The following is a 112,291-nucleotide window of genomic DNA, read 5'->3' on the forward strand; positions in this document are numbered from 1 at the left end:
GTGACTGCCAGGCCAAGGCTGGCTCTGCAGCACCTTCCTCATCCAGACACATAGCCAGGAACAAACAAGCCAGGGAGGCAGAGGAGAGGAGAATTTGGGGGAAGCGGTTGAGAGGTTGGTGACCTAAAGCTGTTGTTTGCAACCTAGAAGCGTCCAGATGCATAAGCCAAACAGCAAATATAAAACCCAACTTCCAAATGGCCCTGAGACATTTCTGGCAAGGTTGCACAGCCTCGTGCTTGGACTCAAAGTTGGAAGGAAGCAGCCCATCGTCTGCTGAACAATTTAACTGCAGGACACTGGCGTGCCTTCATCTCCCGCACATCTGCCCCGCACACCCCGTGCAGCAACGCTGACGCTCCCTGAGCAGTAAACAGGAAGGGGGAGGCTGCCAGAGGCCCCCCTGAGCCAGAGCTGCCCCCTCCCGAGGCAGGCCTTTGCCCCCCTCCAAGCTGGTGCTGTGTCCTGGCTGTCCTCGCTGCAGGGACAGGAAATGAGTGGTGCAAGGGTGGACGGCATGATGGGATGCTGCTCCGGGACGCCCTGGCTCCCCACGCCCCGCACAGAGCGCCCCTTGCCCCTCCCTGTGGCGTGTGGCACGGCTGTTGCTCGCCACATGTTTGTCCTGGCCTGCTGAGGGTTCCTGCCTGTCCCTCCCACGCTCACGCTTGATGACTCACCCCAGCAGGCTGGAAACATACTTTCCTAGTGATTCCCACTCAAAAGGGGAGGGAAGAGTGTTTTCCCTTCCATCCATGCCCACTCATGCTGGCCTGCTGCTGATTGTACCTGCGCCCTCCTACCCGAGCCACTGGTAGCTCACGCAGCCCCTGAGCACACAGAGGAGGACCCCTTGACTCCTTCCTCTTCATTAACTAGTTTTCCAGTTGTGAGAGAGGAATTGACAGCTGTTCACTTGCTCTTGGCTTGCTGGGCATGCTCTCCTCTGGATTTTGGCTGTTTTGTGATCACCTGCCAGCAAAAGGGGCAACAGCAGATCCCTCCCAAACTGGCATGCCAAGGCACGGAGCTTGCCTGCTGGCCCAGATGCTGGTGGAGTTAGCTACGGGACACCTATTCCCAGCCCCTGGCTTCCAAGCATCACCCCTCTTGCAAGCAAATGTAGAAGGCTGCCCTGCGGGTGCAGTTACCGGCTGTCCTCTGGGCCCACGGTCACCCGGCGAGCCTGGGGCTCCTCTCTCCCCATTGCTGCCCTGCAAAGAGAGGGTGGCATCACAAAACCAGGGCCTGTTCCCAGCAGGCCAAAGCCCTCCTTCACTGCCCACCTCTGAGCAGGCTCAGCCCCAGGCCCCCTCCTCCTCTTCCAGAGGGTACCAGCCCCTGCCCGGGGGGGTGAGGGGTGCTCTCACTTACCCGCTCTCCAGGAGGACCATCCTCACCTAGAGCACCCTGTGGAGAAACAAGAGGGGTGGTCAGGGGGTGGGGATGGCCAGCAAGCACACACAGGGGAATCACAGGTAGAGAACTCACCTCGTCACCAGTCTCTCCAGCTGGTCCAGGCTCACCTCGGTTCCCAGGGGCTCCCTGCAAGGCACGGGGATGCACACAAGAGGTCAGACAGTTCTGGATCAAAGCCCTGCACGCTTGAAGAGCTTTGGGCAAACTATGCTTCAAAGCCCAGGCTGTAGCAGGGGTCCTCTCACAGAGAGCAAGAGGATGTTCACACAAGGGTGCTTCTTCACCCACCTTCTCTCCAGGGTTGCCAGGAATCCCCTGCCGGCCAGGCTTTCCATCATTCCCAGGCTCCCCCTTCACAAGAACACAAGGCACCATCAAGACTGCATCCAGCAGTGCATTTCAGTTCCCACAGCACAGAGGCTGTCAGGAGCCACAGTGCACCCCAAGCCTCTTTCAGGGTTTTGCTGTCTCCCCATCCCAACAGATCCCTCTCTACTCCACTCCCAGTGAAAGCCACCTTTTCACAGCACTCCCCTGAAATCTCAGGGATGATTTGTGCCAGGCTTGTGGGCACCCTTGAACCGTGGGTACACTGTAGGTGATGGGAGCCTCCTCTAGTGAAGAGGCCAGGTTGGACAGGGCTTGGAGCAACCTAGTCTAGTGGAAGGTTCCACCTGCCATGGCAGGGGTGGAATGAGGTGGACTTTAAGGTCCCTTCCCATCCAAACCATTCTGATTCTGCGATAGTCTTGCCCCAGTCAGTGCAAGCAATTTCCACCTCTTCCTCCTGCATCCCTCCTCTGCGTGATGCTGGGCAGAGCAACTCACCTTTGCTCCCTTGGGTCCAAAAGCACCAGGATCTCCCTTTGGTCCAGGCGGGCCTTGAGGTCCCTGTTGAAATTAAAGGCAGTGTCACTGAAACCTGAACTGGTGACACCATCTGCAGGAAACTGGGCATGGACTGAGCATCCCAGCAGCCTGGCAGGCGGCTCCTGGTTGGGATGGACGGGAGGGATATGGCCAGAAGGGACTCCTGCACTATGGAGCTGTGCCAGCAATGCTGCACCCACATTGCTGAAACACTTCTGAAGCTCAGAGGAAAATGATGGAAAAGGTGGTTTTGGGCTGCTGTAGCTGGACTACAGTGACATTGGTGCCACCACAAATGTGTCATCCCGGAAGCATGGAAAAGGCAGGGAAACTGGGAAAATGCAATGTCAGGTGGCCCCAGGGCAACTGAGGACAGCTTCCAGGCAAGGATGAGGCAGAGTGCCCCAGGGTCAGCCCCGAGGTGCCATGCCTGGGATATAAGCATCACACATTTCCAAGCAATTCCCTATTTCCACACACCATCATGGCAGAGCTGTTCACTTGCATGCAAGGGGCACCCACAGGGTACCTACGTCGAATCCGGGAGAGCCTTTGCAGCCAGGTAATCCAGGGTATCCCGCTTCACCCTGTCAGGCAGCCAAAACAGGGGTGCCCAATGAGTGACACTCGCGGAAAGACCCCTGGGAGGGACATTCCCCTGGAAAGCCATCATCCCAGACCCCTGGAAGGGACATTCCAGCCCCATCCCTGGCTGGCAGATGGATGGCCCTGCAGGGAGGGAACTCCACTGCCCCACAGGCTTCATCCCCAGACCCCACAATGGCTTTGGAGGGGCAAAAGCCAGGGTGTTCAGGCCAAGCAAAGTCCCCTGGAGCAGAGATTTACCTTCTTGCCATCAATGCCATCGATTCCACGCCTGCCTTTCTCACCCTGAAACAGAGTACCAGGACCATGAAGTGATTCCAAAATTCCCAGTGCCTCCCAAACGTCAAACAGAGGAAAACGGTGCAAAAGCAGAGTCTGACCTTGGCTCCTTTGGCTCCTCTTGAGCCCTGCAGAGGGAAGGACAGAGGTGTCAGACGTCCATGCAGAGCAGATCCATCCCCCCACCGCAGTGCAGTCCCCACACCAGCTCAGTCTGAGGACTCAGGCATTTACCACTCCTCTGCAGGCCACTGGATCCCACTGGATCCTGCTGGATCCCTGCTCTTGGCTCAGGCAGTGCCAGCAGGAGGGGTGCATGTGGGGGCACATAGCAGACCCCAACACCACGCAGCTGCAGGGCCAGCCCAGGATAACCACTCATGGGGACATAGGGATCTCTCCCAAACATCCCTGCTGTCCTCACCTTTTCTCCTCGGCTTCCTTTGTCACCCTAGAGAGGAAGGCAGAAAGGGAAATGGGAGATTGAGAACACTGGCAGCACAAAGCCCGTGGCCCATCTCTGAACCACCTCTGTGAGCCTGCAGCCCCACATACCTTCATTCCTTGGTAGCCAACAGGTCCCATGTCTCCTGGTCTGCCCTAGGGGACAGAAACACGGTGTTATAGACGCAGATACAATCACCACCATTGGACAGCAGCCCCCCAGACTCTTGATATGGGACTCAGCTGCCATTCTTTCACACAGGAGCCTCTCCCATAACTCTGCTCCTTGTTTTCCTAGTCTGAGAGCATGGGATCATTGTGGAGGGCCAAGAGGACTTGCCTTCACCTCCACCATCTCCAGCTCTTCATGGAGGTGAGGGAAACTGGGCGCTTGGGGACATGGCATTTGGGAGGAAAGGGAAGGGCAGAAAACCCTTGGGAAGAAAAAATGCATGGCATGGGGTTTCCAGTTTGGGAGCACACAGGACGGGTAACTGCATGCTTAGGTGTGTGTGATAAATGTGCCTCCCAAAAATAAGTGTGCCTAGTAAAATAAAAGAGGGAGGAGGAGGGAAATAGTTTCCTCATGCTCTCAGGTTATTTACCAAAGATTTCCCTGTAACACTGCTGTGCTTGTTGTGTCAGAAGACGCAGGAGGGAGCCCAGAGTCCACCCCTGGGCTGGCACACATGAGTCAGAGACATGTCCTGCAGGAGGAACGGCTATTTTGGGTGAGGAACAAGGAAGCCTTGTAGCAAGAGGAGGAGCCTTCCCACTGCACAGCAATGCATGACTGCACACCCCATAGAAACAGGATGATGCTGGTGAGGATGCACCCGAGAGGTCTGGCCACAAGCAGCCAAAAAACAGCCCCTGTGCAGAGTCACCAGGGCTGGTCCTTCACTTACTGGGTCTCCAGCCTCTCCTTTCTGGCCGGGAAGACCTGGCTTGCCTCGTTCTCCCTGCAATACAGGAGAGAAACACAGTTAGTTTATCATCCCCAGGAACAGAACAATGGCCTGTTGAAAGAAGAGCAGGGAGGATGGGAGCAGAAATGCTCCATAGATAGAGGGAGCAGATGGTGCTGGCCATATGGGAGCATGGTGTGGGTCCATGCCCCACAGGTGATGCTGGGAGCCTTTTCCAACCTTCTTGGTTCTATGAGAATGATTCCAGGTCTCTGAGCATCCCCAGTGATCCCAAAACCCACTGTCCCACTGTCCCACAGTGCAACCACAACCAGTCCCTCACCTCATGGCCAGGGTCACCAGGAGGTCCAGGGGGCCCTCGGGGAGGCTGCAGGAGAGATGTGTGGGTTAGACCAGCCTGAGGCACAGCCTGGGACCACAGGGATAAGAGGGAAGGGGACAGGGCTCTCAAAAGCCTGACTCACCTGGCACTCGAAGGAGCAGCACTGCACAGAGGGAAGGAGGAAACAGCATTAGAGGAGGTGGCAGCAGCAGGGTCAGCCTGCACCCTGCCTGGGAGGAGGCTTTCCAGGCTTACAGGGGTTGCCTACAGAGCAGGGCTGTGCCACCAAGTCCCCCTAGCCATGGGTCACCCACAGGGGACAGGCTCAGCCACAGGGCGACACTCACCGATTGCTCCGTGTTAAGTTTCTGCAAGACAAGAAAGCAAAGAGAAGGGATTTAAGAGGGACAGGGGGGCCTGGGGAGGGGGTGGGCTGGGGAGGGGGTGGGCAGGGCTCACAATCATGTCGATGATGGTGTTGATGGTCTCCTCCACATCGAGCTCCCGGGTGGGCTTCAGGCTGGTGGCAGTGAAATTGCGGCGGTAGGCGTGGTCCGTGGCAATGATGTTCAGCCGCTGGTCCTGAGGTGGGGAGGGCAACGTGAGACCTGTGGGCACCTGTGCAGGCTCTGAGTGCCCCTCCTTTGTACCCTGGGGGTCCCATGGTCCCACTGGGGACCCCCTGCCAGGAGCATCCCTGCTGTGTGGTCCCTACCAAGTGGTTGGGGGAGATGGCAACAGAGAAAACTTTGATCCCCAGCAGTTTGGCTTCATTGGCAGCATCATCCAGGCCTCCACAGGGCTCCTTGTAACCTTCCAAGGGATGTCCATCAGTCACCACAATCAGGTATTTATTCTCCTTGTGATGGGAACCACTGGAAGGGTTTAAACACAGGATTTAACGCTGAAAGAATTTAGCTGGAGAGGAGTGGCTGGACACGTGGGGACACTCACCCCAGACAGTGCCCCAGCCTGTGGTCAGGGCGTGGCTCATCCCAGCAAAGCTGGAGCAACTTGCCACCCCTTTCCCCACGCTGTGATCTCTTTTCCCAGCCTGGGGACAGCTCAGCACAATGCACAGGGATGTCCCAACCCAGAAGCTCCCACCCTCCACCGACCAGAGCCACACCAGCCCCACCCCGCCGCGGCCCGTCGCCGCCTGACCTGATGAGCAGCTCCTCGATGCGCGCGCTTGATGGCGCAGTCGGTGTAGGTGCCCTTCCCGATGTAGTTGACAGACGACACGCGGTTCTTCAGCTCGCTCTGCCCGCTGGGCATCGGCGTGAGGCTCTTGATGAGCACCACCTCGTCGCTGTAGTGCAGCGCTCCCGCGTTCCACACCAGGTTGCGGTCGCAGCGGTAGTACCTGCACAGACACGCCAGGACACAGGGTTTGCTTTGCTCGCACCAGCATAGGAAATGCAAATCCTCTGCAGAACAGGGATTTGCCAGGGTTCCCTGCTCTCCTGCAAAGTTGGGACATGCTTCCCATGCAAAGCACACCATGGGACCCCAGGGTAACTTGTCCGGTGGGTGGGAGGGCAAAGCGATGCAGTGGGTGGGCATCTGCAGGGATCAAACAGCTTGGCAAGAGAAGCTTCTGGAAGAGGTGCCAGGAGCTGGAGCCGGGCAGGAGGGGCTGAGCCAGATAGCCAGGTGTGTGTGTGTGTGTGCAAGGCAGGTAACCACTGAAACACCCCGCAAAGAGGTTTTCCACTGCCAGATGTGTTAAAATCAGAGAGGGATGCCTCGCTCGGAAGGATGCTCTGACTTGGGGAAGGATGTGTGTGTGTGTGTTGCAGCCCTGTTCTGTGCACTGACATATCCAGTACCTCTGACTCCCTGGGAAAGAAGCACCACCTGTGCTTTGGCCACTGCCCCAAAAAAGATCTTTTCAGGATATGGGGACCAATCCCAAAGGGATATGATTTCTTTTTCAGTTAGTGGGGGCCGGTCCCAAAGGAGTGGTGTTGCACATCTTCTCTCTGCCCATCAGGAGCTGTCCCAAAGCCACGTGAGCCTTGTCCACTGCTGTTCCCTCTATCCCACTGCAGAACTGAGCCTGCAGGCCTGAGCACAGGGGAGAGTGATGCTGCACTCACAGAGGCCTGGCAGGTTGCTCCCAAGCACAAGGCTCCTGATCACTCAAAGCCTTGTGAGACAACTCTTCTGCCTGGGCAATGGACAGGTGAGCTGCCCCCCTCCTAACCCTCCTGAGATGGGGCATTGCCCTTCCAGCTGGTGCAGCACTGGGTCATCCCCACAGTGCCCCTCTGGGCACCAGCACACATCTGCTGCTGCCCTGAGGAGCTCAGCAAGACCCTCGTGCCTCCAGCACTTGTGGTGCCCCTGTGCATCCATGGATCTCCTGCCCTCAGTCAAGCCCAGCACCACTCCCCCTGGGATCCAGGAGCTTTGGTGCTCCTGGGCATCCCTGGGCATTCCCTTGGGAAAGCCAGGGTCCAACCTTGGCTGGTGGCTGCAGAGGTGGGTGAGGAGAAGACAGATAAAGAGCTGGGGAATGGGGTGGGTAAGGGGCACCCAAAGCGGGGATGCACCAGTGGCAAGGGAGGCTTTGCTCTGCAGCTCGCCCTGTGAGTGCTGAGTTTAACCCCAGAGGTGTCCTACTGCCACCCCTGCACCCAGGTGGTTCTGGGCCTGAGCACAGGGACCAGCATCGCTTTGGCGCTGCACAATAACCACACAGCCACCCAGAGGTGGTGGGGTTGGGCTGCCGTGTCTGCCACTCCAGCAATTCCTGCCTTTCCTGAGGGTGGGCACTAGCAGCTCTGTTCAAGCCACGCTGCTGCTGTCAGCACAGACAGAGACAAAACCGAGCAGCTGAGCACTGGGAGAGGGGGGAGAGGCTCCCATCCCCCTCCCCAGCATCCCAGCTTTCCTTCTTTTCTTCTGTGGACAGACACACAGGGGGATCTCAGCACCCCACCCAGCAGCAGGGTCCATCCCCAAAGCAGTCTGGATAAACCCCTGGGGGATGTACCTCTGGGTGAGTTTATCAATGAACCGGTTGGTGAAATCTTTCACTTGGGTAACCAGGTCCCCAAAGGGCTTCACCCTCAGGGCAACACTCTCTGAGGTGTCCAGGACGAAGAACAGGTCCACAGGGCAGTCTGGGAAGAAGTGGAGAGGCAGGAATTGGTCGGCAGCCCTGCTGCATCGCCTCCCCCTCCCGGGCTTCCCACAGTGCCCACCCCATTTCCCTCTTAGCAGGCTCCTGGGATCTGGGCTAAGGGGAATGCTTTCACATCCTTACCCCTTTGGCATCAAGAGTAAGCAAGATCACTTTTTCAGAAAACATAATTTTGTGTAATTTAACACTTTCCTATACTTTCTTCCCTGTTTCCATTCAAAGGATATCTTTGCAAGACCTATACTACTTATTATACCAAATAACATGCAGCTGCAGGAACCACTCAAAGAAATGAAACCAGTTTAGCAATCAATGCAATAAGAAAGTTAAAATTTTCTGACACATCCTGCCAAAAATACAATTTTAAAAAAGAGCAATAACATCAACTTCCCTTAAGAGCCAGCACCCAGCCCAGAATAGTTCAGAAAGCTGGATTGGTATCCACTGTTATCCCCCTCTCCTGCATCCCACTGATACGGGTAACTCCAGACCAGACAGAAACAAGGAAAAAGAGCCAAAATACATGAATGGGGGTACTTCTTGCAGATCCTCTCTAATCCTACACTGCTCTCCTCAGCAAGCCCAAACGTCCCGACAAATCTGTGGTGTGTCTGCAGCAGAGGCATCCGTCCGGAGGGAAACAGCAGTCAGGCTTCTCTGCTGATCCCGGGAAGGAAAACCACCCTGGAAAGCATTCCAGGCTTACCTTCTGTGCTGGAGACTTGGGAGATGATTTCTGGGCGCTGAGCACATGAGCCCCCCCACAGGAGGCCGGCCGGGAGCAGCAGAGTGAGCAGAAAGTCTCGCAGCCTCATGTTTCTCGGTTCAGATTACCATCGAGCTGGATCCAAGGAAGTAAGCAGGGCAGGAAAACCTAGCAGCTGAGCGAGGCCACAGTCTGGAGGCAGGAGTCGCTGAAGATATTTTTTTTTTTTACCGCTTTCCTCTTGGTTTCTGTGGGAGGAAGAGAAGGCAGGAGGGTAAGGGTGAGGAGGAGACTTCTCCACCCTGAGGACGGAGGGAGGGATCAGGAGGTGTCAGCTGTGAGTCAAACTTAGGAAGCATTTCTCCTTACCCTTTTTATGGATGTCACTATACCTGCGATGGCAGCCCAGCCACTGGTGCCTGGGACCCCACAAGCCTTGCAGGGAGCCCACCAGCGCTGGGGCTCAGCCTGCTTGCTGGAGCAGGGGGGCTTGGGACACCTGCCAGCACTTTCCTCTCAGCTCCTGAGACAAGAAAGCTGCGCCAGGGGGACAGGCATTCCCATCACATCCCAACCTGCAGGACATCTGCTCTGGGCTCTGCCAGGGGAGTCCCCACCACGCGGCACAGCCGAAGCTGCGGGCATGGGGGCACCATGGAGGCACAACATTTTTTGAGAAGCTCTTTCTTCAAAGACTTTTGGAGAGACTCTCTTCTCAGTTTTGGAGAAGCACCTTCTTCACTTTCTTGGCTTTCAGGGCTTTCTGCTCAAGCCAGTCAGGAACAAGAGAGGCTTGTTACAGAGGAGAAACCCACAGGGTCACCCAAGATTGCAAAAAACCCTTCTCCCCAGGGCCATGCTCAGGGCAGGGAGTTGGCTACAGGGTCAGAGCTGTCAAGGCCAGGAGGCAGAAACAGGAGCACAAGTCCTTAGGGATATCTGGAGATGAGCATCTTGTCACTTGGAAAGATGGCAGGAGAGACTGAGGACCTCTACAGCAAGGCACCCCAAGGTGGGATTGACCATCTGCTCTTTATGGCCAGAGATGGAGATAGTCCTGGAGGAGTCCCAGGTCCTGCCAAACCCCACGTGGGTGGGAGCATTAATTGCTATGGAGGGGTAGGGGGAGAGGTGAAATACCTGAGGGCTGACCCTGGTACAGCTGCAGCTGTAACTTGCTCCCAAAAGCACAGGAGGGCACCAAAAGCTTTAAATAAAACATTTTAAAGCATTAAATAAAATGTTGATGGCTCCAAAGAGCAGAGTCAAACCCAGCAGAGCAGCACAAACCCAGCTGGCACAAAGTTTGCACCCAGGCTGGGCGCATGGAGGCAGCAGGAGACCTGCCACACTGGGGGACCATGCGGGGCTGCTGCCACCTCTGTCACCCTGCCTGTCCTCTGACAGCATCTCTGAGGGGATGGTCAGGCAGAAACGCTGCAGGTTTGGCTGTTGGAGGTGTCCCAAGCTGAGACAACTCAGAAGAACCCAGAAGCTCCACTGATTACAAGTTAAAGCAGTGGAGGACCCTGTCCACTCTACACAGGCAGATACATCAAATAATGATGCTTTGGATAAACAGCATTCAAAACCAGTGGAAAATAATCTGCAGAATGTGCTGAACTGAAACTTCACGAACCCAAAAAACTTCAGGCACCCTTTTTTCACTCCAACATGAATTTACAGAATCACAGAATAAGCTGAGCTGGAAGGGACCGTCAAGGACCATCGAGTCCAGCCAACCACCCAGGCACTGAGGTGTGTGGGCTCTGCTGGGCTGCACATGTGGCGCCAGGAGATGAGGGCACTGCAAGGCAAATGTGCACAACATCTCTAACCTACTGAAGATGCTCTCCCAGAGAGCAAGCACACCCAGGGACAAGTCCTGCTGCCTGACACTTCATGGGGGTCTGACCTGATCTGGCTTTCCAACACACCTCCTCAGGCTCCCACAAGGGAACTCTCCTGGGATTTTGAAAACCAGCCAGCAACTCCCAGAAGAGGGTTGCTGGGAAGGGATCTGTCTTCATGCATCAGCTCAGCAGAGTCATTTCCTCTCAGCATTCTCCCTTCCTCTCTCCCCTTCCCTCACAGGGGATTATCCCAAGAAGCAGAGCTGACCTCCCCCTCCCTGCAGGCAGGGAAAAGCAAACCCCCGTTGGGAGCAGCTCTGCAGAGCTGGAGAAAGCTGGAGGCCAGCTGGCCGTGTCAGCAAAGACTTAATGATCGTGGTATGGCCTGTGCAAGGCGCCTGCTGACCGTACAAGGCCCCGAGCAGCTGCAGCCTGTCAGACCCCGTATGCCCTGGGGAGCTCTTCCCACCCCACTGGGGACCCCCGTCCCTGCCTGGAGCCCAGGCCTGGCCCCCCCAGGGCTGTCATCAGGCATGACGTCCCAGGAGCACCTCACCACATCGCTGGGCTGGAGCAGCGTCCAGCTTCCAAAGCATTTTAAATCATTGCCTTTTCCAGCTCTGTGGTGCTGGAAACAACAGCCAGCAGTGTCCTCAGGACATGGAATAGCTATTTCTTTGGAAGAGCGTGAGCTGGTTTTGCAGGAAACAAATCCACTCCCAAGACAGCGGAACTAGCAGCACGCCACCGTGTCTCAAAGTCCAACGACACAAGCCTGTGAAGGATGTCCCCATCCCCTTCCTCTTCAGATGAGGACAGAGAAATTGAGCCCTATGGCTCTGTCCCCCCCGACAAGAGCAGGGAACCTCCTCCATCTATCATCCTTGCTCTGGAGTGCCATGAAGATGGGCAAGGGAAGCCCCTCCAGGGTGCCTAAGTGCCCCAGGGAATGGGTATCCTCCTTTCCCCGTCTCAGACCACAGCACTGCACTAAACTTTCAGTCCAATTCCAGATCAAACTGGGTGCTGGGAAAAAAAAGTACACTTGAGACAGAATTTTTGCTTTTTCTTCTCCCAGAGATTGAGAAAAGAGTGAGTTTGCTCTGTTTTTCAGACATTAACTCTTCCATATAACCTTTTCTTCCCTTTAATCAAATCCACTTGGAAATGGAAAATAGTGCTTCCACAGGAAACATGGAAAGGAGCTGGAATTCATTCCCATGGGAGAAGCCAGGATTGAACCCATCTGTACACACAGAACCAAAGGGTGCTTTGGAAAGCAGAGAAGGACCGGGTGCTAGGTTGCAGCTGGGGCTACTTTGTCCCCTCAGATGGTTCTGGGAGATGCCCCAGATAGGGAACAGCAAACTTCCCCAGGTTGTAACCACACAAAGCACACCAGTGCCCTGCCAACTGCCTGAGTCATCTTTTTCACCTTCCCCCCACTCCTGGGGACGTGGGCACCCAGTGATGGAAATGTTTGGGATGATGGATATTTCCATGGTTACCAGGGGCTGCACCTCCCCAGACTGGCTGTGGGACCCCAAGCTGTCTGTCCCAGCCTCCATCCCAGTGTCCTCCCCATCTCTGTGCCCAGTCCTGCACCACAGCAGCAACCGTGCTGTGAGCCCAGTGCTGCACCAACCACAAACCCCACCGGAAAGAACGTGGCTTGTGGTGCTTCTGCTCATGATAATTCAGCTTTCCACAGTGGATCTCTGCAGGAGGAGGCAGCAGAGAAACCCCTCTGAGCAGGAAAACATCATCTCTCCCAGAGGTGCCTTGGGAGAACCTCACCATGGCAGAGCAGGCCTAGGCAGCACCAGAGGGGGGTCTGGCATCCACCCACCTGCAAAAACACCCCAAGGAAGAGACAACCCATCTTCCAAAACCCTTGACAGCCCTAGGAAGCGGCCCTTGGCACCCTCTCCTTGCTGAGGGCTCGAAGCCCCCCCAGAAGACGCAGCCCAGCTGGGACATTGGTGCCTCTCCGCAGCGCTGACCCAGCACGAACTTGCCTGCTGTGCTGCTCGCCAGCTGCGTCCGAGCTGGCCGGGGGGAGCCTTCCCTCCCTTCCAGTGCTGCTTGGGGATACACTCTTCCCTTCCCAAGCCACCTCAGGGAGTCACCACCACTCCAGCGGGGATTTCCAGCTCCCATCCATCCAGCACACAGAGGGTGTGAGTGTTCCCCTCCAGCCCACTCCACAGACCCCTTCCATGCTGGCACAGACAGGACACAGCACGGCTCCAGCAGCAAATCCACGTCCCCACACCCAGGATGGTGCGTGCTGGGTTAATGTTTTCCCCATTACTTCACTCTGGCCTCCGCTCTTATGGAAAAAACCAAACCATCTGGTAATAATATTTCCCTAATAGCTGTCTGGGTCTGTGGGAAAGCTTGGCTCAGCTTCTTAGGGAAGATGAGAGGGTCGAATGAGAGGGAGGTTGTGGATACAGCGTGGGAGCTGGAGGAGAGGAGATAATGCTTTCAGGATCCTTTTCCTGGGCCACCCCAGTGCTTGCAGGGATTCTCAACTCACAGGGGAGCCACAGGACGCCAGGATGACACACATTTGGGGTACCCCACAGTTTAAGTCACACTCTCTTCCTCTGTCCCACAGTGGAGGCATGAAGGTGGGCAGCAAGACTCACTTCCAGGACTTTCCCCTCACCTCCATTTTACACTCAGAAAATAGAAACAGCCCAAAGCAGGGGATTTGGGGAGTTGGGAGCATCATTGTTGGGGAACAAAACTGGCTCCAACCAGAAGGATCAGCAGCAAAGACCTGCACTGTCTTCCTGTTCTTGGAGAAAAGGCAGCACCCTGGGACATGCCACCTTCAGCCCTGGGGACATCACTGGAGGGGCAGGGGACAGAGGAACCCTCTCTTGTGGAGTACATCCAGGAAAAACGGATGGAAAACCATGCACTAACCCCATCAGCAGCTGAGCAGGGAATATTTTCCACTCTTCTGCGATGAGAGGCGCGGCTTGGGTGATTCCCAGGAAGCAGAGCATGCCTGCCAGGCTGGACACGTGTTCCCTGGGGAAGGCAGCCCCCAGGCGCTCAAGGAAAAGCGGAGCAGCCACCAGACACAGCCCTGCCTGCAGCTGGGGGGACTGCAAGCGCTGGTTCCAGCCAGCCCCACGCTCCCAGAGCCCGGCCTGCATCTCTGGACTGCGAAGGGATGAGCTACGCAGGTTGAAAACCTGCTTTTCCTCTGCCGTGGATTGCAGCCCGCCTCTGCATCCGTGTGGATGCAGGCGTCAAACCAAAGCATCAATCCCAAAGCCTTGGGAAGGACAGAAAAAGCATCTTCCTTGTTGGCTGCCTTCTGCATATCTCAGCTGGCTTCCTGGCACAGCGCAGCACAGAGCCAGCCGGATCCTTTCCATAGTTTTCCACAGGGATTGTCCACCCCAGCCCAGGAGCTTGCACGTATCTAGCAAGCCCCCAGAAGTTCCCAGTAGCCCCTTCCCAGGCTGTTTCTGCTCCCATTTTTATTAAGCATGCGTGTTCACACTCATTATTTTTACCAGCCCAGCAGCTGTCCGGGCTCTGGGTGTGTCTGTGCCCTTCCAGAGCAGTGCTCTGATGCAGCAAGGCGTGCAGCCCAGCTCCCTCCACACCAGAGCCAGATCCAGCTGCAGCCCTTTCCTAGAAGGATGAAACAAGTCAACCATCCTTCCCGGCAAGAATGCCTTCCCGGCCCACTCCAAGCAGTGCCGAGCATCTTCCTTGGATCTTTCACAGACAACAAGGAGCAAATGCAAACCATCCACCCATGGAGAAAGGGGAATGACTTTACACTGAAAGTAGGTTTTTGTCGGATATATGGAAAGAAATCCTTCCCTTTGAGGGTGGGCAATCCCTGACACACGGTGCCCAGAGAAGTTGTGGCTGTCCCTGGATCCCTGACAGTGTCCAAGGCCAGGCAGGACGGGGCTTGGAGCAACCTGGGGTGGTGGAAGGTGTCCCTGCCCATGGCAGCGGGCAGAACGAGATGGTCTTTAAGGTCCCTTCCAACCCAAACCACCCCATGGTTCTAGGATTGCTCCCCTCAAGCCTATTTCCTCTGCTCCACGCAGCAGATTCCAGCACAAGCTGCTGCCAGCGGAATCCCAGCAGGGTGTAAAGATAAGCATCTCCCCCCCCATAAGTTTATTATTTTTTAGAGGCACAGCCAAAGGTAAACAGGCTGTTTTAATCTCCAAACACTCACCCTCTCAGCAGGAAGCCATGGAGCCACAGCCAGCACAAAGGGCTGGATGCGATGAACAGAGCTGTGGGGCCTCTGCACCCTTTAATGCCTTCAGTGGGGCACAGCAGCTTTCTCTTGCAGCTGCTGAGTCCTGCAGAGGTTAAGCCAGTGCATTCAGGTGGTTCACATCCCTCTGCATCCCACCTCTCCAGCCTGGGCAGGGATTCAAGCCATGTGCTGGGGTGGGCGGACACAACAACCTTTGGGGTTGTTTGCACACACAGCCCCACTGGCTCCTTCCCCAGGGCTGCTCCCACCTGGGGCTGGCTCTGACTCTGGGAAAGTCTCCCAGCTCAGCAAAGGCCACAGAAGGCGCTTCATGGATGGCCCAGGGCTCGCAGGGACGGGGGAAAGGAGCCCTGAGCCACATTTCCCAGAGCATTGCTCTGTCGGTGACACCCCACTTTGGGGTGGTCTCCGTGGCGCTGCTGCTCTGGGAAGGGGATGGGAACAGCAACAGGGGCTTTTCTCCAAGTGAAAGCATACAATCCACTCCTGGGCAGGAGAAACCCAGGAAACCTGGTTTTTAGTCAAAAGTGGGTGCCAGGCCTGGAGCTGTATGTTGTGGTTGGCTTGTCAGGGAGCAGGGCTGGGCACCCCAGCCAAGGGCATGTCAGGAGTGGCACAAACAAGGGGAGGATGACTTCCAGATTCCACAGAGATTTGGAGCTACTGCTCCCTGGGTTTGAGCAAGGGTGTAGAGAAGGGTGAACTGCCCTGCCTGCCTGCCACAACCCCTTTGCAGGGCCAAATGGGAGAAGGGGTGATGTGCACTTGGAAAATATAATTCCAGATGGAGAAGAAAGGTTAATACAGCTTTTTTGCCTTTGTTTCCACATAAGACAGAGGTCTGGGCAGGCAGTGCTGGCCTCTCCTGGATGAGTGTCATGCCCAGGGCTGGATGGGCTGGAGATGAGACCCTCACTGCACCGGGGCAGCGCTCTGGCTTCTCTTCTCGAGTAGAAAGGAAGCATCCCAGAGGAAAACCATGCCCCAGTGTGTCCAAAAACAGCACCAGGGCCGCTCCAAGGTCCAGCAGGGCTGGCACATGGCGGGCTGGTGGGGTGTGTTTGAGAGCTGCCATTGTGTGGGGCTGCATGGGGAGCCTGTACACCATCTGGATCGCTAGCAGCCCCTGGATTGCTGGGCTGCTCCCAGGGCCCGGCAGTGACTCGCGCTTGCTATAAACACGTCTCCCGATGGATAATGAATCCCAGTCGTCACCGCCTTTCAGGAACACTCTGGATTCTCTTTGCAGTGCTCCCCCTGTCCCGTTCTCCCTCCCTCCTGGCAGCCCTGCTCCCATGTGGGATCATTTCCTGATGCTGAGCGGAGCCAGGGCTCTGAGGCCCATTTCCCAAACCACGTTTTTTTTCATGGGCTGAGTTTCCCCATTAACCATTCTGGGGGCCTCGAGGCTTTTGAGCTACGGGGGCACCCCAGCACCGCGCCCCTCTCCTTGTGGGTGCCCCGCTGCCCAAACCCCGGCTTGCTCCCCAGCCTCATTCCACTCACCACGGAGGGCACTTCAAGCAACAAAAGCTTTATTGCAATGACACGGATAAGCCACGAAATACATCGCAAAGCATCGGGGGGCGATGAGGAAGCGCAGATAAGGGCGGTGGGAAGCAGTGGCTCGCACTGGGAGCTGCTGCACGCTGGCTGCAAGCTGCTGTCCTCCTGAGACCTGCTGCCCCAGCCCCCCGAGCCCGCTGCCGCCCCATGGCCCGGCTGAGGGAGCGGGGTCTGGACAGCCGTGGGTGGGGGGTTCGGGCAGTGGCCCCAAGGGCGCCACGAAGGAGCGGGAGAAGCTCACAGGAAGCCGGCAGCATCTTCGGAGGGGGCTCAAGCATCAGCCATTGGCAGCAGGTCAGGCGGTGAAGGTGTTCCTCCCGTGGGGGTCAGGGTCTGCAGAGCTGGGGGGCAAGCAAGGGAGATGGTCAGGGCTCCGCCAAGGCTCCCGTCCCGGCGCCTCTTGGCCTCTCGGGCTACACCAACGTGAGGCTGCTTCAACACCCCGAGCAACTCTCCAGTGTGATGCTGAAATCACCCACACCCCAAAACGCCAAGCTGGAGGAGCCATGCCCACACAGAGCTCTGCTACACCACAACAAATCTCCCTTTTTTGCCATGGGAGCTCACATCCAGCATGAGCTGGGCTGCCAGGTGAGCCCGGGTGGTTGCCCGGCATGCTGCATTTGCCTCATGGGTTCTCACTGAGGGCTGAGAGTGGCCTTTTGGGAGCTTCAGAGAAGCCAGCTGAACACACTGAGGCTGTTGCTGGGCTGAGGATCTGCCCTTTCTCTGCCCTACAAACCCATGGCTGCAGGGATGGTGACTGTGGAGAGCTGGTTCTGCTGGACCCCATCAACACGACTTGGGGGTGATGAGCAAGGGCACAGCTGTGCTGGGGGTGATGGGCAGCTGAGAGAGGAGCACTGGGGAAGGGCACACATTCCCTACAACCTCTGCCTGGTGCTGCACTGCACCGCCCTGCCTCTGGAAATCACACTTCAGCCCAAAACATGTTGAGGGGAGATCTACTTGCAACAAGAACAAATTTCAGTCTGCAACTGAAAAATTGTTTTAAGCATAGAGATGGCAGTTTCTCTGGGTTTGCATTTTTAACTGGCTTTTTACTCACAGTTCCTTTGCAGTGCTCCTGTAAGAGATTTGGGAGCACGGCTGCGTCCTTGGCAGCACAGAGCAGCATCCCTTGGGAAAACCACATCACCAGCTGCAGCAGCAGTGTCAGGTTACAACACTGCAATGTCCTCCCACCAAAAAACCCTCCACACCGCTAACTGGGTGAGCACATTATGGCCTGCTCCTCTTTGCACTGGGCAATCCCGTTGGATATCTGTTGTGGTTTGATCCCAAGCTGTGCACGCAATCCTCAGTTCCGGAGCGATGCTGCCCCATCCCTCGGAGCTCTGTGGGCCTGGCCACGCTGCCAGCTGGCTGCTGGCCCATCACCACTGTGCCCATGCTTGCACAGAGCATCTCACACCCTCAACATGCCCATGCTCCCATGGGGCATCCTGTGCCACCCAGTCCCACTGGACACAAGAAAACCCAGAGAAGCTCCAGAGACAAGTGTCACCCATCCCATTTGATCCAGACACAAATTCTCTCAGACACAGGCTTTCTCCAGGGACAAATAGTGACACTGCCTGCAGGCAACCAGGACACGGCGCTCCAAATGTGCTTCAAATATCCCAGTCCTCATACACATCCCAGCCTATCCTTTTGGGATCAAAGCGATTCCTTCTGGAAACAGCACGCGTGTCCTAAATCGGCCACAGTTCTTCTGTTCAGCATGGGGCTCACACACAAAGCCTCCTCCCCTGCTCCATCCTCATCCCCACATCTCCTGGCTGATTTTCTTCCCGTTGTGCAGAGCGGACTTGATCATCATTTCTGGGAAGGGACATCACTGTGGTTAAACTGCCTAAACACAAGTGTGGGAATCCAGAGCCAGTCTGGCTTTGAACTTGGCTGTATTTGTTCTCTGGGATGCTTTTGGAGCAATCTGGAGTGTCATCTTCCTCTTTGCAGGACAAGGGCGCTGGGGCAGTTGGAGGAGGGCTACACATCTGGGTGGAGGGAGTTGCACATCTGGTACATTCAGTACTTCCTAAAAGTCACTGCCACGTTACCCTTTGGACGGGGGCCTGGGGCTCGCTGCATAGCACAGCAGATCAGGATCTGCAGCTGCATTCCTTCTGAAGGGAAAGCAAAAATATCCCTCTCAGCAGAGTCCCAGCTCCCTGTAACATCCAGCATGGGAGCAGGGGGACTGCATGGAGACCACGACCTTTCTGCAAGTCATTCCGGCAGCTGCAGAGGCTCCTGCTGCCAGCCAAGGCGCAGAGCAACCAGCTTGGCAATGCCTCCCTGGGGCCCACAGGCACGGAGACCCGTTGGTCCTCCCCAGCAAAACCTTCTGCCAGCCAGAGGGGCTCGGGCCACCATAAGGGGGTGGCTTGTGCCACCCACGGCCAAGGAGGTGCTCGACACACGTCCTTGCCCGTGTGGGCTGGCTCCATGCAGGTCCCAGCACTGCCGGGGCCGTTCCCGCAGCGGGGCGCGGGATGTCCCTGCCCGTCACCAGTGCCACACACCAAAGGCCACTCCCTTCCCAGCAGCGCGGGATGTCTGTCCTCTGCGCGCATCGGAGCAGCGGCTGGAAGCACGGACGGCGCAGCGCCGCCCGCATCCCGGCGCGGCTGCGGATGCATCCATGAAAAGCCGGGCAATGGGGACATCTAGTGACCAGCCGGAGGCGCCAAGGCCGGGGACAGCCCGACCCCCGGGCGGGGGGCTGCAGCCGGGCAGGGCTGCGGGAGATGCCTTCCATCCCTGCGGCCAAGGAGAAAACGGGATTAAGCATTCATCCCTGCCACACCACACAGAGATCCCCCAGAAACTCTACCTACCCTTGGTAATGAAGCATAAACTGGGAATTAATATAATTAAAAGTGACTAGCATGGATACAATAACAAATGCTGGAATAGCAGCTCAAAGAGAGTATGAAATTTAAAGAGTCTCCCCGGTGAAAGTCACTTTCCCTTAGGAGAAACAATCTATTTTTTTTCAGCCTTATTCTGTCCTAGAGGGAAAAAATGCACAGAACACTGCATTGTTTTGGGAGAGAAAAGCAATGTACTAAAGCTATTCTGTTGATTAACTGGGACATTCACCTTGTACTGAATATTCACTGCAATATTTGAGTTTTTTTCCCAGTGGCATTGCTGTGGACGCATCATCACAGTATTTTAAATCTAAAACGGAAACCCAAGACCTATCACAAATCAAAGAAAAACACTGAGGTTCCTTGCAAAGAAAATAGCAAATCTCCTTTTGAGTTATCCCAAGGAAATCAAAGCTGAGTTTGATACATTCCTTGTAATTTTGTTGTTATCCTTGTTGATATCAACACGCTCCCAGGAGATGCTGCAATGGTTTCAACACCTCTTTCTCCAAAGCTAGCACAAGCCCAGATGATGAAGATAAGCTGATTCCCACATAACACTGCAGTTTCATCTTTTTTTTTTCCTTTTTAAATTTGCAAAATAAGCTTGGCAATGTGACTCCCAAAGAAAAGTTGTGAAGCCAAAGAGAATGCCAGGAGGAGGGATGCTTCAGGTTGTCCTGTGCAGTATCAGGAGCTGGACTCGATGATCCTTGCGGATCCCTTCCAGCTGAGGATATTCGAGGATTCTATGACTGTGCAGTGCTCCTGTGAGGTGACCCAGTGACTGCTACTGCTTGGACTGTCCCTTGTCCCCCTGTGGCCGCATCCAGCATTCCCTGGAGCGCTCCCATGAGCACAGATCCTCGTGGCAGCACAAGCCTTGACACAACGTCTGGGACACCTGCCTGACGCCAGAGCAACACTCACATCCAGCCTCTTCTGCCTCACCCCTGATTCCTGGGGTGACTTTCCTGCAGCCTGGCTGGGTGATGGATGCCTGGCAGTGGGCTGGGATGCGGATGGTACCCAGAAGGGGTGTTGTCCGTGGGTTCGCTGGTGTGGGGATGGGTGCAGAGGAATTGCCGCAGTCTGCTCCCCCTCTCCAGCAGCCTCTGAGCTCAGCTGCACCTGGCAGACCCAACCTGGCATTTGCTATTTTTGGCAGCACTCTCTCTGTGGAGGTGGGGACGGCACAGGGAGCACACACACACACAGAGATGAGGGATTCAGGGCAGCCGTGATCTGCAGGCACTGTGCAAAGCCATTTCTGTGTCCAGGATGCTGTCACACTCCCTGGCCTTCCCCAGGTGTCTGAATCCCACAGCCTTGTTGGCCTGGGATGGATTTCTCAGTCTTGGTCAACGTGATTCTGCTGCTGCTGTGCCCCCATCTTCTCCGCATGAAGAAGCTCTCCCCATGCTCCAGCTTGTCCTACAGCCCCACAGAGGAGCTAAGAATGGCAGGATGGGCTGGCTTCCTCCATACACCGTCCCCATCTGAGGAGACAGCACCCCATGGGCAGGCTGCCATGGAGTGTGGTGGAAGTGGGATGGGAAGCTTTTGCCCTGGCTCACCCCCCAGGCCACCGGGGTGGTTATTTTCACTGGGTCTCACACACAGATATTTCATTCCTCCAACAGATAAAACACTTGTTCTAAAGCAGAATGAGGAACAGGAGAAAATGAGGAGTGCCCCCTGACTCCCCACAGCATCTGTGCTCCTCTGGATGGGGAACCAGGGGATGCTCTTGAGCTTGCGTGGCTGCTGGGCCACCCAAAACGCACAGCTGAACCCAAAGTGCCGGGAGAGCAGGGCAAGCAGTTGGAGACAGGCAGCAAAGCACCTTATGGACGACCTGGGAGCACCTGGGAGCACCTGTCAGCCACAGAAGCTTGGAAGGCTTCAGACAGCTGAGCATGAACATGTTTCAGGATACCTGGGCAGAGCAAACCCTGATGCTCAGGGGCACCACCCTCACCTTTCTGGGCTCCTGGGCTGTGCTCTCATGCTCACCAGCTCCCTGCTGGAGCCCACAACCCCCTGCCCATCCTTGGCCCCACTGATGCAGTGGCATCACCTGGGATCCCTGACAGAGCCTGAGTGGGTGCTGAGCAGGCAGTGCCGGAGACAGGAGGAGAAGTGGCCCAGCATCCTGGCAGGAGAAGGGTGGGAAACGGCCAGGGGTGCCTGCTGGTACTGAGGGTTGAAGAGAGGGAAAGGCCCAGGAAGTCTTGGGGCTCACCTCGACAAACAATGCATTTTCCATGTGGTACAGTGCAAAAATATACCGTGTGGCTGCCTCAGCTGTCTGGGGACACAGTGTATCATGGTCCCCTCATGTGCAATCTGGGAAAAGGGACAGTCAGGAATTAACAAATGAAAAATGTACATTTCCCTGCTGGAGAGGCAGGAGAGAGAAGAAAAGCCTGGAAGCAGAAGGCAGGGCTGGGCAGAGAGGGTCTTGGGGAAGGGTGTGGGAGACACACATGGCAGATCCGTCCAGACAAGGGGGCAGTGTAAGATGATGGTTGTCACACCATTAACTTATAAATTAATCTCAGGGAAAACCAAAGGATTATGCAAGCCGAATACTCTCCCTTTGGGGAAAAAAACAAAAAACAAAAAAAACCAAAAGCATGGAATCACTCAGGAAGTGCATCAGTCATTTCTCTAAAAAAAATGAAAACAAAATATTATGATGCTGATGAGAAATAATAATAGTAATAATAGTAATAATAATGATAATAATTTAAAAAATGGAGAACTCTTGCATACAACCCCCACCTTCCCTCCAAGTAGCTAAAAAGGTGTGGAAGGATGCAGAGGGAAGGATGGGGCTGGCATTGCTGGGGCAACCCAGGAGAAGAACAATCGGAGCCCATCAGTACCAGAGCTGCACAGACATTTATTGAACACAAACAACGACAAACACAGCTGGCTCACAGAGCTTCCTGAGGTTTTGCTTGTGGGGGATTGCCAAAAGAGGGCTTTCAAAGGCCCCTGGGGGTGTGAGTCCCATACAGCTGAGTTCTTCCCACTTCCAGGTGCTTGTTAGTTAAAAAAGAAAAGAGCATTTGTGTGTATCTGTGTGTGTGTGATTCCCTTAGTTCAGTAGGAAAATGGGCTTGTCTGGACCATGCCATGTTCCAAGAGAGAAGCCTGCGGGCTGAACCCGTACTTGGCTTCTGCTTCCCAAATAACACAGGGTGAAAAGTACGCCCTTACCCTAAGGGCAGGGGCGTGAGGCGGCGAAGGTGAGCCAGGACAAGCAAGGGGGAGCACCAAAGGAAGGAGGGTGAGAAAAATTAATTCGTCTGAAACATGCACAGCTCTGGGTGGCATCATTATGTCCATACACTACAGAAAGTACTGCCAACGTCAACTCAATGTATGGGTAGCTATGCTAGACTGACACTAGAGACCCCACCAGCTCCTGAAGTCTTGCCAGTGAGAGAAAAAAAACAACGCCCCCCACCCCTTGTCCCCAAAAAGCAGATGAAGCAGATGAAGAATTAACACCGTAACGCTGAAAATAAGGACCATAACCAAAGAGTTTGGGAGCAGCTTCGGGAGCACAGATTAAAGAGCTTGTAAAGAAACGTTCCAGTGTGTGCATACACGCCCGTGTGTTTATATATATATATATATATACGTTAGTAAAGAAAAGAGTATCTGTGGAGGCAAAGGGAAGACAGTAAATGTACAGGCAGTACAGGCTGGGTGGAGTGCCGGTGGCTGGAGAGGGTCGGGTGGTGCGGAGTGGAGGATGGTGGGTGGAAATTAGAGTGCGCCCATTCCAGTGACCTCAGACGTCAGCCTAGAATAGACAGGGGCAGAGAGAGGGGTGGGGGGGAGACAAAAAACAAATGCTTAATCACCAGAGCAGAAAAGAAAACGAAGACCCTGCGGGGCAGCGCTCCTCCTCTTGCCCAGATCCCACGTAGATGGAGTGGGCAGAACATCACTGGGTGGCCTGGCGGTCCCCCGAGGAGGGCATGGGGGGCTGGAGCACAGAGCCAGCACAATGGCTGGCTGGCTTTCCCTCTCCTCACTGCAGCCAGGCCGTGGCAGGGGTGTCACCCACCAGAGGTGCTGGCAGGAGTCATCCCAGAGCACAGCTTCTTTTCTAGCAGCATCCTTTCACAGGGAACAGGCAGCTGTGCCAGCTCCCCAGGCTGCCTTGTTTTGCTGTGGTTGAGAGAGGCTGAGCCCTGTTGTGCCGCCCCACCAGGTCACCTCTGCACAGGGGCAGCTCAGCCAGCCCTTCCCAGCAGCTAAGAGCCACTTCTTTTTCTTTTCTTTCTCTCTCCTGTCTCAGGGAGGTGGGGGGAAGATTGGCAAGGATCTGCAGGGAAGCCACTCAGCCATGCCCACGGGTGGGGGGCTGGCCCCGTCCCTCACCCGAGCAGGGGGAGAGGTGCCACGGGCATGGGCAGCAGGATAGCGGGGCAGGATGGGATGGTGGGAGTCTACTACGGGTCAGGGCTCGAGTGGGTTGGGTGCAAGGAGGAGAAAGCACATACAGACCTCACTGGTGCTCCCAGCCCACACCCCAACAAGTGTCCGTCACCGCCAGCAGCCCCCCGTCCTCGGGGCCCTGCCAGCAGCCTCCGTCCTGCGCGCATCCGGGGCTGGCAGCGGGCTGGCACGGCATCAGTCCTGCCCAGGCGGATGGGCCCATTTGAGTGGCTCTGCCAGGTGGGTGCAAAGATACCAGAAAGGTCCTGTATCCCCTTAAACTCACTTCCCACAAGTCCATAGACACAGGCAAACAGGTCTGAGTGAGCACCCTGGACACAGCTCCCTGCCTGCATGGAACAGGTCCCCAGCTCATCTCTGCAGCTACGCCTCACCATGGCACGGGCTGCGTCTCTCCCCAGACGGCAGCAGCGCTGGGAACCCTTGGCCCCTGTGAAGTCCTGCAGTGCCAAGCTTTTCATGATGAAAAGGAAGCAGTCAGGCCATTCCCATGTCTTGCGTTTATTGGACTGATTGTTTTCACTGAATGGACGAAAGCCTTTTGGAGGCCTGGAAGCACGTGGAAGAGGCAGTAAGCGATGCTGGGATCCCAGCAAGCAGGTCCCAAGTGACGCCTCCCTGCCAGTGGCTCAGCTCCACTCCTGTCCCCATCCCCTGCCTCATTCACAGGAAAGATGGTGGCAACTTTGCCTACCCATGAGCAAAATCCTTGAGCGAGGGTGGAAGGAAGGCAGGCGCCCGGCGTGACCTGTGGCCACTCTGCCAGCAGCATGGCGGCTCCTGGTCCCCAGCCAAAGTGCCAGCTGAGGCCAGATGTCCTGCTGGCAACGTCTGGTCCCTGCTCAGAGGTCTTAGCAAGACACCATCCATCCCAGCCGGCCTCAGGAAGCCCCTGCTGGCCCATGGCACCGGGAGCGTGGGTTGCTCCCAGTGACCCGGTGGGACGGGATCGGCCGTGGTGGGACGGGATCGGCCGCGGTGGGAGGCGGTGGAGGTCGGCGGGGGGTCTCACCTGGCGTTGATGAGGTACTGCGCAAGGCTGATGTTTGCAGGGGTTCCTGTGATGGTAATTTGGCGCTCCGATGACCCTTCCGTGGCGTTCGCGATTTTGATCTGCGCTCCCGACATCTGCCGAATTTCATTGATTTTGGTCCCTTGGCGTCCGATTATGCAGCCTATTAGCTAGGAAAGAAAGCATGGAGGGAATGTCTGAGAAGCAGCAGCTCTGGCAGTCACCAGCAGGACGTGAGCACACCTGGGACAAGAGTGACCTTAATGCTCATGAAAACAGGAGAGGGACAGCCCAGGGTGATTCCTACCAGCGCGTGAGCACAGTCCTCCAAGGACACATCCAGAGTCCTGCCCTGCTCTGCTCCTTGTGGGGAAGAATCTCCATTATCTGCGCATGATGCCCAGCACCTCAGAGGGCTTCAAGAAGGGCTCATTTCAGTAATAATAATTTTCATGGTTTAATGAATGGTCAATGTTTTGCAACCACTTATCCCCTTCCCAGTCAAAGCAAACCCAAAGGTAGTTTGGACACATTACTAGAAGGAAACAAGCCTGCTGCCTTCACTGGGGACAGGCCAAGCCCAGGAGTCCCCTCATCAGCTGGTGCAGTGACCCCATCCCACATTTCTTCTATCCCACTGAGACACCCTCAGGGCCTCTGCTACCCCCTCTAGCTCTTTGGGTGCAATCCAGTGGCTTGCCAGTGGGCACAAGTGGCACCCACAGAAAAGGTGGACCCTATGTAAAAACACGTCTTTCATACTCTTTTGAAAAAACCAGAGCCAGATGGAGACTTGAATTTCCTCAACTGTTCATCCCTTGAATTTCCTCAATGATCCTCAGTGTCTTGAATTTCTTCAGTGGTCTTTGCTCATTTGTGCATCTCCCTCAAATCATCTCCAAAGCTTGGTAACACATACAGGGATATCCAGCTTGACCAATACAGGCATGAAGTGCTCTGCATGCCCTTTTAGACTGTTTAAGCTCTTTTCCAAGGGCATTTTATACATGGGATGTTCATCTTGGCAGCTGCTGGATTTCTGTACAGTATAAGTAAAGATGATTACTCCTCCAAATACTCCCTGATCCTTTGATCAGACCACGGGGCTGCCATGGTGGTTTATCCCATATGGACCTGAATATACACTGGAAAGGTATCCACTGTCCCAGGATCTGTGGGGAGATGTTCAACCCATCTGGTCTTCACATCACAGAAATAACTCCGAGATGGTTCAGGAAATGAAAATCTGCTGGAGAGACCTGAGGAGCCAAACTATTTAGGCAGATGCTCAGCTACACCCAAGCTGAACAGTGTTCACGTTTCTGACAGTCAGAGGAGCAGTAAGATGGGTATCATCCGATTTCGTTCCGCTGTAGCACAACTCCAAGCTACACCACTAAAACACACCTGGTGACTCTTAAAGGAACACAAATCTGGCCTCTGCTTCCTGAGAGGGTGGCACTGGGTGTTTAAAAGCCTTTGAAACAACAATGGGGAGAGATAAGGAGGAGTTTTTCAAGATGCAGGTGATAACATCTAGTATCTCCCAGGTCTGGTGAGAGCTCGGTCTCTGGTGAGTGAACGCTCCAAGTGCTCCTGAGTTCTCAGAGGTCTCCTGGCATTGTTTCCTCCCATGTGAGTTCTTTTGCAAGGGGTCTCTTTATATTTCTGAAGATACCTTCACTGCTACAGCCCTCCATGCTCAGCAGACATGGCTGCTGGAACCTCAGGAGCGCTTGCAGAGCTCTCTGCAGCTCCCTGGACAGGGGTCCTTGCTGGGTGGAGCAGATCTGGCATCAGCCCCCACTGCCTCCTCTGCAGATCCCTCCCCTGGTGACTTGACCCAGGATGAAGGATCTCCAAGGGTTTCAGTCAGCAGGCGCTCACAGGCTCTTGCCCTGCATGTCTCTTGGGTGGACAGAAGTTTTGGCAGAGGTGCCCGGCAGCTGCAGCTGGGATTGCTGACCTTCCAGAGCACTGCCAGCTGCTGGTGAACAGCAGGAAGAAGGAGCAACAGCTGCCAGGCCCTATCCAGAGACTCCTGATGAGGATGGGCTGAAGGTGCTTGTTAGTGATGGAGATGGGAACAGAGACTGGATGTCATCCCGCCACTTGCCCTCATCCTGATTTGAGCACAGACTGGGTCTTAATCCATAGAAACCAGTCCAGAGGCAAGTGAGGCTCATGGATCCAGGTGGTGGCCGTGTCATGCTCTCCATCCCACCTCCTCCCTGCCCAACATGGCTCCAGTCTCCTCCCAGCAAATATCCCAGTCCAGCACACATGTTACCACAAAGCTTCCACCTATCAGACCCCACAGCTGCCTGCCAGCAGTACTGAAACACACTGTCCTTCAGACACTCACGTGGGACTTTGTGGCATCAGAAATGTCACTTACTTACCTCCTCTTCCCCACCGCCCCACCCCATCACTATCCTTGAGCTGGAACATCATCTCAGACCCGCCACGGCCCGATTAAGCAATTAAGAGTTTAATCAGGGCTGGCTTTGGAGCTCTCTCCCTTTCCCAATGCTGTCAACTGGGCATGTTTCATGAGCACTGAGTTCACTTGGAAAGGAAAATGGAACATTAAGGATTGTACCTAGGCAAGCTACCGACGGAGTGAAGTCCAACGGGCGCTTTGTGCTGCAGAATGATCCCCAACCGACTGCACAAGGATGAGGGAACATGGGGAAGGGACATCTCTAAATATATTTAACAAAGCCGAATGGCTGCACATTATACATAGATATATGTATGTATAGATAAACATGTATGTGTATACACACACACACACACACATAACAACGAAGCACTTGGATTTACTTACATCATTGGGAATGGTGAGTTCATGAGTACTGGCCGGGGGACTGGCATCCAAACCTGGGCAGATGCAAGGGAACATGGTTAGAGCTGGCACAGGCAACGCGATGAAGCTCCGCTGCTTTCCCGCAACACCGCCAAGGCTGCGTCCTGCTCCGGGCTGGGAGGGGAAGGGGATCACACACTCCGGGACAAGGAGGAGGAAGACAGTTGCTACCTGACTCTGCTGGAGCTGGGTGTCACCTTCCCTGCATCCCACGAGTGCCTCAATTCCCACCCTTCATCCTTTCCACTGGGAATGGCTTCAGAGGAGGGTGCAAGGTTCCAGCATCAGCGAAGAGAGGTGGGTTAAACACCTCCCCACAGAGCAGCAGAGAGCACGCCAGCTGGGACACCCACCTGCTCCACAGGAATGCTGTCCATGCACCCTCCAGCCCCCTCTGGATGCAGCAGCATTGAGCTGCTGGCATGTGACAGCAGCTTGGTGCCCCAAAACCAGTGTCCCCGTGGGATCCGGCAGCACAAGTCCTCTGCAAGTTAAGCCCCACAGACTCTCATGCTGAATTTGAGCCAGACTGCTAAGACATGCAACCTAGCTGGACCAGGACCACCGGTCCCTCTTATTCCTAAGAGAAAGCAAGATGAACAGTATGGAGATTTAGATCCTGCTTCCCTCCAGAATCACACAGCAAGGAACGAAGGCAGGGGCATGCTTCCTCCCACCCTCCCCTGGGTCAGGGAGAGCTCTCTCATCCATGGTGGGAATGGCTGGAGCCAGCAGGATACCCTGTGAATGCAGCTCCAGAAGTAAGAGGACACCATGCCATAGTGCTCCTAGGTTTCCCATATTAAATCACCTCAGTGCCGCAGCAGGGATGTCCTGTGTGAAATCTGCAAGAAAGAAGCTGTATGGTGCCTGACAGGAATTTGCAGTAACTGGAAAAAAAACACCCTTATCCTTATGATATAAACCACTGATGAAAGCTTGTAAGAGCAGAAGAGACTGCCAGATCTGTATCCATGGAAAGAGGGTGGTTAAGGAGGTGCAGAATGAAGAAGCACGAAGAGACTGGAACTGCAGGGCTCCTGCAAAACAAGACAGCAGCAGCACCCAATTCCTCACATATTTCCATGGAGGGCCTCAGCACAGAGGAGGAGGAGCTCTGGTTATCTCTGATGTGCTCATGCATGATCTTAGGATGTTAGGAAGTGAGGGTGAGGAGGCCCTGGCACCAGTTGTCCAGAGAAGCTGTGGCTGTCCCATCCCTGGAAGTGTTCACAGCCAGGGTAGATGGGATTTAGAACAACCTGGTCTAACGGAAGGTGTCCCTGCCCATGGCAGGGGGGTGGAACAAGATGGGCTGTAAGGGCCCTTCCAACCCAAACCATTCCATGATTATGTGACAATGTGCTTCCTGTGCTTTCCTGAATGCATCTTCCCATACACACATTGCTGACATTTGCCTGCAGGAGGCTTCCTCACCAGACTTTCCACTTGGGACCACAGAGAGGAGAGGAATTGCAGGGAATGAGGATGCAGATCCTCCAGCTGGCAGCCCTCTGCTGTCATTCACCCCTGCCAGGGGTACTAATGCCAAAACCTGCACAAAACATCTCCTGCCCAGGTATTATACCACAGTCAATGCTCAATGCTGACTTTACAGCACACACTTCACCTGGACTGGCCGGGACACTGAGCCTCCTCACAGTCTGGGGCAAGGTGGACTGCACCTATCACAGACATATCCCTCTGGTGAGGGTGTCCCTCTCCTTTGGCCATGTGTTACAAGGCTCAGTTCAGCAGCAGCCTGGGTGTGGCAGAAAATGTCTTCTAAAGGGAGCAGAGCACCAGCGAGGGCTCTGAGCAGCACTGAGGCATCCAGGGGTCTTAGGGAATAGAATCTAAGCTCCTCAGACTCCTAGGCAGCATCCTCCATCCCGCACTCAGATGACATGGATGATGCTGAAAGCCCTTGCGACACCTGGTGCCACGGTACTGCACCATCCCTGCATCACACAGCCCTTGAGGAATGGCCACATTCTTCTCCATGATCTGGAGACTGTTTATTTCATCACTCCAGATCCTCCTCTTCTGATATGTACAAGCAGTCCTTGAGGCTGTAACGAGGGTGTCAGGGCAGGATTAATGCCTTGGGTGACTGCAAAGGGCAAAGGGGGCATGTGGAAAACAGGGCTGCACAGGTCAGTGTCATGAAATCTGTATTTCTGCAGTCTTGTGGGGTCTATTTGGTCCGGCTACGCTTGCTTTCATAATGAGGTGCTGTCACCAAACCTTTCAGGCATGCATGGGATGGCTGCGTGGCCTAGGTCTGGCTCATCCTGCCTGTGAGCCTCCAGGTCTCAAGATAGCTCCTCTATGGAATGGTAGGAAACAAAAGACAAATCTTTTTCTCACACATGGATGAATGTGGCACATCTGACAGCAAAATTTCTCCAAGGCTGCAGCCATGCTTCGGGTGGGTCCTCAGGGTCCTGTCCCACTAAAATTGCAACTCACCCTGAATGGCTCGGAGCTGCCTGCCACGGCTGTTCCCATCAGCACTGTTCTGTTGTTTCTGAGCAAAGTTTATGCAAAATTAAATGCAGGAATAAGGGTGATGACTCTGGTATCTTCCTGGTACACAGACAGCACTGAGGGAGACCTCACCACACCTGGGGGGCAGCACAGATCTCTGCTCTCTGTGGCCAGGGACAGAACCCGAGGGAACAGCATGAAGCTGTGCCAGGGGAGGGTCAGGCTGGACATCAGGAAAAGGTTCTTCCCCCAGAGGGTGCAGGGGCACTGACCAGGCTCCCCAGGGAATGGGCACGGCATCAAGGCCGCCAGAGCCCAAGGAGCATTTGAACAATGCTCTCAGGTACATGGTGGGATTGTTGGGGTGTCTGTGCAAGGCCAGGGGTTGGACTGGATGATCCCTGTGGGTCCCTTCCAACTCAAGATATGCTGTAGTTCTATGGCAATTGCACACAAACATCACAGAGCCAGGTAATAAAGCCCAGGCACTTTTCCTTTGACATGCTGCACAAGGAGAAGGGTGCTGCCCCATCTCTTCCTGCACACCAAGACAATCTGCTGTCTTCTCCATGAATGCCATGATTCCTCTCGGAGCACAACAACGGCACAGTCCTATTTACGGCATACATTTCAACCAAAGCCTGCTTACTTCCCTCTAGCTTTGTGTTTTACCTGATGACTGGCCCATCAGATTTTGAGCTTCTTCGGAGGAATGTAAGGGCAGCTTTTCTCCTGAAGAGCAAAGAAGAAACAGGTTTAATGCTTTTCCCTTCGAGGAGATAAGCAATGTCACTTCATCTAGGAAGCTCAAAATATGATGAACATACTGTCAGAAAAGTAATTTCCAAGCAGTACTTTATGCACCTCCATCCCCTGTGCTCTATCTGCTTCCCAGGTTACCGGGAACATGCCGGCCTTGAGGACAAGGCTCGGGCCATGCCGGGGCTGGCTGTCCTCCCGTCCCACTGCGGGAGCGCCGTCCTGCCTGGCTCAGCACCGCTCCCCGAGGCAGCACCCCCGGCCGGCCCCGAGCCGCTCCTGCCAGGAAGACACGGATGTCCCGCCGGGAGAGCACGGGGCAGAGGATGCTGCCTCCTCCGTGGAGGGAGGGATGGTGCTCACGGCTTCTGCTGGGAAAGCCCAGGCTGAGAGCTCGCCTTGAGCACCACAGCCCCCACAACATCCGTCAAGCCTCTCCTTAACCTCTCCCCATGGATATTGCCACTTTCTACTCGCCCTGCTCATTTCCATTAAACAACAAGAGTTTAGAAAGAGAGAGAAAGTCTACAGGTAAGAGAAGGATATCTTGAAAGGGCGTGTGGGTACGTACCAGGGAAAGCGGGGGTGGTCTGTCCAAGGGGAGTAAAGGGGGTTTGCTGCATAGCCAACTGGTGGAGCTTGGTCAACTGCTGAGGGGTAGGAGGGACATTAGAGCTAAGAAGGTTATTGTCATAGAGTACAACAAGTCACACCAAAAAGCAAGAACAAAATTATAATGGGGCGGGTGGGGGAAAAGGAAAACAAACTGAAAAAAAAAAAACCTAAAAAAAAAAACCAAACCAGGAAGCCATGGTGAGACATGGCAAAAATATTAGCAGAAAGGACTTGGCCTGGGTATAGTGCAATAAAGCACAAAGCCCAAATCTTTGGCAGAAGTGCTTGGTCAGGGTCTGAAGTACGATACCAGCAAGAAGCCCATTCTTAGTGTCAGTTCAACTCCTCTGCCTCCATGCAGGGCCAGTTGGTGAGCATCACAGCCAGCACCCAGGAACCCTCTTTGTGCCACCAGAGCCACGTTGTCAGCGCTTGTCCCTACAGCACACATTCTTGTGCTGCGCCTCCAATGGGAAGGGCCTCTGGGAGATGGATCAACTGCATTTCTAAATGCCAGCTCGTAAGAAATATGGGGAATTATGGGCTTCAGCCATGACCAGTAGGTATTTCAGATCCTTGTATCCCTTGTTGTGCTGAGGAGGTTTTGCTGCCTGGTCAGGAAGTTTTATAGAGAGGCGTTTGTTTGGAATACATTTTGTGCTCAGTTTTACTGCTCCAAATTAAAAAAAAAACCAAAACAAAACCAAACAAAACAAAAAACCAAAAAGGCAGGAAAAGAAAACAAAAACAAACCAAACTGGGCTGAAGACTGGCAGTGAGCAGGAGGGAGACTCTTTACAACCTCCCACTTTCACAGGTGCTCTGGGAGTTGTCAGCACCATTCTCACCCCCTAAATTTAAACTGCTTCTTTTGCCCATCATCCCTGGCAATGGGGCAGCAGGAGTTATAGTTTCAATGTTCTGGGGGACAACAAGACTCAAACGCCTCCTTGCTGCTGCAGCAGGGCTAGGGAGGGAGAGTGAGGAGGTCCGGCTGGCAGCAGTGAGGGGGAAATGCTGGGAAGAGCTGACCTGGGGGCCTGAGCGCGCTGGGGGAGGCTGGAGGGAAGCAGCAGGAAGGAGTGAAACACCTGAAAATTCCTGGTCAGGTTACCTGTGGGATCCCTGTCCTGTCTGGAGAGGCATGAGGACACCCAGCCTCTGCTGCCTCAGGGGAGAGGTCTCACCACTCCACAAAAAGAGGTGTCTGCACATCTCTGTGCCTATTTTGGCTGTCTTTGGCTTATTTTAGCCAAAGGTGTGATATGATGGGTTCCTGCCACGACACAGCTGTCTCCAGATAACACTGGCCATGCCACTGCTCCTGCAGGGAGCAGGGACATCAGCATCTACTGGTTTTTAACTTCAGAACTATCCTGGAGCTGCACCCTGTTTCTGGAATTCCTTGCGACACCTGGTCCCACTGGCAGGACTCCAGATGAAATCTCTTTGCCCAGTGGGCTCCAGCCATGCCCTGGGACAGGGGTCCTGCTTTGCCACGTGGGGGAGACCAAAATCTTTTCTAACACTGACCTAGCAGACCTTCCAGACATAGTTCAGGTAGTGCTATTTATGCAGCCCCTGCAATTAGAGCAATAAACAAGTCTAGGAGAGGAGAAGATGGCTGCATCCAAGTGTCACAGAAAAAGCTGCTACGTCCATCTCTTCCAGCTCATCCCCTCTGCTCTGGTGAGACTGTACCTGAGGTACTGCATCCAGCTCTGGGGTCTCCAGCACAGGAAGGACATGGATCTGTTGGAGCGAGTCCAGAGGAGGTCACGGAGATGCTCCAAGGGGCTAAAGGGGGTCCAAGAGAGCTGGAGAGGGACTTTGGACAAGGGCCCGGAGTTACAGGACAAGGTGGCTTCACATTGACAGAGGGCAGGGTTAGATGGGATTCTGGGAAGAAATCCTTCCTTGTGAGGGTGCTGAGGCCCTGGCACAGAGTTCCCAGAGAAGCTGTGACTGCCCCTGGATCCCTGGAAGTGCCCAAGGCCAGGCTGGACGAGGCTTGGAGCAGCCTGGGACAGTGGAAGCTGTCCCTGCCATGGCAGGGGTTTGCAGTGAGATGACTTTTAAGGGTCCTTCCAACCCAACCCAGTCTCTGACTCTATGATCCCGCAGCTTTTGGGACAGCAGGCAGCTACCCATCACATCCCAAACAGCCAAAAACACCCAGGCAATGCTGAAGCCTCTTATGAGCCAAAGCTCATGAGCCAAAGCTTCCCCTGTCCTGGAGTGTTTCTCCAGGGACAAAATCATGGCAGGAGAACACACCGGGCATTCAAAATTCTGCCTGCTTTGCAAAGGGCAGCCACTAAACACAGACACCTAAAATGTGTTTAAAATGTCCTAAAAGCACATTCTAGACTGGATTCTACACTGAACATTGTTTAAAATGACCAGTCATTGAAAGAACACCCTGAGAGTAAGGATGGATTGAGTAGCCCCTGTACCAACAGCTTTATTCAGGAAATTTGCTGAGAGTGAGGCAGAGTGCAGTCAGCAAATGTATTTTAATCCTGACAATCAGAGGAATATAGGAACAAGGAAAACACTGAGTTGTTGGCACCACTTGCAAAGAAAAACTGGGATAAAGACTGCATTGATCTATCCTAACTATACAGGTTATTTAGTTATATTCTGCTTTTGGAGGAAAAGCAAAGAGTACATAATTAGGAATATTTCTTATATCAACCATCACAGCAGGCTGTTCAGAGTACACACATACTGGTGTCACAAGCCAAAGCCTGGATTCCTCTAATTCCAGTGAAACCATTTCTCCTAGGATGACAATCCAGCCTATTGCTCCCAAATGTTCCCATATAGGGCAGGCATTTGTGGTATCAAACAGCCTTGCCACCTTCTCAACCACGGAAAAACTAATTCCATTATTTAGTACCCAACGCACTCACTGGAAAAGGGAACTCTGAGCTGCATCAACCCCTTGTGTGACAGTGGTCACAAGGGCTCTTGATTGAGGGAAGAGACGAGAATGTTGACTCCATGTTCAGAAGGCTTGATTTATTATTTTATGATATATATATATCACATTACAACTATACTAAAAAGAAACAGAAGGAAAGGTTTCCAGAAGCTAGCTAAGCTAAGAATAGAATAGAAAAGAATGATAACAAAGGCAGCGGGCTCGGATGGAAAGAGAGAGCCAGCTCTGCCGTGACTGGCCACTGAACCAAAACATCCACACGAGACCAATCACGGATCACCCTGTTGCATTCCACAGCAGCCCATAATTATTGTTTACATCTTGTCTCTGAGGCCTCAGCTCCTCAGAAGGGAAAAAATCCTAAGGAAGGATTTTTAGTGAAAAAGATGTCTGCGACACCCCTTGCCACGGGTGGATGACTGGAGAAGGCTTTCCACCTACTGCCACATCCTCAGCCCCACTGCAAACCCATCTCACAGCAGGAGAGACCATCTGCAATGAGACCTCATGGGTATTTTACCCCCTTGGAAACACCTTCAGGAAGTCCCTGCCTTTTCTAAGAGCCATGACCACCTCAGAAGCTGAGCTTCACTGCTTTCCTCAAAGAAATCCTCCAAACAGACTGATTTTCTATTTCCCTTGGTAATTTCAGGTGCACGCATTCCAGCTGTTGATCCCTCCATGTCCCCCCACAGGCATGGGAGCCCAGGGGATGAGCCCAAGCCGCAGTGAGAGCAGCTCAGAGCAGCTCCTGTCTCTGCACCAAGGAGCCCGAGGTGAAGTGGGGGCTGTCCCCATGCTGCCCTGCCACCCACAGCAGCGAGACAGCCACCAAACCCAGGGTGACCACGTTGCTCTGGGGGCCCTCAGCAAGGTGAGATTCAGCACCAACACCTTCGCCGTCCCTCTGGGAGACACGGTGGGGGGCTCGGCCAATTCCCATGTCACCCAAAGAAGCACCCCTTCAGAAAGGCACATACCTGCCCAGGCTTGGAAGAAGCCAGAGCTCTGGCTTCTTCCCACCCCACCAAGGCACTCAGCAGATAAATATGCCCTTGGATTACCAAAATTTTAAAGACAAGGGGAAAATAGAAGGGAAAGTTTTGGGGTTTTTTTTTTCCCCTGTTTTGATCATTTTGAGGCACAAAATGCACAGGTTTCTCTCAGAACAAAGGGATAGCACTGAATAATGCAAACAATTTAGCATCAGGCCAAGTCCTCAGAAGTAATAAAGTTTAGTGCTAACAGGCTAAAAGGCTACTCAAGGTATTACAGATACTGCACACGGCCAGTTACTTTGAAAATACATTATTAATATTATTGGCTAATATTAATATTATGTGAATTGACAGTAGCATGCAGATGACAGAAAAGAGTATAAGAAAAATTAGGGTAAAACTCACATCTGGGTGTGGAATAGCGTATTGTCCCTGAATTGTATAGGCCTGTAAAGGAAAAGCAAAGATGTTACCAGGGCTGGCAGGACACGAGGAGAGAACTCCATCCCTCTGTTGGGAACCCCTGTATCACATTAAATTCCCTGGGGCACCAAATTCTTGGGGCAGGAGGGAGATGTTCCACCTTCCATTCAAACCTAGAGCATGCTGAGCTATCTGACTTCAAGAGCTCAGGCTCAGTTTGGCTTTTTCAGAAGGAAAGAGGCAGCTCTTTATAGGTGCCAGCATTGCATGGAGCAGGAATATCAGGCTGTGGCTGGTCTTTGCTGTACAAAAAATAAGGATCAGTTGCACGGGGGTTGAAAGTGGATGGTCTTTAGTGCCCCTCTAACAACCAGAACCTGTGTAGCAGGTGCACAGTGACATCACTGCCCAAGCGTGATCCCAAAAAGCAAGCCAGCTGCGTGAGCCTCTCCATATTTCCAGGTGCACAAGTCCCAGTGGATGCTTTACATCCACCCAGCATATTCCAGTGCTCTGCTGGGGCATTGGAAAGGCATGGAGGCGAAGGCTGCCTGCACTGCAATGCCTTTCACCAGCTGTAATTGATAAATCCATGCAAGCATCTGCCAGGCAAATGGGTTTACGTGTTTTTCCCATCCTTTATAGCAACCCTTTCTCTTTTTGTTTGTAAATAACCTCAAAATAAGTACCGATGTGGGTGAAGAGCCAGACACTAGAGAGCCCAATATTTAGGACTTAACCAGCTAGCAAAATATACCTCACTTGTTGACACATTATTCAGATGATTCTGAAAGAAATGGCAAAATAGATGGAGAACACTTTGAAAAGGGAGAGTAAAGATTGCCAAGAAAAATGAAAGGAAAAAACCTTGGAACCACCTGCAGATTTGCTGCATTGTTTGCAAAGAGCAAAGTGCTTTGTGTAAAGGGAACCCCCAAAATCATGCAGGAGGAAAAGGGAAAATGGCTGTCCCAGTGCCCACCAGCATCCCAGCACAATGGGGATGTGACAGAGGTTGAAAAGTTGCCTGTCCTGGTGGTTTAATTTAGCCATTGGTTTTTGATTAGAAAAACTGAGTCAAAAAATGTAATCAAGGGCAGGAAGGTGTCTTGGACAGATGCAACTCAACTCTGACCTTTGAGGGCTGGTCCCTTTGGCAGCAGCCGTTGGCTGCTACATCACTCAGCCTGCTGAGCTCCTGGAGGCTCATCCCACCCCAAGCACCTGCCACCATTGTCACCAGCTGTCCTCGACCCACCTGCCCCGTGCCACCCCTCGGGCAGAGCCAAAGGGCTCCCAGCATTGGGAAGAACTCTCACTTCAGAGACAGTTGCTTCCTCGCATGATGTTACTTCTGTCCAAGAAACCAGCCATTCACAGCAGAAGAACTGCTGCCTCCATCTCACTCTCCCTTTTGAACAGACCAGGCAGCTGGACTCGAAGTTCTTTTCCAGGACGGCTGCTCAGATGGAGTGACATACTCCTGATCCTGATGATTGACTAATTCAGCCTAGAATAGCCTGTGCTCTGGGCTTTGCTCCAGTTCTTAGTTTGTCTTTCTATTTATTATGATTGGAGAGAAATTAAGTAACTTGTGTGGAGCTGCTCTGGGTGGCATAAGCTGTGGTTTTGTGGTGCTGGCCCTGCCTGGATGCTGGAGCTCTTGGGAAGGTACATCCCCTGCTGGATGCCATGCACCTCAGCAGGGTGGCATCTACAGGCAGGCCCTCAGTCACCAGGTGAGGTGATGAGATGAGGTGGAGAAAGCAACAGTGCAAGTTCCCTCTTTAGAAACAGCCATGTGCTCAGTAGCTCTTGTTTCTGCTGATTTTTGTTTTCAGAATAACCTCCATCTCACCCCTGTGATGGTCATCCCACAAAGGAAAAACCACCCCAAAGCTCATGGCTGGAAATAGCATGAGACGTCTGCAAGGCTGCAGTGTCACTGGGGTGACACAGTGCAGGCTCTGGCACAGGGGGAAGCAGTACCCCAAACCAGCTGAGCACCAAGGAGGGGGACACGGCTCTCCCATGGTGGCTGCCCTGAGCAGAGAAGTAGCTGTGACAAGCCCTTCCTACCATGGACCAATTACAGCTACACAAAGGTATTTCTAATTGAGCTGGAGGTGCCAGAGAGAAGTGACATGCTCTTGTTCAACAATGCTTTTCTAATCCTCTCCTTCTTAACCACTGACAAATACTGAACTTGGGTCTAGTGAAGTAAATTCCAGCCCTTCCTTTGTGTCTCCCCAGGCTGGCTGTTCCCTTCTGCTCATTGTCCAGCATCCATCACAGGAGCTAAGCCGAGAGCTTTCAGTCCAGCTGCCGTGGCACACAATGGATGGGATGACACCATGCAAGTCAGAAGGCAAGAAACCTGAGTGCACTAACGGGCAGCGGCTGGTGCTGCAGTAAAAGGCTGAGGTTGGCAGTGGAGGCTGCAAGCGGGTCGGCTCTTACCTGACCACCTGCAAAAATGACAGGGGTGGAGGCGGGCTTTGGGCGGTAGGGAATGGTGGCACCTTTTGGTGGGGACTAGGAAAAGGGATAAGGAGAGGGAGAGAGAACATTAGAACAGCTTTCCTGAAACGGCGGCAAAAAGAGTGTTAGAAAGCACCTAACGGAGCACGGCCCCCGGGGCCGGCGGGGCCGCCGCGGCAACACCCGCACCAGGCAACACCGCGTTTCTGGACAGGAGCACACGGGGGAAAGAGGGGTTTCATGGGCAACAAGGACAACCTGGGGCATGGGAGATCCCCTGCCAAGGCACGGGCCCCTAAATGGCCTCCTGGATCTCTGCCGCCTCCCTCAGCTTTGCTCTGCTCTGCGCAAACCACATCTCCTGCTCTAGGCTCCGGGAACCCTCCTCAGAGTGCCCTGAGGAGAGCCTCAAACAGCAAGGTGGGGAGGTACAGCCCATCTGAGCAACCCAGCACCATGCTCAAGCTCTTTGGCTGCCCTCATCTTCCTCACTGCTGGAACAGGGTCACCGTCAGGCCTTGGTGCGGTCATCGCCATCTGAGCAGTGACATGGGTGCTGCAAGGCACCTGTGGTCAGCTGAGAGGTGTCCCTGCACAGGGCAGGGGGCTGGAATTAGATGGCCTTTAAGGTCCTTTCCAACCCACACATTCTGTGATTCCGTGATTCTGTGGTCTTGCTGCTCTCTGTCGGGTCCCTGGGTAGGTCTGAGCAGAGCCGCAGGTGCGATGCGCAGGAGCTGCTCACCCAGGTTCCTCCTCTGGTTTTCTCCTGAACAACTTACAGGCTATAGGAAACATGGAAGTTTCTAGGGATCAGGAGAGATTTGAGCTCTCCTCTTCCTTTCTACCCAAAATTAAACAACTCAGTGACTGCTATATAAGGACAGGCAATAGAAATTACACTCTCTTATGGAAAAAAAAAAATTTCCTGTACATTCTTTGGATATCTACTCGTAGGAAAGCAGCATTATCTAAATCCTGCTGCTAAGCACCTGTCTGTGGGAAAGCTGATCAAAGTACATCTCCAGCATCCCAAACCCACTTGTTCTTTTATTGCATTACAAATCTTGGAGGGGACAAGACGGGATTATCTGTTTAAGACTGAAAGGTGATATGGAACATCTCTATGAGCCATTAAAGCCAGGGCACTTTCCAGATTTCAGACTGCAAGAAGACTTGTGGGTTTTTCTCTTTCCCATGGCTGAGCTGTACAGAGGAGCAGCACATCTTGCTTTGTGAGAAAAACTTTTTAATACACCTGGCAAGCATCACGTCAGGCTCATCTCTGCTGCGGTCTGATGATGACCTGGATGTCATCAGGGGCTGCAGTCTGCGACCTGGTCATCCAAAATTCCTCTGGCAGCAGTGCAGCTGCCTGAGCATCACAGCCAGCAGGGATGGGTAATGTGGCTCCTGGCTATCCCTGCCGAGATGTGCTGCTGCCAAGCTGAAGATGCTTCCACCTGGCTTTGCATCACCTTCACCAAGCCTTGCCATCCACATCTGAAGCTTTTCCAGTGGGAAACATGCTCCTTCCTGCTGTGAAAGGGCTGTGCAGCTAGGCAGAGCGCCTTACATTGGTCCCTGTTTTGTCTGTCTCCGGCATGCACCAGGAGTGGAATGTGTCACCATCCTGTGTCCCAGAGGCTTTCCTCCTGGAGCTTCTCCCATCTGAGGTGGCAGGTGTGGACATGAGGCATGTGGCTCAGGTCATCTCCAGCAACTGGTACAGCAGCATTTCTCCATGGCAGAGATCTTCCAGCTCTGCTTGTCACCATTTATCCCAGAAAAGGGCACCTTGGACATATATCCATGTGCTCTACAGTCCCTGCTCTCCACCAGCCTTCCTCACTACCACTCCCACTGTGCCTCACTGGAACACAGCCTTGTGCTCCCAGTTCCAGCTCCCTCAGTGCAGGGGATGCTCTGGCCTCCTCCTCCTGGTTGTGGTCCTTGTGAGGCACAGACCAGGTTCTTGGAGCAGTGGCTGTTTGTAGCCCCCATATCCTTCTCACAGCACCCTGAGTGCTGCTGGGATGCCAGGCCAGGCTGTCCCAGCTTGCTGGCACCCCTCTGCCCTGAAGCCACCCCCTGCTCTGACACAAACCACCTCCTTTGGGGCACCCAACCAGACAGGCTTCCAGTGTGGGACTCTAGAAACTACAGACAATGGTGGGGAAAAGACACGGGGTGTATTTCCAGCAGAGGTACCAGGAAATGAGAGTGGTCCGACAACGCGTGGTGCAGGGGACGAGAGAGACACGCTCTACAGCTCCCAGCACTCTGGTGGGGCCAGCTGGGATTTTTTTTCCATATGTACTTTACCCTCTTTGTTACAGACTGTACCTCCAGCATCACCACACAGATCTGTTTGACACACTGGATAATTGCATCGGGTGTCCCCGAGATTGTCACTGCCCGCTCCGTGGAGTTGGGCAGCATGTCCCCCGCCACTTGGACCTGAGCACCTGTGGACTGGAGACAGAAAGAGAGAGGAAGGAGAAATCCCACAGCTGAACACTTTCACTCAGAGTCAGCTCCAGCCCCGACACCATGCGCCTCCCGAGGGCCCGGCACGTGGCATCCCGTGGGATGCTGCTCCTACATCAGCCGCACCACCCCGGGAAGCAATGTGATCCGTGATGCAGCACAGCGATCCCCTTTTCCAAGGCAGCTCCCCCTTGGATGCAGATCAGCTCCGAGGAGCTGCACTGAAGGGCAATAATGAAACAGAATCTGCCTTTACCTCTCGGATTTCCTTGATCTTGGAGCCCCCCTTGCCGATGAGGGACCCGCACTGACTCGCTGGCACCACCAGCCGCAGCGTCACCGGAGGTTTGCTGGTAGCGGTGCTGTTGCTCATGGAGTTGGTTATGTCCTTGGGAAGGAAAAGTACAGCACATCAGCCCTTGGCACCTGACCAGAGCCACCTCCAGTGCCCAGGTGGCACATCTACACACACTGTGGTCAGGTGACTGAAGTGTTCCCTCTGGAACACTTCCAGGCACGGTGACCACTACGGCCCTGGGCAGCCTGTTCCCAGGCCTGACAGACCTTCCAGAGAAGAAATCTTCCCTAATATCCAACCCAAACCTGAGGTTATTTCCTCTGGTCCTGTCACTTGTTACCTGGGAGAAAAGACCAACCCCTAAATGGCTACACTCTCCTTCCAAGCAGTTGTAGAGAGCGAGAAGGTCCCCCCTGAGCCTCCTTTTCTCCAGGCTCAGTCGCCCAGCGCCCTGAGCTGCTCCCCATCAGACTTGTGCTCCAAACCCACCCTAGTTAGAGATGTGTGAAAGGTTCTGTGCTGAGGCCATGTCCCAGTTAGTAAAATCCAAGCAGGCACTCCTGTCCCCAGCCATGGGCTGCCTCACATTTCTCACCTCCTCAAATTTGTAGGCGATCATGGCAAAAGCCTTGAAGATGGCATCGGTGGGGCCAGTGATTGTCACAATCCGCTCAGGGCAGTTCCCCTCCGAGATGTTGATCCTTGCCCCGCTCTGGAAAGAGAAGAGGAGTCCTGGAATAGCCACAGCCAAGCAGGTTTGGTCCTCTCTCAGCCTGAAACCTGTGCCAGCCTCACAGCATTCCAGCTAACCTTCCAAACTCCCACCCCTCCTCTGCAATGATTTCAGCCCTGCCTTATCCCAACCCTTAGAAAGGGTTTCCAATGTTTTATCGCAAAGCAAACCCATGGGATCGAGGTAAGACCAGCTCATGGGGCCATTGCCTGTGAAGAGTTTTGCTCACTGTCCTGACAACTCCCCGGGAGCTGCAGGCACAAAGACCCTGGAAAAACTCAAAGCACCTTACAAGTTACTTAATTTCAAAGTTTCATTAAATGTTTGACTCTGGAAAACGTGACAGGAGTTTGAGTGTGAAGGGAAAAAACTGGTCCAAAGAGCTCTGGGGACAGCTGGCTTGCTTGTCCTGACCCCGGGAATTACTGCACATATCACACAGGGCAATATGCAGCTCTGGCCAATCTGCACTCCCTTCCCCCTACAAATCATCCACGGAGCAGGCTGCTCACCTCCTCACGCATCTTCTTCACGGTCTCTCCTTTCTGAAACAAGAGGGAAAACCAAGCCATTACTGAAAATTCACAACTTCTACCTTTAAAACAACCCTACCGAAAATGCATCTCCCTAATACATGCCAATGTGTAGCCAAAAACATGGGAGCTGTGATGCCTGGCCCTGCATCCACACGTGATGGTCAGCTGAAGAGCTGAGCATGTAAATGATCAAATATGTATATACAAATTCACAACTGTGAATCTTCCCAGAGTTGGACACGCTGATGGACAAATAAGGCACAAGCATACAGGGAAAACGTGTTCATGCTGAAAGTCTTTGCCACCATAAACCTTTCTTTTAAAACCACCCAAAAAAACCCCTAATCCTGTATAGCCAGGACTTTCCAAAACACTGTGGAAACACCAGAGCAACTCAGGAAGCTTTTTTCGACAAGGTAAATGGAGTCCTCTGGCCTCAGAGACAGGGGCTATAGAATTACTTAAAATATAATTTAAATGTATCTGTGTGACATTTTCAGTATCTCTTAATGAAGTTATTTGATGAAAACACCAGAGCAACATGACTGTAAACTCCCAGCCATCACCCAGTGAAGCAGCTGGAAACAGTTTGGTGGTTGGTGAGGTTTTCAGGGGAATGGTCTTTTGACCCCTTTGTGGGTTTCTCCTAATTTCTGGCTCACAAATGCAGCACCTAGCTCAGGCACCCAACACTTTTCAGGACATCACAGGAAAGAGGTGACTATGGCATATGCCACACCACAGGTGCAGGAACAGCATCAAAGGTACATTAAAAGGCATCCTTACCTTCCCAATGATGCTTCCAACTTCCTACACAGAGAAAAAGCAAAAACCAGAGGAACTGACATTAGAAAACGTGATGAGAATCCGACCCAACCCCATAATGAAGTGAAGACCTGGTGGACATTGTTCCCAGCAGAGGGACAGGGTTGAGGGGCAGGAATGAGAGGGAGCAGGAGCACCATGCTGCCCTCCCCACCGGCAGGACAGCTATTCCTGGGGCTGGGACAGCTGGACAGAGCTGTGTGTGGGGCTGCGCAGGTGGGACAGGGACCTGTGAGGACACCCCCACTGTGGGAGCCCCTTACCTTGCCGTGCATCAGCAGCCGGATGGTGAGGGTGACGTTGAGGCCGCCTTCGGAGACCTTGGACTCCATTTCCTACCGGGAACGGGAGACGCACGCTAGCTGGGAGAGCAGCCCGGCACAGGCAGCACCTTGGCGGGATCACCTGGGGACACAGCGGGGAAGGCTGGCTCTCAGGATAAGTTCCTCAGGGTGCGACAGACCCCACAGAGTAGCTAAAAAACAACTCAGGACCCGGGCATCAGATGAGCAGCCTGGCCAAGGGGCAGCGGCTGCAGTGGGGCTTTAAAGCGACCACGGCACCTATCTAGCGAACCGAAGTTCACCATTTCCAGCATAAAGAAAACCACAAGGCACCTTTTCTGTGGTCAGGATTGTCCATCTGACTCTAGGAGCACTGAATGGGAAGGACAGAACTGGCATCCTGGTTGCCACACATCCTGACCTGAGAGCTCCCAGCTGGGCAGACTGCGGACCACATCCCTTCCAGCCACTCATGTCACAAATATCTAAGGAAACCATGCTGTTTTCCTTTTCCATTCTCTCTCTTTCCTCCTCTGCCCTCTAGAGGGTCACTGATGTTTTGAAGTCAAGAGGGTGAAATAAATAAAAACCACAGAATGGCAACAAATCCTTCATTTTTCATGCCTGATGCCTCTTTAGGAGCATCTCTGCATGAGGACGTGGCATATGAAATGTCCCTGCAGCCCATTGCATGGGGAGAGCAGTCCTGTCCCAGAGGGAGGTGCCAGCATTCTTCTACAGGCAATGCTGAGGGATACAGAGCAATTCTCCCTCACGGTATTTAATCCCTCGGTCTGTATCAGATGGGAGATTTTTCATCCTGCTCACAAGCATCTGGCATTTCCCTTCGCTCAGACAGGGACTTATGTGAGCAAAAAAAGCAGAAGATAAACAAGTTCTCAAGTACAGCTCTAATGCAAGTCAGGATGAATAAACAGCAGCAATGCACGGACCGTGGCTGGGATATGGGTTTGATGCAAAACCTCTTCCCAGAGGTTATTATGAAACCCAGAACGGATAAACCCACGTGGTTTGCAGGGAGATAGAATTCCCTGAAGCTAAAGGACACTGGCTCACTGGGAATGAGGCTGCTTATGACCTACATGCAAACATGGAGCTTGAGGCTGCTGCATGTTACAAATGAAAAAAAAAGATGGAATCCTCACAAGAAGGATAAGAAATGAAATGTGCTGAACACCAAAACAGATTCACTGGCACAGGCTGCCCAGAGAGGCTGTGGGGTCCCGATCCCTGACAGTGTCCAAGGCCGGGTTGGACAGGGATTGGAGCAACCTGGCAGAGTGAAAGGTGTCCCTGCCCATGGCGGGGGTGAAATGAGATGAGCTTTAAGGTCCCTTCCAACCCAAACCATGTGGTTCCAGGTCAACCAAAAGGTGCTTTTAAGGGTGGGGAAAAGGAGAGTATTTCCGAGGAAAAAGGCAACGACATTGGAGACTAAAGCAACAGGAATGGGCTGAGAGACTGTAACAGAACAGGCAAGATCAGGAATTTTCAAGACTGAGCCTACTGTAAGGTGTACAACGAAGGAAAATAGTAACTAGCTGTGTTGGTTAACCCCAGGCTGTGTTGGTTAACCCCAGGCTGATTCCCATGCATGGGAGGCAGTGCCAGAAAGGGTCAATAAGCACATAGGTGGAGGTCAGCATTTCCAGTGCTCACAATGTGCCAGGAGACAAACTCCTCACCAGAGACATCAGAGAACCATAAAATGTTTTGGGTTGGAAGGGAACTTAAAGATATCCCATTCCACTCCCCTGCCATGGGCAGTGACACCTTCCACTATCCCAGGCTGCTCCAAGCCCTGGAGTCCAACCTCGCCTTGGACACTTCCAGGGATCCAGCTTCCCCAGGCACCATGTGCCAGGGCCTCTCCACCCTCACAAGGAAGAATTGCTTCCTAAAATCTCATCTAATCCTCCCTTCTTTCAGTCTAAAGCCATTCCCCCTGGTCCTGTGGCAGGGAGGGTGTTTGCCATCCCTTGCAGGAGGAACCCTGCATCAGGCTGTTACGTAAATGCTTCCAATTGATTGAAAAAGTGGGTCATGCGTTAGCCAAATGCTCCTGGCTTTAAGATTTATCAGCATTATTAAATTAAACACGCTTCATGCTCCAGTGAGCAGGAAAGCTATATTGGCCTTTTCTTAATCATACTAGTGAAAGGTAAGTGTTTTATAGGGGGCTCATGAGCTCAGTGGAAGGCATGGCAACAATAGATCCGAAGCATTTACTCTGGGCACAGGCCTCCCCCAACAGCCCTCATTCTACATGGACAAAGGGCTGGGAAAAATTATCCCCCAGAATGTCACTTCGAGCATTTCAGAGCATTCCCTGCCTGGAGAGAACAATCTCAGCCCCTTCCTCTTCACCATCGTGTTCTGCCTTGTTCACCACAGCTCTGAAATGGCTCCTTTGTCCCCCACTTGAAAGCCCCCAGGACACCATTACATGCGGCCCAATGGACAGAGGAGATACAGAGCCCAGCTCCAGCCCAGTGAGAAGCAGGTGCAGCCCCACAGAGGTCAAAGACACAGAATTAGGAGACAGAAGTGTCCAGCCAGGCCCCAGAAGGGAAGCTGCACAGTGAGTCAAGCGAGGCTCTGCCAAGCATCACACCTGGGCAACCACAGGTGGAGGACTGGAGCATCCTTCTTCCATGCATGAGGAGCAGCCAAAAGGTTCTGCACCATAGCAAGGGGAGATCTGCCCCAAAGCAGGACAATGTCCTTCCAAAGGATGATCCAATGCCACAGTAAATAGGCCTGTTAATTGCAGCTGCCTTTGCAAAAGTGCCTGGAGAAGACATCATCAGTTCTCAGAGCAATCTGGTTCTTCCTTGGTTCAAATATATTAAATTCTGGGAAATTTCCTTCATCTATCAGGAATCCCCTATGTCTGACAAAGCAACTCAGGAATCAGAGAACAAGGCATAGGAGGGAAAATGAAAGCCCAGACCAGCAGGAAGACTCCTCTTCCCCACGTGCAAACGTACGCACTCCAATTTTTCTCTTTTCCCATTTTTTAGAGGTTGGAACAATTGCCTCAGCTGGCGCTCTTGTGTTTATGCTTGCTGATACTTCACAAATACCAACACATCCCTAAAATTGGAGCAATTCCCTTCCAGTTAGGGGAAATCTGAACACTGTGTTTTGAATTAATTCAATAACACAATCATCACAGTCATCGTACAGGAGGAGGCACACGAAGCAGAACAGGAAAAGGGAAATGGAGCTCTGGGCTGGATGTTGCTCTCCAGCCTAGCTTCCATACAGGAGCTGGAAAAAGCAGATATTGGGATCCAGGGAATCATGCCTCTGATATCCTATCAGGGATGCTATCTATTGACGGCTCTGTGCTTGCTGAAGCCAGCCCTTGTTCTCCACTTCCTCTTCCTCCTGCCATGCATTCCTAGGGCTCGCTGGGTGCACAAGCCCCACACCAGCAAGCTTTGCTTCCTAGAGCTGTTTTTGGGGGGCATAGGAATGTTTTGTTCAAGCTGTCCAAAAACAAACAGAGAGGACAACTCTGTGCAAAGATGCCCCACTGGCATAACTCACCCCCTCCCTGAAACGTTTGAGTGGAAAGTTCACAGGCACCACCAAGCCAATGCAAAGGAAAAAGTCTCCATCAGACCCCCACACCCATCACAGGGCCTCTAGAAAATCCCACTTTCTTGTAGGCATATCACAGAATCACAAAATGGTTTGGGTTGGAAGGGACCTTCATGCTCATCTTGTTCCACCCCCCTGCTATGGGCAGGGACACCTTCCACTCTGCCAGGTTGCTCCAAGCCCTGTCCAACCTGGCCTTGGACACTTCCAGGGATGGGGCAGCCACAGCTTCTCCTGGTTAGTGCAGGCTGATAAAATCCAACACCTCAGAGCCCTGTTGACCAAGAGCCCTTGATGGCCTGTGCAGGTAAAGAGCAGGGTGGGCAGGGCCTTGGTCTGTGCAATCCCTGCTGCGCCACCTTCCCGGAGGACCACACCCAAAACCCCGCCCTGGAGCATCTTGGTCGCTCAGTGGTAATGCCATCCTGGAAAACACCCACCACACTTCCCAGACTCTCTGGTGTTCCACAAACCCCACCAGCACACAGGCTAAAGACAGCCACAAACCCTTGGCATCCCCCAGCACACCGCAATGTCCCACAGCCAGGATTTCACATAGGGGTGGCAGAATTTAGTGTTGGGAATTAACACCTGGGACAGAACATCCAACACTCAAGACAGCATTTTCCTCTGTGAGGGTGTCTTCACAAACTCAGAGCAGGGTTTTCTGACCCTTGGAAAATGATGGATGTGTTAAAAGCAGAGAAAAGCCAGAGAGGCCAGGAAAGCGGATGTTTTTCTGACATTTCAGGCTTTCTAGCCCATTTCTCAAGGAGGGCTGACTGTCCATCTGTGTAAGCAGCAGCTTTCTCCCCACTCATCTCCCGCTGACTTGATCTTGCCATTAAGACCTAATCCGGAGATTTCCAGCGCGGTGTTTTAGAGGCTGGGAAGCTCGGCAATGCAGCCAGCTCGGGATTATGACGACGGCACAGTCTGGCCAGGTCAAAACCGGGCTGGAAGGAGGAAAAACCTTAAACCACATGGAAATGCACCAGCCACCAAATGAGCTTCAACTGCTGGGAGATGAAGCTGTGGGAGGCCAGTAGCACCATCTACATGAGTGACACCAAAAGCCATTTGGGAACAAAGCTGCAATTCCAGCGGCTGCCATTTTCCATAGCTGTAGTCACTTTGGTCGACCTTTCCTCCTCTCCACTCTCCAGCTTCGGTGGAAACATTTTACCAAAAAAGATGCCCTGTGCCGTCCTAGTACGTCAGCCAGCAGGATATTCCTGCCTCTCCCCTGCCCACAATCATTAAAAGCAGCACAGGAGATGAACGTCCTGCTCTGGCCCCCACAGCAGGCATCTCTGGAGGCTTCTTTCTCAGTCATCTGCTCCCATTTCCCTGCTCCCCTCCAGCTGAGATCGCAGTCTTACAGAATCATTTAGGTTGGAAAAGACCTCTGTGAACACGGAGTCCAACTGTTTCCCCAGCACTGTCAAAGTAAACCCTGTCCCCAAGTGCCACATCAATGCGCCTTTTTAGCAGTACCTGGGATGGGGACTCCACCACTGTCCTGGACAGCCTGTGCCAGTGCCTCAACACCCTTTCCATGAAGAAATTTTTCCTAATGTCCAATCTAAACCTCCTGGGGCACATCCTGAGGCCATTTCCTCTTGTTCTGAATGTCTGTGCTGATACAACGATGCAGAGCTCCAGCGCAGTCGCACTGCAGTGGGCACAGCCGCATCCCAGCCGAACACCTGCCCTCCCCTCCAGGAAATTCCCAGCCTGTTTCCTGGTTTTCTCCTTTATCTGTGGAGCCTCACTTATGGGCTCAGGCATTAGCCTCCACCAAAGCAAGCTCAGTCCAGGGAGAGTGGCTCATTTTTGTTGTGACGGCAGAACCACTACTGCAACCTTTTGTATCAAGATCACTGGATGAAACTGTAGCCTTTCCCTGCCAACCTCCCCAGCATGATGGTTTGGAACATAATTTTCCCCACCGCAACAGGACAGCAGGATGAGAGTACCTATCTCTGTGCCCTGATACATTTGCGGGAGATAAAACCTTGAGGTTTGTCTTAATTGCAGGTTTAGAGATGCATCTGCAGAGATCTAGGATGCAGAATTCCCATTCGCTCACATGAGCTGCTGCAGTGTTGCAAGCAGAGGTCGGACACAGAGTGAGGGAAATGCAATGCAGTAGCAGCAGGATGTTAGATGTCCTTAGGAAAGCCAGAAAACCTTGTCTGGGTTGTTTTCAGGGCTTTTTGATTGTGAGACCTTGAGCAAAACCAGTGGCTTGAACCTGTTCAACCACTACCTCAACAACGTTATTAGAATTATTAAGAGTTATTCAAAGAATAATGGGTCCTCAGTTAATTTGTTTAATTAAAGCTAATTTTGGAAAGTTGGGGTGAGCAGGAAGGGGACGGGAACATCGTGCTATAATTCAGCCACTTCCAAATCACTCTTTTAGTTACTTCTGGAACAACTTGCCAATGAAAACAGTATTTTCAGTGAGTGTCACACTGCGTAAGTGCATCAGAAACTTCCCCCTATGAGGTGATGAAAGCCAATGCTCATTGCAGCCGGGTCCACCATGACTCAGTGGCCAGAAGCACCGGCACACGTCTGTAAGCCTTTGGCAAGACCCTGAGTGCCAAGGAAATAACATTTCCTGGGATAAGGAACATCAACTCTTTCTCCTTTTGTCTGCCAGCAGATTAAAGGATATATAAAAGGAATTACAGTTTTTTCCAGAAATATCAGCTGTCCCTCCAAGACCAAGCCATTATTTTGGAGAGGCTGGGAGCATCCATGGGAGCTGCTGATGGTCCAGCGAGGATCAAGCGTTGGCTGGGTCTTGGCGGGTGCCAGGCGCCCCAGCGGGCTGAGGGAGGCAGCGCCAGCAGCACCGCACTGCCGCCCAGCCTGGACCCTGCCGCGGGGCTCGGCACTGCAGAGCGGGGCGGGCTCTGCTGCGGAAGCCGAGCCAGGGGAAAGAATCCCCAACGTCATCGCCTGGCACTGCAGAGACCAGGAAAGCGACTGCTTCGGCGCCACGCTCTGCGTGCACATCCCCGACCGCCAGTGGGACTTGGGAAGCACCACAAGCAGTGCTGCAGAGGGCAGCTGGAGCGAGCCCACCGGAGAGCGGAGTAACTGTGGGGTGTGCAGGGAGCTGGGGTGGGTGAAACCACTGGAAAATGGCTGGGAAATGCTCTAAAACCCCCCAAAACATTGATCAGGGACATTCCTGTTAAAATGCCAGGTGACAACCCAGGTGGGAGAAGCTCTTGGCGAGCAGAGCAAGAAGCCAAAATGAGTGCAGCAATGTGAAGAAAATAAGATAGAATTTTGCAACTTAACTGTGTGCAATTAAGTGCACAGGAACAGAGGAAATGCTCCCCATCCACCTGAAAGTGGCTGGGAGTGACAAGCTGACTTGCAAGACCAGGAGAAGGAAACCAGGAGATCCGGGCAGCAGAGAGCAACCCCACAGCCCTGGGGCCAGCAAACACGACCCACAGGCAAGGGCTGGAGGAACCAGGGCTCTGCAGCACAGGAGGGCAGAGGGACAGGGCCTTGAGCGAGGGGCTTAAGCTGCACTGAAGAAGAACCAGGAAAAGAGCTTCTCCACAGCCATGCCGTGCTGCCAGTTATCCTTCTTTAAATCTTCCAAACATTCATGTGTTGGCAAATAAAGCTCATCTCTGTTCAACAACCACATTTACAACCTTGACACCAAGCCCGATGCACCCAGTTCAGGGTTATTTCCTCCCAGCCAAAGGCCAAGGAACAGAAGCCAGGAGGTGCCACCTTGCAGCAGCAGATGCCTCCACAGATGCCCCAGGGATGCTCTGCCAGGCTTGTGCATCAGCCCCAAAGGACCCATATCTTGCCCCAAAGGAGCCAGCGCAGTTGGAAACACACCCCAAGGGATGAGACAGTCAATAAGAGCCCCCTAAGTGCCGGATTTTAGAAGTCATTTTTCAGGGGAACCCAAAGGACTCCCCAAAAAGGATGCTCATGGCCACAGACCCATGCTGGATGCTAGCAAAGGAGAGAGCACAGGGAGGTGTGTGGACCTCCAGAGACAAGCAGCTTGCTCCCCAGCATTCTGGAAATGAGAGGCACGGCACTGCAAAAAGCTCCAGGCACATTCCCAACATCCTTGCAGCTGGGGGACAGCTGAAAGGAGAATCCCTCCATGGACCTGGGAAAGCAGAAAGTGCCCATCTTCCAGGGCGCCCTCCAAAACAGATAAGGATGCAACCAGGAGCATCTCTGCACAGTGCCCAGCAGCAGCCATCCCACAACCCCCCTCATTCACCTCCTCCTCCTCCAGAGCCTGCCGGCTGCCCTGGCTTTAATCCCACAGGCAGCATCATCCCAATAATTTCCTCCATTTTCAATCTACTTCCCTTCATTTTCAATCCACTGATCTGGGGGCAGTCCACAAATCCCTTCATCCTGAGAGCGAAGCAATCTACTGCTTCATCTCATCCCATCTCCATTTCTCTAATCCCTGGAAACAGGGATGAGGTTAGGAGCACATGGGCTGCCCTGGAGCAGTCTGTCCAGGCACTGCTGGACAGAAACATGGGGGGCTGGGGCTTCTCTCATGAATGCCACCCAACTTCTCAAAGCACCTGGGGCAGTTCCAAGCCCCTCCTGATCCAGGGATGGGGGAACAGGTCTTCCCACTCCCCACAGCTGCCATGCTGGGGACGTAAGGGACAGATTAGGTGCAGCACAGAAACATGTGGGGATCAATCAAGGGGGATGGGGGGAGTCACAAACACCCTGGTCCCATCAATCATGGTTGAATCCAGTGCTCTTTGTCTGCAATCCCAAACCCATGACTTTCACCCTGGTCATGGATGCTCTCTGGGAATGGGAGACTGATCAGTGGGAAATGGGACTCTTGTTTCTGCCTTCCCTGGAGTAGCGACCCAGCACCCGCAGGGGCTCGGTCGGGATGCAGACTGATCCCATCTCTCCTTTGCCGAGCCCCCACAGGTGCAGGGCCGGAGGAGGCGGGAGCAGGGGATCCCACACCGACGGCCACCACAGGGCCGTGTCCCACCCGACACTGTCCCCAGCCCGCAGGAAGGGGCTGCAGGGCCATGTGTGACAGGGCTGTGTGGTGGCCGTGCTGGGCTGCACTGTCCCCATCCTGCGCAGTGCTGGCTCTCCCCGCTCCAGCTGGCAAGGAGGAGGATGGGGGCCCTCGGCATCCGGGGGTGGATCGCCAGCGTGCTGCGCTCAGACCCTGACAGCAGGCTCCAAAACTGTCACTCCCGATCTGTTTTCACTTCAGCTAAACCTCAACCCTGATTACAATCAAGGAGAGCCGCCTCTCCTTTCCCCTTCTCCCTGTGGTAGGTCCTCTGTAACCTCGGGTCTCAATGCTGAGCCAAACTCCAGCCAGGGAATGGGTGAACTGGCTCTGCTGGGCACTGGGGCTGTTGGAGATGGGATCACGACTGCCCCTGTCCCCAAACCTGGCCCTGGAAGTGAGGGCACAGCCATTGCAGTAGTTGTATCCCTGAAGGGCCGTGGGTCTGTCAAAATCCGTGGGGGATGCGCCACTGACATCACCAATGCCACAACCTGCCTCTGCCATGGGTGTTATCCAGCTCCAAGGTTGCATCCATGGAATGGAGGGAGTTTGGTGGCAGTAGAGTGCCCCCACTGCCTGCTGCCAGCTCACTTAGCAACCCCCAAATAAATAAATAAATTAAACCAGATCTGTGTGTGTGCATGCGATCACAGCACCAGGATGGATGCGTTCAGCAGAAAGCTGGGAAAAAGCTCAGCAGATGGAGACAGCCCTCATCGACTGGGGAAGCTTTCAAATTCCCTTTCCAACTCAGCTGGCCATCAAGCAGCTGCAGAGAACCATCAGACTCCTGTGATAGGGGCTGTCACCCATCCTCACGCTGCAGGACTGGGGGGCTCAAGGGCAGAGGTGCCACCCTGCGGGTTGGGGACCGTCCCCTGCTCTCCAAAGGCACACAAAGCCTGCAGTCAAGGCTCCCAGTGCTCCACCAGCACCGGGACCAAGCTCATCCCAGTGTGCCAGGCATGTTCCCCCCCACCACGGAGAGCCATGCCGCCAGCAAGGCGCCCTCTCCACCTGCTCCGCAACAAACACCCATTTTCCAAGAGGGGGCCTGGAAAAAGCAACTGATCCCCTGGGAAAAGCAGTCCTGGGACCACCAAAGCAGCATGGCTGGCTGGCTGGCAGCCGGGGGAGTATCCCTCAAGGCGGGCAGCGAGCAGCTCCCCGTGCCCCCTGGTCCACCCACAAAGGGAGCTGGCCGCCACTGAGGGATTTGCTCCATCCGCCAGCGATCCCAACAGCATTCCTCTTCCCGCATCCCACGCTACATTCCCGCAGCTTCACCAATGCGATTGTGAAAGCATTGAAATAATGTTGGAGGCACTTATAAAGAGATTTGTCCCAGCAGCCTTTTGTCCCCACCTCAAAATGACCATTTTTCTTTGAAGGAATAAGCGTCCTCTTAATTCAGCAAGATTAAAAGAACATTTCCTGCAGTTATTTCCCAAGAAGAAAAATTTGCTTTTATGTCTGAGAACGCTGAAAATATTTATATAAATGAACCCCTAAAAGAAAGGGGGAAGTCTGAGATTAAGAGCTTTGGAAATATTACCGAGTTATTCTAGAATTCTGTATTAAGAGCAAAACCCCAGCTATTAGGAAAGAATGCCTGTTGGTTTTTTTTTTTAATTCAGGGTTGGGTTTCTGTATCAAAATGCAGCCTAGCATCTGTCCTTGCATCTGTCAAAACAAAGGTCAATCATTTTATGGAAACTTAAACACAATGTCCTTGAGCTACTGGTTTTTTCTTGTTTATTTTTAAGCTGGACGTGACTTCCAATTAATAAAATCAGATTTTTTAAGATGGTTCACATTCAAATCACATTATCCCAGAAATCTCAGATTATGAGAAAAACATATCTGAGGATATTTTTCCTCTATAGTATGGAGATGATAATTTGGGGTTGATTTCAACAGCTTTTAAGTACTCTACAACATTTGCCACTAATATTTCACTTTTCTACTTATAAAGTGATCATGAAACCAAGGAAAATACAACAGAAACATGACGGTATCAGGAAGAATTTTGAGACCCTTTTTGAGGAAAATGGGTATCTGAGGGCAAACAGAAAACAAAGCGAGCATCATAATAAAAGGGATTCCTCTCTCTAAATCAAATTTCCCCAGCAAAAGGAAAGAAAATGAATGAAAATAGGATGGAATTAAATAATAAGAATATTTACCGCATTAAAAATTAATGGATGTGGAATGGAAATAGAAATATTTTTTAAAAATACTGGAACTAGAATGGAATTCAAAATAAAAATATTAAAAGTTTGGAAATATACTGGAACTAAAAAGTAGAAATACCTAAAACCAAACAAAACAAAATAACAGAAGGTAAAAATCAAATGAATCAGGGTTGGGGGTTTCATTACGTAGCCACAGTAATGATTAACATCCCTGTTATTTTAGTGTCCACTCCTTGAAGGCAATTCCATTTGTGCCATTCCCACCCAAGAGCACACACAAGTGACACATGTCAAAGCCTGAGCTGCAAATCACGGAATTTAGGAACAGCTGGATATTCTGGTTAAGGAAGAGATGGATAGATGGATGCCCCCCTACACACGGTAGCACTGGCTGCTGGGCATGGGTAAAATGTAATTTAACTAAAATAACTAATTTAACTATTTAATAAATAGTTTAACTGAAGCGCACGCTTCGAGAATGACGATTTTGCAAAACAAAGTTGCAGCAAGATTTGTCAAATTTAACTCACAAAAAATATTTGGAAATTTTTTTTTTTTTTTGCAAAAACAAAAACAAAAAGATATTTGGCAAAATAATTTCCCAGAAATATTTTGGGAATTTCTCCTAGGAGAGATTTGGGGAGCAGCCGCTAACTTAAGGGAACCTCATTGCTCGCGTGCCGATGTCTCCCATATTCCCGCCTCACACTGCCACAGATGTAAATTTCCTCCAAGAGAGATTCCCTTAGAACTGCTCCTAAGCATTCAAAGCTCTTCCAACCCACACCAGAGCCCAGGACCCAGCTCATTCCAGGACTCTTCCCTGACCTACAGTGGTGGGAAAAGTTGCCTGTGGCGGGTGGTCTTCCACCAAGACAATCTATTAATTCTCCTTACCTTTCCCAAAGAACCGCTTTCGTGCCGCTTTGGCGGGAGGGGGATCCAGACAGATGGCCAGTCTTTTCACGTTTGGAAAGGATGAAAAATGCTACAGGGGGGAAAAAAAATCCCAGTGATTTTTTTCTTATTCCGCTGTTCAGCGCAGAAGGGCTCCCAACCTCATTGGCCCTGGGAGATCCACCACGTGGCATGGGATGAAGGGCACGTGACCTATTTTCTCCCAAATCCCTGGGTCTGCTGGAAAGGGGGATGCACCCACTGCTGATGCTCTTGTCATTTCATGGACTTTGATTTATTTATTTATTTTTATTATTTTTTTTTAAGGCCACTGAGCAAATCTGGATGCCCTGAGGCGATGAGGGCGAACCAGCCAACACTTCCAACACGAAGGAGAAAGGATCTCAGCATCAGACGAGCTCTGGTGCGCTGCCCATGTGCAGGGGGAAATTTAGGCATGTTTTAGAGGATGCCTGCCCACCCAGTGCAGGGCCAGAGCCTCCAGGAGGGACAGGAGGGCTGTGCTAAACCCTCCATCTCAGAGGCAGCAGCACTCTGGTGGGAAGGAGCAGGCTGAAGCCCTGCCTGCACATCCCAGAGTCCAGCTGGCTCCCTGCAGGAAGTGGGTGTGTTACAACTGCTCCATCACCCAAACCAGATGATCTCGTGCCCCAGTGTTGCTCCTGACCCCTCCTCAGCTGTGCCCATCCTCTGCTGCCCTCCTGGCTGATGCACCCAACAACTGCTCCAAAAGACGACAATCTCCTCCTCTGGAGGCTCCTGGAACAGCTTTCTGGGAAGCTGGACCAAGAGCAGGGAGGGAGCGTGGCACACTCCGCGTGGGCACTGCCCGCTCCCACCAGCCCTTGGCCACGCCAGGCCCAAAAGGTGTTTCAGTGTCCCGCCCCACAGACGCTCACCCAGCCCAAAATGCAGCACAATTCTGGGCATCCCAAAAAGATCCACAAGACTCTGTGGAGCAAAGAAAGCCAAGCCACTGCTCTCAGTATCTGATTTTGACTGGTGCTGGGGGTGTCCCCTTGTCCCAGCTCTGAGCCACCACATCCCAGCTGGCCATGGTCCACAGGCCAAGCATCTCCTGTCCTTCCCTCAGTAGCCAGGGCAGGTACCAGCCCTTTGGTGTCCAGACATTCCATTTGGGGAAGGGAAAAGGAATTTTTGGAGCCCTCAGATACCCTCACGTTTTGTCCATCAGAGCTCAAGCCAGCTGGACCAGCCAGAAGAGGCATTTTTCTGGCAACCCAAGTCTCACTGGGCTGTGTCAACTCTTGGCTGTGCCACCTTTCCATGCCACACCTGTTCACCTGAAAGCTACGGCCAAATCTACCTTGGGCATCTACCCTTGGTAGAGCCCTTCTGCAGAGCAGCTGTCCCCAGCCACCCCATCACCCAAGGGCTCAAGACCTTTTATCCAGGGGGGGCACCTAAGGCTCCTGGGAGGACCAGCTGAGCTTGGTGAAGCAGCCATAGCCACCTCCAGCCCTTCTTGGCATCACCACCATGTTCCAAATGCTGGTTCTTCCTTGCAGATGTTCCCCTTCCACGGCTCTGCACAGAGACGGGAAGCATCAGAAGCACAGCCCCTAATTCCGGATTCTTCCTGAGGCCAGACTGTCTCACCATGCTGTTCCCAAAACCACAAGTACAGCCACAAAAGGCCTCAAACAGTGTAGAAAAGTGCAGGGTTCCACCCAAATCCTCTCTGGCTCGGAGGGTCACGCTCCAGCCAGATCATGGGGCACTCTATTCCAATAAATACACACTGAGGGAGAAACTCCCCACACTAAAATTTTCAAGTGCAAACTATGGGCACAGCCCAAGGCACCCAGCTCGTCGCTTGCCGTTCCCATGTTTTCTGGTGGCCACAGGGGAAGAAACCTGAGCACCCTGGGATAGTGGAAGGTGTCCCTGCCCATGACAGGGGTTTGGAACGAGATGACCTTTAAGGTCTGTTCCAACCCAAAGCATTCCATGATTCTGTGGTTCCAGGAACCCCCACCTCATCTTTCAGCCCCCTCCTCCTTCCCCAGCAAAGCTAAAGCTGGGTCCCCAGTAATCTTCCCAATAATTATATAATAGAGAGGCAGCGGATAAATCATTTCAGGCCACTGTGCCGACAGAAAGCAAGCTGGATTAAAAGATCAGAACAAGCAATACTTAGATTAAAATGGTTTGTTATTTTCAGCTGCGGGAAAAAATCTGTGGCTAAAGCACAGAAGACGCGAAGCAAAGGAGCATCATCTTCTTTCCCCCCAAAACCCGACCTTTTTACATATCAGTCAAGACAAGTTCTAAGTTTCCAACCTCAAATCAGGTTTTGCTTCCCAACAGGTGAAAAACTGCACTTTGCCAGTTCATATGACATTTTAGCTAAAGATTAAGAGATGCTTCAAGTTGTATTTTGCCCACATGAAGCCATGAGAGCCCTTAACTCAGGAGAACCAGCGCATGGCTTGGCAGATAACGTCACTGCCTACGAAAAATGTGGCTCCTGGCATGATGGGCACCAACCCCTTTCCCTTGTCCCATGCCTCCCCACACCCCCGAGCTGATGGCAGGCGCTTGCCAGGCTTACCAGCAGTGCAGAGGTGGCAGTGGCAACTGGGAGAAGCCCATCAGACAGTGGGATGGCTCTCTACAGGGACCTATATGTTGTCCCCCTAGCCCCCAGCAAGGTCAGCGGCCCCGGGTGCTATGCTCTGACTGATGGCTTTGGAAAGGCGTGAAGGGGAGGCAGGAACAAAAGGGGGAGAGAGGGAGGTGGTGCTGGGGGCCGAGCTCTCCGCAGGGCATGGCGCTCATCAGCCCAGTTCGGATCGATGGGTGATTCACCTTCAAGTTCAGATTGAGCAGAAGGGTCAAACTAGGAAATGGTTTGGCACTGGCAGGCACGTCCCCATCACCACCCTGCAGCCTCATGCCACAGCTGTTTGCCTTGCTGGAATGCACAATCCCCACCCGACAGCATCTCCAGAATCAGCATTCCCACCTGAGCACATTGCTAACCACGCAGAGTCTCCATCTTCCAGCATCAGCAGCGACCACTCATCCCATCACCTGGATGGGAGATGGAGCAGCAGTTTTTTCAGTGTAAAGTCCCAGAAAAACCTGAGTTGGAAATGATCCACAAGGATCATCGAGGCCAGGTCCTGGCCCTGCAAAGGACAATGCCCACAATCCCACCTTGTGCTCTTCCAGGTGCCTCTCCCAGCTGTAGTTTTGCTATAAAAATGTCATGGTACCACACACACAGGATCAGCCTCGAGTTCCAACGATGGAATCCCATGGGGCAAGAGGTCCAAGACACAGCCTTGGGGAGGGCTTGGACAGAGACGAGCACCAGGCTCCTCTCCCTCCTGTGGATGTGGGAGAGGGGCTGGGACACAGACCTGGGAGAAGGGATAGGATGGTGGACAGGGAGCATGAGAAGGCAGAAAAGTTATGTCAGAGGCCTTACCAGAGGGAGATGGGAGCTATGAGATGTTGTGATGCTCACCAAAATTTCACCTTATATTATAGAAAAGTGTATTCACTAAAGCCAGAGGACAAAACACACTTGCTGGACAGGTGATGGCAGAAACTCAGACAGACACAACCAGTACCCACCACATCACCAGAGGCCATGGGTAAACCTCCTCACAGTTTTCTTTGGCAAGTTCTATCCTTGCTGCACCTTACTGGGTCACCTGTGGCTCCGCTGGGAAGCCTCCATCCCCCTATCCAAAACACACCCTTGTGCTGCAGGTGCAGGCTGTTTGCTCTGGCCAGTCTCTCCCGATGTTTTCCGGGCAGAAAACAGGGATAAGTGACACTCATAAAAGGAATGGGAGAAAAGAGAAATGGGTTTGTCTGTCGGTACATTTCTGCTTTATGGAGCTGTCTTCTCCCTCGCAGACACGCATCCTCCCCTCCACTAATGGAAATGTTGCCCTGCCATCCATTCGTGCCAGTCAATGCCTGGGACAACACGATGGCCTAGGGCCACTCCGGATCTATTTTAGTCACAAAAGCAGAGTGGCTGATGAAAATCACCCCCGTCTCTGCACTTCCCAGCTTAGCTCTTTCACTGGTTTTAATGGAACGGCCAGCGTGGCGGAAAGCAGGCAGCGAGGGCGGAGACGGCGGGCTGAGAGACCTGCACAGATGCAGGAGAGAGGCCCCAGCACCCTCCCTGCGGGTGTTTTACAGCCTGAGAGACCTCCAAAGATCCCTCCTCCCAAGATTTGCCCAGAGAAGCTGTTGCTGCCCTGTCCCTGAAGTGTTCTGGGCCAGGTTGGCTGGAGCCTGTGGAAGTGTCCCCATGGAACAAGATGAGCTTTAAGGCCCCTTCCAATCTGAGCCATTCTGGGATTGTATGACTTGGAAAGGACCTTACCTTACCCTACAGGATGGCCTCAAGCTCCAGAGTGATTCCTGGGAAGGTCTGGCTGCACCAGAAAAGGGCATGCTGAGCATAGGGGGGAACCCAGCAGTCCACGGCACAAGCCTGCAGACAAGGACACAGCAGAGGTTAAGGCACGGCACAGAGGAAAGACCAAAGCTGCTTAATGTGAACTTGAGAGACAAGTAAAACACAGACTGGGTTGGGGGTCAGGGGAGAAGGATCAAGAGCATCACCTCCACGTTGTGTTTAGGTAGGCAAGCAGATTTTTTTTTCCCTACATTGCAAACATGTTTGGGCAGATCCTCAGCATCCACCAACCACAGGAAATCATCCTGTGGAGGAGGAGATCCCTGGAACGCCAGAGAGACTCCACGGTGCTCAGAGCCCAGCAGACCTCCTCTGTGGTCACCTGCCTGTGGCTGTGCCCAGCTGTGGAGCCAGGGGCCTGCTTCCTGCAGAAATCCAGCGGTGCTGGAAAGGATCCAGCACGTTTCAGCACCATGGGTTCCAGGTGCCAGCTGGATTTTTGCTGCTGCTCCCAATAAGTTAACTGGGGCATGCACTACCCGTCAATACAATCAATGGAGCAGCCTCAGCCACTAATAAACGGAGTGCCAGAGGGCTGGAAAACCTCTCCACTGCCCAGAATATTCCCCAGGCAGCAGGGTGGGTGAGCTGCAGATCCCCTGCTTGAACTTGGCGCTGCTCTTAGTGTGCTGGGGCACCTTATGTGTTAACAGGGAAAACCTGCCTCTCCTGGTGACTCAGCAACCTCCGTGCTCATCCCCAGTGACCTCGGCACTTCCCTGCCATGGGAAGGAGCTGGTCAGTGGAAGGGGAGCCCATGGGACCTCCTGAGGTCAGTCTTCAGCCCTGCTGATGCTCACAACAGCATCAGCACTAAGGTCAGAGCGGGTTGCCCCGGGCTTTATCCCTTTGGGGCCGAAAACCTGCAAGGATGGAGCATACACAGCCTCTCTCAGGAACCAGCTGTCCTCAGAATTTATGGTTTTTCTCAACAGCTCTCTCCATGTCCTCCAAGATACTGGCTATGGCCCCAGCTGCTGTCACCTACAAGCAGCACAGGTGCCAGGATGGACTCTGAGGGATTTCCCTGCTCCCCACTGAGCCTACCCCAGCCAGATCAATTTTAAATCCCAGTAACTGCTGCAGTCGCAACATCCAGTCCCATGGGCTCTGGCCAAAACGAAAAGCCTGGAAAGGATGGAAGCCTCAAAGTGAGACTCACCGTTGGAGGACCCGCAGGGCCAGGTCAGGGATCCCGTGGAGCTGGTGGTCAGCAGGGCAGGAGGCAGGGAAGGATCTGGAAGACAGCACATGCTGAGGAGCCCAGGCAGCCCCCACCCTGGAATCCACAGAGCATCCTCCCAGCCCTGCTGCCGTGGCCAAGGGCAACACAGGGAACAGGGAAGCCCAGGGCCAAATCAGAGGAGTCCTTTGTAATTGTTTTATTCCAATCAGTACCAATTGCTGGTCGCTGATTCCAGGATTGATAACAAGAAGGGAAAATCCTCATCACGGCACCAGTCTCACCTACATACCCATGAAAAGGGAGCTCAGGCAAGCATTTAGCAATGCTGGAAGGACAAGGGGTTGCAAGGAAACCCCAATCCTTCTTCCCAGAGCCAGTGTGGGCACAAATCAACCTGCATCCCATACATTCATGGGGGAAGAGACTTGTCCTTATCTTCTGGGTCCTAGGTTTGAGTTTATCCGAAGGCAAGGCTTAGCATCCAGCGAACTCAGCATTAAGGAATTTTTTAGCAGCTTTCTTAATCAAAAATGGGTCCATCTTTCAGCAGCTCTGCTCCTTGTTATGTCCCACCCCTTCCACGCAGCAAGCTGCAGGTGAGATGCCAGCCATGCCCCTGTGCTCCTGCAGCAGGCACCAGTGCACACGCAGGAGGTGCTCTCTGCCATCAGCGTGCAGGTCACCTCCAGGCACACAGGTTTGCTGCTGCGCTGGGACAACCTCAGCTCCAGCACAGGCAAGAGTGAACCTCAAGCAACCCAAAAGCAGTGCCCAGGTAGAAACCTCAGCACTGCCAAGGACACCTGGGCTGCTTTAAGCACCATCTGACAACCCCAGTGGGGCTGTTTCCACGACATTCTGCTGGGCACAGCCATCCAGCACCTGCCACATAGCACCACAGTAGCTCCTTCCTCACCACTGACCAGTCCAAGGCACTCAGGAATTGTCCTAAAAGGTATCATGAGATGGATAAACAACATTTGGGCTGCTGGGGGACTATCACCCTTGCCATCTCCCAGATCCTCTCTCCAGCATGGCTAAAGGCCCTGCACCTTGTGGCTGCCCTGACAGTAAAAGCAAAGGAACCAATTGAATTTTTTTTCCTGGTTGCTCTCTCCAGTGAAGAATGCATTGCCAGGAGAGGCAGTAGTAGGCTTCTCCCACCAAAAACTTTCCATCTGCTGATCCACGGCAGTGGAGAGCACAGCTCCATCCCTGCATGGCCAGCTCGCCTGCTGGCTCTCATGGACTACATCCCATCAGGAAATTTGGTCAGGAATGTTCAAAAGCATCACTCAGGATGCTGAAGGAGTCATTTCTGAACAGCAGAGTGCCCAAATCCTAGCAAAATCCCGCCTACTGCTCCCAGACAAAAGCACCAGAGGATGCAAGGAATTCCAATGCACCGATGTGACCAATGCCAAAAATCAGTCTCTGGAGACTACAGGATTTCACTGCCCTTAACTCATCCCAGTGAGGCCACAGGGACCCAGGGGCTGGGCAGCACCTGCAGCTTGATGACCCCACCTGCACTGGAGCCCTCGGCCACCCCATTCCAGGGGGCTCGAAATTTGGTCTGGGATGGGAACGGAGGAAACACAAACACAGGGACAAATCTGGGGCCATCAGCAGAACGCCAAGGGGAAGGACCCAGGGCGGCTCCTTGCTCATGCCCAACTTCCAAGGGGGGATGGTGGTACTTCCATGTGGGGGCAGCTCCCATGCCTGGTCCCACAGGGCTGTGAAAATTCCCTGCTTTCCCACACCCCCAAATACCACAGCCCTACTCCACACCACTCCCCTTTCCCAAAAATACGAAAGCCTGCTGTGACACCCACCCTGCCTCTCCTGCAAACTCAGGACTTCAGCTTCCCCTCCCTGCTGAGTCCCTGGATTTTTGTGACCATCAGGAACCTTCCTTGGGATGTTTGGGACCATGGGGCACATGTGTAAGGTCCAAGCTCTGCAGAGAGCGTGGAGAGCTTGGAGAGGTCCTATAGCTTTGCTGTGACCTTCCAGGGAAAATCCAAGGTCTTTTGGAAGGCATGCTGTGCAACGGTGAGGGAGGGATGGGATGGGGATGGGAATGGCTGCGATGGGATGAATGGTATGGGGATGAGACGGGATATGATGGGATGAGATGGATGGAATGGGGCAGGATAGGATGGGATGGAATGAGATGAGATGGGAATGGAGATGGGATGGGATGGGATGGGATGGGGATGTTCTCCCACCATACCACCAAACCCTGATCCATAGTACACCCCAAAGGCAGGAATACCAGTGAGATGGCTCCATCTGCATTGACCCCCAAGCTGCCAGCCCCCTCTGTGCTGGAGGGAACTCCCCTTCCCTCCCCTGGGGATGCAGCAGCCCCCACACTGCCGGGATCTGCTTTGCTCTGGGGCTCTGGGCGCCACCGCTCCCTGTGCAGACACAGAGGGATCCTCCCCTGACCTGTGTTCCCATCACCCGCCTGCCCGGGTGCTCCACGCAGACAGAGGCAATGATTTTGAGGGCCCAGTGAACAAGCTGTCGGGATGCATCAGCCTCAAAGAGCAGCCCTCAGAGCTGCCTTCTCCTCCCATGCGCTGCCAGGGCGAGGAAAACCAAATCCAGCTTCGAGCACACACACGCACACACACACACACACACCGCGTCGCCGGTGCCTGAGATTTTCCAGGCTTTGAACCAAAAATCCTTGCAAACCTTACCCACAAGGAGGGGGAGGCAGCGAGCCTGGGGCAGGGGTCGGAGGGGAGGCGCCGCCCAGCTGGCAGAGGGGCAGCCCCACGGGCAGAGCCCCGTGACGTGATGGAACCTGAGCGCTGCAGAGCCGTCAGGAGCATGGGCAGAGATGAGCCGAGAAAAGCCATGAGCAGAGCTGACATCTGCCCCCTGGGTGGGTACCTAATGAGCGGAGACACTGTCCATTTGTGGAGATGAGGAAAAGTTAAAAGATTTCCAAGCTGACACCTGGCAGTCTCCCTCAGTGTCCCTGACCACACAGCAGGGGAAGGAGAACAGCGGTCGCCCCCCGGCCCTGCAGGGGTGGGTGAGCTCGGTGGCCGTGGGGTTGACATCTCAGCAGCTCATCCACGCTGCCCAAGTCTCCCCTACTTGTGTTTTTCTGCCACCTTAAAAGAGAAACTGGTGCTTTATAGGAGCTGGGGGTGGTGTAGTCTGGCAGGGTCCCATGCCACCCCATACCCCAGGAAAAGGCAGCAGCATGGCAGGGAGCACATTCCCGGGTCTAGCAGCATGCCAGACCTGCTCTAGGCTGCGATCTGGGCACGGGCAAAGGCTCCTCATATCCTGTGGTCCCCACATCCCAGGAGTGGGATGGCACTCAGCAATGCCTCAGCCCCCGGCGTGGCCCAGCAGCCCCCCCACGCTTCCACAAACCTAGTTCTGTCAGTCCCTATAAACCCAGCCTCCCTAAGCCCACTTGTCACAGGCTCTTCTGTAACTCACCTCCAGCCCCTTCCCTACCCACCACCTTCCACTGGTGACAAGACAGGAGCGATGGAGCAGGAGAAGGGAGAGCCCTGTATCACTCCAATCGCCTCCCAGCTTTCCCCTCAGGAAAACCTGGCTCTAAGAGTACTTGTGAGCCAGCAAACAGCCCCACTCCCCCCAAAACCCACAGTGAAATGCTCTTCTCCCCACCTGCCTGCCTGCTTTCCTAAAGGCCAAGTGGATTTACAGAGAAAATATCTCTCTGCAAGCATCCTGGCTGAAAGGGGAGATCCTGGAGCATCCTCAAGGCTTTTCACCAGCAGCTCAAAAACACTGACATTACTTCACATGATTTTCACCACCTCCATCAGCAAACAGTCTCAGGTCTAAACCCCATTACAAGCATGACTTTCACCTGCCTGGCTCCAGGGATTTTTGCTCCTTTCCAACAAATACAGCCAGAAATGCCCAAAAGAAGGGTGCAACCCTTTCCCTGGGATGCCTGGGAGTACAAAGAGCAGCTGGGTTCAGGCTGCTCTTCCCTGGCACCCGCTCACCTGCTGGGCTCGAGCAGATGGAGCAGCCACAAATCCCCCTGTAAGCCAGGGAAGGGACTAATCTCCTAGAGGACAAATCGGTTGGCAAGGGGGGGGAAGCTCAACATTCCACGTTTTCCTCCCTCCTCTGGCAAACCCAGCAGCACCCAGCATACCCAGAGGGATCACAGCACTCCCAGGGGCAGAGGAGGCACCAGGAGTTTGGGCACCTGGTGGAGACCCAGTCTGGGGACAAGCAGACATTCAGGTCACAGCGAGCTAAGCCTTACATGCCCTGTGCAGAGAGGGGCAGCAGCTGGTGTGTCTCTGTGGAAAACCACATCTGGTGAGCTCTTAAAACTTCCAAAATGCTCTCCAGCCATGACGGGCTGAGGCTGCTTCAAGACTGAGAGGTCCTTGGTGGGTGTGGAAAGCCGGAGGAGCAGCCACTGGGATGAGGTGGATTACCCACAGTGGAATCCCTTGTCCTTCCTCACTGTTGGAGGAGGATGAAGTCCACTGGAGAGAGTTAGTCCAGGTTCACAGGATGAGATCTAGAGAGCCAAACACGCTCTCTCCAAAACACAGATATCCCCAGAAGGACTGGGAATGACAACGTGCCGATGTCAAAGCCCCACAGCAGATCCCACCATGGACATCACCCACAGCCACGCTCACGCCATGTCCTTCAGAAAGGTGTTTCTGCCCCAAAGACCCCAAACCACAGGTCAGCCCAAGGACACACTGCCTGGTCCCGCTCCTGGGGCCATCCACAAGCGCCAGCCCTTTCCAACTCATTTTCCTTCTGCTCCAGAGGCCAGGGAAAGTAAGAAGGTCAGCAAATTTCGTGCCACCCTTTATTCATCTGGGTTGTGTTCTCTTCTTTCTTGTGCCCCCTCTTCCCTTGCCTAAGGGCTGGAAAACTCCTCCTGTGTGCTTGCAAGGGACAAATGTCTCGCCAGATATTGTCAGCCCTACTCAGAAAGCTCCAAGGCGGGAGCGCTGATGAGGACAGGCACGAGAGCTCTCAGAAACGCTTGGAAGGAGGAGGCTGCAGCCCAGGGAGAGGATGGAAAAGGTACAGGCTGGGATGTGCAGCATCTGGGTTTGGATTGCACCCTGCACCTCAGATGGAGGATCATGAATGGCCAGCAGAGCCTGGGGAAGCCCTGATGAGGTGTGATACCCACAAGTGCGGCACAGCACCAGTGCCACCTCCCTGGGTGCCGCTGCACACCCAAAGGAATGGCCTGGGACAGAGGGTAAGCCATTGGTGTGTCCCTGGGGATCATGGCCACTCAAGCTGTGCAGTCAAAACAGGCAATTTCAAGTCCCCCACAAATCCATCCCCATGTCCTGGAGGGGAGATTTGGGAAAAATCCCAAAATTTCCCTGAGAGAACCCCAGAAAAACCTGTTTTCCAGGTAGGGAAACTGAGTCACAGAGGAAACCACCACGGACAGGCTTGCCTGTCCCATGGAGCCACACAGCGCCAGGGAAGGGCTTCATTTCCCAGATACCCCGGCTCATGTCGCCATGCCCTGCCTTCATGTTATCAGTCCAATAAAAGCCTTTAAATAGGGAATTGTTTCTACATTTTAAGGAAAGTTTAGAGGCACAGAGTGAGTGAGCATCTCTGGAGGTCTCTGGCCCAGCTCCCACCCTGAGCAGGGTCACTCCAGAGATGGATTAGGCTGCCTGGTATGAAATTACTCCACCCTGGAACCTCAAAGCTTTTCCCAAGCCCTCCATTTTCTGCCTGCACACAAGGAGATGTTCCCTGGATACCCTCAGCCACTGCCATTGCCCAGAGGCCTCATTTTTATCCTTTTCAGAGCACACTGGACAGCAGGCACCTCATCACAGATCATCACCTGGATAAAAGGGGACCACTTCACGGTGCTGCCCACAGTGGTGACATCCCCCTACCCACGGTTGTGACCCCATGGCCACAGCAGAGTCCAGCCTGGAATGGCCGCCAGCCTGCGTGACCTGTGCCGGGGGGACACGCCACCATCATCCCAAGGGTCCCCTGGACAGCCCCAGGCCCGGGGCGGGGCTGTTCCTGCCTCCTCACCTCTGGAGTGGGCTGCAGGCACAGCACAACCTGGCGGCACATCTGGCAGCGTTGGAAGGCTGGTGCTGCAGCTGGATGGGTGGCTCCCTCCCTGCGGAATAAAGGGACGAGAGTCAGTTATGGAGCAAAAGCATCCTCCAAACAATGCGCCCCCCCACAGGTCCCCATCGTGGGGACACCCACACAAGCATCTGAACCCGTGCCAGAGATGTCACCACCACAATTCTCTCAGGACAAGCAAGCCCTAGATGCAGCTTTCCCCAGCCCAGCTGAGCAGAGTCCTATAAGGCATGATCAGAGGCCTCTGGGGCACTTGGATTTTCAGGAAATCATCACCTTGTGCTGAGAAAGTAGGGACAAGAGGGTTTGCTCCTTGGTGGCAGGGATGCATGAGTCATCCTCCAGCCTGATGCCCTTGAAACAGAGCCAGAAAAGCTTTTACCCAAAGTAGCCAGCAATAGGATACCAGAGCTGGAGTTCCAGGATTAACCCGTTCCTGGCAGAAGCTGGCTGGCTGCCCTGCCATGCAGACCAGACGCTTTCTCCTCCTCTGCTCAGTGCTGGGTTTTCCCACTGTGTGCACCCACCAGGCGCCAACACTGCCCTGGCAAAGGCAGGGGGGACATGCCATGAGACCCCAGTGATGGGCTGCTGCCAGACCAAATGGGGTTGGAAACACAGGCCCCTCAAATGGGGAACATCATTTCTCTTCCCCATGTCTCACCACAAAGCCTGCCCAGCAAACAGCACAATGTTTGGGGCCCACCAAAGTGAAAACACAACTCAAAAAAATAAAGTGGAAAATTTAAAGCTCTCTATTTCCACTGCTTTGAGGGGAAGGCTCTTGATCCCTGCAGTCCTGAGTCCTTGTTTCATTTAGGAGCCCACCAACCATCTGTAGCTCTGATGGGATCCTCATTGTTGGGCATGCCAAGACTTGATGAGCTTTCCCCAAATAGGGGGAACTAGCCTGCTGGAGAATCCCATATTCCCTCCTTGACAGAAAAGCGCCGCTTGGGGACAACTGGGAATTTCTGTGTTAAAAGGAGGTTTTCCTCCCTGAAGGCAGGCAGAGAGGTGGCAGCACCCAGCTTTCCTACCACCCTGATGACAATGGACCTATTCCTGCAGTGTGGAAAGGTGGGAGCTTCAAACCACGGCCGTGGCAGTGGGCACGAGCATCACTGAACTGGGACAGGGCAAGAAGATGGAGGATGATGCTCTCAGCTCCCAGGGCTGGGAGTGAAGGGTCCACCTGGGAGTGGCTGCTGCACTGCAGCCTGGCTGTGCAGGGCCCCAAAACAAGCCCAGCCTCTCCTGGGGCCATCAAAAAGAGAAGGGAAAGGTGCTGGGGGTTACACTGGTACCCACTAAGCTGGGCTGGAGCCTCCTGCCATGGCCCATGGACCCAAGCATCACTCAACCCACTCCAGCAGTCTGGCAGTGTTTTGGTACCTGCATGGACCTGCCCAGGGCATTTAAAGCAAGACAGAGATTTCCCTCTCTCATTCTCCCACAGGCCGCTACGCAAATGCTCCTTGAAAGCACGACTTACGTCACGGAGATTTTGAGTGGCTTCTTCACCTTCCCCAGGGTTCTCCATCCTTCCTTACAGTCTGCAACGGGGGCTGCTGAGCATCCCCTCAACCCTGGGGGATCCCTGTGCCCCTGCCAGCCCACCCAGACCCCGGGTGCAGCGTCGTGTGTCTCCCGCCAGGACCACCCACTCCCTGGTACTGCATCCCTTGTGATGCACCGACGCTCCCGGCTCTCCCAAGGATGGGCAGCACGAACCGCCCAGGCCTGGAGAGCCTGGAACACCCAATCTGCGCCACAGCAGCGGGCGTTCCCCAACACCCCCAGCACCAGGGACAGCGTGGCCCCGAGCTGCCCCACCTGCCTGCAGTGATTCCCGGGGAGCCATGCAGCATCCGCATGGGGTAGGGATCTCTGCAGCGCAGCGCCTGCTGGAGGATGCTGCACTGGTCAGGCAGCTGCACAGACCCCTCCCCAGAGCGCGTGTCACCCAGGCCCCGGGAGGACCTGCTGAAAGGAGGCTGGCAAAAAACACAGCCCCGGGAGCCAGAGCTGAACAAACTGACACCTCCTGAGCCTGCTCCGTGTGATGAGAGGTGGTGGCTCCAGTGGGGAGCACAGGGCACCCACTGCTCCAGTACAGGGCACCCACTACTCCCTCGATGTCCCTCGAGGCACATGCTGAAGAACCAGCCCAGTGACAGAGTGAGTGACAGCCCTGCCTGCGGCAGGGGGTTAAAATTAGATGGTCTCTAAGGTCCTTTCCAACCCAAATCATTCTGTGATTCTATGATGATTCTGACTTCGGAGGAAGGACAGAAAAGTTCTGCCTGGGGAAATGCATTCCCAGGTGATATCTACCCAACTACAGCAAAAGTTTTGAGGCCTGTGACCCCTTTTCTCCCCCCAGTACTGATGCTGAGGCTGCATTTGCACCACTTGGTAATCACCACACCTGGAGCACGGCTCATAAATGACCACCAGGCTGACACTCGTAAGACGCCATGGGTGCTGGCACCCAAAACCAGCAGCCAGGGCTCAGAAACGCACCGTGGGACCCCTCGAGACATTCCCACCCAAAGTCATGCAGCATCCCCGCCGTCACCCATCCCTACGCACACTTCTCCCTGCACTAGCGAGTGGAGGTGGGATTGGAAAGCCGTTCCCCTTGGGGATCCCCACTTATCCCCACGCGGGGACAGCACTTTGGGATTGTTTCAGCAGAGCCCGGGAGCCCCCCAGGGATGGGAGCCAGGGACCCAAAACTCCCAGCAGCCTCGCAGAGCCACCCAGCCGGGAAGGGGGCAGCACACGGGGGCACCTCTTGGGGACGGGGAGGACACGGGGACAGGGTCGGTGGGTGCACGCCCTCCGCTCCCCGGAGCGATGGGGCAGAGCCGGGAGCCGCCCAGCCCCGATGCTGCCGCCACCGCACCCATCGGCGTCCCCGCACGGGGACCCTCCTTCCCCGCTCCAGTCCCGGGCCCCCCAGGCCCAGAACACACCCCTCAGAGAAGGCAAAGTCCTACCTGTGTCCGGACGGACGGACCGAGCGCCGGCTGGGGCAGGGCGGGGAGCGGCGGGGCTGACTCAGGGGCGGCGGCAGCCGGAGCCGAGCGGGAGCGCCCAGCCCTGCCCGCCACCCGCCCGGCTCTGCCCGGCCCCCCGACTTCCTGCCCCTGCCCCGTCCCTTCCCGTCCCAGACCCAGTCCCTGCCCCGTTCCTGTCTCTAAACCTGCTCCTCCCCTGCCCCAACTCCTCCTCTAGCCCCTGCTCCTGCCCCAGCCCCTCCACTGCCCTCTCCCTAATTCAGCCCCTGCCGCAGCCCCTGTACCTGCTCCTCCCCTGCCCCTACTCCTCTTCTTGCCCCTACTCAGTCCCTACTCCTTCCCCTGCCCCGTCATTGCCCTCTCCCTAATACAGCCCCTGCCCCTGTTCCTGCCCCTAAACCGGCTCCTCCCGTCCCAGCTCCTGCTCTTCCCCCTACTCAGTCCCTACTCCTTCCCCCGCCCTTCACTGTCCTCGCCCTACTACAGCCCCTGTTCTGTCCCTAAAGCAGCTCTGCCCCTACCCAGTCCCTGCCGCTGCCCTGTGGTGGCTGGGGGCAGTCCCAGGTGACTCTGCCCCAGGGTGACTCTGCCCCAGGATGCGGGCATTTCCCCGGTGCCCAACACCGCCCCGGACCCACACCCTGCGGAGCTCCTGCACCCGGACCCGGCTGCGTTTACGGCAGGGACCTAACCCTGCCTCCATCCTGGCCATGAGCGATGGACAGACAGGTCCCAGCTGCCCGCGGGAGGGACACGGTGCAGACAGGGAGCTGGCGGCCACGTCTGCTGTGGTCTGGCCACACTCCCCAGGACCACCTGGGGGGCTCAGTAGGGCTGGAAGCCTCTGGGTTGGAATATCCAGGGCTGCCTGGACCTTACAGGCTGGCTTGGGTGGGACGGGTGTGTGTGTGTGTGTATGGGTGGGTGTGTGACAGTCCCCAGACGTCTGGGATGCTGCTGCCGCACTTCCAGGCGGGAAGACATAAATATTTCAGCGGAATAGCCGAGCCCTGTCAGCTTGCATTTGCTTCTGGCAGGGTGAGCGCTGGGAAAGGGGGAGGAAAGGCGGGGAGAGAAGATGCCCTCGGAAGATGCACTCTGAAGATGCATCATCTCCCGGGGGAGATGGGGCACTAGCTCCGAGGCCCGATTCTCGGGGGGCTCCGCCTCCTCTAGGGATGCTCTTCCCTCCGGAAGAAGTGTAGGGCCATGCTTCAGCCCCTCCAGGTCCTGAAGGCCGGACTCACCCCACAAGCAACTCTCGGGGGTTGCTGCCAGGCTGGGTGAGGGGATGAGAAGTTTCGGAAGCTCTGCTTGGAGCACAGCGGGGAACTGTTCGGGACCCTCTGGGACACGGCACAGACTGCGTAGACTGGAACAAATCCACCCCCAGGAAACAAACGGGGTGCAGAAATAAATCCAAGCAGCCATGGGTATCATAAATCAGCGGAGGGAGCCAAGGCGGCGGCAGCGTCCCCCAGGGCCCGCAGCCCAGAGGCCACGGCAGATGGGCAAGGAGCGGACCCCGGCTGAGGGCACTGGAAAAGGGGGTCCTTCACGCCCTGCCGACGCTTTCGGAGGGGGATTTGTCCCTATTCGGGACACAGGTGCCGGCACAGCTCTGTTCCGGCGTGGCCGGGCTTTTCCTGTTCCTCCTCCTCCCCTTCCTCCCTCCCGCTGCACTGTGGGGTTTGTAGTCCCCACGCCGCCCCGCACCTGGAGAGCGACTACATTTCCCGAAGTACTCCTACATTCTCCTCCTCCTCCTGTTCCTCCTCCTCGTGCTGCTATCCGTGTCGCGGGCTCGCCGCCGATCGGGCTCGGGTGGCAGCGGGGAGCCGCGGATCCCGCCTGGCCGCGGCCCGCAGTGCCCATGCCCGGCGCCCAGCAGGTACGGGGTGCGGGCTGCGGGTGCCGCCGGGCGGTGCCGTGCCCGCTGCGGTCCCTGGGATGCTGGCGGTGTTGTTTCCCCCGGGTGCTGGGGATGTGTGCCGGGTGCTGTGCTGTTTCCCCCCGCTCTGTTGTTTCCCCCGCCGTTGTTTCAGGGTGAGCAGATGCCGCGTACCCCCAACACCCTCCTCTGCCAAGCGCACCGCGCACCACCCGCAGCGCGCATCCCTTGGTGCTGGGCGGTGGCAGGCAGAGAGGTGCCCGTACGGTGGGCGAGGGTGCATTTTCAGGAGCTTCCCAGCCCTTGTTTTAGGGAAGGTACCCCAGGGGTTCGCGCGCCCCATCCGGCGTGGCAGCTTCGCGCAAAACACATGGTGCCTTGGCAGTGTCCCTTGTATGCCACCGGCACGCGGCTGGGCGGAGGGCATCGCGCCCACCCCCAGGGCTGTCCCCTCTGGACCACGGGTGGCTCTGCCGCCCGTGTCACCTCTGACCCCGGGCTGGCGGCGGTGTGTGGCGTGACAGTGATCCATGTCAAGGTCACACCCAGATAACTCGGTGATAAACAGGTTCACACGGTCGTAACGGACCGGCTCTGCTCCCTCTCCCTCCCTCTCTCTTCTCCTTTTTCCTCTTCCCTCCACTCCCTGGCTTGCACCAGGTACTCATGCCCACTCCCCTCGAGCAAAGTAGCTCCATGGATGTTCTGGACAAGGGGGATTGGGTGCAGCTAGGTGGGTTCTGATCTGGAGTCCCTTAGTGTGTGGGGACACACATGCTGGGAGTTAGGAACCAGTGCTCCGGGGAATGGAGCAGCTTCGTGGAGCTGCGTCCTGGATTTAGTGTGGATAGTTTTCTGTGGGCCAGGGATCCATGTATATGTCCCTCCTGGATGGACAGGGCAGGAATGGGGAGCAGAGGATGGCAAACATCCCACAGGGGTTGTGGTGCACATGGCAGCAAGCAGCTGCTGCAGGTGACATCTACAGCCCAGCCTGGGGACAAGAAAGTGATGGGGCAGAGTCCAGGCGCTCGCAGCTGGCAGTGGCCCCGGCACGGTGCTGGGCTGGGTGTTTGCCGGGGGTTAGCCCTTGCTCCTTGCTCCTTACCCTTCCTGCCCCTGCAGGGGCCGGTGCTCCAGCCAGTGCCGGGCAGGCTCGCTGGGCAGCGAAGGAGCGAGCGCCTCTTTGATCCCCAGGGATCTGTTTAGGGGCTGCCCCAGCCGTGAGCTCTGGCACACGAGTGTTTTGGTGACACTCAGGCACCAGTGCTGAAATCCCATGGGAATGCTGCTGGAGCGGTGGGTCCTCACTGGGGCAAATGGACACCTGGCGTCCTGTAGGTTTAGGTCACCACCAGCTTCCTCTGCCACCACTGGTGCTGGCTCATGTCCCTGTTTATCCTGTGTTATCTGGCAGCAGGCGGGGGGGGATTATCCCCCAATTTCACCCTGCAGGATGCAGTGGGACACAGACTAGGACCATGAACTTACTTTTTAATGACTGTGATTAGTTGTTCTGTGGTTATCTGGGTAATCAGGTTTCTAAACCTTGCTCCTGTGGCGTGTGTTGGAATACAAGGAATCATGTGGCATGAAAAGTCACCTAGGTGACTTCTTGTGGGAGTGAGGAGTGCTGGGAGGACACCAGTCCAGGCCTTCTCCTGTCCCTGCCCTCATCCCATGACTGCTAATCGGGTCTCCTGGCACTGCCAGCTTTCCTGCAGCCAAACCTCAGGATCTGAGCTTTTAATCCCTCTCTGGACCATGAATCTCGTGGCATTTTGCATTTCCTCAGGCTGGGCATTGTGTCACCCTGGGCAGAGCCAAGGGGCAGCCACTTGCCTGCGGCTCAGCTGAAGTCCTGCCAGCCACCCCGCTACTGAGTAACACGGGTGGCCCCATGCCCGGTGTGCACATTAACTCATTTCCACAGCCAGCACATTCTTGTGCCATCCCCTCCAGAGCATTCCCCGTGCAGGGCGTCTGCATCCCTCTGCCTCTGCAGCTCAGAGGGAAGTGTTGCTCCAAGAAGCAGCAAAACCCCACTGAGTCTTAAAGGTGAGGAAAAGGAGGTGATGGGAGCTGAGGATGCCCCACTGTGGATCCAGATGCTCCATGCATCCAGGCTCCGGATGCACGTGATGTACGAATGCCGCCCAAAATGACCCCCCCCTGCTTCTGCACAGCAAGATGCATGGCTGCTTTTCTTCTTCCCAGAACATCTCCTGGGGAGAAGGTAGTGGTGTTTGTTTGCCTTGCGATTCTGGAGGAATTTTGAGCCTGTGCCAAATGCTGCTTTTTCCACAGAAACTGCAGCGCCCTGGTTTTCCATGCGTCCGAGAGCGCCTGTGGACAGAGAGGGGCTGCGTGGTCCAGCAGAGCCTGCGTAGCTAATGGCTCCCAGGATAATGCTGCTGTCCTGCTGCAGAGCCATGCCCAAGAATGATGACGCCAAAAAGCCGGCACCGGAGATGGGGCCAGACCAGCGCTGGAAGCTACAGGTCTGCTACCTCTGCTTCTATGGCTTCATGACACAGATCCGGCCCGGGGAGAGCTTCATCACCCCCTATCTGCTGGGGGCCGACAAGAACTTCACAAAGGCAGAGGTGAGCTGTGGGCATCTGGTCCCCCACCCGGGTGTCCCCCTTTATGGCCATGGTCACCATCCTGGGGCTGTACAGAGCATCCCTCAGTGCTTCTGGGGTGCATAGGGGTGACGTGTCCTGGGCATGGCAGCATGTGGTGACTCATGGTGGTGCTTTCTGGGCAGGGAAGGTGATGTGTTGTGGGGCCTTGTCTCACTTGGCTGTGAGATCACCCTATCCCCTGAGTCCCAGGCTCAGCTTGCCCTGGCATAAAACCTCCTGCCCAGGCTGGCAACTGATTTTGGGGGTAGTGTGTGACCCCTGCCCACCTTAGCATCCTGTGGGAGGGTGCTGGGCTGGGAGAAGTCATGCCCCATCCCACTGGGGAGACTTTTCCATGATGGCACAGTGCACTGCTAGGCCGCTGGCAACGATGGGGTTAAACAAGGAGGGGCCACAATGTCATCGTCGCCCAACCAAGGGATGCTGGCCTCAATCCCAGCTGGCTGCTGCGCTGTGGGAACGCTGCATTCCCGGCACGGGAAGGGGCCAAGGCTCAGCCAGACCCCCAGCTGAGCATGCTGCTGGTCACAGTGCTCCCCAAGGAGGTGCTGCCGTGGGGGTCAGCAGCCAGTGCCCATACCATCTGCAGGTTGGGGGGCATTGCCAGGGATGTGCCCAGCGCTCAGCCCCTGCTTGCCCTCATGGCAGGTGACCAATGCGATCACACCGGTGCTGTCCTACTCCTACATGGCCGTGCTGGTGCCCATCTTCCTGCTGACAGACTACCTGCGCTACAAGCCCGTGCTGGTGCTGCAGAGCCTGAGCCACATCTCCATCTGGCTGCTGCTGGTGCTGGGCACTTCCGTCCTGGCCATGCAGCTGATGGAGTTCTTCTACGGCATCACCATGGCTGCCCGCATTGCCTACTCTTCCTACATCTTCTCCCTGGTGGCCCCGTCCCGCTACCAGCGGATGGCCAGTTATTCCCGCTCCGCTGTGCTCCTGGGGGTTTTCACCAGCTCCGTGTTGGGCCAGCTCTGCGTCACCTTGGGTGGTGTCCCCTTCCTCACCCTTAACTACGTCTCCTTGGGCTTCGTCAGCTTCGGCCTCATCCTCACCCTCTTCCTCGAGCGGCCCCGGCGCAGCCTCTTCTTCAATCGGCCCGGGGGGGCTGCTGACGCCGCTGTGCCCACCGAGCTGGACAGGATGGCTGGGGGGGACAGCGGGAGGGGGACACGGGGCTGGCGGGACATGGTGCTCTGCCGGATGCTGCAGGAGCTGGGAGCGCTGGCCAGGCAGCCCCAGCTCCGCCTCTGGTCCCTGTGGTGGGTCTTTAACTCGGCTGGGTACTACCTGATGCTGTACTATGCTCACATCCTCTGGAGCGAGATCTCTCCCACCACGGACAACCGCAGGGTGTACAATGGAGGTGTGGATGCTGCCTCCACTCTGCTGGGTAACTCGCCTGGGATCGGGACACTGGGGGTGTGGGGGGACACTCACGTCCTGCTGCCTCCTGTGGGAATGGCTGGGGACACCAGAGAGGCAGGGGGTCGCTGCTGTCCTGCTGCACCCCTTGGGAATGGTGGTCCTTACGGTATTTTTGGTGGTTTGGCATTGGGGATGACGTGATGGTTACTGGGCTGGGTCCCAGCCTAGGTAGGGCAGGGGATCCTTGAGCTGTTCACAGCATCCTTCATCCCTCCTCAGGAGCTGTCGCCTCCTTTGCTGCTGGCTACGTGAAGATCCGCTGGAAGCTGTGGTCAGAGCTGGTGATTGGAGTGGTTACGGCATTCCAGGCGGGATTGCTCCTGCTTATGAATTCCACCACCAACATCTGGCTGTGCTATGCTGCCTACATCCTCTTCCGTGGCTCCCACCAGTTCCTGGTGCCCATTGCCATGTGCGTGGGGCTCCTGGGGACCCACTCCCACCCCGGCGGCCGGGTTGATGCCAGGGGTTCACCAGTGCTCCCATTTTTCCCAGTTTCCAGATTGCTACCTCCCTCTCCAAAGAGCTCTGTGCTCTGGTCTTCGGGGTCAACACCTTCTTTGCTACAGTGCTGAAGACCATCATCACCATCATCGTGGCTGACAAGAGGGGCTTGGGCTTATCCGTGCATCCCCAGGTAGGGGTGCGGTCGCACCTGGGATGGAGGTGGTCCCTGAATGGTGCGGGATGAAGGGCGGGCTCCAAGTGCTGTTCTCCCCTCTCTGCTCTTTTGCAGTTTTATGTGTATTTTGGCTACTTCACCCTGCTGGCCGTGGTCTACCTGCTGGCAGCCATCAGAGTGGGTGTCCAGCACAGCCGCCGCAGGCAGCCGGTGGAGCTGGCCCTGGCCAAGGAGCCACGCCAGCTGCCAGTGGAAATTCCAGCACAGGAGAAAAGCCCGGAGGCGGGCACAGTACGAGCCTGAGTGCTGGTACCACGACACTGTGGCCAGCTCTCGGCTCCCCAAGGGAGCATTGTCATCACCACTGTGTGCTTGGTGTCTTGTCCCACTGCTGGTCCTGGCTGCTGTTCTGTCAAGGATGTAACCGCTGGGACATGTTTTCTGCTCTGTGAGGACAGGGCTGTGCCCCTTCCCAGTCCCCACACACAGAGTGGGGGCAAGATTCCCATGGTGCCACCGGCGTGTGTCACACACAGGGTATGGATGGGGACCCCATCCCGCTGCATCCCCATCATGGCACGGAGCCAGGCTACAAGAGAATGTTTCTTTATTCAGTGCCTTTAGAAAATGGTTTATAGGACACAACTGATGACAAAAAAAAATAAAGATCCACACGCTTTAAATTGCATTAATTACACAAAATACAGTAGACTGTAAGAAATAGAAACCGTGTGACTCGCACAGCTTTTATGGTAATAATTTCCATAGAATAACAAAAAAGCTACTTACAAATTTCTCTTTTTTCTATTCTTTTTTTTTTTGGTTTTTTTTTTTTTAGCACCTTGGATTTGCCCCCACCAATTCCAACCAGCTTTGCTGTGCCTTTGCCATTCGAGCCCAGCAAAGGTGGCACAGGGAGGGGGGGATGGCAGTGCCTGCCCTCGGTACCACACGTGCTCAACACACACACACACACAGAAACACGTGCCAGGGCACAGCTGGCCACGCCTTGGGGCCACCCTGTCACCCCCCTGGCTGGGGCTGTACCTGGGCTGTGGGGGCACAGCCGGGGGTCCCCAGGGTGTGTGGATGGGATGGGGGAGACCAGACCCCCACGAGAGCTCTGCTGGCTGGGAGGTGGAGGTGAGAATGATGATGGGATGGTCCTTACCTGGGGAGGATGGAGACCATCTGGGAGAGGCCCAGCATCACCACAGGACAATCCCTTGGGTGGGATGCTGGTGTCTTGGCTGGAGAAGACCCTGTGGCCTCAGCAGCAGGGATTTGGTTCCAACCCCAAGCTCCTGGTGAGGACAGCGCGGGGCTGGGGGGCTGGGGTGAGAGAGGCCCCACAGGCTTTTGCGGGGAACAGCCCATATGGCAGCACTGAAATCTCCCTGCCGAGCATCCTCCCACCCAGCCATCCCAAAAACAGCAACCGAGCAGGGAGGGGAACAAGCTGAAGTGGTTAAATATTAGGAGTTAGAAGAGGAGGAGGAGGAGGAAGGCCACCAGCCCATGGCTGCCCTGCCCCGGGTGGGACCTGAGCCCCTGCCAACCCAGGGCAGGGGCCATGGCAATACTCTTTGGCTTCAGGTCTGCAGGAGAAGGAAACCCTGCGGGGCAAGAGTGGGCACGTGGAGGGGGCTGAGGGGCCCAGGGGTGCTGGAGTGCAGGCTTGCCCAACCCTCCCCAGGGACATGGGGGTACTCGGGGGTGCCAGGGCGGGTATCACTTTTTGGTGGCGGTCATGAAGCTGTTCTCAATGCAGAGGACAATGAAGGCTTGCTGGCAGCTGCTGGCCGCCTGCTCCAGCAGTTTTCCAGAGGCCAAGGAGGAAGCCTGGCCAGTGACTGCGCGCTCCTCTGTCCGCCATGTCTCGCAGTAGCTCTCGGGCAGGCGCCGACCCTTGGCATCTGAGCCATGCCAGACGCTCTTCTGCGGCCTGGAAGGGTGAAAGGTGGGGGGCTGCTGCTGCCCTGCCATGCTCCAAACCCCAATTCCCCATCACTCAGTCCTGCACTCACCATCCCGCATCCCGCAGGACATCCCGGCCATCAAAGGAGAGGATGCGGGCGCCGGTTCTCAGTGGGGCCCCGCTGCCCGTGAAGAGGGCTTCCCAGTTATTGAAGAGCACTTCATCCTGGTGGGAAGGGTGGGAAAATGGAGGAGGAGGGGGTTTAGTACTGCCTGCACCCCAAGAGCAGCCCAGAAGCTGCAAGTCGCAGCAGCCTCTGGGAAGGGGATGCTTCACGATGGATGGCAGCTTTGCTGTGCTCTGCATCCCAGACCTTGGTGGTGCTGGGTTAATAGCTGGACTTGCAGATCTTAAAGAGACCTTTCCCAACCATAATGGCTCTGTGATCCTATTCTGTGATCCATGAGAGCTCAGAGAGTGTTGAGAAGGGGATGGGACATGCATACCCGGAGGTTGACGATGGGGACGGCGGTGCGGTCGGCCCTGCGCACGATGCTGTAGAGATCCTGCAGGCGCGAGGACAGGAAGGCGCGGAAGGTGCCGGCCAGCCCAACCTGTCGCGCTTGCTGGAAGCACTGGAAATCGGCGCCCCGGATGCCACGCATGCCGCCGCTCAGCGGGGTGTTCAGAGCCACCAGGTGAAGCTGCCAAGAGGGGACAGCAGGGCTTGAGGGACACAGCTTTGGCCACCACCATCAGCTCCCCTCAGCCGGCATGTGGCACTCACGGCAGGCTGGAAGTCCTGGTGCACATGGGCGGCCACAGGGGCGGGGTCTGGCCGGCGGTGGATGTAGTAGCCATTGATGAGCTCGTGCTGGTGGTGGAGCAGGGGCTGCTCGGGCAGGCGGTGCTGGTTGGCCACCACCTCGTCCCCACGCCAGGGACGGGCGGTGGCCGAGGGGACGTGGTTGCGGAGCGGGTGCAGGGGCCCGCGGGGCTGGGGGCCGGCGTAGTGGAGGGTGGGCGGCTTGTCGTACACCTCGTTGTCCTGGGGAGGGGGACATAGTGTGAGGGGGGATGTGGTGCCCCAGGTGGGGATGGGGATGGAGATGGAGAATGTTGGGGATGGATGGAGATGGTTGTGGTTGGATGAAGATGGGCATGGAGATGGTTGGGGTTGGATGGATATGGCACTGGGAATGGAGATGGTTGGGAATGGGGATTGATATGGTTGGGGATGAATGGAGAAGGGGATGAAGTTGATTGATGATGGATAGAGCTGGTTGTGGATGGGATGATAGATGAGGATGGAGGATAGGGATGGGATTGGGAAGGAGGATAGGAATGAGGATGTGCATGGGAAATAGAGGACTCACCAGAGCCGAACTGGGGATCAGGTTGTGCTCCTCCAGCTGCAAGGGCATGGCACATCAGATCCCAGCTGCCCCCCTCTCCTCTTCCTCGCGCACGGGTGGGGGGACCCCAAGCATCACCAGGAGTCACCACCGAGCCCCCGGGGTGGTGCTGTCCGCGCTCCCCTCAAGCCGGGCAGCGCAGCCCTGGCAGGGGTGCCCCTCTGCCCCCCCACTCACCAGCACCCTGCGGAAGCCCCCGCGGAGGCGGACGTAGAGCTCCTGCCGGTCCGTCAGGAAGACGAGGCCGCCCTCGGGCAGCTCGTGCACGGCACTCAGCATCGCCTGGTACGTGGGCATGGCCTGGAGCTGTGGGCACAGCCCACAGGGGGCAGGGCTCAGGGATCGGCCGCCTGCACCACGGGCAACCCCTGCCCAGAGCCCTGACTCACCCCCAAGGATATCCCGCCAGTGCCTGGTGGTCCAGGGGGTCCTGGGGGTCCCGGGGGTCCAGGGATGCTGACAGCTGTGGGGGAAGGAAGATGAGATGGAGAGAGGTGCAGCGTGGGGAGGAATGCAGAGCTGCAAGGAGGGATGCATGGGATACAATCAGGAATGCTGGGGGGGGCAGGGAGGGATGTGGGGGTGCAGGGTGGAATGCAGCAGAGCAGGTACTCACCTTGTCTGTGGGGACCTGGGAAGGAGGGTGGCCCGGGTGGACCAGGAGGGCCAGGGGGGCCCTGCCGCCCCTCGTATCCGATACCAGGGGGACCCTGAGGTCCTGGAGGCCCCGGTGGCCCAACAATACTGTCCCCCTTGGGACCCTAGACAGTGTGAGAGAAAATCTGTTGGAGCAAAGCCCCCAGGGATGCCACTTCCCACTGTGCCCCCCTTCACTCTCCACCCTGTGAGGTACTCACCGGCAGCCCGGGGTATCCCTGGGGCCCTGGAGGCCCTGGAAGTCCAGAGACTCCAGGACTGTAGAGTGGGGTGCTGCCTGGCTCGCCCTTCTGACCCTTGGGACCTGCATCCCCCTTGTCACCCTGTGGGATGGCACAGTCTTAGGGTGAGCAGCTGGGATGCACTGGGCACCCCAAGTGATGCTGGGTTCCAGCTGCCAGTGTGCAAAGGGCTTACCCGCAGGCTGGTACCAAAGTGACTCACGTCATAGGGGAACTGGCCTGTGGAGAGAGGGAGAGGAGGGGAGAGGAGCCAGGATGGGTATGAGCCACCCCCTGCCTGCCTCTGCCAGCAGGGAACAGTTACCTACCTGGCGGTCCTGGGGGCCCGGTGTCACCTTTCTCTCCCTTTTGTCCTGAGAACTGGTGGAAACCTGTGGGGAGCAGCAGAGATGCCATCTCAGAGCTGCAGCTATAAGGGATGGGAGGGGGTTCCTCCCCAGCCCTGCTTTGCCAAGGTTCCCCAAAATGCCCAGAGGGGGCGGGGAGAGGGACACCCACTTACCAGGGAACGCCGGGTGGCTGGAGTCACTGAAGGTCTGTGGAGATGCAAAGGAAGTGGCTGCAGAGACAGCAGCATCCTTGGGGACCCCCCCTAATGCTGGTGACAGTCCCACATGCCAGCTCCAGCCAGGATGTCACCAGAGCATTCTCTGTTTCCTCCAGGCAGGCAGGGGACACCGGGGGCCCAGTCACCAGCATGTCCATCACGGTGACCGTGGTGATACTCACATTGCCATTGCTGTAGACTATGCTGCCAGGTGGCCCAGGGGGCCCAGGGGGTCCTGGGGGGCCTGGGGGACCCTGTGGGGGTCGAGAAGATTTGTCAGAGTCCTGCAAAGCGGACAGTCCCCACCATGGAGGGGGACAACCAGCCCCTGAGAGAAGGAGACATGCCCTTTGCCTAAGGGATTGGGGTCCTTGGGGAGACCCTCGGGGTGTGTGCCCCGCCCTGCAGGGCCAGCAGCTGGGGGGTCACAGCAGTGCTCACCCGCAAGCCCAGCACGTCTGCGGGGTCACCCTTCTCGCCCTTCAGCCCGTTCATGCCAGGACGTCCCTGTGGATGAGCAGCGCAATGAGCTTTGTCCCCGTTCCCCCGCCAGCCCCTGGCGTCACATCTGGGGCTCCAGAGTCACCTCCGACACCCCAGCCCCGCCCCATCCCCCAGGGACACGGCAGGGTGTGGGGCTCAGGGGGTGCAGGACGTGCAAACGCAGACGGGGGCGCGGTGGAGGCGATGGACACAAACAAACCGGGAGCAGGTCTTACGGGTCTGCCCGGAAAGCCAATCTCTCCCTTCATCCCTGCTCGTCCTGGGGGACCCTGGAAAGGAAAGAAGGTGAGGGTGAGGGATGCTCAGTATGGAGGCATACCCTCTGCCTAGGATCACCTCCATCCCTCCCCATGGGACACAAGGAGGGCAACGGTGATGGTGACTTACCGATGGTCCCATTGGGCCCTGCAGCCCTGGCTCCCCCTGCAAATAATGGAGAGGGACAGGGCATCACCACTGGGACCACCTGGCACTGTCCCAGGGGGATGTGCCCCCCCATTCCTGCCAGGAACCCACCTTTTCTCCTTTCACCTTGGCAGTGACCACGGTCCCGTCAGGGCTGATGATGACGCCGGGCTCCCCCTTCTCCCCCTGCAAGAGAAGAGGAGGTGGGAGGGGACACGCAGGGACCAGGCTCCCTCCCATGACAGAGCTGGTGTCACCTGACGGCCAGGTAGAATGGGGGACCAGGAATGGGGTGCAGGTGGCCTGGAGCAATTACCTTCAACCCTGGGGCACCCTGGGGACCAGGTGACCCCTGGTCTCCTTTCGGTCCCACCAGGCCCTGCAGAAAGGACACAGAGCCCATGTCATTCCCAGCTCAACAAAGGCAGGCTCCAAACTCCCCCTCCATCACCACCGCTCTGCAGCAAAGCACAGCAGGACTGGCGACCACAGCTGTCACCAGAGCCATCCCGTGGTCCCCAGATGTGTCACCAACTCACCGGGAAGCCAGCGCGGCCTGGTCTGCCCTGCAGAGAGAAGCAGAGATGCTCCTAAGAGCAAACCCCATCTTTCCAAAAACAGGCTGCCCTCCTGGCCCTGCTGAGGGGTGGGCACAGGTGGCAGGAGGGCACCTACCTCTGGACCAGGAAAAGCCACCAAAGACTGCTGCAAAAAGAGACAAAATGAGGTTTTTCCCCCTGATCTTGGCTCTGAGGGTCAGAGCTGCTGGTGAGGCCTCCCTCACGATGGCTGCTGGAACACCCCTTCCCCTGCCCTGTGCTGAAGCCAGGTGCCACCACTTACATCTTCACCGGAGACACTGATCACCTGTCCAGGGGGACCAGGTGGGCCAGGGGGGCCAGGCAGCCCCACTCCATCTTGGCCTCGCTCTCCCTGGAAAACACAAGCCATCAGCCCAGGGCCGCCAGCGGCTGGTCCCCTCCCCAGCCTGGTGGCACCTACCTTCTCACCAGTACTGCCTTTGTCACCTTTGGGTCCCTGGAAAGAGGAGCAGGAGGGAGTGAGCGCCAAATGGAGAGGGACTCTGGCTCACCAGTGCAGACCCCCTCCTCCCACCTCTGGCTCAAAACATCCTTCAGGCAGCCCCACCTCTGCCTCCAGCTCCAGGCAATGAGCCAAGCTGCAATGATTTTGGGTGGAGGTGGCGGCCAGTGCGGTGACAAGGTGGGGGGACAGGAGCCTAGGGGGCGTGGGCACCCCTGACATGAGGTGAGCCGGGTCCCACAGCAGGGAGGGGGAATTTGGGCTGCTGGGGATGGAGCTGCTGCAATCAAAGGTGCCCTGCCTGGAGCTGGGGGGCTCTTCTGGAGCTGGGGGGCTGAAGCTCCTACCTGTGGTCCAGGGAAGCCCTCCAGGCCAGGGCGGCCATCCACACCAGGCATGCCAGCATCTCCCTGCAGTGGGAGCAGGAAAGGGCAGGATGCAGCCCCAGGTCGCAGAGCACAGGGGTCCTGCCCACTGCCCTGCACACCCAGGTGCTGGCACAAAGCCATCCCAATCTCCCAGTGCTCCTACCTTCGGTCCCGGCAAGCCAGGCTGTCCGGGGCTGCCGACCTCTCCCTGCAAGGAAAGAGGTGTCAGAGGCATCCCTACAGGCTGCCTGCATGGATGGAGCCAGGAGCATGTTGTAAGGGTTCCTCACCTTCAGCCCTGGCAGTCCTGGCACACCCTGCAAGCAACAAGGGGACCATGAGCACTGGGTGATGGCAGGGGACATGATGGCCGGGAATTCCCCAGGGAGCCCAGGATGGAGAGGAGGGAAAGGGCAGGAACGGCCCTACCTGTGGTCCTTCAGGCCCAGGCGGTCCAGGGGTGAATGACAGCCCCGAGCCCTCCATGTCACCCTAAATGCAGGGAGAAGGGGCTGAGCTGTGTCTGTCTCCGGCTCCATCCCATCCCATCCCATCCCATCCCATCCCATCCCATCCCATCCCACCCACCCACCCATCCCATCCCATCCCATCCCATCCCATCCATCCCTGCAGCGAGCACTCACAAATCCAGCCTCATAGCCCGGCCCCGGTGGTCCCGGGGGGCCCGGGGGCCCTGGCTGCCCTCGGGGTCCGACGGGCCCGGGAAGGCCGGCTAAGCCCATTTCTCCTGGGGGCCCTGCTGGTCCCGTTTCTCCTTTGTTGCCCTGCAAAGGAGACATGAAGGGCACAGATGGAAGGTGGCAGTGGTGACTGCCTGGAGCCTGCAAGGAGGAAGCAGAGCATCCCCTCACAAATCCCCTCTGGGGCAGGACGTGGAGGATCTCCCTGATGTTCTCCTGCCTAGGGGTTTTGTGGGAGGGGGCATTGCCCAGCCTGGGCGCCCTTCATCCCACCAGCTCCCCTTGTAATGTCCACAGCGGCCACCAGAGGCTCGTCTCAAATCATACAATGGGAATGTCTTTGCACGTGGGGCTGGCTCCACTGCTGCGGCAGAGCTCAGTGCCATAAAGGAATGCTCACAGGCATTCCTGGGATTGCAATGGCTCTGGAAGCAACAGGCTTGGACCTTACACACGCTGCCACCCCATCTGCCCTGTGGGTGCTGCAGAAGTGCAGAAAGTTAGAATTAAGGTTAAGAAACCTTAATTTTTGAGGGTTTTGCCCCCAGTTCAGGATGTAGTGGATGGTCATCACAAGAGGCAGCATCCCAACTCTAAGGGGCTCCCACCCCAGCAAGCCTTTACTTCCACCTTTGGGGATGCAGGGTGGAAAGAAGCTGGAGCAAGCAGGCAGGAGAGAGTGATGCACAGAAGATGGGGTGTTTTCCAGTGGAGTGTGGGCATCCCCCAAGCAAAGTCTCCTCTGTGTCTTGAAACACCCCTCCTTGGTTTTCCTGCCCGCTCCCTGATGTGGCAGTGCCTGGAGCAAAGCCAAGGCAGGTGGCAGGAGCCCGGTGAGCATCCTTTGTGGGGTCAGCAGCTCCATGCACCTTTGAGGTATGGCCCTGATCTGGGAGGAACACAAATAGCAGCACCCCCCTCCCCATTCCTGCGCACGATGGCTCCCCCAGGCAACATCCCTGCCTCCAGTCTGCAACGGAGAATCCAAAAAAACCCACCCCAGGCACAGTACCTTGGGTCCGGGTAGGCCAGGGAGGCCGAGGTCACCCATATCGCCCTGGGGAGGAGGAGGGAGAAGAGGGGGTGGAGAAGCTGCCCAGCCCCAGGCAGGAGCAGAATGGTGCTCCCCAGCCCAGGAACTGGGGCCTCCCAGAGGAGTGCCAGGGCTGCCAGCTGTGGGACAGCTGTGACACGTTCCTGGGGCACATGGGACACGGCCAACCTGCCACTCACCTGCTCTCCTTTGGGCCCCGGCTGCCCAGCCTCCCCATCTCTTCCTGGAGGACCCTGAGGACCCTGTAAGATCCCAGGAGTTGGTTCCAGCCCAGGAAAACCCCGTAGGGCTGGTGGGCACCAAGCCCCCCACCACCACAGAGCGGCCCTGGCTGGGTCTCCCTGGCCTCCCCACAAACCTACCACTGGCCCCGGGGGCCCGGGGCTCCCGTCCCTGCCCGGCAGCCCAGGCGGTCCCGGCAGCTCCGTGCGGTTCATCCCAAACCGTCCTGGCTCCCCTGGCAAACCAGGCACGCCAGGTGGCCCTGGGGGACCAGGTGGCCCTCGTGGACCCTAGAAAAGACGTGGGGCCATGGCTGAGGGTGTCCCCCCGCTCCCAGCTGGCAAGAACGGCACTCAGCCCCACTCACCCGCAGGCTCTCCAGGTCACCAGCGAAGCCAGAGCCCTCCATGTCGATGAAGGTCTGGGAGAGAAGCACAAGGGGGATGTCAGGGCACCTGGTGGCACTGGGGCTCGCCCAGGGGCTGGTGGGATCACTCTGCGCCTCTGTGGCTTGATGGACCCCCATCCCTCAAATCCCTGTGTCCCGGGGGCACCCACCAGCTTGTCATTCTTGGAGGAGGGTCCCGGTGGTCCTGGAGGGCCAGGTGGTCCAGGGGGTCCCCTCGGCCCCACGCCTGGGTCACCCTAGCACAGAGGAGAGAGTGCAGTTTGGGGGTGCAGCTGAGCTGGGATGAGAGGAAAGGGGGCAGCACTGGCACTCACCTTCTCCCCCTTCAGGCCCGGCTCCCCCGGCATCCCAGGGAACCCCGGGGGCCCCATTTCACCCTGCAAAGGGGAGCAGTGGGGGGTCAGCAGGTGGCAAGGCAAGGGGGTGGCCGTCCCCCATCACCCTGCCACCCCTCCACCGCACTTACGGGTTTGCCGTCCTCGCCAGGATCTCCCTAGGGATGGCAGAGAGGGGACAGGTCAGTGTGCAGGTGGGTAGAGTAGGGGGACGGGCACACCCTGTGTGGGGGGAATTGACTCACAGGCTCGCCATCCCTGCCAGGGGCTCCGTCCTTGCCCGGTGTCCCTGGAGGGCCAGTGACCTGCTCCACCACCGAGCCAGCGGCATGCCGAGAGAGGGTCCCGGGGAGTCCAGGGTCACCTGGTTCTCCTTTCTGGCCTTTAGAGCCAGGGTAGCCAAACCCAGCACTGCCCTAGGGAGGGGAGGGACACGGGAAAGGGTGGCAGGTCTCTGAGCTGGCAGCCTGGGTAGGGCATGGCTCTGTGCCAGCTCCCCCAGTGATGCTCACCTTGACACCCAGGTCTCCTTTCTCGCCCTGAAGATCAGGAATAGAGAGAAGCATGGGTCAAACACAGACATGTCACTGGCACCCTCGAGCCCCTAGGGACCAGCTCTCACCCACCTTTTGGCCCTTGACACTGCCTGGCCCTACAATGCCACTGGTCCCCGAGTCCCCTTTCAAGCCACGTTCCCCCTTCTCCCCCTTTTCGCCTTTCCGACCGGCGCCTGTGGAAAAGCAAAAGGACCCAGTCGGGGCTGGGGACGGCCACACCACCACCATGTCCCCACTTGTGCACCCTGGGCAAGGGGAAAGCCGCTGGAATTACCTCCCGTGGAGACCCGCAGCGTCTCCTCTGCTCTGGTCCTCTCGGCTTGCTGCGGGGACCCCCCGCCACTCCTCGGGCCGCTGCCCCCCGCCACGGGCGGGGAGGTCACGGGGACAGCGTCCAGCAGCCCTGGGACACCCTGCACCAACAACCAGGGGACACCATGACACCCCTCACCTCCCAGTGCCTTCCCATAAGGGACAGGTGCTGGGACACCATCAAGCATCCCATGAGCTCAGCCATGCAAGGCACTCAGCTCTCCGCACCGTGGGAATTTTGGGGTCCTGCCCTGAGCGCTACACCAGCGGGCAGCAACTCACCTCGACCTTGCCTGAGGGCCGCTGTCCACCGTCCATCCCGCTGCCAAAATCCCCAGAGACCTGCATGTGCCCGTGGAGAAGGGGTGAGAGCTGAGCTGGGAGCATGGTGGGGGCACCCCTGAGCCCTCCCCGGCCATGCTGCCAGTGCTCACCTCTGTGTCATCCTCCTCTTCCTCGCACTGGCGCTCGGCCGCCCGAGGGTCCCCTCGGAGCTTCAAATCTGCAATCACCCCCTGCAAGGAGAGCGGGCATGGGTGGGGGACACGGACAAGCCACCCAGCTGTGATGTGACCTGCTGTGCCACTCGGCCACCACATCCTCGAGGGGGAGAAAAAGGATGGATGAGATCTGCTGTCCGCACTGCGAGCAGCTGGGAAAGGTCACCACCCAGCTGGGGGCATTTGCTTGTGAGAGGAAATGATATAATTTTTTAATTATATATAAACTATGTATTTGTAATATATTTATTATATAACTTAATCTACTTATAATTCATTAGTATTATGTCACAGTCAGCCTAGCTGACCTGATCCCTATTTTCCTAAGTCCATCACATTTCCTTGTCTGGATGTGGTGCCCTGTGCTTTCAGGCCAGCTCAAATATTATTTTAGTTGTCTTGCCCAAAGAAGAGACACCAAGGGGGAGGTATCTCCTCTCTCAGAGTTCACTTCCCAGCATGGTCCCCTGTTCCTCCCCACTGAGATCAGATGGATGGGCAGCATCCCAGCTTGGCAGACTCCCATCCCAACAGCATCCCTGCGTCCCACCCTGCAGCGAGGACCCAGGCTGGGCTCTGGGATGTGATGGGTGACCCCGCTTGCAGTGGGAGCTGTGGGGTTCAGGCTGGTACCCTCACCACCTCTCCTGCTGAGTCCCGGATGCTACGGAGGTTTGGCTGGAGGCAGCATCCTTAGGAAGGGATTTGTGGTGGTTTCTTGTATAAACAAGTGGCCTGGATGCACACGGTGCTTGCAAAACACAAATAAATAGCAAGGAAGTGCAGATTATCCCAGGAAATACAACACGTGGGCTGCAGAACCTGCCAGCTGTCCTTGCGTGGGGCAGGGCACTCAGCCGTGGCCAGAGAGCCCTCAGCAGAGGAAAAACAAGGAGCACAGCCAAAAGATCCCTGTAAAAGCTCTGCTGGGTGCCTGGCCGGGTCCTGGCTGCTACCTCTGCTCAGCCCATGTGATGCCAGCTCTGGCACATGGCTTGTCCAGCCACGCTGGTGGTGCTGGGCAGCGGCTGCAAGGCTGAAACCTGGGGCTTTCCAAAGGCACGGCAAAAAAGCCACTTCCAAGCCCTGAAGCGAGGCAGTCCCACAACAGATGGCGATAGGGGACCTTTGCAGCCTCTTTGCTCTGATAAAGAGAGCAGCAGCACCAAAGATCTTATAGTAAATCCACAGAATCATGGAATCGTTAAGGCTGGAAAAGCCCTCTAGGACCATCGAGTCCAACCATTAACCCAGCGCTGCCAGGTCCCCCACTAAACCATGTCCCCAGGTGACACTTCCAGCTGCAAACAAACCCTCCTGCCAGGCCCTAGCTGAGACCCCATTTGCCCCCGTGAGAGCTGCTGTCCCAGGGGCTTCTGCGTCACCTGCAGGCTTTGCCCCTCCAGGTTTCCTGCCACGGCCACAAAGGCGACTCAGGAAGGAGCAGAGGTGCCAGGACACTCCTCCAGCTGCCTCCCAGCAAATCCATCCTGAGGCTTGACCCAGGGCCAGGCTTTAATCCACTTGATGCCCCATTAGTTCCAGATAACAGGAGGCAGGGCTGGACAGTGATGGAAACACCACGAGTCAGATGCCGCTCCCCTCTCACCCAGCCAAGGCCTCCTTCCCTCCTCGGCTAGCTATTCCCCACGGGAAAACCGGGGGCGGGCAGTGGGATCAGGGGCTGGCAGGCCTGGGAGCATCACCTGCTAACAGGGTCTGCTCTGCTCCAGGCTGTTGCCGTGCCTCCCATATGGTGCCAAACCCCTCTCGCTGGGCAGAGGAGCTTCTCCACGGCCATGACCTGGCCCTCCCAGCATGTTCAAGAGCAAAGAAATTGCTCTTCAAGAGCAAAGAATTTGCTCTTCAAGGGAGCAATCGGAATCCCAGTGCAAACCAGCTTGTAGCCCATCAATGATTAACCCCTTCCTGGGGGAGCTTTCCTTGCCCAAAGCCATTCCAGGGGGAATGTGGCAGTACAGTCAGGATGATGTTTAAGCTCAGAAACGTGCCTTGCAGAACTCCACAGGAAAAACATTGATCCCCTCAGCAGAGCCTCTGTTGCTGGGCAAATCCTGCTCAGCTCAGGATAAACCTGAACATTCCTCTCCTCGAGTCCTGCAGGGAATTTCCATGTCAGCTGGGCATTTTCCCCACACTTTCCACAACCCTTATCTGGAACACGAGTCCTGCTCAAAGCACTGGCTGAGCTATCACATCCTTCCTCACCCTCCAAAGTCTTCCTGGAGATACCGCCCAACATCAGCCAGCAAAGATATGCTCCAGCCCAGGCATTTTTTCCATGTAAGGGAGACATTTTCCCAGACAAACCAGCTTCTCCACCAAAGGAGCTGGGTATTTTTAGGAATGGGAAGATCTGAAGAGGCTCCATGTATTTGCTGGGAAAAGGCAATGGTGGGAGCTGCATGGCAACCCCATGTCCTCCTGCCAGCTCGAGAGCTTTGCCTTGGTGAGCCCCAAGACAGTAAATCAGTGGCATCTCAAGCCACCTCCATGTCACATGTTCCCTTTGCCAGGGACACACACGGAGCTGGTTGTCTCCTGGGCATGGGCGGTGTCACACCTCTCCAGGCTTTTGGGAGATACTCCTTGGGGTGACCCAAGCTCTTACCTGGTATTTATCCGGGTCAGCCCCTCCAGCCTGAGCAACAAAGAGCCCAGAGCCCTCTTCCAACTCCATCTCATCCGGGGAGCGCTCGAAGCGGACACGCTCGTACTCCTCACAGTCCAGGTAGAGGACAACTTCCTCCTCCTCCACGCTGATGGCAAAGCGCGTCCACTGGTTGAGCAGGGTGGGCACGGTGAAGGTGGCGGCCGGGTAGGAGCTGGGCGAGCCCGGCTCCGTGTAGTAGAAGATGATCTGCTGCTGGCCCGCGCGCAGCTCCGAGAGCTTGACACCCACGTAGATGATGCTCTGTGAGGAGTCCGTGACGGCGAAGAGCACGCCGGCCCGGGGCGTGGTGGGCTGGATGTGGAACAGCAGCGAGAAGTCTCGGTAGAAAGGGCTCGGCAGGTGGTACCGGGCCACCTGGCCCGTGTTGGCGTTGGGACCAAAGACGTAGCCAGGGTTGTTGTCGGGGCCATAAATTCTGTGGATCTCCTCCGTCGGCGGGTCCCCAATCAGCTCCAGCAGGCTGATCTCAGCACTCAGGCTCTCTGCAAGGAGGAAGGACAGGGGATGGTCTCAGGTCCAGCCAAGGATGGTCACTCAGCAAGGACACCCCTGCCCGTGCCTCCCAAATACGCTGTCCTTCAGCGGCTCCCTCCACTCACCGGCCCCAAGATTTGTGTGTTGGCCAAGACAGTGGCCTTCAGCTGCTCCCACTACATCATTCAGATACATCTCCCAAAATGCTCCCCATTCCCAGCTGCTGGCCCTCCAACCACAGCTGGGACAGCCCAGAATCATAGTATGACTTGGGTGGGAAGGGACCTTAAAGACCATCTCGTTTCCATCCCCTTGCCATGAGCAAGGACACAATCCACTAGACCAGGTTGCTCAGATTCCCTGAGATGGGATAAAACCGACGGCGTCTTGCCCATGGTGGGGAGATGCTGCTGGAGCACCAGGATGCTGAACCACCATGGAGCCCCGGGGCAGTGTGTTGCATCCATACTCATTCCAGGACCACAGTGACCCCTCGCGTCATCCCAGGACAAGATCCAATGGTCACTGCAGCTGGGAATAAATCAGAGCCATCCCCTCGCAACACCCTGGGAACGCAGCTCAAGCCAGCTCAGCTGCCCAGATGCTCTCAATTTGGAGGTCGCCTCCTTTCCCAACTCCTATTGAGAATTAGGGAATTGGGGAAGTTCTGCTGGAGAGAGTCTCTCCTACCCAGCACAGCTGAACATCTGGTGAGGGTGAGCCAGCGCTGTGTCCGCCAGCTCCCGTTGTTCTGGCAGCCAGCACATCCTCATCGCCCACACACCGGGCGCTGGATTCCTCCTCTCCTATGTCAACTGCTTGGGGCCAGTGCCAGCTCCAAAGGAGAGGCTTTTTAACCTCTCCTTTCCTGGGAGGGAGGAAACCCAACCACCCTGGCTCCGAAACTGCTGAAGGAACTGCACTGGGAATGGATGCTCAGCGCTGAGTTTTGGCCCCATCGCGAGCCAGGAGCAGGGGCTGACACAATTCAGTGTCCCCAGCTCCATCGCTGATTTTCACGGGAGCAATGAGGAGTGGGGGAAATCAGAGGTGTATCCTGAGGTAACCTGGGCTGAACCCAGGAGGATCAGCCAGGAACCTCCACCCAACTCTGGAGCCAGGAATTTTCCTCCAAAGCTCTTTAAAAAAAAGAAAAAAAAAGAAGAAGAAAAAGAAAAGAAAAGAAAAAGAAAAAAAAAAAAAAAAAAAAAAAAAAGAAAAAGAAAAAAAAAGAAAAGAAAAGAAAAAGAAAAGAAAAAAAAAAAGAAAAAGAAAAGAAAGAAAAAGAAAAAGAAAAGAAAAAGAAAAGAAAAGAAAAGAAAAAAAAAAAGAAAAGAAAAAGAAAGAAAAAAAAAGAAAAGAAAAAGAAAAAGAAAAAAAAAGAAAAAGAAAAGAAAAAGAAAAGAAAAAGAAAAAAAAGAAAAAGAAAAAGAAAAAAAAAAAAAAAGAAAAAGAAAAAAAAAAGAAAAAGAAAAAGAAAAGGAAAAGAAAAAGGAAAAGAAAAAGAAAAAGAAAAGAAAAAGAAAAAAAAAAAGAAAAAGAAAAAAAAAAGAAAAAGAAAAAGAAAAAAAAAAAAGAAAAAAAAGAAAAAAAAAAAAAAAAAAAAAAAAAAAAAAAAAAAAAAAAAAAGAAAAAGAAAAAGAAAAAAAGGAAAAAAAAAAAAAAAAAAGAAAAAAAAGAAAAGAAAATCAGCCCAGCCTTGCCCAGCCCAAAAGGAAAACACATCTCTTGGGATGGTGATGAAAACCTGGGTGCCTCTTCCAAAGCCTGAGACAGGGAACATTCCCAGGCTCCCCTACTGCCAAGCCCCAATGCCAGCAACAGACCCAGGACAGGGACCCAGCAGTGGGGACATAAGAACTGCCACCAACTAAAGGTGGGGGCAAACTTTTGCTCTGTCAGAGCCAGACACACTGATCCTCTGAAACTCTGTCTCTGAAACTGCTCTGTGTCCACCCTGCTCCCCAAGCCCCCAGTCCCTCCCAACCTTGGCACCCCAAAACTGAACACCTGACTGGGAGAAAATCTCCTTCCCAGTCTTTCCACCAGCTCTGCACTGGGATCAGGCTTCCCCATGGGGCATCCCCAGTCTGCTGAGAGGAGAACCTCTGGATCCTGGAGTCCAGCACCCTTTCAGTCCCAGATGTGCACAGCCCTACACCAAACCCGACTGGGTCAGTGAGTGGGGCTCCCCCAAACTCTCAGCCTGTCACCCACCCTTGGGTCACCCCATGCTCAGCACCTCACAAGCTCATTCCAACTGCTAATGCCAGGATGCAGGGACTGCGTTTATCTGGGGTTGGAGGAAGTCAAATTCATGGCAGCTTTAAGGGAAAAGGAAACCAGAGCTTCCTCCCAGGGGTCCCCACAGGTGTAAGAGCCAGTGCTGCAATTCCTGCAGCCAGACAAGTCACTGTGTCCCCCACAGGGCTCAGGATGATGGACCCACTGAAAGAGGCTTTTGTTAGCAGGACAATTTGCAACCATTCTCCCCTTGGAGCTGCAGCCGGCTCTGGGAGACTCCCTCCTCCTCAAACATGCCACTCGCCCCCGAGCCCGGGGTGGGAGCTGGGTGCTAGCACTTCCCAAAGCAAATGAACTTTTTTCCTGTGTGACAGAAGCTGGATGGGGACTGGGGAGCAGAGGGGTAAGGGGAGACCCCTTCAAATGTCTGCTCCCCTACAAAAGCCAAGCGGCCCTTCTCATTCCCAGAGCTTTCAGGCCACACCTGCTTTTTCCAAAGGGCTTCCAGAACCCAAACATCACAGCCCATCATCCCTGTGGCAAACTGGGCATGCACCAGAGAACATGGAGAGTTGGTGGGGACCACAGTGAGTTTGGTGCTGTCATGGGATGGCTGCGGGGATGTCTCTGGACACAGTGAATCTGCCATTGGAAATGTCCCCAGGATGCTCCAAGACACCTTCCCGCTCTGCCATGACCTTCCTGGCTGACCTGAGCCCAGGCTGCCAGCGTGGGATTCAGGGGACCCCCAGCACACAGCAGCACATCAAGTCACTCCCTGTGGTACACCACAGCCCCCACATTCCCCACTCATTCCTGACGCTGCCCATCCAAGCAACCACAGTGCGGTCCCAGATAGGAATGCACCTCCTCTGCAAGCATCCCCACGATCCCAGTGCATCCCCCACAAACAGAGCCTCTTTGACACCGAGGGGACCCTGTCCTCGACCCTGCTTTGCCAGCCCCCAGTCTCGGCATTCCTCCTTGGCATCTCCCGGCCATCCCCCGAGGGCGCAGGGGTCGGCACGGGAACACAGCCTCATTCAGAGGCTTTGGCAGGCGGGGGGGAGCTCCAGCTTTCATCCCAACTGCATTTCTCCAAGCACCAGCCACCCCCCTCCGCACTCCTCCTCTCACCCCCTGCCCTGTCTGGGTCCCTAGAAGGTCACAGCCACCGAACGATGAAGCTGGGGGTGAAGTAACCTCTCCCTCTTTTCCAAGCAGCAGGGATCAAACATTAGCCGCTATCGAGTGAACATCGAGTGAATCATTAACCCCAAAGGGCTGCTCCGGGAGAGGGGAGCGTGTGGGCATGGCCGAGGGTCACCTTGAAACCTCCTCGCCACCACGGTGCTGCGGCTGGATGGCCACAGGGTCTGCGTCCTTGCCCTGCTCCTGCAGGGAGCTGCCAGCTCTCCAAGTGCTCTGATCCCAGCCAGGACACCCCAAAGCCCTGTGGCACCTGGAAACTGGCCCTGAATGCCAGCACGGTGCGCTTGGGGAGCATCCCCTGTGCTGGGGGGATGTGATTCACCAGGAGCGATGCTCGGTCTTGAGAAGGGAGCCAAAACTCAGTGGTTCTGCTTGGAAAAGCCAAGGCTGGATAGAAAGTGATTTTGGATTCGGCAGCATCCCATGGGCACAAGGCAGAAGCATCCCCCAGCGCCTGGGGGAGTCTGGGCAGGGGAGACACAACACAGGGACATTGCCCAGCCACGTTACCTGCAGAAGCATTAATAAAGACACAAGAAACCCCTTCATCCTCCTCAGGGAGAGCATCGCAAGGCAGAGGCAGGCGCCTGCCGGCCAAGGGAGTCCAACACAGGTCTCTGACGGCCTCGCAGAAGCCCTGGCACGGCGGGGGGGTTATGGGGACCGAGGGGCTACAGCCGGGGAGCAGCAGCAAGCAGAGGAACCACTCCAGGTAGCGATGGCACCGCGACTCAAGCAGCCCCTCCCACTCATGCAAAGCCGCCCGAATTTCCTCCTCGCTGCCATGCTGAAGGTAATTTGGCACTCGGACGTGGCTGGTGCCCAGCACGCTGCAGAAGGGCAGGTGGGTCGGGATGGGCTGGCACCGGCTGGCCACTGGCATCAGTCCTGGAAAGAAGGATGTGAGCCCCGCGCCGTCACTCCTGTAGAGCTGCATGGTAGCGCTTAGTAAATCGAACTCCAGAGGGACAGAGTTATCGGCAGCAGGAGAATCCACACCCTTATCCACCCTCTGGTCAGGCCAAGGGGGGCTCTGGCTCCTGCTCCTGCTGGCCAGAGCCAGCCCTGGGTGGCCAGTGCCATGCCATGGGTTTCGTGATGCTGCGGGGAAGTAATGGGGAGGTTGTGCCAAGGGGTCCTGGAAAGGCACCGCCTGCTCACGGGTGCTGTCACCTGGTGAGAAAGGAAAAGGGGCACTACCTGGCTGGAGACCCGCTGGTCTCTGCAAGGACACCTGTGTCTCCATTGTAGGAGTTCCCGTCCCCAGGAACTGTGGGTCTTCAGGGGTCACTGTCCTCAGGAGCTGTGGGTTCTCAGTGTTCCCCAGAAGCTCTGGGTTCTCAGTGGTCACTGTCCTCAGGAGCTCAGTGTTCTTCATCACCAGGAGCTGCAGATTCTCAGTGGTCCTCGTGCCTGGGAGCTCTGCGTCCTTGGTGGTCCCTGTCCCCAAGGGCTGTGGGTCCTCAGTGGTCCCTGTCCCCAAGGGCTGTGGGTCCTTGGTGTGCCCTGCCACCAGGAGCTGCAGGTCTGTGGTACTCACCACCCCCAGGAGCTGTGGGTCCTCAGTGGTGCCCAACCCCAGCAGCTGCAGGTCCTCAGTAGCCCCTGACTGGGGGTCCTCGGTGGTTCCCATCCTCGGGAGCTGTGGGTTCTCAGTGGTCCCTGACCCCAAGAGCTGTGGATCCTTCGGGGTCACTGACCCCAGGAACTGGGGGTCTTCGGTGGTCCTCATTCTCAGGAGTAGCAGGTGCTCAGTGGTCCCTGTCTCCAGCAGCTGCAGGTCCTTGGTGGTTCCTGACCACAAGAGCTGGGGGTCCTCAGTATTCCCTGATCCCAAGAACTGCAGGTCCTCAGTGGTCCCTGATGCCAGGAGCTGGGGGTCCTTGTGGGTCCCTGTCCCCAGGAGCTGGGGGTCGTCAGTGGGGCTGCTGGCCGCCTGCTGTCCTGGGGCAGGTGACGTGCTGTGGAGAGGAGCGATGCTCGGCCACGCCGTGCTCTCCACCGGCCCTGTGGCATTCCTGTCCCACTGCTCCGTGGTTTTGGCTGCGGCTCCCTCACTCACAGGTGCTGCTGTAGCAGGATCTGGCTCCTGCTGCCGTGGGGTGGTGACATTTCCTGCCACCTCGCCGCCCCACATCCCTGGGGACGGGCTGGGAGCCGGAGCCGCCGCTGAGGTTGGCGGCTCTGACTCTGGGATTCCCTCACTGGGTAGTGCTGGGCTTCCTGTGGTCTTCGTGCCGTCCCAAAGCCAGTCCAGGAGCTGTGTTTCGGAGCAGGAGAAGCAGCAAGCTAGGAGGAGCAGAAACCCCAAGCGAGGTGGGGCCATCGGAAAGGGAAAACGAGCTCCGTTGCTCCCGAGAGCGGAGCGGAGAGGCTGGAGGAAGGAAAGGAGGGAAGAGGCAGGAGTTCTGTCCTGGCCAGACTCTCGGAGCACTCACATCACTCTCTCCTCCCAAGCTCCGGCACTCGACCCTTCAAACCGGAGCAGAGCAGGGGGAGGAGTGGCCGGCCCTGCCAAGCCTTCCTCTCCCCAGCGCCAGCCTCCCGCTGCTGGCACAGCCCCTCGGGGACCCCGCCGCCCGTCTGGGGACTCACCTGAGCCCCCCAAAACCTCCGGCAGCCAAGCCAGCCTCCAGACCCACCCTATTGCCTGTCCCAGCAGCTGCTGCCAGATGTTTAACTCCTTCCTGCCCGCAAGATCCTAAATCGTCTCTCCCTGCTCGATGGCTCTGGTTAAATCACCAGCATACAGAGCTGTACAAGGTGGGGTCCTCACGGGCTGCCCAGCTTTGGTGGGACACCCCACTTCAGACCTCGGGAAAAGGTTATAATCTCAGAGCAAAACTGAACGAGGAGGGAAACAAATCCCAGAAAACATTTCCAACATTTCCACCGGCCGGAAACAAAACAAGTCCCCAAAGCCAAGTGTTTAAAGCCGCTTTCCCGGCTCGGTTACAGGGCCAGGACCCCCCAGGTGCTGTCGCAGGACGGCCAGGGGAGCACTGCAGCTTTCCTGCCCCCCCAGGCATCACGCGCCAGCAACGCCTCAAAGCCAGGTCTGAGCAATCACAAGTTTCCCAATCACAAGTTTTCCTGGAGCTCGGGATGAAAATCTTCCATGGGCAGTACTGGCACTCTCCCACGCCCCAAAAATTTTGATTGTTCTTTGCCTCTGCTTAAAAAAGTTACCCTCAAATCCACTTATCCAGCTCGGGTGACGGTGCCCCTCATTCCTAGGGATGGCCAAGCAGAGATGGAGCATTCCCAGGGCCTACACTACCATGGTGACACCAGGCAAGTCACCTCCATGGCTCAAGAAGTGTCCCTGAGACAGGGTTTTGACAGGGAGGTGACAATTTTGGCTCCCCTTGGCTGTGTGTGACCAGGAAGGTCAGAGTGTGCCATACCATGGTCCTACAGAGTACAGATCTCCACATGCCGGAGCTGATGCTACGGTTTAAAAATATTCAGGAAAATCACCGAGACGAATGCTCAGATGTTCATTTTGCTTTATGCAACATTTCCCACAGTACTTTTGAAGCAAAACAGGCGAGTTTTCCCCTGAAAATGGGAGCTGGCTGCTGCTGCCAGCAGCTCTCCCCGTGACCGATGCTGTTAGGGGCGCCTGCTGTGGAACAGCCCCCGCCAATCCGCACGGGACACGGGTTTGTCCAGATGGCAGAGCTTCCATATGGCCCCCTCCCGGAGCTCCAGCACCTCCATCAGCCTGGGGAAGGAGCCAGGTGCCTGCCAACCTTCTCTGGCGTGTCCTGACGGGCTTGGCTGCCCTGGGCCAGGGTGCGGTGCAGAACTCCTTGGCATGTCGAGAGGGATCGGAGCGACTGCTGCTTCCATTCCCAGTGGTGGAAAACCTTGGCGTTCCCGGAGCCTCTCCCCACCCCAGAGCTGTGCGGTTCCAGCGTGGGGAGCATCACATGCCCCCATGAGCTGCCTGGTCTCTGCCAGGAGGATTTGGAGAGCAGCACCCTGCTGGGGTAGCCCAAGCATGTGCAGACAGGATGCCCAGCCAGAGAAATTCCTGCTTCTCCCTTCTGCTGGAATTAGGCAGCTCATGACAGCGGAGTGGAGCAGCAGCCCCGTGGGACACCCTCATTAAGTCAATGATCTTCATTTCACTGCACACCTCCGCACTGGAAGCTCCCCAGGAAGGAGCCAGGGCTGGGGCATCCCCAAAAAAAGGGATTTCCAAATTAGGTGCCCTGAGGGTGGGCAGGTGGCATGGGTGGCACTAGAGCATCTTGGTCCAGTGCAACCAGCTCTGCCACTGACCAAGAAGCCAGGCAGGGACTGGGAAGGCAGCAGTTGGTGAAATATTTTGGAGAAGTATTCCTACAGGGAGAAGCCATGGCAGCTGGCTTGCTGGCAGAGCAGGGAAAACCCCTTGCTTTTGCCTCCTCCAGGCTAAAAGCTCACAAAAAGCGTTTTGCACACTCCATGAGATGCTGCTGCCAGCTTGCCATAACCTTGGACTTCCTGAGAAGCAAAATTGGACCCTCACCCTGGTCCCAGTTCCCTCCCAAAGAGGCTGACTGCATCTTCCCAAAACTGTCTGGCATCTGGTGCTGCAACATAGTTCCTCAGGAAAAGGGGGATTGGGCTGCCCTAAGAAGGCACTGAGGGCTCAGTCCTGGGCCAGAAGAATAGAGGGGAGAAAGGGGAGAAAGGGGGGAAAAGGGAAAAGAGAGAAAAATTCAGAGGTGGTGAAAAAGAGTGGAGATGGGAAGAAAAGAGATTGGGCAAAGAGGGTGCAGGGAAAGAGAGTGGGGAGAAGGGGAAAATGAGAGAGGAGGAAGAGGGAAAGAAGAAAAGAGAAAAAAAGAGATTGGGGAAGTCAAGAAAAGAGTGGGAAGTGGAGGGAAGTGTATGGGGGAAGTGGAAGAAGTGGAAAATGACAGTAGGAAAGGAGAGAGAAGGAAAGAGAAAAGAGGGGAGAAAGGACAAAAGGGAGGAAAAAAGAAGAGGGGGAAAGAGGAGGGGAAAGAACAGAGAACAGAAAAAAAGAGAAGAAGGGAATGAGAGGGAGGAAAAGAGAGGAGGACAAGGCAAGAGGGAGGAAGGGGAGGGGAAGAGAAAGAAAAAAGAGATGGAAGAAAAAAGAGAAAAAGAGAGTGAAAAAGGAGGAAAGGGGAGGGAGAAGGGGAAAATAGATAAAAATAGGAAAAAAGAGCCTGTCATCCAGACCTGCAGCCTTTTATCCATGGTCAAAGCACACCGATGTTTCTCTCCAGGGAGGACTGCTCTCCCTGCAGGATTTTGGGAGCCTGCTGCAGCCCAGCTCAGCAATTCGTCCTGCACAGGCCAAGGATTCCGCAGCAAGAGCCGGGCAGATGGACGGACAGGCAGAGAGACGGACGGATGGACAGCAGAGGGAGCCTCAGGCTGAGCAGAGCGCAGACGCTTCCTCAGGAGAGCCCACTAGGCTGGACACAGCCCCGAGAGCACAGAGCTCCGGGCAGAGCCTGGGGGAGCAGGGGTGGGCACAGCCCTTCTGGAACCCTTCTGGGGAAGGGGAAGGGGAAGGGGAAGGGGAAGGGGAAGGGGAAGGGGAAGGGGAAGGGGAAGGGGAAGGGGAAGGGGAAGGGAAGGGGAAGGGGAAGGGAAGGGGAAGGGGAAGGGAGCAAACCCTGATAGGAGCACAGGCAGAAAGCCAGAGGTGGGAGCACTCTTGGACTTAGCAGAAAAATTCAAGGACTGTCAGCAGGTATCTATAAATCCTATTGACATTTGGGACTCGAATCTGTTCTCCATCTGAAAGCCTCACACGGCACGAGTGTCTCCCCTCTCCTGGAGACGTTCGCCGAGGATGCTGCCGCATGCGGAGCCGCTGACCTCGCCTGCGGCCTGTCCCGGGAAGAGGCACCCGGGCCATGGGTGGGCGCTCAGCCAGGGACACGGGGAGACAAGGGTGCCCAGGAGCCGAGCTGGCGGGAGTGACAGCAGCCAGCCCAGCCCCAAAAATGACACAGGTGCCACTCTGCCAGGCTCTGCTGTGCCTCCAGGACAGTGTTCCCCCCTGCCTCTGGCTGTGCAACACCACGGAGCCCCCGGGACCGCAGCGTTCCTAAACATTTACTCATGGAGAGCCAGAAGCATCCTCCCGGCAAATTCCTCGATAAGATAAACTGTGAAAATGTCACGGCTGCCTGCGGGAGCCATCAAATAGCCCCAGGAGGGGAAGAAGAGTGGCCGTGCCCAGACCTCTGTCATTACCTGCATCCTCCTCCTGCTCCTGAACTGAGAAGGGCTGGAAAAGGCACAGCCAAGAGGTGCTGGTGTCCTACTCTGCCCCATCCACATGGACAAGCAGACAAGGCAGCAGAGAATTGGCGCAGGAGTGACTTTGGCCACTCCGTGAGTTTTCCCGGGTTGAATGGATGGTGGAGAGGGACCATCAATATTTGGGCACAGCCAAACCCAAAGGAGGTGTATAAAACTCAAGGTGAGTTTGGGGTGAGCTGTAGCTCCCAGTCCCCCCCATCCTGCCTCCACTGGGGCCGTGTCTCTGCTTCCAATCACTCACCTGCCCCCGGGGCCAACCGACAGCCCGGAGATAAGGCAGGGAAGGCAAGGGAAGGAATGCGACCCCCTGGATCATCCTCCTCCACATTCATAAATCATCTTGCAGACTAATTGCTCCCTGGACAAGAGAAGACTCTGCTCCTCACCCCCCACCAAGGTTCTGGCTCACTCGGGACAGGCAGCTGGCTGCAGTCTCCCTGAGGGACAAGGAGGAAGTGCGTTCCCATTCCCAGGCATTTCTTTCCCCGAGGATACAGGGAGATCAATGCACCTGGCACCCCGGTTAGCATTGTAGACAGATTCTGCAGTAGCAGGATGAGGGGACATGAGGGATGGGATGGAGGGTTTGTGATTCAGCTTGATGCCATCCCAACCAGAGAATCAGAGGAGAACAAGGCACCCAGGTGGGTACATGTCCCCAGAGTTCAAACAAACCTTTCCAAGCCAATGATGTCCCCTAACCATGCCAGGATTTTAACCCTCCAACATGATGGAGAAACAAAGCACTGTCACTGGGTAACCCAGCACCAGCTTTGACGCCTACACCACAAAAACTGGGAGTTGCCTATCCCCAGCTGTTTTCCAGGACTTCAGAAGCAAAGAAAACACCAGCACAGCTTAAAAACCCCAATTCACCAAACAAAATACAGAAGAGCTACCAAGCGATGTACCTGAAGCTGCAATGGAGCGTCACAGCCTCCATCCCCCAGAAACAGCATCCATCCTGCCCCGCCCCAGCCAGGGATGCTGGGTGCCAGCTGGTCCGTGCTGCTGCAGGAGGCAACTGCCACAGCTCCTGGGTGCTTCATAGAGCCTCACCATGGATTTTCAGGGAGGAAAACCACCTGGCAGGTCATTAACCTCATCCTCAACACAGCGTGCAGCAAACAGAATCCAAGCTCACACGCTTGCTGTGGGGCCAGGTGGCAAGGAACGCTATTTTCTTAGGGAATGGACAGGAAAAGGGGGATCGGGGAGGGGGGTTTGTTTTGGGATTTCAGCTGCAATCTCCAGCTCATCCAACCAGCCTGGCTCTTGTCAGCGCTGCCCTCCTGCAGCGCAGGGGACTTTGTTTGGCTTGGAAGCCCCCAGCTGTGCTCGTAATAAGACTCCATGTCCGCTCTGTGGTCCTTCCATCTCTCCGCACTCCTCAGACAATAGTTCGCCTGTGCCGCTGACTTTGGCAGCATTTCCAAAGTTTTGGCTCCTTCCAAAGTTTCCCCTGCACCAGGCAGCCAACCTTGGCCATCGTGCTTTGTTGTCACATCCCACTGCATCCCATCCCGGGCTCTCTGCTGTCTGCGGGGCACTGTGCTCCGTGCTGGACCTTTTGGGCCCCCAAACTGGGGACATGACACGGAGAGGTGCCTGGCAGGCCCTTTGAGGATGGATGCTGGGGTCATGAACAGCCTGGATGGGGGGCAACTGGAAAGGGAAAGCATCACCCAGGCCTTGAACCCACCCAGCTGCACACGTCCCAATGCCATAGTGAGAAACCAATCAACTGAACGCCTCGAAATCAAGTTGAGCGATGACAACCTGATATCAGCCAAGGCTGAAATCCCTCTTTCCCTGCCATGTCTCCACAAGTATTTAAGCAGGAAAACTTAGAGCTTTTGAGGAAGTACAAACAGCCTTGGAGATGGATAGTAAAGGGGTCAAACAGGTGGGTGATCCTTTGCTGCTCCACGCAAGTGCTGGGGAAAGCCAGCCGGAGCTGGATGAGGCCAGAACTCACATCATCCCTTTCCAACCAACAACCAGAGCCAGTATTTGATTATCCCTTTCAATTATTCCTTCTTTCTACAAGTCACTTGGTTTTAAAGCAAAATACAACGCAATAAACAGCTTTAATGCACTGAAGTTCTGTAACAGGCCAGTTGCCAAGAACAAGGAGGGGTGTAATTTGTGTCCCTGTTTGCATGAAGACAGAGATTCCAGAGCAGGTTTGCCCCTCCTGAGTGCAGGGATGATGCCACAGCCAGGCACCATCCCGGGCTTCAGCGTCCCAAGGCAAAACTGCCCGGCCCACGGGCACAATGCCATGAGCCAAGGGCATCCCTGCAGCACAGCACCACCGAGATGGGTACCCATAAGCTATTTCCTGGGATGATAAGGGGTTAAAAAAAAACCCCAAACCACACAAAAAAGCTCAGCAGGCATGCCTGAAGGGGAGGATTAGAAAGAATAGGGCCATTTCTCAGCAAAGACTATGGCAACCTAAATAGAAAAGTAACATTACTCTCAAGACAGGGGCCCTTTCCCTTTACTCCTGCCCTACAATGTCACTATTGTTTTGCTGACAACTGGTAATTATCCCAAGCTGCACACACTGGTATTCCCACCCTTTAACCGGGAGGGATTTTGCAGCCGCCGACCCTCTGACACCAGCAAAAATTCACATACCAGAGAGTTCAAAGGGGGGGCGGGCTGGGAAGGCCGGGCAGCCTTGTGGGGACGTCATTCCCAGGGTGCCGGAGGGCTGGGGCTGGGAAGGCACCTCTGGAGATGGGCAAATCCAAGCCCTGCTGAAGCAGGCTCACCTGCTGGGTGAGTGCACAGCACCAAGCCCGGGTGGTGTTGGAGCACTGTCAGAGAAGGAGAGCTGGACAGGACACAGGGAATGGCTCCCACTGCCAGAGGGCAGGGCTGGATGGGATATTGGGAATGAGGAATTGTTCCCTGGCAGGGCGGGCAGGCCCTGGCACAGGGTGCCCAGAGCAGCTGGGGCTGCCCCTGGATCCCTGGCAGTGCCCAAGGCCAGGCTGGACATTGGGGCTGGGAGCACCTGGGACAGTGGGAGGTGTCCCTGCCCATGGCAGGGGTGGCACTGGGTGGGCTTTAAGGTCCCTTCCAACCCGAACCTGGCATTCTGGGATTTGGGATGGTTTTGTTACTGATGGCCACGCTTTGGGTTCAAGGTGCCCCTAAAGTCAGGGGGTCTCTTCTCATATAACCATCCCAGATGAAAAAATGTTCACATCCCAAGCATCCAAGTCTAAGCAGTGAATCTTTTCTGGAAACAAAAAAAACCCAAAAAAAAAAATCAAAAAAAGAAAAACCCACCAAACCAAACCAAACCAAAAAAAAAAAAACAAACAAAAAAAAAAACCCAAATGAACCAACCAAACAAAAAACGCAACAAAACCCACATAAAAACAAACTGCCAAAAATAATGCTATGGAAGCAAAGTTTCCCTTCCCTGCTTAAAAGTTCTGGGGAGCTGGGACCCCCAGAATGAGACCTGCAGGCTGCAGCTGTCCTACTACAAGAGGATGGGGATGAGTCAAATCCATAATTTTTCATTTATGGCATGGAGGAGTCATAGTCCCAACATTCCCTGCCTAACAGGAGTTCATCTTGGTGCCAGCCCCAGCTCAGATAAGGTGATAAAAAAACTCTGGAAACTGCCTCAAGATGGATTAAAACATTCCCATGGCCAAAATGTAGATTTTTTTTCCCTACCTTTGCAGGCTGGTAGAGGAGCCAGAAACCCCAGAAAAAGTGCAAAAAAAGCCCCTTTTTTTTTCCTGCCACAGGCTGCAAGCAGCATAGCCAAGGTCAGAGCAAGGCAGAGGACACACACAGCCTCCAAAGGACCCAGCTATGAGCACCAGCTCCTCTGGCATCTACTTAAATATTGCTATTTTATTTTTTTCTGCATTTTAATTACACGATCACAGAAGTTTCTTCCTAACTGGAATGCGGGAAACCAGTTTTTCCTGCAGCAAAGCCAATTCCACAAATACTAGCAGTGACCTGTAAAGTTTAAAAAAAAAATCCCCATAAATCTTCCCTTCCTCGCAGCAGCAGCAGTGTCACTCACAGGGCTGGGACTTTATTTATTGTTGTTTTAAGCACCCAGGAGAAAAGAAAATGCTTCTAAAACCCCACTTAACCCACTCCAGCTGCAGGGGGAAAAAAAATCCCACGTAGGCAGGAGCTACGCTCTGGGACTCCGGGCAAGCTGCGGCCTGTCTCCAGAGCACCCAGCTGGGCTCTGGGGGAATGAACCCCTCCTTCTGCCAGGCCCACAGCCTCGCCAGCTTTAGCCAGCTCCTCATTAGCGTGGGGCCGTTTGCAGGGCGCAGAGCCGGGCGCTGAGGCTCCAGCAGCCCCGACACAGCCTCGCCCTGGGACCAGCACCTGGCTTGGGAGGATGCTGGAGCCTGCAGGAGCTCCTGGGGCTGCACTGGGAGCCAGCTCCTGGCTCCTCTCGTTGTAACAGCAAGGATTAAACCAAGATTGGGCTCTCCAAACCCCTTTTGGCTCCTTTGCACCCCGCACTTGGGGACATCAGAGCTCAGCGGCATGGGGAGAATAGCGACGCTTGCGCGGCTCTTGGGAGAAACCCTGGCTGGCCACTCCACAGGGAAAGAAGGCAGAAGAAAGCCCGGAAAGGGGCCGCTGGGAAAGCAAAGGAAAGGCTGAAAAAGACTGAAACGGAACAATGTTATCAGGCAGCTGTGCCACGGATGCGGGGGCTCCGGATGCACGGCACCCACTGGGAGCCGCCCATCGCGTGTTTGGGTGCTGAGCTCCAGCACCAGCTGCGCACGGGCAGGGAGGCTCCACCAGTAACACCTGGAGGCAAACTGGGCCCTCAGGTCCAGCAGCCCGGAGATAAAATGATTAAACAGCTGAATGAAGGAAATGGGAAGTGTCTTTGCTCCCGACCCAAACAGACACATTTCTACTGGCGTTGCTGCCACCGAGGCTGACCCCGGGCAGGGCCAGAGGGATGCCAGGGGTTAACAGCCACCCCTGCACAGCTGGAACTGAGGGAGGGATGTCCTGGGAGACCCAGGTGCTGGGATACTGGGGTTGTAGTGGGACACCAGAGCACTGAGAGGCAAGGAATGTTCTGGGAGGGAGATCAGAGCATTGGGATCAGGGAGACCAATTTCCACTGCGAGATTCAGATTTACAGCGACACAGGCTGTCCCACGGTGCTGGTGTGGAGCATCCCACTCCAGTGCGGTCCCCAAACCAGGCCTGGAGTCCTTCTTGCAGCAGAAGTGCTACACCAGCGGCCTGGGGTGGATCAAACAGCCACAAGCCTGTTCTACCGCCAGTATTCTCAACTCCCCTGCCGCCGGGCCGATGTTTGGCGCCAGGAGCCGCCGGCAGCGCCCGGGGCAGGCGCAGGGAGCGGGGCCAGAGCCCAGCCCGCCTCTGGGGCTGCCCGGCCATGCGAAGCGACACATCCAGAGCAGCGGCCCGGGATGGAGCGCGATCCCGCCAATGTCCGCCCGCACCGCGGGTTAATCCCGTTGCTAGGACACCCGCGGGCGAAGAAATACAACACTTGTCGGATTAGAGTCTAGACGGGCTGACCTTTCCCTCCGAAACCGGCCGAAAATCAGGCCCCGTTGGCTAAAAGGAGGGATTTTTGTCGCTGTTGAGGTGTTTGGTTTTGTTTCAGATGGGAGCCAAAGAGGGAGGGACATCGCTGTCGCTGAAAGAGTCATTTCACTACCTGCCGCCGGAGAGGGATGTGCAGGAGACGGCCCGGGGCTCGAAACCTGCTGCCAAGCCCGGGCTTTGCCCAGCAACTCGGCTGACAAAAGAGCCTTTCATGAGAGGGGACGATGTCAACTCCGCAATTAGCAGGGGAAAAGAAAAAAGAGCCGAAGGAAGATGATTACCTCCAGCAGTTGCCTCTGGAGGCCCCTCTCCAGGGGCTTCCTTAACTCTTTCAGCTGAGCCCGAGGAGAAGGTGGGAAAGGAGCCATCGGCCAAGGACTGGCTGGAGCCAGGCTGGTAGCCCAGCCTTGAAGGATGTCATGAGGATTCCCATCCCCCTGGCACCCAGAGGGAGCCAGGCCCACGACCCCACTGCATCCTAGCTGGGAGGGAACTGTCTGGTATGTCCATCCAGCCCAGCACCAGGAGAATCCTGGTGGGATTAGACTCTGATCAAGAGCCCAGCCCAGCCCACTGGCTACCACACACGGGCATGGGGGATGCCAGGACACACACACACCCTCCATCTTCATGGCCTGGCATCACCATCTCCCCACCAAAAAGACGTGCCCAGAGCAGCTGCAGAAGTAACAACTGGTTACTCAAATCCTGAAGTCTGAGCTACCTGGGATAGTGGAAGGTGTTCCTGCCCATGGCAGGGGGTGGAACAAGATGGACTTTGATGTCCCTTCCAATCCAAACCATTCAAAGAATCTACAGTAAAAGCCAAAAACCAGAGGCTGCTGTCACACACCTCTCTCTGCCCACAGTGCCACGGGCTGGGACTTCCTCTCGCACCCTGATATCCAGGGGGATTTGGTGCCACCTGGAATCATTGCAGGTTTCTACTCCACCCACTCCCACCCATCAGTACCCCCCTGTGCCCCAGCTCCCAGCATGGCAGGGCACTTCTCCAGCTTTGGAACCCAGCTGGGGAGATGCTGGCATCACTGATAGGGTCCCACGATGTGTCCAGGGGTTCTCTGTCATCCACACATCCTGAGTCCCCAGGATAAGGCTCCTGGCCCCTCTGGAAAGCATTTTGGTATCCCAGGGAAGGAACAAGCTGTACAGATGCCTTCCCATCGTGCCACAAGTGAGCACCACCAGCTTATCTGGGGATTATCAAAAAGTTGCTGTTTATCGAAAAGTCAACAATCTCCAACTCAATTAAATTACAGACTAACGAGGAGGGGGGAAAAGAATAAATTGGTTTGACTACTGTGTCTTCCAGAGGGAAGGCAAGCGGCTAATTTAGGAATGATAAACTCAGAGGTAGCTTCAAGGACCATTGGGCTCTCGGAGATTTATGCCTGTGGTGACAGTGGGAAGAGCATGGGGATGGTAATGCTGGGTTCCAGGTGCCCCAGCTCCTATTCCCACCCTGGGCTGTTTGAGCAGACTCCCACAACCTGGGGACAGGGTCAGAGGAACAGCCAGATCTTACAGTCCCCAGGGGAGGAGGAAACCAGCAGACTGAGCTTGGGAATAAAATAAAACTACAATAAAATCCACTAATGACCAATTTCCATCTTAGAAAAGGGCTGGGAGGCCATGCCAAAAAAAAGCAATAAAAATTCCGCAAAAGCAACCTTTTTAAGACACGGGATGTTCCGGACCAGATGTTGCTTGCTGAGAAAGCCCCAGTGCCGGGGCTGCTGCTGCCAAACGGCGCCGCCGGTCAGAGCCAGGAGCACAGCAAGCCTCTGAAGCCTCGACCCTGGAGCAGCCCCAGCCCACAGCCCAGGGGGTGTCAGTGTCCTGCTTCATTCCATCACTCCCTAGGAGGTCAAAGCCATCCACCTCGGCACGGTGGGAACCACCCCTTCACCCCCAAAGGGCTGATTAACCATGCTCACACCTCCAGAGTGTGGAGGATTTTTGCCCTCAAGCCTCTCCCTCTGTCTCTCCCAGTGGTTCCAAATCCATATTGAGGGAATGCCAGAGCCCCTGGTAGCTGAACAAATTTCCAAACCATTTTCTAACCCCATCTTGCTCCTTGTGCTTCAATGATACCTTTGGCTACAAGCTCCCCAGGCTAACCAAGCCTGACACTAAAAGCCACACATGCTGCAGCTACCACGTGCCTTCCTCCACCCACAAAGTCAGGGACTTGTTCCCAATCCCCAGGATTTAAGGGGACTTAGCACCAGCTGAAATCATAGCAGGCTTCCCCTGCACCACCTCCCACCCATCAGCAGGACAGGGCACATCCTCCCGAGGGCAGCAGCACCGCTGCTCCACACACATGGCTACCCACCCAAAGCATGAGGAATGTGGCTGGAGGACAGGAGAGCCAGGGAGAGCGCTCCCACAGCTGGCAGAGAGGAAGCTGGGACACGGGATGACGTGGAGCTCATCCATCATGGAGCCTCACAGAGTGGTTTGGGTGGGAAGGAACCCAAAAGTCCCACCCCCTGCCATGGCCAGGGACACTTTCCACCATCCCAGCCTGCTCCAAGCCCTGTCCAACCCGGCCTTGGACACTTCCAGGGATCCAGGGGTAGTCACAGCTTCTCTCATCAACCTGTACCAGTGCCACAACACCTTCAGAGGGAAGAATTTCTTCACAACATCCAAGACACTGCCTCCAGGCTTGCACACAGAGCGATTGCAGCATGCTCTTGGAAAGGATTCCTCTCCAATGCTTTCCCAAATGTCATCAGATACAACAGAAGAATTGCTAGAGTGTTTTATTAATCCCATACCTCTGGACTGCTGATATACATCAATACTTAATCCCAGATGTCTCCTTCAGCACTTTGAACTCTCTACCAAAATGCCAGAATTAATTATTTTCTTGGTAAACTATCAAGAGTTTGGGAAAAAAGACAGCACACTTGCTGGGATTGTTATTCCAGGGTTTAGAGTATCATCCCTAACAGATATGACAGGCCAGAGTGGTGCAGAAGAGACTTGGTGTTCCTGCCACAGAATATGGGGTGGGTTGGAAGGGACACCAAACCTCACCTTGTTCCACCCCCCGCCATGGACAGGGGCATCTTTCACTCTCCCAGGGTGCTCCAAGCCCATCCAACCCAGCCTAGAACACTTCCAGGGATCCAGGGGCAGCCGCAGCTTCTCTGGGCACCCTGTGCCAGGGCCTCACTGGGAAGAATTCCTTCCCAATATCCCATCCAACCTTCCCCTCTATCAGTGTGAAGACATTTACCCTTGTCCTGTCACTCCAGGCTCATGTAAAAAGTCTCTCTCCCTCTTTTTTATCAGAGGGCTCAGCCTTGGATGAGTCCTCGCCCATGGCCCCGCATGCTCCTGCCTCCTCATAAAGAAGTGGTGACATCCCCCCAAGAGCAAAGCCAGTTTCCCAGCAGCACATTTTTTTCTGCTCAGGGAGTTTTTAAGCCAGGCAGTGACGCTTGAAGCAGGATTGCAAAATGTTTTCTCCAAGGGCTTGGATTTGCTGCTTAACAGCACCCAAGTTTTGTCGCCATAAACAGTGGAAGGAGAGGTTAGTCCAGCTGCAAGCCAAAATAAATAGGGAGCAGTGTTACTGAGAGGCTGCTCTTCAGAGCAAAAAAAACCAAAACCCACTTCTCCAGAATATGGAAGTGTATGGGCAGGGTTTTCTGGTGGCCACAGGGAAGAGCAGCTCTCCATCCTTCCAGGGACATGCAGCAGTGGGGAGGGAGCTCCCAGGCACTCACGCTGCTGGGCCAGCAGACACCATATGGAAACCTAAAACCAAGGCAAGAGCTCTGGGAGAATGGTTGCTGTGGATGGACCAAGTTCAGGTACAGAGCTGGGGAAGTAATGGAAGAATTAGGATTAGGGCTTGAAAAGGTTGTGTGCTTCAATGGAAGCAAACTCCTGCCAGGGAGCACAGCCACTCTGCAGGAATGCTCAGTCTCTTTGTAAACCTCATTTCCAGCCCCAAAGCACCACCCAAGCACAGCCACTTCATCCCTGCCGCCACCTTCTTGGGACAGGCAGGAGGGATGGGATCCACCTGCCAGGGGGATGGACCAGGAACTCGGAGGTGCTGCAGGGGGATGCCTTCAGCCTTGTCTCCTTCCAGCTGCTGGCAGCCTGGGCAGCTCCCCCTCCCCAGCAGCTCCCACGGCACAGATAAGGGTTTGCAAACAGCAGTCCTGCCAGCTGATAAGGAGCTGAAGAGCCTGAGGAGCTTCTGGAGCACAGCATCCTCCCCAGTTCCTCCAGCCCCTGCTGGGAACCTCAGCGGTCAAATGTCGCTGTCAGAGCTAAGAGGTGCCAACCCTGCGTGAGCCAAACCCACGATGCTGGGCGCTGCCCACAGCCAACTCCCCCTGTCTTTTTAACATTCCTAAAATAATGCTAGGGAAGCTCTGATGCCCCTGCCAAGCCCCCCCAGGTGCTGACACCAGAGGAGCTGTGTCACAGGCTGTAAATCGCTTCGCACAGCGATTCCTTGTGAGGAATCCCAGACAGAAGGACCCACAGCCCCCTGGGGATGGAAATTATCAGGAATGAGCCTCTCAACCTGCAGCAGCAGCACCTGTTGTCCATAACAGTGGGAGGAGGCAGCTTGAATTCCCAGGTGCTGCCTGCACCCTCAGCAGCAGCACAGCAGAGAGCTGGGGCTGCAACTGGGGCTCTTCCCAGCCCCAAACTAAAGCACAGAAATTCAGTGTGAGAGAGGATAACAGAATCATGGAAGCACTACAGTTGGAAAAGATCTCCAAGATCATCAGATCCAACCACTAACCCAGCACGGCCAGTTCCACCATTAAACCATGTTCCCAAACAGCCACATCTACACATTTTTCAAACACTTCCAGAGATGGTGATTCTATCCCTTCCCTGGGCAGTCTGTTCCAATGTATGGTTGTTTCTACCACCAGATTGGGGTGGTCTGGCCAGCAGATAAACCTGGCACAGGATTGCGCCCCGGGAATGGGGATTTTCCCGGCGTCTGACCCAGCCCATGCTTGGGGTCACTCACAGCCCTATTTGTGATTCCCCCCACACTCGCCAGACCAGACGTGTGGCAGCATCCCCACACTATTCCTCATGGCTACGTGCCCTTTCTGAGGAATCCCAGAGATCCAGTGATAAGAGGCCAGCCCAGCTTGGGGCAGCTAAGCCCCCAAATTTGCAAGGCAGGCAGATAAACAGAAAGGTTATCTCCATGCCAGGACAGCCTTTGGAGCAAACATTCCCCAGAAGCCATCACAAAGGCGGGCTGGCAGAACAGGCCCTGCAGTCCTTGGACATTGAACCAAGAGAACGGGGGGTGGGGGGGGGGAAGAAAAAAAGAAAAGAAGGAAAAAAAGCCACACACACCAACCCGCTGAATTCCTTTAAAACCCGATCTGCAGGCTGCCTTTGGGAGACGGCCAAGTCAGCTGGGTGAGACGGGCGCCGCCTGCCAGTGGTGACCAGCGCTGGCCGCGCTGCCCCGGCGCTCATCCCCTCTGCACGCCCAGGGGAACCTCCTGGGGGCCCCAGCATGGCTGCCCAAAGCTGGAGGATGCACCTGCAGCCCAGCAGAGCGTCCTGGCCGGCCCTGAGTGCCCAAGGATGCTGATGGAGAGGGTGGGAAGGGCATGGATAACTCTGAGTACCCGCTATTAAAGCAGAGCCCAGCCCTCCAGCTCAGCTTGGCTGCACTGGACAGTCTCCAGGGACCTAAAATAGCCAATTCAGGATTTCACATGGGAATGATGTTCCCATCTCTGCAGAT

The 112,291-nt window shown here is 55.4% G+C and overlaps 4 protein-coding genes across 31 annotated transcripts in view; 1 reads left to right on the forward strand and 3 right to left on the reverse strand.

Annotated features, from left to right (window-relative positions):
• Positions 1-9,013, reverse strand: part of COL6A1 (collagen type VI alpha 1 chain) — a 23,220-nt gene extending 14,207 nt beyond the window's left edge. Inside the window, 20 exon segments of the mRNA XM_030952849.1 lie at positions 1,152-1,214; positions 1,375-1,410; positions 1,492-1,545; positions 1,708-1,770; positions 2,248-2,310; positions 2,823-2,876; positions 3,136-3,180; positions 3,276-3,302; positions 3,599-3,625; positions 3,730-3,774; positions 4,527-4,580; positions 4,870-4,914; positions 5,012-5,032; positions 5,217-5,237; positions 5,329-5,451; positions 5,585-5,744; positions 6,034-6,053; positions 6,055-6,235; positions 7,871-8,000; positions 8,727-9,013. Of these exon segments, the coding sequence (XP_030808709.1) occupies positions 1,152-1,214; positions 1,375-1,410; positions 1,492-1,545; positions 1,708-1,770; positions 2,248-2,310; positions 2,823-2,876; positions 3,136-3,180; positions 3,276-3,302; positions 3,599-3,625; positions 3,730-3,774; positions 4,527-4,580; positions 4,870-4,914; positions 5,012-5,032; positions 5,217-5,237; positions 5,329-5,451; positions 5,585-5,744; positions 6,034-6,053; positions 6,055-6,235; positions 7,871-8,000; positions 8,727-8,835 (1,341 nt within the window). The 5' untranslated portion in view covers positions 8,836-9,013.
• A 7,352-nt stretch (positions 9,014-16,365) lies between these two features.
• On the reverse strand, positions 16,366-70,308 carry PCBP3 (poly(rC) binding protein 3). 22 transcript variants are annotated; one of them, XM_030952856.1, is made up of 18 exons: positions 70,175-70,308; positions 67,110-67,200; positions 61,014-61,088; positions 59,756-59,866; positions 55,360-55,450; positions 43,540-43,681; positions 43,238-43,261; positions 42,428-42,460; positions 41,778-41,894; positions 41,141-41,272; positions 40,741-40,869; positions 38,305-38,448; positions 35,896-35,937; positions 31,502-31,580; positions 30,844-30,903; positions 27,643-27,695; positions 24,813-24,982; positions 16,372-16,759 (listed from the first exon to the last, which is right to left on the reverse strand). In XM_030952856.1, the coding sequence occupies exons 6-18, from the start codon at positions 43,606-43,608 to the stop codon at positions 16,714-16,716; spliced, it is 1,098 nt and encodes a 365-aa protein (XP_030808716.1). In that variant the 5' UTR covers positions 43,609-43,681; positions 55,360-55,450; positions 59,756-59,866; positions 61,014-61,088; positions 67,110-67,200; positions 70,175-70,308; the 3' UTR covers positions 16,372-16,713. The 22 variants fall into 22 exon arrangements, with proteins under 22 accessions (XP_030808736.1, XP_030808716.1, XP_030808717.1 ...); XM_030952857.1 differs by lacking the exon at positions 55,360-55,450 and having other exon boundaries at positions 59,761-59,866; XM_030952855.1 differs by lacking the exon at positions 55,360-55,450 and having other exon boundaries at positions 16,375-16,759.
• A 1,645-nt stretch (positions 70,309-71,953) lies between these two features.
• On the forward strand, positions 71,954-77,579 carry SLC19A1 (solute carrier family 19 member 1). 3 transcript variants are annotated; one of them, XM_030952850.1, is made up of 6 exons: positions 71,954-72,086; positions 74,394-74,692; positions 75,383-76,130; positions 76,385-76,577; positions 76,661-76,802; positions 76,902-77,579. In XM_030952850.1, the coding sequence occupies exons 2-6, from the start codon at positions 74,480-74,482 to the stop codon at positions 77,088-77,090; spliced, it is 1,485 nt and encodes a 494-aa protein (XP_030808710.1). In that variant the 5' UTR covers positions 71,954-72,086; positions 74,394-74,479; the 3' UTR covers positions 77,091-77,579. The 3 variants fall into 3 exon arrangements, with proteins under 3 accessions (XP_030808710.1, XP_030808711.1, XP_030808712.1); XM_030952851.1 differs by having other exon boundaries at positions 75,383-76,103; XM_030952852.1 differs by having other exon boundaries at positions 71,961-72,086; positions 74,515-74,692.
• Positions 77,579-97,209, reverse strand: COL18A1 (collagen type XVIII alpha 1 chain). Of its 5 annotated transcripts, none has more exons than XM_030952845.1 (42): positions 95,113-97,209; positions 90,610-91,154; positions 87,912-87,992; positions 87,760-87,819; positions 87,440-87,578; positions 87,235-87,338; positions 87,121-87,147; positions 86,854-87,024; positions 86,740-86,766; positions 86,588-86,650; positions 86,423-86,509; positions 86,232-86,285; positions 86,005-86,154; positions 85,822-85,884; positions 85,601-85,645; positions 84,532-84,672; positions 84,317-84,379; positions 84,178-84,204; positions 84,051-84,095; positions 83,867-83,929; positions 83,478-83,513; positions 83,319-83,408; positions 83,151-83,177; positions 83,015-83,041; positions 82,792-82,854; positions 82,587-82,661; positions 82,458-82,493; positions 82,286-82,339; positions 82,008-82,073; positions 81,749-81,820; positions 81,522-81,555; positions 81,328-81,390; positions 81,195-81,238; positions 80,978-81,100; positions 80,737-80,881; positions 80,510-80,583; positions 80,298-80,426; positions 80,082-80,117; positions 79,493-79,753; positions 79,212-79,409; positions 78,815-78,930; positions 77,579-78,732 (listed from the first exon to the last, which is right to left on the reverse strand). In XM_030952845.1, exons 1-42 carry the CDS (start codon positions 96,926-96,928, stop codon positions 78,519-78,521), a joined length of 5,754 nt encoding a protein of 1,917 aa, XP_030808705.1. In that variant the 5' UTR covers positions 96,929-97,209; the 3' UTR covers positions 77,579-78,518. The 5 variants fall into 5 exon arrangements, with proteins under 5 accessions (XP_030808705.1, XP_030808704.1, XP_030808706.1 ...); XM_030952844.1 differs by having other exon boundaries at positions 83,151-83,180; XM_030952846.1 differs by having other exon boundaries at positions 83,151-83,180; positions 85,822-85,875; positions 95,113-97,208.
• Between the last annotated feature and the right edge of the window lie 15,082 nt (positions 97,210-112,291).

Source organism: Camarhynchus parvulus, chromosome 7, assembly GCF_901933205.1.
Source record: "Camarhynchus parvulus chromosome 7, STF_HiC, whole genome shotgun sequence".
Taxonomy (NCBI): domain Eukaryota; kingdom Metazoa; phylum Chordata; class Aves; order Passeriformes; family Thraupidae; genus Camarhynchus; species Camarhynchus parvulus.

Bases quoted from the DNA above. Each gene is read 5' to 3' on its own strand.
- PCBP3 (XM_030952858.1), bottom strand. From the start codon at position 43,608: ATGGAGTCCAAGGTCTCCGAAGGCGGCCTCAACGTCACCCTCACCATC. The intron at 43,262-43,539 runs GTAAGGGGCTCC...TTCTCTGTGTAG, and splicing joins GGCTGCTGATGCACGGCAAG to GAAGTTGGAAGCATCATTGG. The intron at 41,273-41,777 runs GTGAGAAATGTG...TTCCTTCCCAAG, and splicing joins TCGCCTACAAATTTGAGGAG to GACATAACCAACTCCATGAG.
- SLC19A1 (XM_030952850.1), top strand. From the start codon at position 74,480: ATGGCTCCCAGGATAATGCTGCTGTCCTGCTGCAGAGCCATGCCCAAG. The intron at 74,693-75,382 runs GTGAGCTGTGGG...CCCTCATGGCAG, and splicing joins AGAACTTCACAAAGGCAGAG to GTGACCAATGCGATCACACC. The intron at 76,131-76,384 runs GTAACTCGCCTG...ATCCCTCCTCAG, and splicing joins TGCTGCCTCCACTCTGCTGG to GAGCTGTCGCCTCCTTTGCT.
- COL18A1 (XM_030952844.1), bottom strand. From the start codon at position 96,928: ATGGCCCCACCTCGCTTGGGGTTTCTGCTCCTCCTAGCTTGCTGCTTC. The intron at 82,340-82,457 runs GTAAGTCACCAT...TTTCCTTTCCAG, and splicing joins AGGGCCCAATGGGACCATCG to GGTCCCCCAGGACGAGCAGG. The intron at 79,410-79,492 runs GTGAGTGCCACA...CCCTCTTGGCAG, and splicing joins ACCAGGACTTCCAGCCTGCC to CTTCACCTGGTGGCTCTGAA.